The sequence below is a fragment of the Doryrhamphus excisus genome, chromosome 3 (genome assembly GCF_030265055.1).
Source record: "Doryrhamphus excisus isolate RoL2022-K1 chromosome 3, RoL_Dexc_1.0, whole genome shotgun sequence".
NCBI classification, from domain to species: domain Eukaryota; kingdom Metazoa; phylum Chordata; class Actinopteri; order Syngnathiformes; family Syngnathidae; genus Doryrhamphus; species Doryrhamphus excisus.
This window is the reverse complement of record NC_080468.1, coordinates 8,832,270-8,960,605: the sequence shown is the minus strand read 5'-3', so window position 1 is coordinate 8,960,605 and position 128,336 is coordinate 8,832,270. Positions and strand designations below refer to the sequence as shown.

Below are 128,336 nucleotides of genomic sequence, written 5' to 3'. Positions count from 1 at the left end.
GGGAGTCGTTGCTAGGTGGCATGTGTGGGTTTTGTTTTTAGGCATCTACATGTGAGGGGATCCATCATCATGTCCTTAAAGAGCACCTTTGAGGCAAATGCTGGACAGGCACAAAGCCTTGAGGCTAAATGCGTCATCTGGCAACTTCCTGCCCGCTTGATCAAATCAACGGGATCATCAGCTGCATCAGCACCGGGTCCAGATGGCAATATTGCTCCGGAAAGTGAAACTGAAGTGGGCTCGTTTTTTTTTTGGCACTGCAAAGAGTCAACCAATGAAACGAAAGACGGTCAAGCCAGTCATTGAGCCTCTCGGACATCAGTTAGCCATTCAATGAGCCTCTAAGGCGTGAGGGGGGGTGGGACACTCAGGCAGCTCGGAAGAAGGTGAGGATGGGGCGGGATTGGGGGATGCACCGGGCGTCATGGCACTCAGGCGTCGGCGTGGTGTTGCAAAAGATGGACCACGTATCGGAGGCGGTGTCGCAGCTCCGAGGTGCAGCCGGTCTCGCTCAGCATGCTGAGGAGGTACGTGTAGGAGACGCGCTCGCGGCTGATGTAAGTCAGCAGGTAGGAGTCAGAAGACTTGCACAGGATGATCTTGGTGTGGTCTGTGTAGAAGTTCACCTGGAAGGAAGCAGAGCGCAGGGTTGAGGATACGATTATCCAAATGATGGATCAGCAATAAATGTGTGAAATTAATCATGTAAACAGGTTGGTGCAATAAATGCATCCTACCAGAAAACATCATTGTTAGATAATTCACTAAAATTGACACCCGTAAGGAAAGCTAATGATAAAAAAGAAACTATGATTGTATATGTACCATATATGCTCCAATTAACAGTCTCAGTCACCAACTACGTTGTCTTCAAAATCAAATAAGTGCCGAGGTCTGATTAGCACCAGGTCAAAAACCACTTTGTCAATAGCATTTGAAATATCATGAATGGTCCTCGTTCAGCAGCTTCATCTACCCTTGCATGCATTAAAGATGTCGGACATTTGTGTTTAAGGCGTGCATGTTACACTTGCAGCCATGTCTACAAACGTATTTGAAGAGAAATAAGAACATGTGGTTCTAACCTGCAGTGTGCCATTGTTGAAGAGCATTACAAGCGCGTGGTCAGTCTTCACCCATTGCAGCAGCAGAGGAGGAGGACCTGGAACTTCATCTTTACAGTGGAGGTCTCCACCCTGCCAATGCACAAAACAGGTCAGTAAGTAGTAAACAACAGAGCCAGCTAAATTAAAAAAAAAACATTTGATAGTACCTCCATGAGATTTTGTTCCATGTAGTTGGCCATGAGCTCTACTATTTGTTTCTGGCTGCGAAGCTGCTCCGGTAGAGAGCTGGCAGGGAAACTAAAGTGCTTCTTGTTGGTCAAGCAGTAGTGGACAGTCCTGTGTAAGCAAATAAAACATTACTATAAAGCAGTGGTCTCAAACACGCGGCCCGCGGGCCAAATGTGGCCCGCAGGACACCAGTTTGATTTAAGTTTGATATGGATGCTGTATGGTATCATGTACCCAGAAAAAATTATTACGTTTGATTAATGTTCATGTTAAAGGTTAAATAACTTAATAGTTATCCTCCCTATCCGTGTGGAAGTGGTAAGTTTTGGGCTTTTTAAGTTTAAGGGAAATAACTTGGAGGCAACCGTTTAGGTCGCTAGCTCTCTAGTTTGCGAGTTAGCATGTGTCTCAAGACGCTGCAGTTGCGCAATATGTTGTAAATAAAAATTTTAAAAAAAGTATAAATGTGAGTTTTGTCATGTCTACAGGGCTCTAATAATGCTTTGTTCATTTTAATCTGAAAACAATAATTTGTCTACCCACCAACTATATGTGGTTTCTTAAGTTTATTATTTGCCGTTTTATTATTATTATTATTAATTACTGATTGATTGATTTTCTTTATTCTTGATTTGTTTATTTATTTTTCATATTTTGTGTAGAAAAATAAAAAGTAAGATATTTGAGAACAGTGGAATGTTTTATCAGAGCTTTTATTGTAGAAAATTGGAACCAAAGCGAAGTTTTTTTAAAATTTTTTTGTTTTTTAATAAATGCGTTTTTTTTTTTTTGAAAACCTGATGCGGCCCAGTTTCACCCAGACCCGAGCTCCAGTGGCACCCAAGTAAATTGAGTTTGAGACCCCTACTATAAAGCTCTGTGTTTGCTTGACTACTGAGAAAAAAAAACACCCAAGAGGTTGTTTGCTCATTTGCATCATCAACTATTACTTACTTGCGTTGGTCACAGAGGCTGAGGTGTGTTCCCTCGTTGAAGAGCACGCCAATGCTTTGGTCTGACAGCTGGTAGCCAAAGCCATATTTGTTGGAATAGTCCACCCATTTAGTCACCCACAGGAAGGACTGTGGCCTGGACAGGCATGGTGGATTTTTGGCAGCTGCACAAATAACAGCGGTAAATAAAAAGGAAACAACAATGCGGGCGGACAACAGAACAGGAAGTCAAATGGAAGCTTATATTCCCAATAGAATTTTACACATAAAGGCTACAAAGGCTTAAGGCTCTCTATAAGCCACATGACTCAGATAGTCCAGGTTTTAGAAAGGGCTTAGACCAGCAAAGAATTTGGCCCAATAAACTGCTCCCATTGTGAGGCAACAGAAAGTAAAAGTGTATTCATGTGATACACAATAAATGCATACCTGCAGGCATAGTAGCCAAGCAGCCATTAAGGACCTTCATGGCACATTCAGACACGGCAGCAGGAGTGAGGACATCTTCACACGCTGGAAAAGGGAAGGAAATGAATCTTGAATAAACAAAATTGATACAAAAAAAAAAAAAGTGAGCACTAGAGCTTACGTTCAGAGCTGCTAGCCATTGTTCCCTTGAAGGAGCGCGAGATAGACTTCCTGGATTCTTCCTCAGCAGGTGTCTGCTCCAGAGGCACTGAGCTGACCAGCTGACTGTTGGGTGAGGGTACCTGAAGAACGAAAAACATATTACCAAACAATCAGTCTCAACATGCATTACAGTTTAGACTTTGTCAAGTTGATTTTTTGAATTCCAAACATCAAGGTTTGCGTCACCATTGATGCGATGACATCACCGTGAAACCATTGCGGCAAGCTCTGCATTGGCGTGTCTTAAAAGGGGACCCATTATGCTCATTTTCTGAACAGAAACCCACATAGAAAGCTTTCTAGATCTTCCAGAATCTGCACCTACTCCGGCTGTATTTTTGTTGGATTTCCAAAACTGTCTAAATTTATTCCACCCATGGCTCTTTGGTTTGTCAAGGGCCAAAACAACAATGTGTGCCAACACCGATGATTTGAACTAGAGAGGCTGAGGGCCATTGGTCCATAAAGAATCATGTATAACAGGACAGGAGTAGATTTAAAAAAAAAAAAAAAAAAAAAAAAGCCAGCGCATACTTTATAAATAGATGATATATAATCTTATATGTACCTCATTTGGTCCCACTGTTTTGTAGCTGATCTGTCGGCTAATCGAGCACTTGACGATGCCAGAAACCAGCTTGGAAATGTCCTTGTCTTCCTTGTCCTCACACAGAGTCTTTTCCACTGCAACAGCAAAAAACGATGAGTCACACATGACGCCTCACTTCAGAAGAGCACCATCATCTCCCACGAGACAGAAGCAGACAAGTGCTGTACAATTACGGTACTTTGAAAAGAAAAGACACTTGAGTGGTTACCCTTTGCTTTCTTCTTGCCAAAGAGGCTCTTGGCCATTTTGGTGAAGAATTTCTTAGCGGGGCTGGGAGGATGGAGCTCAGGGACAGTCAAACAGCTGCTGGGGGGGAGTTTATCTGGAGTAAAACCCTACAGGGACAAGAGAGAAGATGGTAAGAATGAGGTGAAAATGACTTGACGGTGAAAGACCCGGTAAAGTGCGGCTCACTTTGGTGAAGAATTCATGGTTGAGTATTTGATCCAAGGTGAGTCTGTCACTTGGGTTTTTCTGCAGGATGCTCGAGATGAGTTTCTGCGCGGTAGGCGAGAGCGCGGAAGGCAGGTTGTACCGCACTTCCTTTATACACTTGTAGGTCTCTTTGAGGTCAAGAGTCTCAAAAGGGGGGTTGCCGCACATCAGCGTGTACCTGAAAGGAGTGACGGGGAGAAACTGAGGCAACGGCGTCATGACGACTGATGACACAATGTCCTCATTTAGCAACTGGCTGAGGACGTTGGCCATTCATGTTCTGGCTTGCTGAAGACTACAACAGATGTCTTGAGATTCTGACTCAAAAGCAAACAAAGCCTCAAAGGACAACATAGACTTGCTATTTTACACATGACTGATAAATCACTTACATAACACAACCAAGGGCCCAAACGTCGGACTCGGTGCCATGGCCCTGCCTGTTGAGCACCTCAGGGGCCAAGTAGTTGGGCGTCCCGCATATGGTTCTACAATGGACACACAGGGGGATTCTATTCAACATTGGTAATGGTAATGGTTTTATTTCATTTGAACATGCATCAGATTACAATTGAATGCATCACATAATCAGTTCACAGTTCCACATGTCCAAAAGGAGTAGGAAGAAGCAAAGCTTATTAAATCCTACCCCTCCATCTGGTACTTTTACAATCAGTAACTGTTACATTTGTTCACTTCCTGCTTTCCATAATACAGTTTAAGGTTTGTTTTTTTTTACCCCTCCATCCTACCCCTCCATCTGGTACTTTGACAATCAGTAACTGTTACATTTGTTCACTTCCTGCTTTCCATAATAAAGTTTAAGGTTGTTTTTTTTTTAAATAATGCACCTCATACCGAAGTACAAAGTGATATGACCATACAATGACATAATGGGTACCATAGTAACTGTCAATATAGTGATATATAACATAGCACATCATGACTGGTTCAAGACTTCATCCTCTTTTACCCATGTCAAACTTCCACATACATCGCCAACTGCTCTGGTATTCCACAGGAACGTGTCAAACAGATACAGAAACTAGGCTGTAAGCGCAACATTCAACTGCCACTTGGAAACCGGTTTAGTTGGCTGTGCGTTGGACCAGATCCAGTTTGAAGGTTGTGCATGTTGCACAACATGCACACAGAACACAAAGAAAAATGCCATGTGTGCCAATAGCTTGGTAAAGCAAATACTTTGAAGTCTATAGAAACAGATTGTTCAATGTATGCTGGTCGACTCTTAGGAGCTCTCACACACATCTACAGCTTCCTGGCAGTAGCCTGTTTGACAGTTTACTTCTTATATAACACCCATAATTAAGCACATATACATTTTTGTGTTTTGACTTTTAGGATTGTTTCAAGTCTTTGTGCGAGGTGGAATTTTAAACATTGACAAATAGCCTAGTCCAGAACTACATTGTACTGTGATTCCTATATGACAACCCATCACTTCTCTCAAAGAAACAGAACCCAAAATAATCCCCAATGTCAAAAACCATGGTAAACAAATAAAGACATTTGGTATGCTCAGTACAGAGTGTACGACAGATCATTGCAAGCTTGCAAAGTGATGCAATACTTAGGACAATATCTGCATCCAATAACACTGCTTATCTCTTGGCTTTGATATGATAGTCGTTCAATGTCTTGCTTGCGAGACAAAACAATGGCTTTTTGCTATGTCATGAATGAAGAAAATCTATGTGAGAGCAGTCTTACGTGGTTATGATGTTACATCACATACACCAAGACCAATATTTGAACACATTGTTATTTTGACATAGAAAAACCCTGCTTTGCATTTAATGGTTGGGCATGTACACCAGGGACCCAAATGTGCGTCCTTTCAGGGAATTCAAAACACCAGTTTCCCCATAACATCAACATACTTTTTCCTCTGCTCGACTGTCTCCAGCTTGGCAGCAAGGCCAAAGTCCCCCAGTCGGAGCTCCATGTTTTCATTCACAAAGAAGTTGCCTGAAAGAAACAAAAGCATTCCACCCCCCCGGTTCCCATCTCAGTCAGCATTCCACGGCCAAAGTCACAGCAGATACTTTGGATGCTTTCATGCACATTCACAGCATTCTCATCATAGTCCATCTCTCTACCTACCTAGTTTGAGATCTCTGTGCAGGATACCACGGCTGTGGAGGTACTTGAGGCCTGATATGATCTGTCGGAGGTAATACCGTACTTCGGGTTCAGTTAGCGTGTGTCTCGCTTTCCAAATATGTGCGAGGGACTGTTAGAAATAAACATAACATCTTTTAACCATCAGACTCGATATACAAAAGACTGATTTCTGCAGCTGCGTTGTTGCTCACCTTGCGACTACACAGCTCAAGGAATATATAGATATTGTCCTGGTCTTCAAAATGATGGGAGAACTTGACCACGTGCTTGTGCGACAGGGTTTTGTGCAGCTCAATCTCGTTGGTGATCTGCAATGAAAGAAAATATGTAATACGTAATATGTGGAAAATATGTATACGACACCACATGGCGCCTATACCTTTTCCCTCTGGTGCGGCTTGGACACCCGGCTCTGTGGAATCACCTTCACCGCAAACATTTTATTTGTCGTTAGGTCCGTCATCTCATAGCATCGAGCAAAACCACCCTTGAGGAGGAAAAAGATCAGATTAGATTCATTCAATAAACATGATTGGGTTTAAATGGTGGGGGTTGGGGGGGTAAATGTATGCTTTAGCACCAGTTGTTCCTCCTTAAATCATCACTCATATCATGCAAACGCTCAATTCCTAGCAGTGTGGCGTCTGATGCACCAAATGACGCTTTGAGGGATGATGCAGGCCAAGCTGCTGCATTCATTAACCATGAAATAGACGGAGACGTTGTTGGGGGGCTCTGCGGCATCGAGCACAGACACAGACATGACTTGGCCCCTCGCCCGACGCCGCAACATGTTGATGCAGTCGCTTCCTCTAGTTATTTTTTCCTTTTTTGTGACATTTAATAACCTTTATGGGTGCGCCTTTGTATGCTTTATCTAAAATATGAAGGAAAAAAAAGTGCAAACACAACCAAGGGCACACCTTGTGCGTGATTCATTGCGTGTGACATCACATTAGTACAAGTGAGGAGACACACCTGGAACACGGCACAGTGTGATTCTCCCTCTGTCTCTCTCGCTCTCTCTCCCACACACACACACACACACGATTTAAATATCGTACCTTTCCCAAAAGCTTCCCTTTACTGTAAGACCGTCCCGTCCTGGAGTCAGTCACCACCTGTGCCAGCTCCGGTTTGCCTTGTTCCGATTTATTCCTGCCGGTTTTCGACGCCGGAGCTGAAGCTTGCTGCTGCGGGGTTCCACGCTCGGAAGCGGGTTTAAATAATTCCGCATTCATGGTGTGGCACGAAAGACGCTGCGCCGCCGTGAAACAGCCCAGATCCATTCAAACGCGTGTTATATTCCTTTAAGGGTTTTTATTTGGGTTCAGAAATTGATGCGTCAGGTGAGAGTACGTCCTCCTCGGTCTGATGATTCCATTTGGCTTGTCCGGGCAAGGGCGCTTCTAAGCTTATATGGACGCTGTTTGTGACGTCATGCAGAATGGGCGGGTCGCGGCGAGGAGGATGAAGTCCAGACGATTTGCTCATAGCACAGTCACGCCAATCACTATCAATCTGTGATGGGAGAAAAATGTGAATGAACAATGCTGTAGGGACACATACATGTCATAATTATATAAACATAATTAACACTGCCATCTTTTTAGTTGTTCCTTTCGCCATCTGTATCTGGTCCCATCCAGGCCCTATGTTAAAAAACCTTACAAAAGAGAATTATTCGGTTTTGTACCTTTTATTGGAACATTGCTGCCATCTGGTGGACAAAAGGAGCACTGACTCAATAGCGCCGCCTGTGTCCAGTTTGTAGAAGTTGAGCGTCTCTGAGCAACCATCTCCAAAGCTTTTTCAGTACAATACAATGAACGGAATATACTGTATTATTAAAATTAAAATGTAGACAAAACACCATAAATGAAAGTGTCACACAATTGCATTTATAATAACTGCATGCATGGACAACCTGAAATGTGGTTTAACAATAATTTGACTCTTTTTGTTTGTTTGTTTTTTAAGAAAACCAAGTCAACAAAGAAAATTTAACAGAAAATCACACATTGCAGTATGTTGTTTGAAAACATGTTACTTGAAACCACTCAAGATGAAATACATGAATTAAACAATGGTTTTTAAATATCTATAACTACTAAATGACAATCATTTTTGAACATGTTTAATATGATAATTACTTCCTCTTGGCTATATCATAATATACTAAAAGGGGTGGGAGGACGCCCTCTACTGGTTGTTGATATAGTAAAGCATCGCAGTGTGTGCTGACACTTCATGGATGGAAAGCACAACATATTGGTAGGAATGCATTGCACATATGAATGCATGGAATGGACAGATAAATTCAAACATTACATTCAGTCATTTCAAGTTGGATTTAGACCTCTTATGGAAGAGCGGCGATTGTAGCTCAAAAATCCATCATGCCTTCTTCTCCTCTTATTTTCTTCTCTTGAGATTCTGACCAGGCTTTGTTGATGGTTCTCTTCATCTCGTCGTCGCCCTCGGAGTAGATCTTCTTCAGCATGTTCATCAGGCCCTCGCTGGGGTCTGCGTTCTCATCCATATTGGGTTTACTGTTGAGGGGGCAAAACGTGAAGTATTGGTGCCCCAAAAATGATCGTATGGGAGCAGACAGTGACTTACTCTTTCTCCTTAGACTGTTTTTCCACCTTTGTGAGGCACTCCCATTTTGTTGTCGTCTGCTTCTTACACATGATCAGAACCATGTCGGTTTTGATCTGTGGGAACACAATGTTCTTCATTGTAAAACATTCAAACACATTTCAAAACTCTTCTATGTAGCATAAATATGCCTCTTTTCGAGTCTTTATTTTACAGACTAAAATGAAAGCATGTTTTGCTCTACTCAATGAGCAATCAATCTCTCTTCTCACCTTGGTGCAGCTGTTCTTTTCATCGATGGGACATAACAGATTGAGAATAGTCATCTGGTGATTTTTCCCGTCGAGATCCTTCACAAGCACAGAAAATGACCTGCAGCAGAGCAAGCTTGTTCTTTTTTTTGTTCAAGCATGATATATATTTGATGTTGTAGCCGTCAGACATTATATACATACCTTTCTGTAAAATTCACCTCTACGTTCTCTGATGGAATCTTATGCACATTTTTTAATGTGAGGTAAATTTTCACAAACTTCTCTGACTGGTCCCATGCTGCATTGGAGGCAAAGAGGATATCACACACTGGTAGATAAACATGACAGGTAATGCATTTAGACACAGAAGGTGTCTCCTACCGTAGTTGGTGATCTTGACTGTATAAGTCGCTTTCGAGGGCGCAGCTGGGTCAGCGTCTCTCCGGGCTTGTTGCTCTTTCTGTTGACGCTTGACAGCGATCTCCTTCTCAAGCTTCTTCTGCTCTTGCTTGAGGAGTTCCTGCACCCTTGTCCTCTCGGCCTTCTCCAGAAGAGACTTCAGCTCCTGCAAGTCTGCCTCCAACTGGTTGATCTGATTTGAGGGAAACAATTAGGTCATTATTTACTAACTCACCAGCATAAAATGATATCACACATAAATCCCCAAATACAATGCAAGGTATCTCCAAATTACACACATTATTTATGGTTTCTAATTCATTCTAAATACTTGTAGTATTGTGAAATAACATTAGGTAAGGACTCAGTAAAGTCATTGATCCCCTGAAAGTGGCAGTAATAATCAAGCAGTCTAGTGGTCTTATTAATTAGATGAATTTTTAAAAAAATGCATTTAGTGTTTTATGCCCTTTGTGTGTAAGATGTACAGTGTGAGTGACTTCGAACTTGATTTAGGTGTAACATCTGACTTACGTCAGGATCACAACTTGTACATAACCCGACGACTACCTGTAGAAATCTACTGTGACCAAACGTTTGAGCAAAACTATAGAAACATGTTCATGAGTTTCTGGCTTATATCATTGCCTAAATAAAAGACAGTTGGAAGGGAGAATATTTTTTTAAAATTCACTTTCACGGTACATGTTAGAACATTAGCTAAATTGTGCTAGCAAACGCCCGCCACGCTAATTACAGACTCAAACAATGAGCACCAACATTCCAAATTGGCAAATACAAAAAAAAATCAACCATTTTGTACTGTTTCAATAAGCTAACAGAAGAAGCACAATGGGACTGACACAAGCACATGTGAGTGGGCATTGCCATGAACGTAGGTCGCACTAAATGTACTAAAACAGGGATAAAATGACGCAGATAACACCAGCTAGCACAATGCATTGTACTTCATTGTAGGGAACTAGTTTGGCTAGCATGTGAAGCACTAGTTTGATTTGAATATGCCGTGATGAGCTTCATCACATATAAATGGTTCTCTGGAACAAACATTACATAGATAAGTTGTATTACGTACCTGCTCGGTTACATCCATTTAGAACTTGTGTTTTAAGTTTTATGTTTCAGCGATGATGTCTGCTAATCTGCTCTAGCACGGACATGAAGCGCCGCTTTCTCCTTCGTGACAGTTACCGGCGTGTCATCAAGCATGTGGTGGCTCTAACGCCACCTATGGGATATTAGCGGTACTAAAACAACTTTTTCCATTCATTGTATGTGGCTGAAAAAAAGCTTTTCTCTTAAGAAGAAAAGACACACCGAATAATGTAAATATGTATTTATTGAATCATCTTTGTTCATATTAGATGATCACATTAACTGCCATTTCTCATGAGGTTGTTGGGAAGAACAAAAAAAATCACTGCCCCAAAACATTTAGAATACAACATTTTGTTGGAAGGGCTGAAAGGCTCCCCTGCACAATAAACGGTTTCTTGAAATGTCCCCCCAAAAAGTCTGTGCCAATGACAACATTGCTTCGACTTAGTCCTCCTAAGTCACCACCTTGCTCTCTGAATCCCAGACAATTGGCTGTAGTCCGCCAGGTGACGAAAGACAATCCGGCTGAGTCTCCACCTGCGTTTCACTCCTCTCGGTCGGGATGTCATCACACACCTGTTGCGGATTCTCACAGGACATGAGTCTCGGGGTAATGTTGAAATTTCTTTATCCGCTAACTCCTGGAAGAATTGTGGAGGAAAAAAAACATTTGGACACATGCAAAATGTTGTAAAATGCTACTGTCATTTGAATTTCTGTAGTACTTTTATATTTTGGCCATGTAGTATCTTATAATCTATTATTGCCCATTTGTTTCAACATATGTAGCAATTATTGTGTGTACTATCAAAGTAAATACGACATGTTAAAAATGTCCTGCTCTCCAAAATAATCATATATACTTTATGTCACACTGTACAGCTATAGTTATCTACATGAGTGTACATACAGCAATCATGTGTTTAAAAGACAGTCCTACGCCCATGTTGAAAATGTTGCATTGTACCTGAAGTTCCTTTGGTAAGATGGTGTTTTTCCTCAGTGAATTGATGCGTAACCTCTCATCAGCATAATCAAAAGCCATCTGTCTTCTTTTGACATCCCTCAGCATCTTCCAGTCGACGTAGTAACCCCTTACTTGCTCCACAGCGCCCCAACAGATCCTCAGTGCCTGCATACAGTGTTCAAGCGGTTGTTGTGATGAATAATAATGAACTTAACCTGGTATCACATACTTAAACACTTAACTTATTGACGTTGAGTAATGTGGTGGTTGTAGTACACATTACAAGTGTATGTATGTGTATGTCTCATAACGCTTACACTATAGCTTTCGGGGTATTACTACTTCTGGAACGCATACAAAAGGTACCCTATTTAAGGTACCCATTTAAACTTTGCCTAAACCAAGAGTAAATGAAGTCTTTCCCACAAACACTCCGCCAGATAGTTCGACTGAAATGACAAGACCACCGTCAACAGCTAACTACTAGCATAGCATGCTATTAGCGTCCTCAAATAATGTCCGCATTATTTTCGACTCCGTCGAGTAAAACCGAGTAAAACACTCATAAGACGAACCCAACATGTTCCTGTAAATACAATACAATACCTGCTTCGGAGCACAGACACTAGAATAAAGGGCATTGAAGCCCATCCGGTGTATAAGGTGAGCTGCCATGTTGAATGTTGCATTACTCTTCGTTGAAACTGAGCTTCAATGGTTAAAAATAATGTCGCCCCCTATCGACCAGGAGGGTGAATAAACAAATTTCTTTGCGACAGTCTGAATGAACGGTTTTATTTGGTGATATCAGTTATGGATTTTAAGATTAAAAATCTATAAAATTAACATTAAGAAGCTTCTATAATAATGTACAACCATAAAGGAATATCGAGTTAAAAAGTTGACTGAAACATTTGCACTGCATTTGCGTAACACGATTGGCAAAATTGTATATGTACTTATCATAACCAGCAGAGGGCAATGTGTATCTAGCAAAAACAAACACCGGGCATTGCAGTCACTGATAAATCGAACTGTGGAATGTTCTACTATGACCTTCCAACCTCAAAACGTCTTCATGGAGTGGTGTGTCTCTTTCTAGATACCTTTTATAATTCTCTCTATGTCTTTAGTCACCTCATATTTCTTGAAAAATAGATTGAAGCTTGATGAGCATCTCTAATCCAAACCACATGCGAGTCTGCAAACATCTCAAGTGGTGCCATCACATTTAAGCAGGATTTTATATGCTTTTCTTCATTAGAAACCTCCTCGTCCGCAGCCGCTCGCCTACTCGTGTCCGCCCATGCATGTTAGCTCAAAATCAATTCCTCATTCTGTGTCTGGAACTCATAATGGATTAGTGAAACTGCTAATCAATTGTAGATAATACTTTCATTTGTACTGAGTGTCCGTGAGGTGATAAAAAGGTGGGGGCGGTGGTGTTCAAGGTAGCATGATAGGTTGACTGGAAATGAAAAGATGCAGGCAATGCTTGTCTTTGAAAGAAATGGTCCATTAGGTCTTCATGCTTGTTTGTGAAAAGAGTGTCTAGCAACTGAAGACTGACAAGAGGCTTTAATGAAGGAGCAAGGAAATGAGCGCCTCCACCTCACATCTGCACCAGCTTCGTTTAAAATGTCATTTATGACACATTGCTTGATTTTAAGACTCGCTGTACTTTTCTTTTATTTCCACTATCTCTCCTTTTCCTTGCCTTGCATCCCTCTTTCCCTCTGCTGTGTTTGTGTGCTAGCAGCCTTTCATTTCAGCCAGCCCCCGAGTTGTCGACTGATTGAAGATAATTACAGCTATTTGACTGCGGCTTTCACAGCTTGGCCTTTCTGAGGGCAACATGACAAGCTGAAGCTCAGGCTGGTGTATTCACCTCAAGGAAAACTGCAATTTTTATTTAGAATTTTGCCCATCATTCAAAATCCTTATGGGAAACATGACCATACATGTCTGTCCCTTTCCTGTCCGGGCCCTAAAGAGAGAAAACAAGTTAGCATGTGGGAGCTAACAATGCACGTAACTGGACTCACCTATTTAGACTAGACCAGGGGTCTCAAACATGCGGCCCACAGGACACTAGTTTGAGGCCCCTGCCTTGATATGAAAGTTTAATGTTAGTGCGGCCCGTGCAAGTTTGATATGGATGCTGTATGGTATCATGTACCCAGAAAAAATTATTACGTTTGATTAATGTTCATGTTAAAGGTTAAATAACTGTTATAGTTATCCTCCCTATCCGTGTGGAAGTGGTAAGTTTTTGGCTATTTAAGTTTAAAGGAAATAACTTGAAGGCTACCGTTTAGGTCGCTAGCTCTCTAGTTTGCGAGTTAGCATGTGTCTCAAGACCCTGCAGTTGCGCAATATGTTGTAAATAAAAAAAGTATAAATGTGACTATAGTCGTGTTTTGTCATGTCTACAGGGTTCTAATAATGCTTTGTTCATTTTAATCTGAAAAAAATAATTTGTCTACCCACCAACTATATGTGGTTTCTTAAGTTTTTATTATTTGCCGTTTTATTATTGTTACTATATTTATTTATTACTGATTGATTTTCTTTATTCTTGATTTGTTTATTTATTTTTCATCTTATTTTGTGCAGAAAAATAAAAATTAAGATATTTGACAACAGTGGAATGTTTTATCAGAGCTTTTATTGTAGAAAATCGGAACCAAAGCACTGACAAAGTTTGTTTATTTTTCTGTTTTTAATAAATGCGTTTGGGTTTTTTTTGGAAAACCTGATGCGGCCCAGCCTTGCCCAGACCCTAGCTCCAGTGGCCCCCAGGTAAATTGAGTTTGAGACCCCTGGACTAGGCCAAGCTACAGCAATATTGTTATTGCAGCAGCTAACATGAGTCTCATCATCACTCAACAACACGCCTCAAGCCACTACAGAGCGGTAACACCACCTCCTGGAGCTGCTACTACGTTGTGCGAGTTTGGAAAAGTTAACACTGGGTTATAAATCATGCCCCGTGCATGTATTTGTTAGAATAAAATGTAAATACAATTATTATTTTATTTGTTATCACCCTTATATCAATTTGCTTAGATAATAGAGATATTGTTTGAATGTGCTGAAGAAGGAATGTTCCCGTGACCCTGATCAGAGACCCCCAGCGACCCCCAGGTCCTGGAGGTGCCTGGATGCGCCAACAGCGACCCTGCAGATGCTCATGTTAATCCTACAAGAATGTGTCAAGATAAGAACTCATAAAACAATAAAAGTAATTGCTCTCACATACACACACACACGTAGAGAAACAAATACAGCTCGTGCACCTGCCCCCCCCCCCCCCCCCCCCCCCCCCCCAGAGTTGCACGACCATGTAGTAGGGACCCCCGAAAGTCTCTTCTGTATTTCTGCATTTAAGTGTTTTTACAAGTGTCACAGGAGTTTGAACCTTACAGTATTCTAGAAGGTTGTGGAAAGAAGCCAAAAAGTTGGTCAACTTTGAGGCTCCACACGATTACCAACTAAATACCGGAATGGACTGAAGCAGTGAATACTGGCTCTCAACTTAGACCCATTAACATCGCTATAAAACTCAACAATATGTTTGTTTGTTCTCAGAAATGTTGTTGTGAAAGATCCAGCCATTCCATCAGTCGGCATCCCAATGAGAATGGACATTGTTATTGGCTTTGTTTGGCTTGAAATAAGCTGTGAAGATAAATGTTTAAAAGATGAGTAGCTCTTGGTCATTTTTATTTTGTTAAAGTAGCTCTTCTTCTTTCTCTTTTGGCTTTTTTCTTCATTGGTCGCCACAGCAACTCAGTCTCCTCCATCCAACCCTGTCTTCTGCATTTGTCTCTCTCACACCAAACTACCCTCATGTCCTCCTTCGCTACATCCAGAAACCTCCTCTTTGGTCTTCCTCTAACGCCTCCTACCTGGCAGCATCTTTCTACAAATATATTCACTATCTCTCCTCTGGACATGTCCCAACCATCTCAGTCTGGCCGATAACTGACTTTATCTCCAAGGCCTCTAACATGTAATGTCCCTCTGATGTACTCGTTCCTGATCCTATCCATCCTGGTCACTCCCAATGAAAACCTCAGCATCCTCATCTCTGCTACCTCCAGTTCTGCTTCCTATCTTTTCCTCAGTGGCACTGTCTCTAGACCAGGGGTCTTAAACTCAATTTACCTGGGGGCCACTGGAGCTAGGGTCTGGGTGAGGCTGGGCTGCATCAGGTTCTCCCAAAAAAAAAAAAAAAAACACATTTATTAAAAACAGAAAAATGAATAAACTTTGCTTTGGTTCCGATTTTCTACAAGAAAAGCTCTGATAAAACATTCCACTGTTCTCAAATATCTTCATTTTTATTTTTCTACACAAAATAGGAACAAGAAAAAAGAAAATCAATCAATCAGTAATAAATAAATAAATATAATAATAATAATAAAACGGCAAACAATAAAAACTTAAGAAACCACATATAGTTGGTGGGTAGACAAATTATTTTTTTCAGATTAAAATGAACAAAGCATTATTAGAGCCCTGTAGACATGACAAAACACGACTACAGTCACATTTATACTTTTTTTATTTACAACATATTGCGCAACTGCAGGGTCTTGAGACACATGCTAACTCGCAAACTAGAGAGCTAGCGACCTAAACGGTTGCCTCCAAGTTATTTCCCTTAAACTTAAAAAGCCCAAAACTTACCACTTCCACACGGATAGGGAGGATAACTATTAACAGTTATTTAACCTTTAACATGAACATTAATCAAACGTAATAATTTTGGGTACATTCTGGGTACATGATACCATACAGCATCCATATCAAACTTGCGCGGGCCGCACTAACTTTAAACTTTCATATCAAGGCGGGGGCCTCAAACTAATGTCCTGCGGAACACATATGGCCTGCGGGCCGCGTGTTTGAGACCCCTGCTCTAGACCAAACAAGATGGCTGGTCTCACCACAGTTTTGTGTACCTTTCCTTTCATTTTAGCTGAAACTCTTCTATCACATATCATACCTGACACTTTTCTCCTGGATTATCGGGATCGGCTGCATAAAACCGGAAAATCGGAACATCCCTAATTTTGACATAACTGCTTTTAACATGATGAAGATAATGCGATAATGATATCGTTAACAATACACATGTCGACATAAATGGACCGATTATTCATGGAAATTGCTTCTCGGGTCACAAATTTTATGTTGACAAAAGCGGTCAACGATGTACGTCGACGTCACCTTAAGGTTGACTTTGACATCAATAAGGTCAACTTAATCAGGTTCCATTATGTTCTCTGAGGGCAGGCCACATTTGAAGATGATTTTGTGTGTAAAAATGAAGCTCCATGCTGGTTTTTGGAGTCTAATCCACTTTTAAATGGATGTAATTGTCGTCAATCTGTTGTGTACTTGCCTCTCAGCACAGTTCTCCTGTACATCCAGAGCTAGAATGAGTAAGACTCTTTATGATGGCGGTTCTGCCCATCTTTCTTTTTGCCCACTGGCTGCTTGTCACTACTTTGCCTCCTTTTATTTGTCTCCTTGTTGTCTTCTTCACTCCCTAGCCCCCCCATCGCCTCTGTCATCTGCTGCTTACATAATGAAAGCTGTGTGCACTGACAGTACAGTCTCGAGCCCTGGTCGCATCCCTCAGTCAACAGGAACCCTCCTTCTGTCTGTCTCCTTGTTTGGCAGGGGAAGCCATGACAGCTGCATATACTCCAGCGCAGGCAAGTGGATACTAGCAGAAATGATGAAAGGAGGAAAGGAGGAGACGCACACATGCTCCTTCTTTCCTCTTCTTTCTCCCACAGCACTATTGGACCCCATATTTCATCACATGAATGATATGTTAGATTCTGTTGTCCCCCACATACTGTACATAGTGTACACTGCACAACATAATGACAAAATGAGCCTTATTCTTGTATTGGATCAATATTGTGCAGATTGTTCAAATAATAATAATAATAAGGGTAGCGGTTGGTCGGTGCATGTTAAACAAAGCCCCAGCATGATTAAGGCAAGAACATTATTGAAGCTGAATATTCTGATAAGTGATGATAAAGTGTGATGGTGGAAATGTAATAATGAACCTGTGTAGAGAATTGCATCAAATAGAGAGCTTTATTGCCTTTGCTGCAGAACAAAGAAAGGGGGTCTCAAACTCAATTTACTTGGGGGCCACTGGAGCTCGGGTCTGGGTGAGACTGGCCCGCATCAGGTTTTCAAAAAAAAAAAAAAACAACAAAAAAACGCATTTATTAAAAACAAAAAGATTTTTAAAACTTTGCTTTGGTTTCGATTTTCTACAATAAAATCTCTGATAAAACATTCCACTGTTCTCAAATATCTTACTTTTTATTTTTCTACACAAAATAAGATGAAAAGTAAATAAACAAATCAAGAATAAAGAAAATCAATCAGTAATAAATAAATAAATATAATAATAATAATAATAAAACGGCAAATAATAAAAACTTAAGAAACCACATATAGTTGGTGGGTAGACAAATTATTTTTTTCAGATTAAAATGAACAAAGCATTATTAGAGCCCTGTAGACATGACAAAACACGACTACAGTCACATTTATACTTTTTTTATTTACAACATATTGCGCAACTGCAGGGTCTTGAGACACATGCTAACTCGCAAACTAGAGAGCTAGCGACCTAAACGGTAGCCTCCAAGTTATTTCCTTTAAACTTAAAAAAGCCAAAAACTTACCACTTCCACACGGATAGGGAGGATAACTATTAACAGTTATTTAACCTTTAACATGAACATTAATCAAACGTAATAATTTTTTCTGGGTACATGATACCATACAGCATCCATATCAAACTTGCGCGGGCCGCACTAACATTAAACTTTCATATCAAGGCGGGGGCCTCAAACTAGTGTCCTGTGGGCCACATTTGGCCCGCGGGCCGTGTGTTTGAGACCCCCTGCTCTACATGTTTTCTACATGAGGGGTGTCCTAACTGTTTCTAGTGAGGCATTTTATTCTACGTTTACATTAACCCATGTAGACAGCCTGCCTCTTAGCTCTGTGTTATCAGTGACATTAGAAGTTTTAGATTTTTTCCCCCTTAAACCATCTTAAAGCCTTCTCTCCTCCCTCTTTGCCACTTGCGCCGGTGGGAGGTACGTAGGTGTGGGTACGCAAGGCAGGTGCGCTCCTTCGCCTGCTCTACGAAATTAGAGCCCACAGTAGAAGAATACACTTGCACTATGTAATAAATCCAATCCACGAGCTCAATCACAAATTCTGCTTTTTTTATATATATATTATAACACTCAACAATATTCATTATTGTGGTAGTGGTTATACTGTGATGGAAAAGTGCTCTGCATCACAATTTCTAATATTCGTGCCCTTTTCATTAACCAAAAGGTCGTCTTTTGTGTTTTTCCACTATTTCGAGTCAATCTCATGTTTTTAGACATACTAGACATAGATTTTCTTTATTGTCATTGCACAATAACACAGCAGTGAAATTGCCAACGAAATGCCGTTGCCTGGCTCCCGTGTAATAATAAATAATAAATGATAAATAATAATGTGGAGAATAAATAGATGACATTAAATATGAACAACAATGTACAGCGTAAACAGTAATTTGTATAAATAATTTAAATAATTTACAATAAATAATAATTTAAAATTTTGGTTGTGCGTGTGGGCAGGTAGAGGGGCTTATTTGGCATTGAGCAGTCTGATGGCCAGGGGGAAGTAGCTGTCTCTAAACCTGGTTGTTCTACAGCGGATGCCTGCAGAGTCTTCTCCCCGATGCCAGGCGAGAAAACAGTCCATGTTGGGGGTGTGTGGGGTCAGAGCAGATCCGACGGGCTCTTGATACGCAGCGGGTGTTCCAATGATCTTCTCCGCTGTCCTCACCACTCTCTGCAGTAACATCCAGTCCGAGGCCTTGCAGCTCCCAGACCAGACGGAGATGCAGCTGGTCAGCAGGCTCTTGATGGTCCCTCTGTAGAAAGTGTTCAGGATAGGAGGGGAGAGGGAGGCTTTTCCGCCGCAGGAAGTGCAGTCGCTGCTGTGCCTTTTTTGCTAGAGAGGAGGCGTGGAGTGACCAGCCGAGGTTGTCTGTGATGTGCACCCCCAAGTACTTGGTTGCGCTCACAACTTCTACGGTCGTGTCGTTGATGCAGAGTGGAGTACGGCTGGGTCTGGATCTCCTGAAGTCGACGATGATCTCTTTTGTTTTGTCAACGTTCAGGACCAGGTTCCACGAGGTGTTTCACTTCCTCCCTGTAAGCCAGTTTGTTGTTGTCCTGAATGAGGCCCACAACTGTTGTGTCGTCCGCGTAATTCACGCTCTCAATTCTCCGAGCTCGGGAGCGGCACTGAACAGGTACAACAGCTGGGTGATGGATTGCTGGTGGGAACTCTAACCTGTGTCGTCTGGGCCCACCTGGGCCTTTTGCTTTACCTGAACAAGTAGTGATACACTGTTTGAAACTACAGCCATGACAGTGATGTGCACGTGTACCTAATGTTGTGTCCCCCGAGGGTAGCAGCACAAAGACAAGAAGTGTATGAGAAAATGTGGTTGAGAAAGTCATTTTTCATTGAATGAAACATTCCCAACTGCCCACTAGTGGGAAGAGAGAATAAATGCATTCTTGATGTGCATGATGGGAGTTTATCGGTTCATGTGCTTATATGGCATGTGAAATGAGAAAAACAGGAGACAGTGTGGAGGGCGAAAATGACAGTAAATATACAATTATTGGTCTGGTCTCTACTGCAGGATGAAATGACCCTAGAAGCAACACACACATGCAGACACACACATAAAGTGGCAAATGCCGTGTTTGTTTATCTCACCACTGCAGGCTTTCAGACAAACCCCTCTGATTTCTCATGCAGGTTCACATATGTGATTGGTATGCCCTTTATGTGTGCTTGCCAGCTCCTGATGATGATTTTTTATTGCCTGTTTGCTGAGTGCATAATATTTGCAGATTGTATATGACCCGCCGTATTTGCGTGTCGTAAAGACTGATCGATACGTAAATCACCGGGCCGGGAAGTAGTCATTTTCAAGCATACAGGAAACGCAAATTCAGTTGAGTATATTTTCCTGAATGCGTGAAAGGTACTGATTCACTGCAGCTTTCCTTGATTTATTCCGCTGGGGCTATTTGCATGATTGTGTCCCTGTAATGCCTTCACAGATAATCTAGAAATGCAATGCATTATTATTTTTTACAACCTCTTACTTGTGTCTTTATGTAAGGTAGCCAAACAACTCTACAACATAAAAACTGTCAAGTCGTCATCACCGATGGCTGGGAGTGTAGTTGAATTTATTTTGTAGCATACAAGACAACATCTACTTAAAATGTATATTTCCCTATCCCTTATACCAGGGGTCGGGAACCTTTTTGGCTAAGAGAGCCATGAAGGCCAGATATTTTAAAATGTGTATCTGTGAGAGCCATATACATTTTTTTAAACATTGAATGCAATAAAATGTGTGCATTTTTATGTAAGACCAACAGTTTTAGATATAATGGGCTCTAATTACGTAGACCAGGCACACTACCCCACGTTAAGGGGGTGTGGCCAGCACACTTTCGTGAGCAGCGCAGTGTCCAATAATAAATCAAATACTTGCTGCCATTAATGCAACTTCTGCTGCTGCATGGTTTTGCACCGTACTCCGTATATTTCATTCTTTTGGCCATCTTCACCAGAAGGCTTGGTTCTGCAGCTTTAGTTAGGTGACTATTTGACTAAAGGAGGAAAGTTTACATTTACATCTTAATGACCGAGGTAGACTACCGCATTACCCAGTAATAATCGAGTTTTGGTGTTTGACCTGGAAAATATCATCAGGAAAGATAGATATGGTCGGCCGTATTGCAGTAGAAAATAGATGGACGGATTAAAATGCATAAGAAAGTTGTTGATTTTTAATATTTTTAACAGTGATTTCTGTGATGTTTACTTTAAAATGTTAGCAAACATACATTTTTACTGTGGTAAGAAATGCTTGAGAGCCAGATACAGTCATCAAAAGAGCCCTACCTGGCTCACGAGCCATAGGTTCCCTACCTCTGCCTTATACGGACCTGCATTAGGTGATAATGTAAGGTACATAAAAGATAAGGTAACGTGGTTTTTAAAAAAACTGTTTAAAATGCATAAATATGGTTAGAGCATTTAAGAGTAGTAATAGTTCATGTCATACATATAAAATTCAGTTGTAAAAGAAAAAAAGATACCCTACTATTTTTTTATATGTTTGTTTCTAAATTAACCAAATCTCCATTGTTGGCGTTTGGGTGTAATACCGCAAGGTCCACTAGGGGGTGCTAGCAGCGATGGTGGTATAGAGTAGGTGATAAAACGACAGAGGAAGAATAAATCCTGAGAGTGAATATACGTCAAGTCATCGTGGATTGTCTTCCTTATTCTGTACCACAGGTTAGTACAAAGTAGAGATAATTTATAATTTTAACGGCTGTAAAGAGTTTAGAATGTTGCGAGAGTAAACAGCTGACTGCCAAATGTTTGTTACAAAATGTGTTGTAGAGCATTTGAACATAAGCGAAATGGCTAATGCTAGCCAGCTTTAATGTACAGTTAATAGCATGAAGCAGGCTAACTGAAAAATGTGAAATGTATCTGGAAACAAATTGGTAATTGTTGATGTAATCATCTTATGATATCTGAAGTGTTGTTATTTTTGAGGGAAGAATAAATCCTGAGTGTGAATATCTGTCAAGTCATCGTGGACTGTCTTCCTTATTCTGTACCACAGGTTAGTACAAAGTAGAGATCATTTATATTTTAACGGCTGTAAAGAGTTTAGAAAGTTGCTAGAGTAAACAGCTGACTGCTAAATGTTTGTTACAAAATGTGTTGTAGAGCATTTGAACATAAGCGAAATGGCTAATGCTAGCCAGCTTTAATGTACAGTTAGTAGCATGAAGCAGGCTAACTGAAAAATGTGAAATGTGTCTGGAAGCAAATTGGTAATTGTTGATGTAATCATCTTATGATATCTGAAGTGTTGTTATTTTTGAGAGGAAGAATAAATCCTGAGGGTGAATATCCGTCAAGTCATCGTGGATTGTCTTCCTTATTCTGTACCACAGGATTTTCAAGGCATAGAACCCCTCCAGGTGATGGAGGGGCAACAATAACAGCCTGATCAATGCGTGTCTCCCAATAGTCTGACTGTTTTCATTTCAGTCATGCAGAAGGAGAGCTTGTCAAGGTGCCAAACTCAAATAACATCTCCATTTATTTCCCTATTGCAGTCCGGGTGCAGCAATTAATGCACAATGGGCCTCGTTTATCAATGTTTTTATGCTTCAAATGCCATGAGGCTTGACCAAGCGCTTGTTAATTTCTCAATATATCACACCCGGTAATTGCTGTTCCACTGTGATTGTAAACAGACCTTGGCCAAAACTACTTTCTACAAGATTTATTGTACAACAACGTCTGTTTTTATCATGCAATCTCCTTGGCAGACATGACGCTATCATTCAGCCGAGGGCCACTGGGCTGCCTACACCTCGGTCTCAGGTGTTCCGAGGAACCCAGTGTGCATCATCACGCATCTATTTAAGTACCCTTCCTCCCTTCTTACCTCAGTCGCATTCCCTGCTCTCATCACTCTTCCCTTTCCATCAGCACCAGTGATTGGCTTATTATCAGATGTCCCGCACAGACAAAAAATGGGCCATGCATCACCGAGCACATCTTTGTTTCCACATTCACACACTTGTGAGCCTCCACCATGTGCTGACACAGTGTTGACACAGGCGGACACACATCAAGGCACCCTTGAGGATATCACCTTTTTACTGGAGTGCGACGGTTGTAACAGTCTGGTCGTAGTGGTGGTACACAAGGGCATTAGTCCGACTCATAATTCACACAACAAAACCACACTACTCATATTTTTACATGTTGAAAAGAGACACATTTTCCTATTGTCGTAAAACCATTATTAGCTGTGCAGGCAATGTTTTCAGTCACATCCTCGCATCTTCTTCCGCTGTGGAACACAAACGTAAACAAGATGACCACGGTTTCAGACAAATACAATGCCCAGCAAATTTTGAGGATTTTTTCAAAGAGGCATTTTTTGTGATGCAAATGTTTTACTCTTTTGAATTCATATCGTTTTAAGAAGCTTGTGTAACCCCAGCAACTATACCTGGAAAAAATCAACGAAATTCGACCAGAACTGGACTTAGGGGACCAAGTGTGGGGTCTCTAAGTCTCAGCTGATGGACTACGCTGCCCATGGGCATGTCATACAGTATAACTTCCTGTCAAAAAATACAAACTATCCCTTTAACTTAGTTTTTGAGAATAAAGCTGGAAATGTATAAGAAAGATGTAAATGTACAAGAAAAAATAAGTAAATATTCTTGTACATTTAAGACATTTTTCCTCTCACATTTACAACTTTATGCTTGTCAATGTATGTAGTAAGCCCTAGAGAATAATATAAATCTACAGTATTGTGTAGGTGTTTCGATAAAAATAAATGTAACAATGGAAATGTAAAGATTTGTGGACACTAATACTGACTTTCCTTCGCTGAAATGTTATTGTTTAAAGCTAAACCATGATGGCAAGCAAAGGTGGCAAAAATGGTCTTACTTGCATAGGAAAATATTTTTGAGGTCGTACTCGACGTAAAATGAGAACCACTGAGCTTGTAAATTGGTAAAAATGTCTTTTAGGTAGATAACTAAAAATAAAATTCATAAACTGCAATAAGAACACTACACTCTATCATGCGGGACATACCATGGCTGACTTCATGAATTTACGCAGCTTTAAGGTAATGTAATGTAAGATAATGTCGAAATATTTTATGTCATAGTGTCTGTTAGTGACCAGAATACTACATATCACTTGTATTTCAATATGTTTTGACGAATACTAAACCATACTTTACCACAAAACAGCAGCCATGTCTAATAATAGTCCGCTTTTGTCTGTGTGATTGGGGCCGATGCCGTTTGCTGTTGGTTTATGAACGTAAATCTGCATTTAATTGCCGGCCTAATTATCTCCATAATAGTTAACCCGGAGTCTGTATAGTCAGGTTAAAAGCCTCACATAACGCAATCAGTAATAACACTAACATGTAAAGAGATCTTTACAAGCGGACATGAACACTGGTTTTTCCTTTCATAATCCACCTCTGCTATTGTCTAACTTTAGTCTCTAACTATGATTTGAGTTCCATCTTTACACACTTGACTTTTTGATGCTCTATGGTTGCTTACATGCCATAGCTGTGCATTATGATGCATAGATGTAGCAGGCTATTTTAAGTGGATGGAAGATATAATTGTGTATGACATTGACAGCTGTTGCTACCTGCCTCTGTTTATGGAAATGGTATGTTTGCATTGGTCTAGACCAGATTAGAACCATAAGGGAAACCACAATGGCAACTGTGTGAGTGTCAGACTTGATTGTAGTTATTCAGAACATGTTGAAGAAATTCTTCCAAGTTCAAAAGGTCAAGAGTTGGCCATCCTAGCACAAATGTGTGTATTTGTGTGTATATAAGCCACAGAGTGCATGTGCGTAGGTGTGCTTTATTTGTCTTGAGCACATACTAGATGTGATGTTCAGGCGTCAACCATACCGACGGCTTTGACATTCTCCCACTGTCCGTCTCCCTTCCTCTCTCTTTGCACAAGCCTTTCATTTCCCAGCCACTCTGCCATCACGTCTGCAAAATGCAAACAATTTCATGCTGTATTTCTGCCAAAGCTTCCATTTTCCCTTCACTTTCACCCACTCACTTGACAATCCTCCTCCACTTAGGATTTATACCGCCTTTGTACCTCCCTCCTTCTGACTGGACTGCTTTTGCTGAAGGCAGAAGTGAGCTGGAGGATATTTGAACTAGATTTTCTTTGCTTCGAAGGAAAGTGTGTTCAGTGGAGATTCAAACCCTGATCTCCTAACTGTGTGGCCAACATATTAACCAATAGTCCACCTCTGTACTCAATAATGAATCGGGAAATGTGCTGATACATCAGAGAATGATAAGTCCCGTCTTTCAGTTGTGGTGGCGTCTGTTGAGGTTCACTGAGTGCAACAGTAGAGGCGTTCAAATCCTGGCTTAGTATGGAAAGTGTGGGAGGAAGAAAACTACTTACTTTCACAACACTTGTCTAATAGGGTGTTTTGTTTTGTTTTTAGAGTCAATCACAGTGGTGTCGATTCATGATTGCACACTAGAGTGGAATCCAATATGGAGGTCAAGAAAGTTACAGAAAATGTCAAAGTTTGCATTAATTGTTGATGTCATGTGACTGTTGTGTTGTTCTGGAGCTTACATCCTTAGGCAATCATCACTTTTGCAGAAAATAATCATCTCTGAAACTGGAAAGGCAGTCAGCAGAGCGCGAACCTTCATCCAAGGTGCTTATTAACATAAGTTGATAGCAATTTCATTCACATTGTTGCATCAATAATAAGTGTCACCGGTGCATGAGATTATTGAATCAATCATTTTAAGTTAAAATGATAATACTACAGCTGAGCCATACATGCATTTGATCTGATATTAACACATCCAGCAAGCTGCTGTGATAGAAAAGCCTTTTATTCCAAACTCCCAAAATCAAATGTCTTTTATTGGATTCGGTGAATGAACCAATAAAAGCTTTCAAAAAATTCTATGACACAATTGCGGGTGCAGGAGGTTATTGGGTTTTTAATCATGGCGTCACACTTTTGATTGTAAAAAAACACAAAAAAACTGTACTGTAGATGATTCAATACCTGTAGCCTCAAACTAAATCTTTTTTTCTCCCGATGTTACAATCCACACACACACACACACACACACACAGTGGTCTAAATGAACTCTGTGTTGAGGAAAAAATGAAATCCCACAGCCTCAGGTGGGCTCAGATGTGTTGTGTCACGTACAAAAAAAACAAAACCCCAGCCCCGTCTAATATGAGGCGCAACCAATATTAGCCAGTGCTGTGTCCTCTGGCTTGCTGTATGTCACAACCCATTTCCAGTGATCACTGGATGAGAGGCTACATAAACACACATACAGACCAAAATATAGTGTATACCACAACATGGGATTCTTCTGTCCCTTCATTCCACATGTCAAAAGAGGTCATTGTTGGTGCTTCCCATTCATTTCCTTCCTTCCCTTCCTCATCTTCAGGCTCTAATCCCCTCTATTGAAGGCAGGAACAAAAAAGGGATGATAAACATGCACATAAAATATCAGGCCTTCATGATGTCTGTTCACAAAGAAAGAGAAAGATTACCTTGCTTTCCATGCAAGTGAGCTTGGTTTCAGAAAATATGAGAATGTCTGGAGATGGAGCAACTGTACAACAGTCGCTCTGTTGTCTTCACGCCATGATGATATTCATAAATACAAATCAGTGCCAGACATACAAATGATGCAATGCAAATTTGAGTACACACTTTTCAGTATGGAGAGAATAGAATGAAAAAAACAAAAGAAACAATTGATGCCTCCAAAACGTGATCAAAAGTCTGCCATGTGATGTGGATGAAACCAAAGATGTATAGCAAGGGGTGGGTGCCACAGGACCTCAGCCCTCCGATTAATTACAAGGTAAAAAAACTGAACTTAGTCATTTTTGGTAGACAGCAGAATTCATGGTTCCGTTTATCACAGCAAGTCTTCCAGGTCCTGAAGCAGCTAAACATCCCCGGGTCATAACACTACCTCCACCATATTTAACTGCTGATATGATGTTCCCGAAACGTGGTGTTCCTTTTACGCTAGATCTAATGGGACCCAAAAAGTTTAACCCTTGTCTTGTCAGACCACAGAGTATTTTCCAAATGGTCTTGGGGATCATCAAGATACACAACTGTAATTTTTTTTGTGCTATTCAATGTATTTTTTGCTTTACAAAAATCAACTTCATAGTAACAAATTGTTATATTGCTTCATTTGACACTTACAAAAGGCACACATTGAATAGGAAGTGAAGAAATGGATTAGCAACTGAGGTGAAACAAAAGGGGGTAGGGCCAAATAAAATGAAACCATTACCATACTACAAGAAGGAAAGAAGAAAAAGAACCCTCTAAAACTCCATCCCGTGCCCAAAATAACAAAGGAAAAAGACCCGATGAGCTGGCCCAACAAAACATAATACATAAAACAAGGGTCTCAAACTCAATTTACTTGGGGGCCACTGGAGCTCGGGTCTGGGTGAGACTAGGCCGCATCAGGTTTTCCAAAAAAAACAAAACATTTATTAAAAACAAAAAAATGTAAAATACTTCGCTTTGGTTCCAATTTTCTACAATAAAAGCTCTGATAAAACATTCCACTGTTCTCAAATATCTTACTTTTTATTTTTCTACACAAAATAAAGAAAATCAATCAATCAGTAATAAATAAATAAATATAATAATAATAATAATAAAACGGCAAATAATAAAAACTCAAGAAACCACATATAGTTGGTGGGTAGGCAAATTATTTTTTTTCTGATTAAAATTACAAAAATTACAAAGCATTATTAGAGCCCTGTAGACATGACAAAACACAACTATAGTCACATTTATACTTTTTTTATTTATAACATATTGCGCAACTGCAGGGTCTTGAGACACATGCTAACTCGCAAACTAGAGAGCTAGCGACCTAAACAGTAGCCTTCAAGTTATTTCCTTTAAACTTAAATAGCCAAAAACTTACCACTTCCACACGGATAGGGAGGATAACTATTAACGGTTATTTAACCTTTAACATGAACATTAATCAAACGTAATATTTTTTTCTGGGTACATGATACCATACAGCATCCATATCAACGCGGGCCGCACTAACATTAAACTTTCATATCAAGGCGGGGGCCTCAAACTAGTGTCCTGCAGGCCCCATTTGGCCCGCGGGCCGCGTGTTTGAGACCCCTGACATAAACCATAATCCACACTGCTAGCCATACCCTAATGCAAACCCCCATACAAAGCTGAAAACAGGAGAGCCGGTCCCACCAAGCCAAAGCAAAAAGCAAAAGGCAAGGGTTAGGGTTAGGCCTGCAGCCATCAAGAAACAGTCTAGTAGCTCCAGACCACAAGTGGTGCGCGTGGAGCGTAAAAGTGGAGGCGAGAGAGAGAAAAAGAGATACAGCGTAAGAGAGAAAGCGTGCACACGCTCGACCTACTTATGGGCTTCGGTGAAGGCGGGGCAAAATCAGTGGCTGGGCCTCACAGCATGTTTTGGGGATGTGGGAGAACATGCTAAATTTGAAGCCAGAACTTGTGGGCTGTGAGGCAGACAATGTCACCAATGCTGTCCATACTGACCATGCAATAGAACCTTGCTCTTAGAAATCAAAATAACTGATTGACGTCACGATGCGTTTTCCAAAAACAGCAGATTTTGTAGCAGCAGGGGATGTTGACAAGTTGGCAATCTAATCACAATGCTAACATTTGTGGAATCTGTATAATATCTCAGACACAAAACAACAGAAAGGAAGATGCAAGATTAATTGTTGTTGTGTCTTCCTGACACTTCCTTCCTGACACACAACTGACTGCGGGATGCCTTGGGTGAGCTTCTACAATTTTAGATAGTAAACCTTTTATTACGGCATATGCTTCTACCCCAAATTCAAGAGCCAATTAATTTCATTTTGAATGTGTGTGACTGCCATCTTCTTGCTGCAGGACTTCAGATTATTACAGTCTTAAAATCAAGAAGGATAATCCTATTTTATCTTATCCACTCTGAATCTAAGTGTCACATTAAACCCTACTGTATATACACTCATTGCACTCATACAATGACAATTTAATATATATATATATATATACAGCAAAGATTTGTGTGATTTCTGCTGTAATTGCAAGTAAAAGCATCACTCTGAGAGAAAAATGAAATTAAACAGTCAATTAAACAAATGGGAACGTGAAATAAAAATGATTCTTTCATCTGCGTATCAACCCACAAAGCACAGTCTCTTATAGTGCTCCAAAAAGCCTCCCACTGTGGGAAAACAATCATTTATCAAACTTGATGTCCATGGGAGCCTGCTGGTCTCCAACTCAAAGAATAAAGACAGGTGGGTTTTTGGTATTTGGGCTGTCAAAGGTCCCGATTAGCTGCGTGTGATTGTGAAACAGATGTAAATGAGCTTTTAAGCTGTAGCTAGTGAGGTGACATTCTCCTGAGCTACCTCATTTATCCCCCTCATCCTCCCTTAAGCTGGGTACCAGACAGACGCTGGAGGTATGTGCCTCAGTTTTTTAGGATGGAAGGAACTTCTTATTTGGGATCGTGATCCAGAGGGTCAGATCTTATCTGTCTGTCATGCTTCTGTGTTTGGCTTGAAGTACATGCACCTCTGCCCGTCACTGTCGCTGATCCCTGCAGGAATGTGTCTGGTCTGTGATTGCATGGTGGCACATCATGCACTGAATGGACCAAAGTCATGGAGCACATCTTTACCTGAGTATAAAAAAAACCCGTCTTTTTAATACCCCTTTTCAACTTTTTACAATCATTTGACATTATTTTAAACTTATTCAGAAATCTCATGTTCCTCAAGTAGATCAAATGTATTACGTAGAACCAACACACAAATTAACATTCAGTGCAGTCAAGTAGTAGTGCTAGTAGTAGTAGAGTATTACTTAAAGTAAGGGTCTCAAACACGCGGCCACTAGTTTGAGGCCCCCGCCTTGATATGAAAGTTTAATGTTAGTGCGGCCCGAGCAAGTTTGATATGGATGCTGTATGGTATCATGCACCCAGAAAAAATGATTATGTTTGATTAATGTTCATGTTAAAGGTTAAATAACTGTAATAGTTATCCTCCCTATCCGTGTGGAAGTGGTAAGTTTTTGGCTATTTAAGTTTAAAGGAAATAACTTGAAGGCTACTGTTTAGGTCGCTAGCTCTCTAGTTTGCGAGTTAGCATGTGTCTCAAGACCCTGCAGTTGCGCAATATGTTGTAAATAAAAAGAGTATAAAAGTGACTATAGTCGTGTTTTGTCATGTCTACAGGGCTCTAATAATGCTTTGTTAATTTTAATCTGAAAAAATAATTTGTCTACCCACCAACTATATGTGGTTTCTTAAGTTTTTATTATTTGCCGTTTTTATTATTATATTTATTTATTTATTACTGATTGATTGATTTTCTTTATTCTTGATTTGTTTATTTTTCATCTTATTTTGTGTAGAAAAATAAAAAGTAAGATATTTGAGAACGGTGGAATGTTTTTTTCTTGTAGAAAATCGAAACCAAAGCAAAGTTTATTCATTTGACTGGTCGCCAGCCAATCACAAGGCACATATAGACAAACAACCATTCACACTCACATTCATACCTACTATGGACAAAACCTAGCATGTTTTTGGAATGTGGGAGGAAACTGGAGTCCCTGGAGAATGCATGGCTGGAGAACATGCAAACTCCACACAGAGATGGCGGAGGGTGGAATCAAACTCTCGTCTCTAAGCTGTGAGGCCTGCAAGCTAACACTTGGTCGACGTGCATCCCTGACATCAATGAATCGATGGATATTTGTTAAATTTCCTTAGTCATCCATGAAAGCAGACCTATTATCTTTGTGTTTCATCCAAAACAAGATATTGTCACTAGGGATGTCTGATATTGGCTTTTTTGCTGAAAACCGATATTGTCTGATATTGTCCAAATCTCAATTTCCGATACCGATACTAGCCGATACACACACTCTTGGATGACGTGTAAATTGCTTATCGTGGCTAGTCGATATTTTATCACACTCCAAGCAGAAAAGAACAGGAAGAGGAGATTTTCAGCTTATGTGTGTCCTTTGGTCCTATTATTAAATGTATGCCACTGTTAATGTTAGCAGGCATGTTCCTAACATGTTAACTTAAACATGATTTACATTCTGCAGCTTAAGTTTGTGTTGTGTTTTTATGAAATAGTCCTGAACAATTCTTGTCATCGAACAGTAATGACATTGTCTACCTGCTTGGCTGCAGCCTCCATTTTCCAATATTATGAAGAATAGAAAAATGTAAATTTCCTATATCGGTAATGACAGTGTTTTTCTATGGCGTTGTCACCCTTGATAATGTGTTCTGTCAGAGTGAAGGTCGCTCGCATGCTTCCTCGTGTTTTGATGGTCCTTATGTAACGTGATTTGGTGGCTGCTCGCTGTTGAAAATGAACACACGCTCGCAGCTTGTGTCGGAAAATGCTGCATACCATCCTTGTCGTTTCTCTAAGAAAGCAGCCTGAGGAAGATAGCAGCTCCTTTCACATCAAAGTTTGCTTGCATGCGTTCATCACAACCTCCCTCATCACTATTCCTCCTGTTACCTTTATCGTGTCATTATATTCCCTTGATAGCCTGCATGGACCTTCTTCATGGACATCTGCTGTCATATGATTATCGCCTACTTTACACACTGCATAAACACGGTTCCTTATATTGTATATACTGTACACCAGGGGTCTCAAACTCAATTTACTTGGGGGCCACTGGAGCTAGGGTCTGGGTGAGACTGGGCCACATCAGGTTTTCCAAAAAAATGCATTTATTAAAAACAGAAAAATGAATAAACTTTGCTTTGGTTCCAATTTTCTACAATAAAAGCTCTGATAAAACATTCCTCTGTTCTCAAATATCTTAATTTTTATTTTTGTGCACAAAATAAGATGAAAAATAAATAAACAAATCAAGAATAAAGAAAATCAATCAATCAGTAATAAATAAATATAATAATAATAATAAAAAGGCAAATAATAAAAACTTAAGAAACCACATATAGTTGGTGGGTAGACATATTATTTTTTTCAGATTAAAATTAACAAAGCATTATTAGAGCCCTGTAGACATGACAAAACACGACTATAGTCACATTTATACTCTTTATTTACAACATATTGCGCAACTGCAGGGTCTTGAGACACATGTTAACTCGCAAACTAGAGAGCTAGCGACATAAACGGTAGTCTTCAAGTTATTTCCTTTAAACTTAAATAGCCAAAAACTTACCACTTCCACACGGATAGGGAAGATAATTATAACAGTTATTTAACCTTTAACATGAACATTAATCAAACATAATAATTTTTTCTGGGTACATGATAACATACAGCATCCATATCAAACTTGTGTGGGCCGCACTAACATTAAACTTTCATATCAAGGCAAAGGGCCTCAAACTAGCGTCCTGCGGGCCACATTTGGCCCGCGGGCCGCGTGTTTGAGACCCCTGCTGTACACAATATCTCCATTGTTTAAACGGGGGACCTATTATGCTTTTTCCACTTTTCCGACCCATAAATGTAGTTGGAATGTTGTATTCTTGTGTTAAACGATGCCAAAGTTTAAGATAATGAGGTGTACACATTTGGAAGTGAGCCCTGAAAGAAGTTTGGGATGGCTCAAAACGCTCAGTTTCAGAAGGCGTGGTAAAACTGACCCTTTGTGATGTCACAGAGGAGTGGACTTCCAAATATGGGCGTGGCTGTGAGGCAGATAAGATCTCTGCCTTCCCCCAAATGCATTTTAATTTGTCAACATTTCACACTGGACTGTTTTGTGAACATGGGCAACTTTGTGAACTGGGCCACTGGTCCAGCCTTGCCTGTATAGCATAAAGGGAGCTGGGCTGCTAATAGCTGTTTCCCACCACAATTAGTGGCTCCACCCCAGTTTTTTTAAACACTGGTAGTCCCCCAAAACACATTAGATGTTACCAACACTGTAGAAATGCTAAAATACTAAAGCTACTTACATTGAGAGACGTCTTGAAGAAATCTCAAAGTAACACTCACTATATGCGTTACATTAACGCTCAGTTTGGACTCTTAGGAAAAACAATCAGACTGCACTTCCGGAATCACAAACAAAAAACAGACTGTGTACATACATTTATACTGTATTCTGTATATTTTGTATTTTCATTTTTTTAATAGATGTGTCTGCACTTACTTCACCAAAACAAATTCCTAGTATGTGTTTGATCATACCTGGCAATAAAACCGTTTCTGATTCTGATCTATTTTCTTGAGAAACTTCGGACTGTCCAGTCTCTACGAACAGACCTTTTTCATGGGAAGCATAAAATCCAAAGAAATACAGCTGAATAGGTACAGATTCTGGAAGAACTAGAAAGCTTTCTGTGCTGATTATTGTGTGTAGCTGCTCTATAGGAGTCCACAACTCATTACAAAGGGACAAAAAAATGAGCATAATAAGTCCCATTTAAAATGTATGTCTATCTTTTACAGACATTTTGCTGTATCTGTCTCCTCCATCTGGATTCAAATCCTTTCTAAAACTTTTTCACCATAGTTTTCATCTCGCTCTTCAAATTCAAACTTTGATTTGATTTACTGCTAGCTGCCCGCTGTGCGTCAGACTGTGGCAATCTGTGTTTGGAGTACCTTTCAGCCACTGCATTACTGCAGAGTGTTCGGACGGCAAATTGCTGATAATGTCCTTTTCTCTCTGATGGTGTACTGCTGGAAAAAACACACATCACGCCTTAGGATACACACACATTTCTTGTGGGGCTGTTTTTTACTGCTTGAGGCCGACGGCTGGTCTGGCAGATCTCTTGCTGCAGAGGTGGAGTGGCTTCTGTCTGTGGGGTGCAACAAAAGCTGTGTTTATTTTGAAGAAAATAGGAAAAATCATCAGGACGGGGTAAGGTTCAACAGTATGAATATTCCGAGTTTTTGCAGGTTGCATGTCATGCATTTAATTCAACAGTGAAAGACTGTGCTCAATGTTTAATTCATGACTGCTCATTCAATATAACTCGTGGAATATTGAATAGCTCATTAGCATACATTTTAAAATCCTTTTTGATGGTATCACAGCTTTTTAATGTTCAGAATTGTCATACAAGTGCAAAAACAAGTTAACCACTTTATATGAACAGGCTAGTGAGGTGAGTTTATTGTTATTGTTGTTACGCTACAGAACCATATTACTATTACTAGTTTGGAAAAGTTAGCGCTAGGTATAGCGTCCGTTTCTACTTTTTATCAAAACAAAGACATATGTCTTCATGTGGATAGTAGATGATGTGCACCATTCCAAAAAAGTGCACTGTCCCTTTAAATTTTCAGCTTTTCAAGCTTTGTAAAGTTGCAAGCAAAAAAAACTATTGTTTCACTTTCTGGTTTAGATAAAATGCACATTTGTAGCAACAAAATACCCTAAATGCCCTTTGTCATGCTTATTTCTAATTCAATAGAGATGGAGTTTGAAAGTGAAAGTTGCAAATACTGCTGGATTGAGGTCAGAACGAGGTAATTTTTCACAGTCTGCAAAACATAGGCCAGACTTTCACAAACACAGCTGAGACGCGCTGGAATAGCACGAGAGCTGTGCCCGCTCGTACATGCACTAATGTGTTAACATGGCTGCTTAAATAAACACAGCACTCTGCCACATGCTTAGCCAATGTGATCCACTGAAGTCAGGCAACATTGAGCAGGTTGGACGTGACCAATTCTTGTTTTGGAGGCTCTGCATTGCTTGCCTCTTAATATATAATATATATATATATATAAAATAAAAAATCATATCTAAAAGGCAGGAAGTGAACAAATGAAACAGTTACTGATTGTAAAAGTCATAGGTGGAGGGGTAGGATACAATAAGCTTTGCTTCTTCCGACTCCTTTTGGACATGTGGAACTGTGAATTAATTATGTGATGCACTCAATTGTAACCTGATGCATGTTCAAATCAAATTAAACCATTACCATTACCATATTACGTAATTGTACATTGAAATAGCAGCTATAAATATTTATGTACTATTCATTCCAATAGAACCACATGCTGTATGCTGTATTAAAACTAGGCTGTTTATTTACCTAAACCACAAAGAGGATTGGCAGTTAATTGAAGCAGGAGATCAGTGAGAGACTGTTCCTTTTTTTAAAAAAAAAAAGTAAAATTCATTATTCACTGTACCACAATGTAACCTTTTAACTTTAGAACTTGTAGAACTGCTCAGTCAACAACAGTCTAAACAACAGTCTAACTAATAAGGCGGTCACGAGACACTCAGTTCACAATACACAGGACAAGATTTTAACTTTACTTTTAAGAAAAGTACACAGAAAAAAATCTTTAAAAAATATGACAATATTTCCTACTTTAATTTCTACTATGTTATAATCTTCTGCACTCCGTTCACAATACACAGGACAAGATTTTAACATTACTTTTAAGAAAAGTACACGGAAAAAAATCTTTAAAAAAATATGACAATATTTCCTACTTTAATTTCTACTATGTTATACTCTTCTGCACTCCGTATCCACTCGACTGGCCCCACATCCACCCTTACAAAAGTGGTCACTCCGTTCATGTCGTTGGTCCATGAAACCAAAATTTTCGAGGGACATTTTTTTTCTGAACGAGTCACATTTTAATCTAAGCCATATTAACTAACATGCATGAGTAGTACAATTAACCCTTTAAAGCGCATGCAGAGGTAGATAAAGCTGATGGTCACCTACATCACTTTTTTGTAGACTTGATATTTGCTCTACTGATATTTTTCAGAGTTTCATTATTAATATCGATATTACTGAAATCAGCCTATATCAATTTTGCAAACACCTCATGCAACTTTTTACTGTTATGCCACTGGATGCATTTCACACATAAACACAGTTTGCGCAAAATAGGAGAATATAGAAAATGTGCTATACTTTTCCTCAACATAAATGTCATTAAAAAACAGTGTGATCTTCTTGAAATAAAATGGTTGATAAAACCACTCAGTTAGTATGTGTGAAAGCAGGTGCAATAGAGGTGTAATATTTCCATTTTCCACAGCTTTGTTTTGGTTTCACCTGCTGTACAAGTGTGTTGAATACAAATGATGTCTGTTGTAGCAGTTCAAATTCTGGTGGACTGTTGGGAGACTTCTGGGTTAGCTTGAAATAAATGGCTCAAAAATAATTACAAGTACAGTATCCTGAAAGAACCTGCATGGATTTATCAGCAAACTCATATACTGTAACCGTGTGTTTGTTTTTTTATCCTCCCTGTGCTTCCATTTTCCACCCGAATCACGTCCTGCTTTTTCGTCTTTTCCCCACCCACTCAGGTCCTTTGTGTCTTTTATCTTGCACCCTCCTCGTTCACAGCACATTATCCCTTCTTGATATCCTCCACGTGTCTGTCGGCCGTTTCCCCATCTGTGCCTGCCTGCGCTTGCCTATTTCTTTTCTTATCCTTCAATTTCACTGTTGCTTTTCTCCCCCCACAAACCCCCCAGTCCATTCCCCCTCCTGCTCGCCACCCTACTCACGTCCAGGTCTGTTTCCACTGATAAGGCTCTCGCTTCCTCGTTCACACACACACACACACACACACACACACACACACAGATAACAATGTTTAATTTCCATCATCGTTAGCATCTCAGCTAAGTGTTATTTCAGTGGGCTCCCCTATCACCGCTAATGAATGTGCAACTTGGGATGCTCTCTCTGAGACACGCAATGAGTAGAAAAGTCAGGGGAAGAAACGGGAGAGGACAAAAAGTTCTTCTTTGAAACACATTTAGTGCAAAGCCGCATGGAAAACAAATGTGTTACTTGACAGCTCCGGGTTAAGAGAGAGAGAACAGCAAATAAGTTGCATCGCCTGACTGCAGAGTCGGTTCATCCACGGCTAAGCCACAAAATTCCCACTCATGATAGGATCTTCCTAAGAAATTGGCAAAATGTCAACGGTTGAAATTGCAGTAATAGACTCAACACTGCACAGCGGTCGAGTGGTTAGCGCACAGGCCTCACAGCTAGGAGACCCGAGTTCAATTCCACACTCGGCCATCTCTGTGTGGAGTTTGCATGCGTGGGTTTTCTCCGGGTACTCCGGTTTCCTCCCACATTCCAAAAACATGCTAGATTAATTAGCGACTCCAAATTGTCCATAGGTATAAATGTGAGTGTGAATGGTTGTTGAATGGGATAGGCTCCAGCATACAAGTATGCAACATATTGTATTATGGTATTATGTTGTATGGTATTTTAATTTGGTGTCTAGTTCAAATTTTCAAAATGTTGACTACAGGAAGTGCACAAATAAACAACTGTATTAACAATTGATATGAAAGAAAAAGAGGTAGGATTAAATAAGCTTTGCTTCTCCCTGCTCCTCTTTGTACATGTGGAACTGTGTATTGTAAAATGATTTCAATTTAAATTATGTGCATGTGTACTGGTATTCTATAGGGTCTCAGTGTATGCAGTATATCAAGTTTATACACACGGTGACATTGTCAGCCAAGAGTAACTGGATAGGAAATGCTTGAGGTCATATGAGATGTGTGTGGTATTTTTGTGTGTGTGTGATGGTGGCGGCCATGCTCCTAAGTCCACATGGCTATAGACTGTCTGCCCGCTGAATGGTGAAATGTGCAGAAGTTGCCAATGACAACAGTAACGAACAAGACCCATGATTAGTTTCCGTGACACCGCCGCTGAGAGCAAGTGATGTATGAGTGCACAAATTAAATTTCCTGTTTCACTCCTGAACATTTGCTGTTGTTGTAGAATCCATTTGCATATCTGGTGGTGCTTTAGTATACAGTAGACGAGGAACAGTAAAGGCGGCTTTATTATGTATTGGATGTTTTCTTGTATTTGACTTCACTACAACCAATTCCGTTACGTGAATGAAACATGGTTTTACATTCCCTCAAACACAGGGGTCTCAAACTCAATTTACCTGGGGGCCACTGGAGCTAGGGTCTGGGCAAGGCTGGACCGCATCAGGTTTTCCCCCAAAAAAACCCGCATTTATTAAAAACAGAAAAATATACAAACTTTTTCAGTGCTTTGGTTCCGATTTTCTACAAGAAAAGCTCTGATAAAACATTCCACTGTTCTCAAATATCTTAATTTTTATTTTTCTGCACAAAATAAGATGAAAAATAAATAAACAAATCAAGAATAAAGAAAATCAATCCATCAGTAATAAATAAATAAATATAATAGTAATAATAATAATAAAACGGCAAATAATAAAAACTTAAGAAACCACATATAGTTGGTGGGTAGACAAATTATTTTTTTCAGATTAAAATGAACAAAGCATTATTAGAGCCCTGTAGACATGACAAAACACGACTATAGTCACATTTATACTTTTTTTATTTACAACATATTGCGCAACTGCAGGGTCTTGAGACACATGCTAACTCGCAAACTAGAGAGCTAGCGACCTAAACGGTAGCCTTCAAGTTATTTCCTTTAAACTTAAATAGCCCAAAACTTACCACTTCCACACGGATAGGGAGGATAACTATTAACAGTTATTTAACCTTTAACATGAACATTAATCAAACGTAATAATTTTTTCTGGGTACATGATACCATACAGCATCCATATCAAACTTGCGCGGGCCGCACTAACATTAAACTTTCATATCAAGGCGGGGGCCTCAAACTAGTGTCCTGCGGGCCACTTTTGGCCTGCGGGCCGCATGTTTGAGACTCCTGTTTTAGAGGGCTTCATAGTCGAAATCGGTGTATCCCAATGACAGCATTGTAAGCGATCTGAAATTAAACTTTCATATCAAGGCGGGGGCCTCAAATTAGTGTCCTGCGGGCCACATTTGGCCCGTAGGCTGCGTGTTTGAGACCCCTGCTCTAACATAAATGATGCACATTTCCACCAATTATATAGATCCACTTACATTCTGTCACAGACATTTGATATATATGTGTGAGTACCAAAACCACACTCAAAATCAAATGTCATCCTATTCTGTCCTAAATGTCAACGTAAATGAATATCCTCCCAATGGTGGAGCTTTAAGAAAGTCACTTGGCTGCAACACGGGCGCCAGTAAAGTCTTTACATCAACAACTATTTCATGATCTTGTGTTGAAGTTCCTGAGTGGGGGGCCATCGATTGTACAAAGGTGTGCTAAGGTCAACAAACACCCCTTAATTCCGGCTGTAACAAACTTTTTAAGCATTCACACTTAATTAGGCAATGGATTTCAGATCAATATATTTTTTTGCAGCTGTCGTGACGTGGGAACAAAGCTGACAAATGATTCAGTGAAGATAAATGGATGGTTTTAAAGGTTTTAAAGGGAGAAGTTAAATGACAATAAATCTATTTTTGCCCTTAAGTTGCATTGTTTATACAATTAATCATATGGATGTAGTATACAGAATCTCTTTAAACGTCTTACTATTCCGAGCATTTTTTATGGTCTTGAACTGTGGTTAGTGACTGAATGGACGTGATTGTAGTACAAGCGGTGGAAATTTGTTTCTCGGGGTGGCTGAGCTCTCCGTAAGAGGTAGTGAGTGAGAAGCTTCGTCAGCAGGATTCCACATTGAGAGGAGTCTTATGATGTGGCTACCGGACATCTACACTGGGATGTCTTGGGATCTACTCGGAGGAGCTGGACAAAGTAGCAGGCGACAGGGAAGTCTGGATTTCTATGCTTAGACTCCTAACCCAGCACCTCAACCCTGGGAAAGTGTGTGACACAAGATGTTTAAAAACCTGCATCTTAAATTGTCATCATGTAATATCTTAGCAAATACTGTACTATGACCACAGAAGAATTGACCCGAATATAAGACGCAACTGAATAGAAGATATTTCCAGACCGACACAAAATCATGAATTCATTAATGTTCTGTACAGCTTGTCCACATTTGGGTCATGAGTGAACAAGAGCCTATCCCAGCTGATTCTGGGCAAGAGGTAGTGTACCAAACTGGTCAATCGATCACAGAACACGCAATGCATCCAAACCTCATGCGGAGTTGCTCCTACAGAAGTGAGGCTGACATAGTAATGGCTAGATTGCATATGTCTTAGCTACTTGATGACTGCTTCATTGACCACCATTGTATTAAAAAATGAGCATCAGAACTCCTCTGTTTTTGTTGCCAAATCAGTGTCTCGCATCTATCCAGGTTGTGTGTGTGAGTGGCAGGAAGAAAAGCTTCCACTCCAAAGAGGAAGATGTTTGCCACCTGTTGGTTTTGCGTTACTACATTTCTAGACCCCAAACAAATGTTGACGTTTTCTGACTTTATTCTAGAGAAGTGATTTTCAACCTTTTTTGAGCCACGGCATGTTTTTTTACATTGGAAAAATCTTGTGGCACACCACTAACCAAAAATGTTCCAAAATGTCACCACGACCTCACACGTGCATCAATAAGTCTATGGGAGGAACAAGGTAGGTGTTGCCACACGGACCAATATTACATTGCTCTGCCAGTCTTTACACCACAGACACTCCACAGTAGCCACGTTTTTACATCACCACTTTTTCTCTTTCCCAATGACCTTTCGGGAAACAATGGTATCCATAGAAAGGAATATTCCAATCTCTTGTCTACATGCGCCGTGAAAATCAACCAGAATAGTCAATAGGGCATGCCCAGTAAAACGTAAACATCAACATCACGTGATACCGGCTTCCCCAAGTTTTTCTTTCACTTGTTGGAATAACTCCGTATTGCCAGTTTTTCGTCTGTCCAGTCTTGAAATTTAGTTTGAATCAAAAACAAACTTTGCTTAGTCCAGTGCCGATTGCTGGCCTCCATTTTTAAAAGTGAAGAACGTCTGGATCTGCGTTTTACGTCATATCTGAGCATGCGCTGAAAGAACGCACCCGGGATCAATTTAAACAGGAAAAGATCAAATTCAATCTTGCTAATATTTTATAATTAAACTCAGGACATGTTTTATATAGACATATATTTTCTTTTTTAATAAAACTGCTCTTGTGAATGACGTATAGAAGGGTTTAGATTCTGTTCCACAGATGGCGCTAATGCATACGAAAGCTGCTTGCCAACCGCCAATAAACAACAGAAGAAGAAAAACACCAGGAAGAAGAAGGCACCCTGACAACTTTCCGTTTGAGCGGGTACAAGATACCTCAATCGGATTGGTTAAAGGAATATTCCATCCCTGTTCAATTCTTTCCGTTTGAGCAAATAAACCAAATGCAATTGGAATATTTGGGTCCATGTATACTATTGACATAATGGATATTGACATAATGGATATTGACATCATATTTGCAAATGATGATTAATAAATGTTAATTATAAAAAGTGATATTGGATAATTCCTCACGGCACACCTGACGGTTTCTCAAGGTACACTAGTGTGCCGCGGCACAGTGGTTGAAAATCATTGTTCTAGAGAACAAATAGGAATCGGCAGCCGATCTGCTGTATTTTGAGGATGGGATAATATTGGCTTCAACCACCATCAGGTTCCCGTATCACATTTGTAGCACCGCTAGATGCCCAATGCTCCTCAAATGTGGTTGCCTATCCACACCATCAACCCACAAGAAGAAGAAAACGTAACACCACCATCCGGACATGGCTGCGGTGTACCGGCCACAGTGAGGGGGAACTACCGCTCTAGCTACAGAGCCTAATATCCATCATTCATAGTGAAGCTTTACCCCACTGCGTCAGTGTATGAACCATTTTATTGTGGTGTTAAAGTCAATTCCTTCTTGTACTACACGGTAGTTTTCATGTTAACTTATCAGTTTTATGGAGGATTTGCTTTTGGAAATAGCATGAAGATAAGCTGCCAATTTATATGTGTTCTCGGTGGTTGTGAAGATTGCATTTCCTGCTCAAGTTCTTGAGCTCTTCCAGGTTCCATGACATTTACCACCCAATGACCTCATGGACTATAGGGAGCGTCAGGCAGGCTGGGAAGGTATATATTAGTGGTTCTATGTGTGTATCTGTGTGTGTGTGTGTCTTTGTTTTGTTGTCATCAGTAACCTGTGATCTGATTTGGCCTGACACAACAATGATAATGTGAATTTTCTGTCTTGTTCGCTGTCTTTTTTCTTCGCTCTGTGTGCTTCCGGCAAAATGGGGAGGAGGATGGACTTTACAAAGCCATTGATCTTTATAGTCCTCAACATCATATCAGGAAAAATGATCATTTAATACTACAGAGGGTTGGTAAATGCATGAATGCCTTCAACATATCCCAGGGACTTATTATCATCATATACTCTGAAAAGTTTGTCGTCATTTTTTGGCAAGGCTGTAACTGATATTTATGGTGCTCCCTATGGGTTGTAGTCAAAGTGCTTTGAAACCATATTAGCATACATGTAACATATATATATATATATATATATATATATATATATATATATATATATATATATATATATATATATATATATATATATATATATATATATATATATATATATATATATGTATATATATATGTATATATATGTGTGTGTATATATATATGTATATATATATGTGTATATATGTGTATATATATATATATTGCCATCAAGCATTATGTAACATATATATATATGTATATATATATGTATATATATATATATATATGTGTATATATATATGTATATATGTATATATATATATATATATATATATATATATATATATATATATATATATATATATATATATATATATATATATATATATATATATATGTATATATGTGTGTGTATATATATATATATTGCCATCAAGCAAAATGTCTTTCATTAATTATTCTACACACGATAACCAACACATAAAGCTTTATAGATCTTCCAGAATCTGCACCTATTCAGCTGTATTTCTTTGGATTCCGTGGTTACTGCAAAAACGGTCAGTTTTAATGTATTCCACAGCCTGCCTCTACACCCACTTGCTGTGGTTGGTCCCATTCCCAAGTGCTTGAAAGGTCACAATAATGAGACTCGACAGTCAGAAGTTTCTCAAGAAAAGAGGTTACTTCAAGACATCTCTCAATGGAAAGTAGCTTTAGCATTTTGGCATTAGGTTTTCTGCAGCATCGCTAACATCTAATGTGGGCACTAATTGTGATGAGAAATGGCTATGAGCAAGCCCGCTTACTTTATGCACACTCTATAATGCTACACAGACAACCGCATTTGTTCCATGACTTACACGAATTAAACAGTTAGGACACTGATAAATTGTTACTTACTGCTTGCTCTTCTGACTCTTCCACACGACCAGGTAACATCGGGAAGGTGTAGGCCTTCATCAAGTTTGTTGGCTAGTCCCACTTGTTAACAAAACAGTCCAGTGTGAAATGCCGTTGTGAGATTAAAATGCATTTTTTTGCTGGTAGAGAATCAGGAACTCCAATCTTTTGTGTCTGATGGTGGCGTATTTAAGAATTATAAACAAATGTGGCTAGGCTAGCAACATAAACAAAGGAGCAGAGTTTATTGCAGGGCAGAGAGCTTATCTGGTTTACAGCCACACCCATATAAGGAAGTCCGCGCCTCTGTGACATCACAAAGGGGTAGTTTTACCACGCCTTTTGAAACCGAGCGTTTTGAGCTTCTTTCAGGGCTCACTTCCAAATAAAACATTGGCATCGTTTAACACGAGAATACAACATTTTAGCTACATTTATAGGCCAGAAATGTTTTATTCTTTCATATTTTACTAATTAAAATTTATTATTAACAATTTCATTCCAATTGTATTTACTCCATTTATACTGCACAAGAATTATAATGTCATTATTTTAACTTGAAACTATTCTTCAAATGCCTTCCTTTCATACTGGAAGTGGAAAAATACGTATGTAAGCGACAAGTGTCGGAAAGTGAAATATTGTAAGTGTCAACAAATGAAAGTCATGGTGTACATGAATTATCAACAATGAACATAAGATATAAGCTCTGCTTCTTCCTACTCCTTTTTAGACAATTTGAATTTAGCAATTTTAACATTTGATGTTACTCACATATGAAACAAATAAACATACCATCTAATACCGCACAGTAGCTTTCCGAGCTAATACATAGTCAGTACATATACTGTAGTTAGTGGAAAATGGGTCAGAGAAAAACTGCATTTTCTTTTGGCATCCAGATATATGTACACTGTCAGAGGTAGAGATGTCAAACCAGTAGTTTTGTCCCTCAAGGCATAAACTAAATTAATGTCCGCTCAATGTCGCCACATGGTCGCTTGGGCCAAGCCAAGCCTCCCTGGGCCAAGCTGAAAAAGGGTCAAGGGGGCCATTCCACTGACCTCTAAAAGCTCCCCAAATGTGAAAAAAATGTCTTTGGCTTCTGTTCTGTCTTTTCTCTAATCACTCTGTTTTTTTGCTCCCGGCTGGATGTTGGGAAGCTGTACTGAACCAGACACAAGACAACTCCGTCAATTGTGAGTCCAAACAGCCTGAGTACCAGATAGGCAGTGACTGAATGGAGAAAGGTGGTGGGGGGGGGGATAAAGCAAGCGAGAGAGAGAGAGAGAGAGAGAGAGAGAGAGGAAGGGAGAGTGCAAGAGATGAAAAGCATACTAAACAAGAGAGACGATCATACTGAAGCGAGCAGAGGCATGGGGATACTTCCCCGTTCTCCGTCTCCTCTGTGACAACCTCAGCTGAAGGAGGATCTGGAGGGCACCTTGACCCATGGACACACAGTCCTCCACGGAGAAGAAAATCTTGCATGTACCACCAACCCTTCCATCACCGTTTTTCTGAATGCCGGTGTTTTTGTCCCTGGAATTCCTTTTTTTCCAGACAAAATAACCAAGCAATAGTGAAAGGAGGTGTGTGTGTATATGCAACCCTTGCTGGAGGGAGGGACTGAAGAAGGAGGTGGAGAGGAGAAGAGGAGGTTTGAGTGGCAGGTACTGATGCCAGATTCCCAGAGTGAGACGGGGAGACACTGAAACGGGGAGACCGGAGAAGCACAGCACGTGCGGCGGCATTTTTGGTTAACCGAGAAGACGGAAAATACATTCGTATTCACTCACAGCTGGACAGATGAGGCGGCATCAGGCACCACCATTCAGTCCTGGGTAGGTTCACACACACATTCAAACCCACATTTACTTGCAGTTTTATTATTGTGGTTCTTTTTCATAGTAGTACTTCATATTGAGATGTGTGTGTATGTGTGTGCACTGATCTTTAAGGTTGACGGCTACCTATTCTGACAAGGCTACCTACTTTACCTTAGGTACTTGCAGAAGAAGACACAGGATTATGTGTGTATATATTTCAACACTCAAAAACTGAACATTGTAGTATGTAAATAAACCCACCGGTTGATGCCTGCTTTGACATAAAGCCACCGTCTCAAGATTATTCAGGACTACGTAACTTGTTCAACTGCAGCCGAAGGTCCTGTTAATGTATTATGGGACATGTATAGCTGTGCTTGTGAGTGTGGTAACTTGACATGCACGGCCATGTGTTGGGTCACGTTGTGGCTAAGAACAGGACAGCAGGTTAGCATGAGGGGTATAGCGTTTTTTCTTTTTTTCCTCATCAAATGCTTTTTTTTGCACCATTCCAATTTCAGCATAGACTGTCGTCTCTTCCTGATCTCTTCTTTCACTCTTCACGCCAAGCAATTACCTTAGCGCCTTTACTTCTTCTGCACCGCATTTATTCTTCCTCCATATACCCGGTTTTAAACATTAAATTGAAGAATCTGTGTTAATTGCATCGCCATTTCCCCCATATTGAACCTGACTGTCGACTCATATAGGGCAGGCACTTCATGTTTCATTGCATACTAAATCCTGTATGCAAATATGAAATAGCTGTGGGGGCACTTTGGCGCTGAATAAGCGGCGCCTGTAATCATATAATCAGCTCATTATTTCCTGTTCCTCGTTAACTTATTTGGGGTTGTAGCTTTATTTTTGTTGGAAGTTTTTTCCTTTTCATTGAAGTCAAACAACCAAAACAATCGACAGTGCAGGCTGGAAGACTTAGCTCCCACTCCCACAGTTCGTTTTCCATCTTGTTGGTGTAACTTTAACCTCAGTTTTTGGCTTTTTTGTGTACTTTCTTGTGTTTCACCTAAAACTATATTGTTGTGTAATATCGATTTCCCAAACAATTAATAATATTAATATTTCCGGGTGCCTGGAACAGATTAACTGGATTTACATTATTGCTAATCAAGAAATCTTATTTTGGGGTTGTGCTCAAAATACCTTGGAAGACGGATAGGATAGCCTTTGACACACAGAAAGGAGACAAGGAGACAAGGAGACAAGGAAAGGCATTTAGGCTCAAGGTACAGTAATTGAAAATAAAGTCCCGTCGTTTCCAAATGTTAATAGACAAATTTGGCTTACAAAAGAGCAACCTGTTTAGGTATCTACCATTTAGGGCAGGGGTGCTCACACTTTTGCAGCATGCGAGCTACTTTTAAAATGACCGAGTCAAAATGATCTACCCACTACAAAAATGCAAAACATCTATTTATTTTCAAATGTATTGAGGATTATTTGTACGTACAATGTATGTTGATGTACCTTACATAACCAAATGAGCCAATATTGCAAAACACACATAATTAACTATTAACATTTTTTGTAATTACCTGAGTTTACTTTGATGACTTGCACTGAATTGAACCAGCCAGGGATGCATAGTCCGGACAGTAGCTGCTGATAGCCAGGCTCACGCACACTTCCAAATGTTTATCAGTCATGGATAATATCCGTATCACAATATCCGTATAATATTCCATATCCGTATGGAAGTGATATGTTTTTTGCCTTTTTACTTGGTCCAGTTTTTGCCTTTTTACTTGGTCCAGCTCCTTCACTCATTTTAGTGACCATAAACTTTAGCGAGGGCTTTAAAATCTCGCAATTCGCCGACTAGCTTAGCACTTTGCATCGTTGTTTACGCATGAGCGGTGACCTAAAGGTCAAAATTCAGTTGTCATCTGATTGGTTGTCCTGTATGTCAATCAAGTAACGGGGATGGATGATAGGCTGACATCGTAAGTTCTGCTGCACTTAGAGACGTCGTTTGATTTGATTGGTCGCCCGAAGGGCAACATTCAGTTGTCATATATTTTTTTAATGTCACGCCGCGATCGACCAGCGATCGACCAGTACCACCTCCGCGATCGACCGGTAGCTCGCGATCGACTTAATGAGCACCCCTGATTTAGAGGTTACTACAACAGTTTTTGAGATATTATTTTACCACATCGATGACGTGTGTTACTTTATATGGGACATGTTGCAACAGATATATGTGCCCTGTGATTGGCTGGCGACCAGTCCAGGGTGTACCCCGCCTCTCACCCGAAGACAGCTGGGATAGGCTCCAGCATGCCGGCGACCCTTGTGAGGATAAGCGGTACAAAATGAAGGAATTAATGAATCATACTTTGTTGTAAAAGTATGATCACCTCTTGGTGAGTTCTGGTGTGTATATATAATACTTTTTTGCAGCAAAATGTATTCATTCATTCATTAGAGCATAAAAATATATTGAATACATTTGAGTTTGCAATCGCTAGTGACACACATGCCTCAATCCTTTTATGTATTTTACTGTTTTTTACTGATTAGCAAGACCAATGATGCTGCTCTTGCTGCATATCAAAAACATTACACAGGCTTTAGAAAATCATTGTGTATAATAAATGTTTCTGCAGCATTATATTATTGGTGACATGCAGAAAAACATAAACTCAACCAACTCAGCTTGCACACAAAGCTGAGAAGCTCACTTTAGGTATCTTCCATTTATTTTACTTAATGTATTTATTGTACAGTTCAATGGACAAATATTAATATTTCATTCATTCATTCATTTTCTACCGCTTTTTCCTCACAAGGGTTGCGGGGGTGCTGGAGCCTATCCCAGCTGTCTTTGGGGGGAGAGGCGGGGTACACCCTGGACTGGTGGTCAGCCAATCACAGGGCACATATAGACAAACAACCATTCACACTCACATTCATACCTATGGACAATTTGGAGTGGCTAATTAACCTGGCATGTTTTTGGAATGTGGGAGGAAACCGGAGACGGGGAGAACATGCAAACTCCAGGGTGGAATTGAACCCTGGTCTCCTAGCTGTGAGGTCTGCGCGCTAACCACTTGACCGCCGTGCCGCCATATTAATATTTCTTTTATGTTATTTTTCTTTATATTTTTGACAGCCTCCCTGACTGCAGTTTTATGGCTTATTATTAGTTGCTTCTTTCATGTCAATCCAACCACCGTGTTGTGTTGTATTTGACAGAAAAATACAAGCAGATATTTTGACACCCTTTTCACCCTTTTGTGTGGAAAAGAGAGTAAAAGAGTTAGCTTCCAAAAACAAATACACTGAAAGAGACACACAGCACCTGTATACTGTACATAACCTCACAGAAACACAGAATCATTGTCCTTTTTTGCTGCTGAGCCTGTCAAATCCTCATGTGAGCAGACAAGGATGAGGCTGGAGGTGTGCTTGTACTATCTCAAAGAAGACTGATAAGAGGGGCGAAGCGGCAAAGAGGGAATGCAACAGCAGTGTTGCCAATTAAATAAAAGGAGATTATCAAGTCAATTAGGAGACAAACACGGTTGATGATAGACCCACTGGACACTTCCGGTCCAGTTTGAAATCCAATCCTAGATCTGTATCAAAACTTGAAAGGTGTTTGATGGGTGTTTTTGTTTTTTTCTTGAGAATATGGACACTGAAGCTAACAAAAACCTTATGCTGAGTTATTATAAGTCTTTGGCATCGTGATAGTATGACTGCACAAACGCTTCTTTATCACACCCTCACAATACAGTTTCAATCAATCCAGAGCACTTGCTGTTCTTTTCCCACCACCTTCTTTTCTGGTTTTGAGTGTGCACGTTATCCACTGTGCTTCGACCCGCCGCTCAGTAGATTGCAAAACAAGGTTTTTGAGTCTGACACTTTCTGAACTGTTGGTGCTGTTGGACATCTTCCCATTTCCAAGGAAGTCAGTTTAATGTGCTTTTCATCTTCTGAACTGCATGGGTTTCCGCAGCCGCTTTTATTTTCCTGGTGTTGCAGAAATGACTGCAAAAGTCACACTGAAGGATATTGTTTTCATTGGCCCGTGTTTGTTTTTGTACTGTACTTTTGACAATTAACACGACTTTATTCAAATAAAGAATAGGTCACCTTTGAAAGATATTTTCATTCAGGTTTGATGGAAATCCACGCACTGATGTAAAAGAGCTGATGCTTGTATTGACTTTGAGATTAGCTCACACTGGGCCATTTGTACATTTGTATTTGGCTAAAACACTAAAGTCATCGCACAGCAACTGAACACTTAAAAGGTGTACTTAAGAAATATACAAACAAAATATATATATATATATTAACATTCCGCCATAATGCATTCCAAGCAAAGTCAAAGCAGTTATTGTTGCCTGCCAGGGAGCTGCAATGATGTCAGCCTCCCTCTGGGTTCTGGGCTCCTTCCTATGGTGGACAGATGCAGCATTGCAAAGCCATCCATCCATCCGAATAAGACAATAATCCACCAAGTCAATGAAATTGCAGTAATTCCTCAGAATAGAAGGACAAGCAAACAGTTTGGAGCATGAATTCTCAGTGTGAATTTGCGCAGGCCAGCAGGGACCGGGAGAGGGAATCATGTTCAAGTCCAGCACTGTATAAATGGCCTGGTGTGAGAAATCTTTGTTGTTCATGCCCAGTGACTTCAGCACAGCGGTCCACATCCCACTATGATCCAAGTACATATTCTATTTGTGGCTTTTTCAGGAAAGTGGAGATCCTGAGTGCAGAAAGATGCATCTTTAGGAAGGAAGGGTTTCTACTTAAGGAGCATGATGGACTGTGTAGTGAGTCTATTTGATTGGCGAGGTGACAGAGGATGAGAAGACATGCTTAGGGAGCTTTTGATCCCCAAATGTGTGTGCATGTCCATGTGGACAATGTTTGACCTTGAGTGATGCGCCAAGGAGCTTGTGATTGGCCTGTGTGGAAGATTGCTGCTATTAGATTGCTGCATGCTGATGGAGGTGCACACATGAACAAGGGCAAAGACACACACAAGGGCAACACACACATACACACACACACACACACACAGGCTATACATGCATACACAATGAGCCCCAGGAGAATTTACTGCACAAAGCTTACTTGCATCAGCGGTCCCTATAACTAAATTGTATTTAATTATCTTCTTTTCAGTATCATTTAGCACAACATTTCAACTAAGTCAGTGAGTTAAATTAACTCTAAAGTGCATGGACACTCCTCTGGAAAGGTTTTTTTGGGTCTTATTGTGACCTCTTCGTCTTCTCCTGTTTCTTTCAGCTTTTTTTTTTGTAATTTCCCTTTCCTACAATAGCCTATTCTTCACACACTGGAGTTGTGTGGCCTTTGCCCTTTTCACTTGGCTTACTTTTAATTTACTTTCCGCACAGCGTTTTCTCAGATGTGACCCCATGCCTTCAGAATCTTTTCAGCCAGTCTGACTGTTCGCTTATACTCTCCCTTGTGGATGCTTGGGCTTTACCAGAAAGTTTTATGGTCACTTGGTATTGTGTGTCTCGGACTTTATAATGAATAAGCATTTAGAATTGCTTATAATTCAGGCTGCATCTTAAAACACTCAAATTCTTAAATGATTGGTGCTTTATTTTAAATTTACAATCTTGACGCGTTTGAGTGTCCTGTGTATTTCTGAGTGTTAGAGGAATTAAGTTTTTTTTTTCATTTATAAACATTGATAAAGAAGATAGGGAACACTATTAAATTCAAGAAATAATTCGTAAAGTGTCAATGGGATTATAATTTAAGCAAAGGTACCTTAGTTGACACATGTTGCAGAAGGGAGTGGTTTAACTGAGACACATAACACACAGTGAGCCGGACCAGTGTGTGTAATGAAAAATGTATTCAGTATGTATTCAAAATGTATGTTTCGGTTCTCTTGTGACCTTTTGGAATAAATGAATGACAAAAACAGAGGTTCCACTCAATTTGTACAAAAGCTGATTTTTTTTTTATGGCCATCTGTCCTCACAAAGTTTTTGTCATGAACCTTTGGAAAGCATTTCCAAAACTCATTTTGTGTAGCTTTTTGCAAACTGTACTTTGTTCAATGATGTTATTGTCCTAAGTGTGCTATTTTCGTGCTATAGAAGAGGTGTACATGCATTGTGTTGGAGTGACGTGCACTTTGGGGAGACATCTCCATGATGACATTTTTTTTTTTAATGAATGATAACATAAAGGCTGCACGGTGGACACACAGCTAGGAGACCCGGGTTCGATTCCAAATCCATGGATGCTAGGTTAATTGACGACTCCAAATTGTCCATAGGTATGAATATGAGTGTGAATGGTTGTTTGTCTATATGTGCCCTGTGATTGGCTGGCGACGAGTCCGGGGTGTACCCTTGTGAGGATAAGCGGTATAGAAAATGGATGGATGGAATAATAACATAAAATAAAAATATGTATCAATTGAACTGTATTATAAATGTATTTCTGTATGATTCCAATTGTTTTTAACATCCTCTTAGGTAAAAAGCAGTTAATTTGTAAGACCTGCTGACCATGTGAGTTGGAACATGGTGCCTGACAGTTTTTATTTGTCACCAATAATACCTTGTTGCAGAAACATTTATTATAGGCCATGACTTTCTACAGCCTGTGTAATGTCTTAAAATCAATTTTAAAAATACTTGTCATACACAGGGGCTGCACGGCGGTCGTGTGGTTAGCGTGCAGACCTCAAAGACCCGGGTTCAATTCCACCCTCAGCCATCTCTGTGAGGAGTTTGCATGTTCTCCCTGTGCAAGCGTGTTTCCAAAAACATGCTAGGTTAATTGGTGACGCCAAATTGTCCATAGGTATGAATGTGAGTGTGAATGGTTGTTTGTCTATATGTGCCCTGTGATTGGCAGGCGACTGTGATGGAGTTGCCAATCCTCCCTCACTAATCAGATGTATGCCCCACCTACACACTGTCATGTTTCCTGTATGTACTATATAGCTGGCTTTTGTTATTTACACATACATTCTGGTTAGTACTTTAATTATATATTTAAGTTGTTTAATTGCCACTTTAGTTGGTTAGTTTTTCATTTAGAAGTCATTGGTTTTGTTCCTAATTTCTCATTAGTTTCTCCTTTCTTTGAGGTGGTTGGTCAGGGCACAAGCATGGAGGCATGCCCATATGAGTGCAGGCCAGAGGCATATGATCACCTTGATTGGACTCTCCCAAGTGTCACCTGGAGGAGGGGGAGGGGGGGGGGGTTAACTGGGTAGTTTCTGGTTTAATCTAGTGCTTAAAATGTATACAGAAATTGGAACTTAAGTGTGGTAATATTGAAAGGCTTTTGTAACCTAAAGGAAGGGTGTTGAAATTGTAAATATGGTACCTTTTAGATAAATTTCCTCACCCTCTCATTGGGGAATTATGGTTGGCCCTTCATGGGTAAAAGGGGCTGGGTGGATTGTTGGGGAGGAGGCCTGTTGTGTGTGCTGGGGGGGGGGTGATACTGTTGGACTGTCTGGTGAAATAAACTTGAAGAGCTCTCAAGCTCATGGTTTGGTGTGCATTTCAGAGGCTATGACCAGTCCAGGGTGTACCCCGCCTCTCGCCCGAAGACATCTGGGATAGGCTCCAGCACCCCCGCGACCCTCGTGAGGATAAGCGGTAGAAAATGAATGAATGTCATACACTGAGGCCCTGTCCACATGTATAGGGGGATATCTCATAAAACAAAGTTCTTTTGCCTATCATCTACACATGGACGCAAAAATATGGTTATGTGTTTGGGTGTGTATGTAAATAACCAGACTTATACATTTCCAACATGCTCAAATATACCAGAAAATTGGTAAACAAACCTTCTTGCTCACTTTAGATGAGTACAGCATTGCACACATCAATTATTAATTCATCATTTTACAAATAAGTACATTCCAAAATTCACAATGCTTTAAATGCATAGTTTTGCCTCAGTCATGGACACTTTGTACCAGCCAGTATACTGACCTTCAAGCTGACCTTTAAATGGTGTTGTTATATTGCGAGCCCTGGTGTCTACTACCTAGGATTTTCATTCCAATCATTCCAGGTAATTTCACACATATTGTATGACTGATCCATTCAGGAATGGTAAAAACATAAATTGGAATGATTAATTAGATGCATGCTGTTTAGAGATCACCAAGAGCCTGTTCCACATGTAGACCTCAGCCTCCGCCTGCTGCGAGTGGAGCAGGGAATTGGTGCATTCTTTGATGTGATGCGAGACTGCACTGTCTGCGAGCTTTTGATGAATAAACGGAGCAAGATGAGATGCAACCATAGCGTGGTAATTGCATTGATTGCCAGGAGTTACAACAGCAACCTGTCATTTGTAGATTCACTGTGCTTCTCTGTTGTGTTGTGGGAGTGTTGATGTTTTCATCATCATATCATTTAGAGGTTGGACGATTCGGCTCAGCGCCCATCGTCCCACAAGAATCGTCAATTTTAAAAGATTAAAAGCAAAAACTTGATTAAAAGCAAACTTGAACTATGAAAAAAAAAACATTTTTACTAATTACACTGCATTACTTCTTCTCACTCAGGAGAAACTATGAACAGTTAGCGTCACCATAGCAACTCCTCACGGAAATATGCTCAATCAAAGGATTTTGATGTGTTAATGTCCAATTAAAATCCAGCATATTGTCTTGTTTTCAGAATATGTGTAAAGGCGCCGTCACACTTCAAGCTCTTTTCACACCAATCTCCTGTTCCACGCTGCAATGCTCTCGGTCGTCATCACTTCATAATACGAGGCAGTTACTGCAACCTTCCAGACTTCCATCTGGAACGATCAGCACCAGGTTATCTATTGTTTACAGTTATACCTCAGGTTCCATTACTAATCCGTTCCAAAGGGGGTGGTATATTTGTTTATTGTTTATTGAATAATTGGCCATTTATACAGTTGGAGCATTTAGATGAACTTGTATGAGACCCAGCAAGAGTTTTCTGATATGAAGTAATCCCCATTTTTAATTTTTGTGAGCTTTTTAGAGCTCCAATCAAAAAGAGGACCATTCATTCATTCATTTTCTACCGCTTTTTCCTCACGAGGGTCGCGGGGGTGCTGGAGCCTATCCCAGCTGTCTTTTGGGCAAGAGGTGGGGTACAGCCAATCACAGGGCACATATAGACAAACAACCATTCACACTCACATTCATACCTATGGACAATTTGGAGTCGCCAATTAACCTAGCATGTTTTTGGAATGTGGGAGGAAACCGGAGTACCCGGAGAAAACCCACGCATGCACGGGGAGAACATGCAAACTCCACACAGAGATGGCCGAGGGTGGAATTGAACCCTGGTCTCCTAGCTGTGAGGTCTGCATGCTAACCACTAGACCGCCGTGCCGCCCCAAAAAAGAGGACCAATTATGCTAATTTTTCTGCCCTTTGTATTGAGTTTTGAATTCATAGAGCAGTGACACGTGACAACCAGCACACAAAGCTTTCTAGTTCTTCCAGAATCTGCACCTATTCAGCTGTATTTCTTTGGATTTTGTGGTTCCCGCGGAAACGGTCTGTTTTCATGTATTCCACCCACACTCGCGAGTGCTTAAAAGGACTTCTGGTTTGTGGCTTTCCTATACGAGCCATTGCTAGCAGAGGAGCATAGCTTATCCGGCTTACAACGACGCCCATATAAGGAAGTCACAAAACACTTTTTCATACCAAGCATTTTGAGCCATCCCGAACTTCTTTCACGGCTCACTTCCAAATGCGCTTACCTCATTATGTGAAACTTTGGCATCGTTTAACATGAGAATACAACATTCTAAATAATTTATGGGTCAGAAAAGTGGAAAAGCATAATAGGTCCTCCTGCTTTTGTATACAGTTGTTGCTCACTGCAAATTGGGGGGTGCGAAGACTCTGCAACTACACTTCTTTGTTGTTTTTTGAACCCTTTTCTTTTGTAATGAACTATCTTAATCAAAATATTTGTTGAAATCCATATGTGGCTGATTTCCACATGCATTTTACTCAAATACATTCTCAAATACATACATGTATTTGAGAATACGACAAGAACAACCTGCTGTGACATCACGTGTTAATAACTGGCGGGAGGAATTATCATCTTGATGATCAACATGTACAAAAACGTTACTTATGCTGGAGTTATAGGGAAATGTATTGTGCTATATTTGAACTGTGCAACCAATTGAAGACCTGATTACAGAACGTATGCACGTGTATGTGTTTGTGTGTCTATTTAATTAATCTAATGCCATCTGTGCACCTGAACCTTACGGCAGCGGGGTGGGGTATTATTCATTAACTCTAACCACATGACTTCTGGCCAAGAGCGATAAAGTAGTCTGTCTACCACACAGGGTCAATCAGTCACACTTCCATGCTTTGCTATTCTCCTCCGTGGCACTTTGAAGTGGGACTCCCAGTAGATGAACAGCTTTGGGATCCATAAGGACTCTTTTAATGAATGCGCTTTTGTTATTGATTCCTCCTCTGATCCCTCACTTTGTTCACCCGCAAGACAAAAAAAAAAAAAAAGAAATTCTGTTTTCCTGCAATGCCTCATCAGAAGACTGTGATGGAGTACTCAGATCCTGCAGATGGGATTTTAATGATCCAAGTATTATTTTCTTTTTTAGCACTGCCCACTGCTCCCTCCTGAAATCAACAGTGAACATGACTGAACAATGTGTTTGTATTTAACATCATCAGAATATAAAGAACCTTTTTATGATGCTACTATTTTTTCCTTCAACGTGGATGGCCAGATTTTCTGTAATGTCCTGTAGCACAGGCGTCCTATTCTACGCACACACACTTTGCTCTGAGGGAGCGCAGATTCAGACATTATTTCTGCCTCGCTGCTGCACAAACAGGCTTGCAGAAGCCCGGGGACTGTTCACCATCGGATTGCCCTCACACACACACACACACACACACACACACACACACAATTACACAGGCACACATGTGTCACCCTCCCTGCAGATCTGGAACCATGTGGAGGTCCCTTAGGAAGGCAAGCACATATGTGTTGCTTTGTCCTTTCTATGTGTCAAATATAATAAAGAAGCCAATTGTTGAGTCACAGGCTAAACGCGCTCGCTACCTGCTTGAGATTACACGGCGCTGAAAGGTTAGCCGCCTCTTTTCAAATGCAATCCTTCTGTTCTTGGCTCCCGCTTTCAGTTCTAAAAGTGTCTTGAATCATGTACTCCACCGCGTTTTGACCTCTTGTTTGTCTCCGCTTTTAAATCAGATGGAGACTTCTTGTCCTGTATAACAAATCAGTTTGGTTTTGCCTGCAAGGCAAAAACAGAGGGCATAGACCGCGTTTAAATCTTGACAAAGACAACCCCCCCCCCCAAAAAACGCATTTATTAAAAACAAAAAAATTAAAAAAACTTTGCCTTGGTTCCAATTTTCTACAAGAAAAGCTCTGATAAAACATTCCACTGTTAATATCTTACTTTTTATTTTTCTACCCAAAATAAGATGAAAAATACATAAACAAATCAAGAATAAATAAAATCAATCAATCAGTAATAAATAAATAAATATAATAATAATAATAAAACGACAAATAATAAAAACTTAAGAAACCACATATAGTTGGTGGGTAGACAAATTATTTTTTTCAGATTAAAATGAACAAAGCATTATTAGAGCCCTGTAGACATGACAAAACACGACTATAGTCACATTTATACTCTTTTTATTTACAACGTATTGCGCAACTGCAGGGTCTTGAGACACATGCTAACTCGCAAACTAGAGAGCTAGCGACCTAAACGGTAGCCTTCAAGTTATTTCCTTTAAACTTAAATAGCCAAAAACTTACCACTTCCACACGGATAGGGAGGATAACTATTATTTAACCTTTAACATGAACATTAATCAAACGTAATTTTTGCATGCAAAAACAGAGGGCATAGACCGCGTTCAAATCTTGACAAAGATGGAATGAAAGTGAGTGAGCCTGGAGTTGTTCATTAGCTTGTGTTCTTTGCCCCCCCCCCCCCCCCCCCCCCGCCCCCAGCTGACTCAGTTTGACCCAGTTTGTTAAAGTCACTGCCATTTATTTCAAGAGGACTGACGCAATTTGACGGTTGTATCTCCTCTATAATCGATTGGATGCCATTTATTTTGCAAACTACTCACATCCTCTAGTCGTACTCAACTTTGGTTTCTGTGACAACCAATCAGCTCCACACCGCGCTAATCCGCCTGTGCCGACATGATGTGAGTGGATTTCCACGGAGAAGCTACTTTAATGTATTTATCTTGGGAACCTTCCTCTCTCGTGCTCCTGCCTCATCTCCAGTCTTCTCTACGACTGAGAACTCCCAACCTGACCTGAGCCCTCGGTACCCTGCCTCCGCTATCATTCTTCCCTCCGTTTCAACATTGATTCATGAATTTATTATGTGAATCAAAATAGAGCAATGACTCTCTGTCCCCTCGCCTGCATGTCATTGGTCCAGAATGAATAATTCAGACCCCCGTGGTAGAAAATTAGGCTTCGGAGGAAATGGAATTATTTTGGAGACACTCTAGTCGGGCTATTTTCAACTTGCTGCCTTTTCTACACAGTACTCACCCTTTTTTTTAGATGGTTTCTCCTCGCAGTTCACTCGCTATCACAATAGGACACAACCGATTCTTCATCGTCTTTGTCCTTGGGAAGGACTGCATACAAAGCAGATGGGAGAAGATTGAAGGCGGCTTCCATCCGTTGCTTGCTTTTCTCTATCTCTATATTTGGGATATGTATGTTTTTTATCTATGTGTGTGTGTGTGTGTGTGTGAGCGCACATCTTCTCAGCGTGTTTTTCTTTAAAGGCTCATGCTTCTCCCAGTACAAGTCCCCAAGGTTGTCATGGTGATTACAGATGCTGTTTTGCAGATTTCTACTGAATAGCTTTGAGCACAGAACATGCAGAAGACAATTTTCAACAGCTTGTTCTACCTGACCTAACCATCCATTTCTCAGTCTGTAATTCAGTGTTTGACGGCTTATATTGTGGATCCACTGAGGATGAACACCAGGAGGCTGTTTTCTGTTCATATTCCCCATAACAAATAATAGAAACATAATTCATTTCACTGTGAAACGTTACAATACTGTTGGGGTAATGTTATAATTGTCATCTAAAGGCTGTAAAGCAGAGGTCTCAAACTCAATTTACTTGGGGGCCACTGGAGCTAGGGTCTGGGTGAGACTGGGTCGCATCAGGTTTTCAAAAAAAAAAAAAAAACACATTTATTAAAAACTAAAAAATTTAAAAAACTTTGCCTTGGTTCCAATTTTCTACAAGAAAATCTTTGATAAAACATTCCACTGTTCTCAAATATCTTACTTTTTATTTTTCTACACAAAATAAGATGAAAAATAAATAAACAAATCAAGAATAAAGAAAATCAATCAATCAGTAATAAATAAATATAATAATAATAATAAAACGGCAAATAATAAAAACTTAAGAAACCACATATAGTTGGTGGGTAAACAATTTTTTTTTCAGATTAAAATGAACAAAGCATTATTAGAGCCCTGTAGACATGACAAAACACGACTATAGTCACATTTATACTTTTTTATTTACAACATATTGGGCAACTGCAGGGTCTTGAGACACATGCTAACTCGCAAACTAGAGAGCTAGCGACCTAAACGGTAGCCTAGTTATTTCCTTTAAACTTAAATAGCCAAAAACTTACCACTTCCACACGGATAGGGAGGATAACTATTAACAGTTATTTAACCTTTAACATGAACATTAATCAAATGTAATAATTTTTTCTGGGTACATGATACCATACAGCATCCATATCAAACTTGCGCGGGCCGCACTAACATTAAACTTTCATATCAAGGCGGGGGCCTCAAACTAGTGTCCTGCGGGCCACATTTGGCCCGCGGGCCGCGTGTTTGAGACCCCTGCTGTAAAGGTTAGCCAAGAAGTTGTTGATGCCTTCAGGGTCTGTATTCTTGTTTGACTGTTATATATAAGTAATATATGAGTAATATAGTAATATACGTATATAGTATATTACTTCTTGAGTTTTTTGTCTAAGCTTGCCTTTTTCCCAAGTTCTCCTTGTGTTTTTTTTCTATTAGTTTCAGCACCATTGCACCCCTCTGAGTCCCCCCCCCCCCCCCCCCCCTCCAGACCTTTTAACCTGATTTTCCAGCAGGTCCTTGTAAACATTATGAGCTACTACATTGGCTCTACTGTGCATACTGGGTGCCACCCCCAAACAAGCCGTGATGCATCCGGTGTCGTGTGCATATGCAGTGTTCTCATGCACAACACCACACACACACACACACACATAGATGCACACTCGGATGATTATTCCAGGCCTCCTGAGGCATCATTGAAACTTTTCAGCCATGACCTCGCTAAGAGGGAGAGAGAAAGTATTAGCGGGAACGCAAACGCGGGACGGTGAGAGTCCTTGAATTTTAACCGAATGTTCCCCTGGGAGAACTTCCATCATTGCAGTGTGTCTTCAGTGGCAGAGCCCCATGGATTCCTCTCTCAGTTCAAGGACCCTGCTGTTCAAATATACTCCCAGGGAAGCTCCCCTCACCCCCGTGTCTACTTTTTAGGGGGGAAATCATTTTTGAAAAATCAGTGGCAAAGTATTACTCTGATTCAAGTTTGAGTGCTTTACAGTGACATTGGTGCAGTCGGATCCAATTCCGAGCGGATGCTCAACCAGGGGATAAATCTTACTGTCTGTTATCTTTTCTGTAGTCAGGGCTGCAGCTACATTGTCCTCTGTGACAAAATGTGTTTAAAGTTGGGCTATAGCTAATATTGAACTTTTTTTTTAGTTTGAAGCTCAGCGCCTGAAGTCTTGTGTGCATCTGTGTAAACTCCCTCGTAGCGAATCAGCATACAGTGGTGTGAAAATGTTTGCCCCCTTATTTTTTGCATGTTTGTCACACTTAAAATGTTGTATTTTCATGTTAAACAATGCCAAAGTTTCAGAAAATGAAGTTTACGCATTTGGAAGTGAGCCCTCGAAAGAAGTTTAGGATGTCTCCCAATGCTCGGTTTTAGATGGATTCCTAACACTGGCAATTTGTGATGTCACAGATTGCCGGGCTTCCTTATATGGGCTTGTGCTATAGGCCAGATATGCTCCTCTGTTTACGATGTTAGTGCTGTCTCCCGGGAAGTGTTTCCTCAGGTGTAGGGGAAAGCTACATTGGTTTCCAATTCCTGGCTAGGAAAACATCAGGCACAAGTTGTTGAAGTTCCTGATTCCCTACCAGCAAAATAAATACATTTTAATCTGTCAACGGCATTTGAACATGGGCCAGTATGCAGCTGGACTAGCCGACAAACTTGCTGAAGCCTGACGCCTTTCCAACGTTTTTTGGTTGTTTATTTTGTGTAAGTCATGGAGCAAAAGCGCTTGTCTGTGTAGCATTATAAAGTGTGCATACAGGGAGCAGGGTTGCTATAACTCAGATAAAGTTGGGTTCGGCAGCTATCGGTACAACACCAGAAGTCCTTCTGAAGACTTAAGACGATTCTTAATGTTCTTTTTGTTCAGCAGTGGTTTTCGTTTTGGAACCTTTGCCATGCAGACCATTTTGCCCGTTGTCTTTCTTATGGTAGAGTCACTGATTAAGGCTAGTGAGGCCTGCAGTTCTTTGGATGTTGTTGTGGGGTCTTTTGTGACCTCTTGGATGACTCGTCGCTGTTCTCTTGGGGTGAGAGGAAGAATTGGTGAGAGGAATGAATTATTCATTCATTCATTTTCAACTGCTTATCCTCATGAGAGACACGGGGGTGCGGTGTTCGGGCGAGAGGCGGGGTACACCATAAACCTAGCATGTTTTTGGAATGTGGGAGGAAACCGGAGTACCCGGAGAAAACCCACACATGCACGGGGAGAACATGCAAACGCCACACAGAAATGCCCGAGGCTGGAAGTCGGGTCTCCTAGCTATGTGGCCTGCGCTATAACCACTCCTCCACCGTGCAGCCTAGGAATGAATTAATGTGAATTAATAAAAACAACATGAAAATATTTATTGGTTCCTTGCGAGTAGTGTTTTGATGGATTGTCTGATACTGTGTATGTGTGCTTAATGTTGTGACTGGCACATCTAAACCCGATGAAAGTGTAACTAGGATTCTAATATGCTTCTATATGGCTCGGAGTTTGTGGACATGGATTAGCTAATCGGGTCCGTCACCGCACTGCTCCACTTTATAGCTGCGATAACATCACCAGGCCGCTGTCAGTCACAAATGCAACCCTCCCAATACCAGGAAAACCGTTTATCACCCTGAGCTCTCGCCACGCTGTCTCCCGCTATAGCTCATCCTTCATTTAATCTCTCCATCCTGCCCATTTTCTACCCCCCCATTATACATCCTCGCTCCTGCAGCATCTCTTATTTGCTCAACTGCTTTTCTGACCTTTACAGAAACTTCCTCCCCGGAGATCCCTCACCCGCCTCCTCCTCCTACTCTTTCTCAGTGTTCTTGCTCTGCTGTGTTTACATTCACACTCATATACTCTGTTTGTCTCAGGATGTGTGTTTGTGTGTCCTCCTGTGGGATCTTTGGTGAGAAGAGGATGCAGGAAGATCGGTCTTCTCCACATGAAGGACCACATTATTACATGGTGGTGATGGTGTTGTACAAGCAAGTCTCTCCCAGTGCTGATAACACCAAGCTGAAGCCTTTGTTTCCTCGGTACAAAAGGATTCATCCCCCTTCCTCCACATCCGCTGCTATCTTTTTATTCCACATCTCTCCTTGTCACCCTCCATTTCTCTTCACGTCATCATCCAGCCATTTTTTTTTCTTTTTTTGCCTTTACCTCTGGTTGTCTGTCTTTCCTTTCTCGTCATCCTGCCCCTTCATACCCACATCTGAAGCGGTTAGCGACAGCTCCCATTGGTCGTGCCACTAGAATGAGAGAAACAGGCAGCCAATAAGCATCCGGGCTAACAGGGTCACCATTATCCATGAAGGAGTGCAATTACTCTGCCTTTGACATCCTTGCCATGTATGCGGAGCTCATGCTTGCACCAATACCTGCACCTACATGCCACATTTCCTGGGTACACACATCATCTCTTTTCACATATGCTTTATTCATGACAGCTTGGCTGTGCATTTGTGCATGTGTATGGTTTGCATTCATTTTCAGGGAAATATTTTAGATTGCATACTTGTTTTATGGATTTATGTCAAAGCCATATGAACATACCCATTAAAAAATTGCTGCAATGTGAATTTGGAACCATGCTGCTTTTCAAAGACTTGCAGCGAAGAAAAGCTGTCATGCTGCTTCCCTCCCCTTCCCATCTCCCTCCACATTTTCTCCATACTGTTTACTCGGGATCACATCTACATTTCCACTGAAGGCACTACGCAAATCATGTACACAAGGGGTCTCAAACTCAATTTACCTGGGGGCCACTGGAGCTAGGGTCTGGGCAAGGCTGGGCCGCATCAGGTTTTCCAAAAAAAAACAAAACGTTTATTACGTTATAACATTTATTAAAAACAGAAAAAATTTTCAGTGCTTTGGTTCCGATTTTCTACAAGAAAAGCTCTGATAAAACATTCCACTGTTCTCAAATATCTTACTTTTTATTTTTCTGCACAAAATAAGATGAAAAATAAATAAACAAATCAAGAATCAAGAAAATCAATCAATCAGTAATAAATAAATATAATAGTAATAATAATAATAAAACGGCAAATAATAAAAACTTAAGAAACCACATATAGTTGGTGGGTAGACAAATTATTTTTTTCAGATTAAAATGAACAAAGCATTATTAGAGCCCTGTAGACATGACAAAACACGACTATAGTCACATTTGTACTCTTTTTATTTACAACATATTGCGCAACTGCAGGGTCTTGAGACACATGCTAACTCGCAAACTAGAGAGCTGGCGACCTAAACGGTAGCCTTCAAGTTATTTCCTTTAAACTTAAATAGCCAAAAACGTACCACTTCCACACGGATAGGGAGGATAACTATTAACAGTTATTTAACCTTTAACATGAACATTAATCAAACGTAATAATTTTTTCTGGGTACATGATACCATACAGCATCCATATCAAACTTGCGCGGGCCGCACTAACATTAAACTTTCATATCAAGGCGGGGGCCTCAATTTAGTGTCCTGCGGGCCACATTTGGCCCGCGGGCCGCGTGTTTGAGACCCCTGATGTACACGTTCCTCCTTTCTCATGAGGACTGTTAGGACACTCATCTTCTAGCGCCGTGTGCAATACATGGAAGATCACCTCAGTTGGAGTCTTGAGTTTTGCTGCAAGGTTCAGACAGTGTTATCGAGCAACAGCAGGATTCCGAGGTCCCTCCTGTGGCAGCCGAATGAGGGTCAGGCTTAATTTGCATCATTAACTGTGGAATTGCTCTGACCTTCGTCCATCATTAGTGACTCGTTCCCTCCTGTTCCATCCATCACACTCTCTATTTTCCATGAGCTGAGAGAAGAATATCACCATCACACATATTGTTGTTATATTACGCATACGTATACACACACACTGCTGCACTCATTTTTCATTCACAGTGGCATGGCTTTCACATACCTAATGAGCGAAGATATTGCATTAATTTATTTTGGCTCTGATTCTACGGGGCTGTAAAAATACACACATACACTCCCACACACTCAAACACACACACACAAGGTCAGAATGGGGCTGTTGCCTTTCAGGTGAAATGTCTGCTGGGAAAAGTTTTCTTTGCAACGCCTGCTCGGCTATCACCGCAATCTGTGACTGAACGTGATTTCACTTCCCAATCAGCAGCCTCTGGGATGGCCGCTCCGTTTTGTTATCAGGACCCTCATTAGCCTTCAGACAGGAAGTGACCTCTCTTTATAACCTGTCTTAACCCTCGGAAAAATAACTAGCATGACAAATGTGTTGTATCTTTTTGTTGCTCTCAAGACAGCTCATCTATCATCCTGCCCAACAAGATTAAACGCTGTGTTTATTATTTATTACAATGATGTACTCAAGGTACAAAAAAATGCCACTGCTGTTTTTTTTTCGTTAATTCATTTTTAATGAATAATAAGTTTCATGAGAAAACACATCTCATTAATCAATATGGAGAGGTGTTCGTAACTATTAGTAAGTATTTATACAACAATTGGTGCAATGTAATTACAATAATTCAACCGCTACCGCTAGTTATTTTTGATGAACCGCCACCTTACATAATTGAAAATAAGGAATTTGCCGTAATACGGTCTTGCGTAAAACGGGATAGCATACACAAACCGGTCAGAATTTAGTCGATGCACACACGATGTTATTGTGTGATCCACAATGTCGATGCGAATGGTGCTATTAATTTGCAACTAAAACTGTGAATGTGAGTGTGATGATTGGGTTTTGTGGCTACTGAACGCCTCCTACAGGTTCTAAGTAGAATTTGTGAGAATATGGATGACATTTCGGCTACTATGAGCTACATTCATTGCTACACGGTATTTCGAAAATCGTACCCTCACTCTATTGATGTTTTTCAAAATGTAATTAATTAATTAATGATCGCTATATCATGGTTCAGTATGGTCGATTATTTGTAAAAAAAAAAAAAAAAAAAAGGATAATTAAACAAATTGTACATATTCCTGGCCTAAGTTACATGGCTACATTAACAGAAATACAATAACAGAAAATGTGACTTGTTGTGTTAGCAATGTCTGGCAAGTAACGTGTAACATCAGCAGGTTAGATTTGACTGTTAGCTGAGTGCTCGCAGCAGGTTTGCAGTGTAGAGAGTGGCCGACAGCAGCTCCTGTGTGAAAGTTCATTCCATGTGTTCTTTGTTTGTTTACAAAAAAAGCCATTGTGCATCGTGAGTCTCTCCTTAACCAAAAACAGCGACTGCAGAGTAGTATTCTGTCAGTAATGTTACAGTAATGTTACAGTAATGTCAGTAATGAGACTATAACACTGTTAATACTGACGTGTGAGTCGTGTAATGGTGTAATTGTGACTAATAGGGGTGTTAATCCACATAATAATGTTAAAAATCCCATTTAAAAAGTCATGAACTGGTTTTCTACGCTCTAACTACAAAAATATTCCATGTATTAATATTAAGTTAGCATGTAGGCCACACAGTCAGGAGATCATGAAGACCTGGAGATGCATGCTAGGTTAATTGTCCATAGGTATGAATGTGAGTGTGAATGGTTGTTTGTCTATATGTGCCCTGTGATTGGCTGGCGACCAGTCCAGGGTGTACCCCGCCTCTCCGGAAAACAGCTGGGATAGGCTCCAGCATACTGCTACCCAAGTGAAGATAAGCAGTAAGATACTTCACTTATCACGGTCAGGTTTAGAAATAAATAACCGTGATAAACGAGGGATGACGGAACATAATTAACAAGCTATTTCTATCCACACCAGTAATAAAAAGGCTGATGGTATCTCAAGGGCGAGACTAATTTTGTGCATCACTCCAAATGATTGGTGCTTGCTCGGTCACTTTTGATTAAATATCAGACTTTAAATAAAGTTAATCTTCAATATGTCATTAACTCCTTCACTCCCACTTCACTAAATAGCGCAATAATCTCTACACTTGTTTCCGAATTGTTAACAATTGCCACACTGAATCCTTGTCCTCAATACACCTGTCCTGTAAACGGACCTTAATTTCTTTGCAAATGCTGGCACAATTTGAACAGCTTTGTGTGGCTTCAGTCGCGCATGTAGCAGATTTAAAAGTCTTGGCCATGCCGACCAGCTGGCATGTTGCCATACTTCTGATCTATGTAATGGGCTTTTCATCATTTCTTTACTTTACTGTATCACACAGGCTGGAACTCATGCCATGTAAACACATCACAACTCATTCTTGTTGTTGTGGATAACAGCCCCGCCCTTCACGTGCATTGACAAAGCTGTTAAAATAGGTTATAATCTATGTTCATCTGATTGTTTTTCTGTGATTATGACTTATGGCTCATTGAGGCTTGGCAGTCCATTTAAAAAGCTCAAGTGAGGCGTCTACGACATAGGTAAATATATGTGCAACTGATCTAAATTTAGTGATAATGTGTGGGTGACTTTTGTCGGGATGTAAACTAATCTGCTCCCCTTTTAGCCGGTGGTATGCTACTAATGTCTGCCGACTAAGTCAAATAGGCCTCTGCTTTGGAGATTTATGATAACTCTGCGACCCGTGAACCTTCTGGTCACATGACTCCATTAGGACCTGTACGGGAAAATGTGATGTCACATGTCAGAAATAGTGTTTGTGGATTAGGACTGAGATTAGCAGTCTGAGAGGGCCGATGGAAAACCAAAAGACGTAATACCTAAGCAGAAAACATATGGCTCCGTAACCATATGGCTTCCTATGCTAAGCTAATACTAAAACTTTGCTTGAGCAAAGTCATTACAGAATAAACACAAATGTTGATGTATCTGAAATATTGATATTTCAGTATCGAGCCATGTATCAAAAGAAATTCCAACATGAATTATGAAAAGAATAAACATAACACTTTATTCTGTACCATTTTCTAATGCAACTCCATGAGTGACAAGGTGACAAGAAGCGGTAATACAACATGACAACACATGACAACATCCTGTTTGCATGTTTTACTTCCGACATGTCGGTGTTTTGCAGGTTAGCGTATAGCTAATGTGGAGTTAAGAGGGCTAAATGCTGCGTGTTGACCCTGTATTATAGCGAAGCAAATAGGCAGGACCACATCCACTCAACGAGCCAAAGTAATCACCAAGCGGCGGTTCTTTTAAGGTAGACTGGCTATGGCAAGAACATGAGGTGATTAAAAACATACAAGTGATGCAAAAGGACCTGGAAGATGGTTGTTTTTTTTTTTCAGTTGACATTTTTGTATTGTAATTAGGGCTGTCAAAAATAACACGTTAACGGCGGTAACTAATGTAGTTCATTAATTACATTAAAGGTAATTTACGCCAGCGCATCATATCAAGCCGTGCTACTGTGTTATGATGGCAGATGACCTTGTTGTTGACCCCTGTAAAACAGAGGAAATACTACATCAACACACATCTCTCCAATTAAAGTGAGTGGTTTTGGGTGATGTCCAATTGTGGCCCATAGACCACTTATTGAGGACCCTCTTGAGTAGACCCAACATGTAGCTTTTAAGATGCACATGGGAAGTTGCTGAAATAATGATAATAATAATAATAATAGTTATTATTATTATTATTATTATTATTATTATTATTATTATTATTATTATTATTATTATTATTATTATTATTATTATTATTATTATTATTATTATTATTATTATTATCATCATTATTACTATTATTATTATTATGATAGTTATTATTATTATTATTATTAATAATTATTATTGTTATTATTATTTATTATTATTATTATTAAAAATATATAATTAAATTTAAATTTATAACATGCTAACCACTCCGCTACCGTGCGGCCACCATAATCTGTTAATAATAATAATAATAATTATTATTATTATTAAATTTATAAGAATTAGAATTAGAATTAGAATTATTATTATTATTATTATTATTATTATTATTATTATTATTATTATTATTATTATTATTATTATTATTATGATAGTTATTATTATTATTATTATTATTATTATTATTAATTATTATTATTATTAAATATATATAATTAAAATTTAATTTAATTTAATTAAAATTAAATTAAATTTATAACATGCTAACCACTCAGCTACCGTGCGGCCACCATAATCTGTTAATAATAATAATTATTATTATTATTATTAAATTTATAAGAATTATTATTATTATTATTATTAACAGATTATGGCGGCCGCACGGTAGCCGAGTGGTTAGCATGTTGGCGACAGTCAGGAGATCAGGAAGACATGTTCTCGACGGACGGATGGATGGATTGATTCATTTTATGGCAATTTTCAAGGCACCCAAAGTGCTTCACACTGGTAGTGGTTATCTACATCTGTACCACAGCTGCCCTGAGGAAGTCTAACAGAAACATGGTTGCCAATTCGCACCTCCGGCCTCTCCAACCACCCCCAAACATGTGATTAACCAGTGTGGGCAGCACTGGAGGCATGGTAGGTGAAGCGTCTTACCCAGGGACATAACAACACTGACTCGGTCGAGGGAGCGAGAATCGATGATCTCCTCTACCTCCTGAGCCACTGCCACCCCAATGAAATGATTGATTATTACAAAAAAAAAATCAAAACTTACCATAACAATGTCCTCTTCTCATAATGAGCAGTTGTTTCAGTAAGATGACAAAAGAAAAGAACGTGCTTCTTAGTTTTGACAAGTAGGTGTTTCCATTCCACAGGGAGCGTGCACATACACAAACGCCTCCGCCAAAACACACGCAAAGCCGATAAACAAGCCAGCAAAGCCAGTGCTGAGTGGGAGCACAATCAAGCAACACAAAGGCATCGAAGATGTGTTTTTCCTATGCGACACTATGCAAAGCAATCAACGGTAAACACATAATTGAAAGTAATGAGAAAGTCATGTTTTTGAATCTTAATCTTATATATAAAATGACCTAAACCTGGCATCTTATACTGAGTGCTTTTAAGTTTGTTTGTTTTTGGCAGTTTAAGAGGGTGTTCTCCACCCTTAATGAACAAACGTCAGATTTATTTTGTCTTGTTGGGGTTTTTTAATCTTTGCCTGTTTGAGATCTCTTTGTTGTGTTCTTCTTCCTCTGTGAGTGTCAGCCATGTTTCTCCATGCATCCACTTTTACTGCTGCTGTTTATGACAAGTGAGGCTAGCATTGCAGATTTAGTTACATTACAGCAGTGATTTTCAACCACTGGTGTACCTTGAGAAACCGTCAGGTGTGCCGTGAGGAATTATCCAATATCACTTTTTATAATTAACATTTATTAATCATCATTTGCAAATATTATGTCAATGGCCATTATGTCAATAGTATACATGGACCCAAATATTCCAATTGCATTTGGTTTATTTGCTTAAACGGAAAGAATTGAACAGGGATGGAATATTCCTTTAACCAATCCGATTGTATCTTTTACCCGCTCAAACGGAAAGTTGTCAGACTGCGTTCTTCTTCATGGTATTTTTCTTCTTCTGTTGTTTATTGGCGGTTGGCAAGCAGCTTTCGTATGCATTAGCGCCATCTGTGAAACAGAATCTAAACCCTTCTATACGTCATTCACAAGTGCAGTTTTATTAAAAAAGAAAATATATATCTATATAAAACATGTCCTGAGTTTAATTATAAAATATTAGCAAGATTGAATTTGATCTTTTCCTGTTTAAATTGATCCCGGGTGCGTTCTTTCAGCGCATGCTCAGATATGACGTAACACGCAGATCCAGACGTTCTTCACTTTTAAAAATGGAGGCCAGCAATCGGCATTGGACTAAGCAAAGTTTGTTTTTGATTCAAACTAAATTTCAAGACCGGACAGACTGGCAATACGGAGTTATTCCAACAAGTGAAAGAAAAACTTGGGGAAGCCGGTATCACGTGATGTTGATGTTTACGTTTTACTGGGCATGCCCTATTGACTATTCTGGTTGATTTTCACGGCGCATGTAGACAAGAGATTGGAATATTCCTTTCCATGGATACCATTGTTTCCCGAAAGGTCATTGGGAAAGAGAAAAAGTGGTGATGTAAAAACGTGGCTACTGTGGAGTGTCTGTGGTGTAAAGACTGGCAGAGCAATGTAATATTGGTCCGTGTGGCAACACCTACCTTGTTCCTCCCATAGACTTATTGATGCACGTGTGAGGTCGTGGTGACATTTTGTAATTTGGTTAGTGGTGTGCCACAAGATTTTTCCAATGTAAAAAACGTGCCGTGGCTCAAAAAAGGTTGTGTGTGCATATCACCTCAGATAAGCAGTGTATTTCGGGGGGGCTCACCAGGTTAGAAAGGGCGGCTCCGCTGTGAGATTTTGCGTGAGTCACAAGCTGTTTTGTTTCATGAGACGTCCTCTGCGTGTGCACACAGCCATCATGCGGAGGGGCTGATGCGTCCCCAGAGGACGGTGCAGGATGTTGCGAGTCTCACACATGGTGCAACAGCCAGAAGCACAGCTGAAATATCGTATGGCGATGTTACTCTGCAGCCTTACATTGAAAAAAAACTCATGACATGAATTGTACTTGGATATATTTTTGTCGTATTGGTATTCCCTGTTCTTACAAGCAGCTGTCGGTGTTAGAAAAGAGCCACATGTGGGCTGTAGAACATCAGGTAACACTTTTTATCGATTGTGTTTATAGCAGGCAACTTTAACAACCTCATTGCTGATGGAGCGCCACACGCTGATGCTGAGGCTTGATGGTGAAATCTTCGTTAAATTTCATCATGAAGCAGAGAGTTGCACAAATGATGTGTTTTAATCAGACGAGCATGATAACAATGCACACAACACATTTGCAAGACAGACAGGGAAAACATCACCTCTTTATTGTGTGTACTGTATATGATTCTTCTGTGTGTGTGTGTGTGTGTGTGTGTGTGTGTGTGTGTGTGTGTGTGTGTGTGTGTGTGTGTGTGTGTGTGTGTGTGTGTGTGTGTGTGTGTGTGTGTGTGTGTGTGTGTTGTTTTTGTGAATTATGAGGACATTTGACAAGAATACACGCAACACTGTGAGGACATTTTGAATTATGAGGACAGGGTCGGTGTCCTCATAATTCTGCCAACGTAGAAGTGTTTCTATGGGTCTAAAAAGCTGAAAACCAAATTTTCTCCAAAAGTCCTCACAATACACATATACCAGAATTTGTGTAAAATCTGTGTATCGCTCTAGCACCCCTGTAGCCAGGTCCTGGTATTGCACCCCTGATGAATTATTCACACTTGTGTAAATTTTAAAGCTTCTGATTGGCTGCCGGGCGGAAGGTACCCACAATTACGGATTGTGACAGAAAAGTTGTGTATTTACTTCGTCCTGATTGGCTGACTGGTAGAGGGTCCTCATAATGTAGGATTTTGTCAATTGTGTGTATTTAAATTCTCAACACCGATGAGGTGACCGCTAATCAGCCAATGAGCTGCAGCCCCAAGCTTCCTGGCTTCCTGCTACAGCGTGAACACGTTGCCATTTAATTGTCTACTGCACTGGAGACACGAGGTAAGAATGAAAGCACACTACTATGTTTCAAGTCCATAAAGTTTGCAATCCCAGTAAGGAGAACACTGTATGTCAACAGCATGTAAACCAGCTAGTACTATCTTAACATACTAACTGGTTAATTTATGTTAGCACGACATGGTATGCTAGCCTAGCTTAAAGAGCTATTTAAAGAGCTAGGTACATGTTAGGTACACAAGCACATGTTAGCATTAAGCATATAAGTTTTCATTTAGTCTTTGAAACAAATATATTATACCTAACAGCACAAGTAGATATTGTGCCTTGTGTTTTTTAACCTGCTAAATTCACTTTTAATACAAACTAAAAGACATGACTTCCTATGCTTGTTCTTTTGTCACAAAGTAAGTGGTATGTATTAAAATATAATGTAGGTGACAATGCATGCACCTGATGTAAATTTCAGATGGTCTTAATCTAGTTTAGTGTAGTTAAACAGAAACAGCAAGTGAGTTGATGTTTCTGTCTTGATCCTTGACTTAAGGGGGAACAGTGTTTAAAATGTTTTACTTGCACTATTGCACTATGACAAAAAGTTAGATGTAAAATGTTTGGCAACAGGTAAAACTGACATACTTAAGTTCTTATTTATTGATCAAAGGCATCATCTTTATTGAAACAAAGCGAGGCAATGAGGCCGCAGAGGGTGAAAGTAAAACCAAAAGAAGAGGCTGCATACTTTGCATCCTTAGGAAAGGACAAGGATGGATTTGATATCCGTTTTATAAATTCATTCAAAGGTGAGTTACAAGATGGTTTAGCATGAATTAAATCTTGTGCTAATCTCAAAACTTTGACCCTTTGTCTTTTTTATTTTTTAGGTCGAGGAGTATTCAGCAAGCGGCATTTTGAGAAAGGAGAGTTCCTCATCGAATATCGAGGACAGGTCATATCTAAACAAGAACATGAAAACAGGCTACATATATACCATGATGCCCTCAAGGTGTTCATGTTTGAATTTCGGTATAATGGAAAGAATTTGTGGTATGTATATTGTCACACATAACTTGCAGTATGTCGTTTTACACAGAAAAACTATTCAACAAAAATAACAATAACAGAGTTATTCATTTTGTCATTTTTTGTAATTTTAGTGTTGATGCTGCTCAAGAGGATGACTCCCTCGGCCGACTTGTAAACGATGATAATGTGAGCCCAAATAGCAAAATGAAGACGATCACTGTCAATGGGCAGCCTCATTTGTGTCTATTTGCAACAACGGACATCAAGCCTGGTGAAGAGATAACATACAATTACGGAGACTCTGACTGGCCATGGAGGTTAAAGGTACAGATGGAATTTGACAAAATACTAACACATTCCTGTGTGGATCTTCTATAATTTTACAGTTTACTATGCACAGGAGAAAACAAGTGTGCCATGTCATATTACAAAATGAATATGGTATATCAATACTTTTATTGTATTTCTATTCCTTCTACTAAACCATTTGACAATGTTATCACAGGTACACAGCTAATTGCTTCCTTGTATTATTTTCAGTGTCCCACAGTGAAGGAGCCGGTTTGTTCTGGGGATTTGGTCAGCCATGGAAAAATAATTGCAACTGACAAGGTAAATGTTGCTGATGGTAAAAGATTTTACAGTAAAAGAGCGATCTTGGCGACATTAGATGAGTCCAATACATTGTGGAATTAGGAATGTTGTATCCAACCATTTAATTAAACTAAAAATATACTGAAGTCAGACCAATTGTTCCTAGATATATATTTGTTTTCTTTGCTCACTACTTGTGTGCTATAACAGGTATGCAAAATGTATTATTGAATTATAATTATAATATATATATATATATATATATATATATATATATATATATATATATATATATATATATATATATATATATATATATATATATATATATATATATATATATATATATATATATATATATATATATATATAATTAAATCATTAATCAGATGTGTTTTGACAAGATCACAACTGAAGGAGATCCACAACCTGCTGTTGCAACCATGTCATCGGACTCCTTCACAGATGACTTGAATCATATTGCGATCATGCTGTCCAAAATAAGTATTTGATAAGATGTCACCCCTTATTTTTCAGGAGAACATAACTGAGGCAGATCCACAACATGCTTCTGTGACCATGACATCTAACTCCTTGATCGATGACAAACAGGTGACTTACTCATATTCTGAATGTTGATCAATGTTGATAAAACTTTGTTGGCTGGATGTACTTACTGTATGTGACTTTGCTCGATGTGTCCGTCCTGTTTACACATACTGAGGACTCATTATGGATACTGCTAAGTGTTAAATTTGTCTACATCACATCATCTATGTTCACACTAACAGTTACCACTGCACCATATTACAGTCATCAATATGATACAGAATTGTGTTTTGAACTCTGATATTAGCAGTTACTGTCTGTTGTGCTAAAATGATGTAAACCTTTTGTTTTTCTGTCACAAGGTATCAGCTGCCACAGATGGTTACCATGCAGAAGAGGCCAAGATGTGTGTTTCCCCGAGTGAAACCAACGAACAGGTAAATTCATTTCCACTGATTTTAGGTATAGTTTTTCTCTCAGATTAGCTGGATGTAAAGGTCAGACTTGTACATGTGACAAATATTTGTGTGTGTCTGAATTATTTAACGACAATGGCTGATATTCCTGACTTGTTTAATTTAATTATTGCTATTGTTGTTGTCAATCTGTTGTGATTGTGGATTGATGTATGGCTGGTGAGCTACAAATGAATTGCCCCTTTGGGGATAAATAAAGTTTCCTGAATCTGAAACATCAAACTAAACTGCTTACATGAATGAGTGTACAACAACTTTTTTGAACATTATCCCTCTTATGGTAACTCACTACATACAACTGCTCTTGTTCATACCTGGTTATTTAATGTGATTCTTATCCCTTATTCTTCAGGACAACCAAACTGAGACAGATCCACAACCTGCTGATGCAAACAAGACATCTGACTGCTTGACCGATGATAAACAGGTGATTTACTCTATATTCTGAATGCTAATCTAGGTCTGATGTTATGCAGGGACAAAATACTGTTGGCTGGATAATGTCAATATTGAACAGACCGAGTCAGGTATAGACATAAAGAGGACTATGTTTGGGCCCTATACACTTTTTTAATAATTGAGATGTGTTTCTAACATTAAATGTTACACACACGCAGTCCTCCTTCTGTCCCTCCTTGTCAGGTATAGACATTATGAAGACTATATCTGGGCCCTATACACAGGAATATTATTGAGATGGGTTTCTAACATTAAATGTTACACACACACAGTCCTCAGTATGTGTCCTAGTCAGGTATAGACATTATGAAGACTATATTTGGACCCTATACACAGGAATATTATTGAGATGGGTTTCTAACATTAAATGTTACACACACACACAGTCCTCAGTATGTGTCCTAGTCAGGTATAGACATTATGAAGACTATATTTGGGCCCTATACACAGGAATATTATTGAGATGGGTTTCTAACATTAAATGTTACACACACACACAGTCCTCAGTATGTGTCCTAGTCAGGTATAGACATTATGAAGACTATATTTGGGCCCTATACACAGGAATATTATTGAGATGGGTTTCTAATGTCAAATGTTACACACACACAGTCCTCAGTATGTCTGTCCTAGTCAGGTATAGACATAAAGAGGACTCTATGTTTGGACCCTATAGAGAGTAGTATTATTGAGATGAGTTTCCAACATTAAATGTGACACATACACAGTCCTCAGTGTGTCTGTCCTGGTCAGGTGTAGACGTTATGAGGAGTCTGTTTGGACCCTATACATAGTAATATTATTGAGATGAGTTTCTAACCTTAAATACGACACACACGGTTCTCTGCCCTGGTCAAGGGTTGACATTAATTGTTGTGCTGGTCAGGGGTAGACATTAATTGTTGTGCTGGTCAGGGGTAGACATTAATTGTTGTGCTAAAATGATGTAAACCTTTTGTTTTTCTGTCACAAGGTATCAGCTGCCACAGATGGTTACCATGCAGAAGAGGCCAAGATGTGTGTTTCCCCGAGTGAAACCAACGAACAGGTAAATTCATTTCCACTGATTTTAGGTATAGTTTTTCTCTCAGATTAGCTGGATGTAAAGGTCAGACTTGTACATGTGACAAATATTTGTGTGTGTCTGAATTATTTAACGACAATGGCTGATATTCCTGACTTGTTTAATTTAATTATTGCTATTGTTGTTGTCAATCTGTTGTGATTGTGGATTGATGTATGGCTGGTGAGCTACAAATGAATTGCCCCTTTGGGGATAAATAAAGTTTCCTGAATCTGAAACATCAAACTAAACTGCTTACATGAATGAGTGTACAACAACTTTTTTGAACATTATCCCTCTTATGGTAACTCACTACATACAACTGCTCTTGTTCATACCTGGTTATTTAATGTGATTCTTATCCCTTATTCTTCAGGACAACCAAACTGAGACAGATCCACAACCTGCTGATGCAAACAAGACATCTGACTGCTTGACCGATGATAAACAGGTGATTTACTCTATATTCTGAATGCTAATCTAGGTCTGATGTTATGCAGAGACAAAATACTGTTGGCTGGATAATGTCAATATTGAACAGACCGAGTCAGGTATAGACATAAAGAGGACTATGTTTGGACCCTATACACTTTTTTAATAATTGAGATGGGTTTCTAACATTAAATGTTACACACACGCAGTCCTCCTTCTGTCCCTCCTTGTCAGGTATAGACATTATGAAGACTATATCTGGGCCCTATACACAGGAATATTATTGAGATGGGTTTCTAACATTAAATGTTACACACACACAGTCCTCAGTATGTGTCCTAGTCAGGTATAGACATTATGAAGACTATATTTGGGCCCTATACACAGGAATATTATTGAGATGGGTTTCTAACATTAAATGTTACACACACGCAGTCCTCGGTTGGTCTGTCCTAGTCAGGTATAGACATTATGAAGACTATATTTGGACCCTATACACAGGAATATTATTGAGATGGGTTTCTAACATTAAATGTTACACACACACAGTCCTCAGTATGTGTCCTAGTCAGGTATAGACATTATGAAGACTATATTTGGACCCTATACACAGGAATATTATTGAGATGGGTTTCTAACATTAAATGTTACACACACACAGTCCTCAGTATGTGTCCTAGTCAGGTATAGACATTATGAAGACTATATTTGGACCCTATACACAGGAATATTATTGAGATGGGTTTCTAACATTAAATGTTACACACACACAGTCCTCAGTATGTGTCCTAGTCAGGTATAGACATTATGAAGACTATATTTGGGCCCTATACACAGGAATATTATTGAGATGGGTTTCTAACATTAAATGTGACACATACACAGTCCTCAGTATGTGTCCTAGTCAGGTATAGACATTATGAAGACTATATTTGGACCCTATACACAGGAATATTATTGAGATGGGTTTCTAACATTAAATGTGACACATACACAGTCCTCTTTGTGTCCCTCCTTGTCAGGTATAGACATTATGAAGACTATATTTGGACCCTATACACACAAGAATATTACTGAGATGGGTTCTAACATTAAATGCTACACACACGCAGTTTTCGGTATGTGTCCTAGTCAGGTATAGACATTATGAAGACTATATTTGGGCCCTATACACACAGAATTAATGCAACTGTATTTACATTTTAATTCATTGGAGCTAACGGAATACATTTCATTAATTTTTATCTTCAATCAGGTGGTAATACTTATTGTTGTACTTATTTGAATCTTTTAAAATTTGTGATGCAATTTTAAAGTCACTGTTTTTGTTGTTGGGTTCAACAGGGCTGTAAGCATGACTTGGTCTCCACAGTAGTACCGAGCTTGGAAAAATGTGCCCTGTGTACTGGACCCTTTTCTGCCTTGAAATGGATTGGTGTGAGATGTAAAGGTTGGTATTACGTCTTCATGAGGAAAATGCATGTGAAAATGCAAGTGCATGTATAGATACACTATGTATCTATTACTAAACCACAATTACTGCAACTGACTGAATAGACTGCAGTTCTACAACTGCTAGACTGTAGAAAAAAGGATAATTTGTATGAACAACATGATTTAGAAAGACAATCAGTGCAGATGGCAAAAAGTGCATTGTAAAATCCACAGTATATGCACTGACGTACATCTGTCTGTATTACCTGTTTAGTTTGCTCCTGCTTCTGGCACAAATCCTGCTATGTCAAGAGGATGAAGACTGACTCTGAATTCCGGCCATTTGTAAGTGTATTTAAGAAATTGTATTGATTAATTCTTAAAAGGTCAGTGCAGTGATCTTCCCCCCCACTATCAGGTTACTGAAGGAGCAAGTTCAAGTGAAGAGATATCAGATGAGGAATATGTACCTGACTCTTCCAGTGACTCAGAGAATTCCGGAGATATTTCATTAGGGCCTTCAAAATCTTTTCAAGAAGTGCCTGATATTGAAGTGGTCTGCACTGAGCTTCCCTCTGAAAATCTGGAAAACACACCTTCCCAAGAACACCTCTTAGATGAAGTGACATTACCTGATGTTAGAGAAGCAGACACTACATTGCAGCTTGAGAAAACTTGTGATGACTCCAAGCAAGCCTCAGGAGGGGTTCAGCCTGAAGTTCAGAAAGGCAGTGTTGAAGATACATTTCAGACCACTGAAGAAACTGGAGAAGACCACTATGTACAGTCTTCAGGCATATCCTCTTCTGCAAGCAAGATAAATTATTGCTACATTTGTGGCAAACCACAGTCAAAAATTACTCGTCACCTGAAAACCCATGAGAAGACAAATGTGGATGTTGCTCAAGTTTTAGCATTCCCAAAACACTCCAAAGAACGACAAAGACAGCTGAACATACTACGGAACAAAGGAAATCATAAACATAATACAGATGTTTTAACAAGTGGGACTGGAGTGCTGAAAATGAAACGAAAACCCAAGAAAGTGCAAGACGTTAAACAGTATGTGCATTGTACGTATTGCCATGCTTTGTATCTTCGGAGGCATCTGTGGCGACATCTTCAAAAATGTCTCTCAAAACCAGGAGAAACCAAAGGGCAAGGAAGAACTAGAGTCTTGTCCTTGGCCACAATGTCAGAGTCAGGCCTACCTCAACAGATATCCCAAGGTGTGTGGAAGCTGTTAACTGTCATGAAAGATGATGACATTTCTGCTGCTGTGCGAAGTGACTTCTGCATTCTTCAGCTGGCGCAGTCATTTTTCAACAAACATGGTCAAGATCCCACCAAATATGAATATATTCGGCAGAAGCTTCGTGAAGTTGGAAGACTTCTACTAGTACTGTGTAAAGAATTTTCCATATATAATCTTGAGGATGCCGTAAGACCTGTAAATTTCCATTCAGTTATCCAAGCAGTCAAGAAGGTGTCTGGGTTTGATGAAGAAAAGCATTGCTACAAAACGCCAAGCCTCGCACTTAAGTTGGGTCATTCATTGCAAAAGATTAGTGACATCATCCATTGCAGAGCTTTAATGACAGGAGACAATGAGCTGAAAAAGTCAACCCAGACTTTCAAAAAGCTTTACACCTCAAAGTGGTCTGAACTTGTCTCTCATACTGCTTTGACCACCTTGAATGAGGCGCACTTTAATAAGCCATCCACCCTGCCTTTTACTGAAGATGTGCAACGTCTTCATCAGCATCTTGAAAAGACAGCAGATTTGGCATCTGAGAACCTGGGAAAGATGCCTTCACCACAAGTGTATGGTGAACTTTGCAGAGCAACTTTGGCAAAGATCATATTATTCAACCGAAGACGTGGAGGTGAAGTTGCAAAAATGCAATTACACAGCTTCATCGGAAGAGACACAACACCCCTCCATAAGGATGTTGCTCTTGGCCTCACAAAGTTTGAACAAAAACTCTGTGAACATTTCAGCCGGGTGGAAATTAGGGGTAAAAGAGGACGAAAAGTTGCTGTGTTGCTATCACCGGACGTGGTTGATTCATTGACACTCCTCTTGAAAAAAAGGAAGGAATGTGGAGTTCCAGAGGAGAACATTTTTTTGTTTGGAAGGCCCCACTGTTTAACTTCATACAGAGGACAGGATTGTTTAAGGACGTATGCAAATGAGTGTGGTGCTCAGAACCCAGAACTCCTGAGGTCAACCCAGTTACGCAAACATGTTGCAACGTTGTCCCAGGTCCTGAACCTCAAAAACCATGAACTGGACCAGGTTGCGGACTTCCTCGGCCATGATATTCGTGTCCACAGAGAATACTACAGGCTTCCAGAGGCGACAACACAGCTGGCCAAAATATCCAAGCTACTGCTTGCCATGGAGAAGGGGTCCATCACAAACCTTCAGGGCAAAACTCTTGAAGAGATCGAGATAGAAGGTATTGTTTAAACTAGATTAACATTTCATACATTTTACAGGCAATTATTCCTTGATGATATTTAGCAAAACATGACTTGTCTACAGACTACAATTTAGTGACTTTATTATAAAAATAAGTTAATGTTAAAAAGTAATTGATCTTTTTTGTTTGTCAGATAACCTTGACTTCACTGCTTCTGAAGCAAGTGAAGAAAGTGAAGCTGACGGAGAGGATCAGCCCTCAGATCCACAAACAGACATGGGTAGGTGTAGCTAAATGTAGACAACCCATGCCCAGTAGTCAAATTGCCTACTATAGCACTTCCTATTATCTAAATGACCAAGAATCTTCAAACGTTCAGCTAGATGAATGAAAAGATGGAATATATGTGAAATTATATAAATCCACATGTAGAGCGTTCTATGATGCTCTCTCGTGAAGCAGAGTATATACACAAAGGTTTATTTGGAAATTGATGCCCAGTAGTCACACTGAAAACGAATGAAACATGATGAATGTTAACATCTTCCATAGTTTCATAGTGTTTGGGCAATATGAAAGTGTAGCCAGCATTAAACCATCTGAAGCGCAAAGACTGTGCCTCCCGTTTGCTCTTTACTCAGTTGTTTCCTATTTCATTGAACTTCTTGATTGTACTTTGTCCATGGAAGATGTGAAAACCTAATACATACACACAGTCAATGGCTAACCAGTTAATACATTTTTGTCAGTGGCACTTCTACTAAATAAAGACTTTTTTAATTAAACAATGAGGATCTGCACTTATTATAGTGGCATTGTCCGATTTGCATATCAAATATTGACATGTGCTACTGATAGTTTTTTAATATTATCTGTGCACCTTGCCTGCATGAAGTACATTACCCATTTTAAACTGTGATGTATATTTTACAGGACAGGAGAGAGCTGTGCTACCTGTCAACAACCCTTCAGCTGCCTCAGATGGTATGATCCTGTGTCAGTCCACCAAGCATTGTTTCGTACATTGTAAGTACAATCAAAAAGTGTGGAGGGTTATCGTAAATCGGTGTTTCATATTCCACAGACTTCAGAGATGACTCTGCCCTTCTAAAGACTTCTAGTGGTATGATCAGAGATATAATTGATTAACCATCAAGAGATGTGCTGTGTTGCCAGGTTAAAATATTATGTAAAAAGGTGACTTAAAGTGAACTGTGATGTATATTTTACAGGACAGGAGAGAACTGTACAACCTGTTGACAACCCTTCAGCTGCCTCAGATGGTATGATCCTGTGTCAGTCCACCAAGCATGCACATTTCTGATCCACTACTTGCAGGTCAGCTGGTGCTGCTGTTATGGTCTATTCTAATCATTTGTTTGATATTCCATTCATAGGTGACACTGCTCTTGAAGGGACATCTAAAGGTCTTTAAAAATATAATTTTTAAAAGCAATTAGGAAGCATTAGTAGCATCCCCACATTTTAAAACTAAAATCAGTGTGCTGTTTTTTTTAAATTCTATTATATTTGATTGAATAATTGTCATTGCACACAATTTGACCTTTATTTATTTTTTTATTGGAGTTTTGGCTTTATTACCTATAATTAAGCTACATAACAACACAATTTTAACTCTATAAACACTAATACTGTTTTATTTGCTGGGTTTTTTTAGAGGATAATGGGAAGAAAAAGTCCAGCAGGAAAAAAAAACGTCATGAACAAAGTGGTAAATCACACCTGTACAGACACAATTGAATAACCTGTATTCAAATGTGAAAAGGAACATGATGTAGAGGGTGCATGAGAAATGTAAAGGAAATAATTGTTCATCAAGGGTTTAGTTTCTTGTTTACAACGTACTTTCTTTTTTATAGCGATTACCAAAAATGCTGGAGTGGACAATCCCAGGAGGAAAATAAAGCATCCATGGTCTCCAGCTGAGGTTGCAGCTGTGATGAGACATTTTAAAGATCACATCAACAATGGTAAACTCGTCACTATGATTCAGTGCCAGCAGTGCAAGACCGCTGAGCATCATGTTCTTGCCGACCGCACTCTTCAAAATATAAGAGATTTTGTTAGAAATCGTGGCATAACACTGAAGAGGAAGAACCAATAAGTACAGAGAGAGATGATGTTTTGTTTTTATGTGTTAAAAGATAAGAGCTGAGCTCTGTTAAGTGGCGACAAAGCCACAAAAAATAAAGTTGGTTCTTTAACAACTTTAACAACTGGTTATACCTGGTGTAATGTCTTTGTCTATCAGATATGTATTAATAGGTTTTACCCGAGGTGGATAATGACTATTGTATACTGAGGATGTCTTACACACATGCCACAGATCAGGTATGTCTTTAAATTTCACAATGGTATTGTGTTCATCTATTTGTCCTCATATACTGGTTGTGACCTATTAATGCACATTACTTTCATTTTTGTGTTTGTGTGAATCCATGTTCCAGCAAGTCACCTGTGACCCTCCAAGTCACATTAGTGTCAGTGTTTGTGTGTTGTATAACAACAGTCCTTATTAATCAAGTTGGTTCTTATAATTCTCCTTTTTGTCATGGGCGGGGTTTAGCAGCTCATTAACTTTGTCCTTACAAGTCGTCGTAGTGTCAGGTTGTTGTAACTTGCGTTGCTTTTTGTGTTTCTGACTTTTGAAGTGAGATTTGCAGAGTACAGCCCAAACCAATTTTTTTGATATATGCCACACCTCTGGGAAACAAGCGGAAAGGGGTGCCACCCTAATACACCAAAAAACTTGTTTGGCGAGAGGTGTCCTTGTAGTTCACAAAAACCCGTATAGGTGTGTGTGTGTGTGTGTGTGTGTGCGTGTGTGAAACAATCCTCTTCATAAATTAATCAATCTGCGCTTAGACTGGACAGCTTTGTTCCCATTTTCATGTTAAATTTTTAATCTCACCCAGACATTTTGGACAATTGCATGCATATTTGTGGTCGGAAGAACTTGCTTCTTCCCTTCATCCGTAGAAAACCTGTTTATGACTTTCTAAATATTTTTTTTACCATTATTAGAGCCCCCCATATACATGTAATAACACCCCTATTTCCAACTTTACACTATTATTCTTTGTTTTCAGCACATTGCTGAGGTTATGAGATCACTGCAGGGACACAAGAGATGGCCATCCAAGCGAGCTATCTAGCCTCGAATTTATTTATTCTAAACGGAAAGGGTTTCAGAGTGGGGATGAAGGTCAAACTAAGAAGCCAAACACACCTCTTCCACACAGAATGGGACAAAAACTTTATTTCACTCTATCATGTTGGATATGCGATGGCTGACTACGTGTAGTGAATGTATTGTCATGTCTCATCAGTGTTTCTCATCAATACTTAAACTACTTATCATCTTGAAGTAACCTATTTTCTTGAGAAACTTTGGACTGTCCGGTTTCTGCTTCCGGATTGGATTCAAGATCCAACACTTATGTCTGTATGTTCAAAGCTGACATTTTAAAAAGATAAATCACTGTTTATTGTCAACTCCTATGCCGTTGATCAACTCCAATCAAGTTGGGTTTGTAGTTAGCGGGACAAAGCGGAAGTCCTTTTAAGCACTTGGGAATGTGACCAATCACAGCAGAGTGGATTAAAACAGACCATTTTAACAGGAAGAATGAAATCCAAAGAAATATAGCTGAATAGGTGCAGATTCTGAAGAAATAGAAAGCTTTCTGTGCTGGTTATTGTGTGTAGCTGCTCTATAGGAGTCCACAACTCAATACAAATACTTCTAATATGTTTCATTCATGTTACGGCCATTTGTTCATCAATGGTCTGGCATTACATGATGGAATCGCTGGTGCCCATATTGGTATCGGGACAAATCGCTATATCAGATATCAGTAAGAAAGCCAATATTGAGCACCTGTAGTGAATTCCTATAATAATATTGACACTTACATAAGCTTTACATTCCATTGTGTTTGTAGCTGTAATCATGTAAAGGTCATACTTGGCCCTGTGTCAGTCTCAATCAGTTCACACTCGCTGGCCGTGTGAGTCACAGTTTCTAGAGGAGGACGGAGCTACCTGATTGCGTGACTCTGAGCATCATCACCATCATGAGCATCGTTCCTTGTGTTGCAAACAGCTGCAGTGTTCTTCTACAAGCTCGATGAAAATCTTCCCAAAAACACAATACAATGCAGTCAACAAAACCTCCAAAGTCAAATTCAAATAAGTTGTCAAATTTGCAATTGGACCAATGTTGGCAGGCAAAATACGTCTTTTAAAGTTTAAATACAAGGATGAAGAGTCTTGAACCAGTCATGATGTGCTATATATATCACTATATTGACATGCACTATGGTACCCATTATGTAATTGGATGATCATATCACCTCGTATTTCGGTACGAGGTGAATTATTTAAAAAAAACTGTATTATTGAAAGCAGGAAGTGAACAAATGTAACAGTTACTGATTGTAAATGTACCAGATGGAGGGGTAGGATTTAATAAGCTTTGCTTCTTCCTACTCCTTTTGGACATGTGGAACTGTGAACTGATTATGTGATGCATTCAATTGTAGTCTGATGCATGTTCAAATGAAATAAAACCATTACCATTACCATTACCAAAGTGGGACAAAACTTCAGAATTCAAACCGCCATCATGCATGGTGTGAGTCATGATGTTTCAAAATGAGCTGATCCATATTATGCTTTTATAATATGAATTATGCTTATGTCTACGTTATCAATATTAAACCTTTTTTACACTTACGCTCCACACAACATACACGCATGCACATTAATTATGTTTGTTATCAGCTAATGACAGTGATTAGGCAAAGTTTAGCTATCATTGAATGTACTGCACTCCACTCCAGCGGTGAATGCCGATCATTTAATTAAAATCAAGTCAAATAAACAGTTTACAAAGTTTAACTTTATCACAAATATATACATTTATTTGCTAAATGTGTTTATTTTTATGCCACTATTGGTCACATTTGTGAGCCGGTGGTGGTGTTCTTGTATTTCTTTTTTTTTTTTGCTTGAAAAAGTGTCGTTTGGAGCCCAAAAGGGACAGCATTAGGCCGCAATGTTAATTACTCAATTGCCTGTACAGTTATTCAGTGTATATCTGTGTGGAGTTTGCATGTTCTGCCCGTGTGTGTGTGTGGGGGGGGGGGGGGGGGTTCTCAGGCTACTCCAGTTTCCTCCCACATTCACACATTCACACATTCTACCCTGGAGTCAGCCGGGATAGGCTCCAGCATACCCCTGCGACCATAACAAGAATAAGCAGCATAGAAAATGAATGGATGGAGTTATTCAGTGTTTTATCCTGGGGCAATTATACCCTGGAATGGTTTATTTATATTTCCATATTAGAGGTTGAAGGATGACAATGATATCACATATAAACAGCATTGGATGTAAATAGGATGTAAAGGCTCTCAATCTTGAGGGCTAAAATATAAAGACAGGGTATGGTTGAGGATATCTACGCTCTACTGGCCAAATATAAAGCCTACCAGTCAACATGGATGACCTATTTATGCTCAGATACAGCAGACAGACCGCAGTCTTCTGTTTTCCCCAGCAGCACTATTGCTTGGCACAGATAACCACAGTGAAAGAATAACTTTTTTCTGGCTGTACCCATTGTTTGTCTCCACAAACAAGGGGTCTCAAACTCAATTTACTTGGGGGCCACTGGAGCTAGGGTGTGGGGGAGACTGGGCCGCATCAGGTTTTCCAAAAAAAAAAAAAAAAAAAACGCATTAATTAAAAACAGAAAAATGAATAAACTTTGCTTTGGTTTCGATTTTCTACAATAAAAGCTCTGATAAAACATTCCACTGTTCTCAAATATCTTAATTTTTATTTTTCTGCACAAAAAATATGAAAAATAAATAAACAAATCAAGAATAAAGAAAATCAATCAATCAGTAATAAATAAATATAGTAATAATAATAAAATGGCGTATAATAAAAACGTAAGAAACCACATATAGTTGGTGGGTAGACCATTTTTTTCAGATTAAAATGAACAAAGCATTATTAGAGCCCTGTAGACATGACAAAACACGACTATAGTCACATTTATACTCTTTTTATTTACAACATATTGCGCAACTGCAGGGTCTTGAGACACATGCTAACTCGCAAACTAGAGAGCTAGCAACCTAAACGGTAGCCTTCAAGTTATTTCCTTTAAACTTAAATAGCCAAAAACTTACCACTTCCACACGGATAGGGAGGGTAACTATTAACAGTTATTTAACCTTTAACATGAACATTAATCAAACGTAATAATTTTTTCTGGGTACATGATACCATACAGCATCCATATCAAACTTGCGCTGGCCGCACTAACATTAAACTTTCATATCAAGGCGGGGGACTCAAACTAGTGCCACATTTGGCCCGCGGGCCGCATGTTTGAGACCCCTGCTCTACAGGCTGATGGGACTCAGCTAGTATATTGTCCGCCAACATCTGTTCATGCACTAAGTATAAATCAGTTATTTTTTCTTTGAAGGTTCATTGTTCATTCTCCCTGGAAGTTCTCAATAGTTCTCTCAATGTCTGGAATTTGTTGTTGCAGAGACATCTGGCTGATATCTGATGCTGATATTAATTATTAGTAGGTAAAGTGGATTTAGAAACTACCTGTGCCAGTTGTTCTGGCAAGCTCTAAGGAACTATCCTGAGTAAAGGAAGTGTTCCCCTGGGATTGTGTGTGTGTGTGTGTGTGTGTGTGTGTGTGTGTGTGTGTGTGTGTGTGTGTGTGTGTTGCAAGGATCCCCGTCTGTCCTTGAGTGGTGCAGTAAGGACCTTGTCTTAAACAATGTCAGCTCACTGATTCATGCTGCGACTCTGCCACTGAGCCGTGGAATGATGCTTAGAGGCGTTAGCAGACCCCTGTCATCCATCACATAGCTTAAAAGCCTGGCACATGTACACAAACTAACACTATACTGTACACACACGTGATAAACATCCCTGTAAAGCTTTTAGTGGAAAAGGCAAAGGAAATAAATAGTGGTGTCAACATTTGGGATGGTTCTTTTCTAGAATATCAGTGCATGCATGTTTGTTTGGGAGCCGTCACTGTTGCTCTTCTGGGCTCCGTTCCAAACAGAAGCAGAGATTTGCTGCTCTGTCGCTATGGTCTTGGTGAGTTGTTGCTGGCTGACAGTGTGAGGCTGAGATGATGCTGGGAAGTGGGTCAGTTTGAGCAGCAGTCTGCAAAGCCACCCCTTGTTTAGGGGTGAAAAAAAAACAAAGTAGAAAACTGTGTCAGATTTGGCCCCGATGTTCAAGATATGTGTTTAGGGTCTAAGAGCAATCCTTATGTGAAACATAAGACATATTTCTTTCCCTTTTCTGTGTATTATAACACAAGAAAACAAGTGAATTTAAGCTAGCTTACAACGCTGTCATTGAGATACACCTATTTCAACTTTGAATCTCTTTAAAAAAAAACTATAGCAATGTTGCATTGTTTGATATCCATACTGTGATCATACATCAACATGTATACTGATGATAACATGTAATAGTTGCAGTATCTTACTGTATTTTGGTCATTTAAAACACTACCGAAACTTCTTTCCTCTGCGCAACGCCTCGCCTACTGCTCACAGACGAAAGAATGGATAGGTATCTCTCACTTTCGCTACAAAGACCCAACAAGATGCTCGTTTGCCGTCAGGATGTTTTACCTGAAGCCTGGAGCACACGTATTGTGCTGGAAGACACAGCCATCCCAAGGAGATCAGACATCGTAAGTGTTGTCACTGCTGTTGTTGTCGACAGAACTAGCATAATTATGCGTATTAATTCACCAGTAGTGTTTTAAATCATCAAAATACAGCAAGACACTGCAAGATACTGCAACTATTACATGTTATCATCAACGTACGTTTTAATGCTTGATCACAGCATCGATATCAAATGATGCAACATTGTTAGAGGGTTTTTTTTAGAGCAGGGGTCTCAAACTCAATTTACCTGGGGGCCACTGGAGCTAGGGTCTGGGCAAGGCTGGGCCGCATCAAAAAAAAAAAAAACGCATTTATTAAAAACAGAAAAATATACAAACTTTTTCAGTGCTTTGGTTCCGATTTTCTACAATAAAAGCTCTGATAAAACATTCCACTGTTCTCAAATATCTTAATTTTTATTTTTCTGCACAAAATAAGATGAAAAATAAATAAACAAATCAAGAATAAAGAAAATCAATCAGTAATAAATAAATATAATAATAATAATAAAACGGCAAATAATAAAAACTTAAGAAACCACATATAGTTGGTGGGTAGACAAATTATTTTTTTCAGATTAAAATGAACAAAGCATTATTAGAGCCCTGTCGACATGACAAAACACGACTATAGTCACATTTGTACTCTTTTTATTTACAACATATTGCGCAACTACAGGGTCTTGAGACACATGCTAACTCGCAAACTAGAGAGCTAGCGACCTAAACGGTAGCCTTCAAGTTATTTCCTTTAAACTTAAATAGCCAAAAACTTACCACTTCCACACGGATAGGGAGGATAACTATTAACAGTTATTTAACATTTAACATGAACATTAATCAAACGTAATAATTTTTTCTGGGTACATGATACCATACAGCATCCAAATCAAACTTGCGCTGGCCGCACTAACATTAAACTTTCATATCAAGGCGGGGGCCTCAAACTAGTGTCCTGCGGGCCACATTTGGCCCACTGTTTTAGAGGGCTTCATAGTCGAAATCGGTGTATCCCAATGACAGCATTGTAAGCTATCTGAAATGAACAGTTTTCTTGTGTTAGGGAAAAAAATATGTGTTCATTTTTCACATAAAGATTGTGAAGTTCCCCTTTAAGAGACACTGAACATGATTTCCCATTCCCATTGATTTCCAGTTACTTTCTTCAGGCTTCTGCCTGAAATTAGCTTATATTTCGGGCAAAAAATGGCATCAGACAGTTGCCATGGAAGCCAAATATTAACTCAAATGGATACATGAATGTGGGTTGTGAACTTGAGGGCCATAAATAAACCGCCATTTGTGACAATGTAGCGATGCATTGCTCATGGAACAACGTTTTGTCAAAGTCCAAGCCGTAATGACCAGCGGTGACTGTCTCCGTGTAAAAAAGAGTGTGTGGGAGGGATGACAGGTTGCCCAAAGGAATGTTCAAGCACAAGTGATTCATCTCATCCCTCTGCAAGGAGGACTAAAATGATTTCCAATTCATGGCCAGCAAAAGGCCTCGTCCTACGCACACATGCATCATCACACACCTGACCAAAAGACCTAATATGACTTGAGTCGGTGAGTCAACCTACTTCTCCTCGCACAAAGCGTGTGTCTTGGCGGCGGTGCTGCGTCTTTGCTTATGCACGGTGATGATATATTCATTGTGTTTGTCAAAATGGAACAGACAGTCTCTGTGCTGCAAGAAGGAGCAGAGGAGATGCAACATGCATATATTCAGCCTGCTTGCACAGCTCCCGGCGTCCCAGTTCTCCATCCGAAACCGTAGATGAATTAGTGAAATGACAAATTATCTTAAATATCTTAAACGGAGCTGCGTACCCTATGAGAGCTTGTCAGTTGTATTTTAAAGCCGTGTCATGATATTCTGCAAATCTCCACGGCTTTCAGTACGATATTACTTAAACCAGAGGAAGCATGGATAATTTACTGTGGAGTGGATGTAATTTTTATGAGTCTTCAAGATAGCAGGAGATAGGCTTCATCTTTCTTTTTCTCAACCACTCTCTCTCAAGTGTATCATTACTCGGTCTTCAAATGTTTGACTTCCTGTTCCGGTCTTCTGTCTGTTTTCTCACAGGTGCAAGTGACCCTGCCTGCAATAGGCGAGGAGTCCAAGAACCAGGGCCATGACTGGCTCTCCTGGCCCTGGAGGGCGTGCCTTAATGCCATGGCAGAAGATGTGGCGGGGGGTCCTGGCTGCTTCTCTGGTCACCGTCTTAACTTTGACGCTGCCAGGAAGTAGTCAGGCCTGCCCGCCACGTTGCGAGTGCTCGGCTCAGCTGAGGTCGGTGTCGTGTCAGCGGCGGCGGCTCACCAACATCCCCGAAGGCATCCCCACCGAGACACAACTCCTGGATCTCAGCAAGAACCGACTCCGATGGGTGCAAGCGGGCGATCTGGCACCGTACCCCCGGCTGGAGGAAGTCGATTTCAGTGAAAACCTCATTGCTACATTAGAGCCCAATTCCTTCGCCAGTCTGCCCAGTCTTAAAGTGCTGAAGTTACGGGGCAACCAGCTGAAGTTAGTGCCTATGGGGGCTTTTGCCAAGCTGGGTAATCTGACCAGCTTGGACCTGAGTGAGAACAAGATTGTCATTCTATTGGACTACACCTTCCAGGACCTTAAGAGTCTAAAACACCTAGAAGTGGGAGACAATGACCTGGTTTATATTTCCCACAAGGTAGTCCTCTTGTTTGAGCTTTGATTTGCATGACTAAAAATTGCATGTGCAATTGTTAGAAAACATACCAAAGAAAGGTTGAGTTGAGAACATTGAAAGTTGTTGCTATATCACAGCAATATAGGGCCACATAATTTTTGCAAAATTTGCAAAATCATGGACGGTATCGCGGAATTGGCCAATAAAACCAGAATAAAAACACAGAAACTGGTGGAAATTGACATCATGTGAATTACATGTTTTCATCGGGAGGAGAAGAAACGTATGTGTGGGGAAATATTATCCCAGTGGACCATTCAAGCGTGGCAAAATCTCAACACAAACATGAGCCTGTCCCCTTGTCTCCCGTACTAAACATGTAAAAAAAAAATGACACCAGAAAAACATCAAAACTCCTGTCTTACCGAAAGCGAATGGAAGCTAGCGGCTAGCGGTGGTGGCTTAGTTTAGTATTTGTGTACTACTTGGGCTGTATGAGTGTGTTTACACCACTTGTTAATGCAAATGCACTGATTTTGAGCAACATAAATAAGGATAAGAGGCACGTCCGTCCCAACACACACAACACATTTAAGGCCTTCATAATAAAAGCCTTGTTTACCATATATTGTCTAATTGTGTAAAGAAAATAAGGGTGTATATCTTTATCTTAATAATTATTGCAACTGGTATAAGGATTTTTTCAGGTAATTAATGGACATTCTATTTACTATCACAAAGAATACACTCTATACTGGTAAAATAAGTGTCAAAAGGTACAAAAAATATATTCATATGGCCTAGAACAGTGATTTTCAACCACTAGTGTACCTTGAGAAAGCGTCAGGTGTGCCGCGGGGAATTATCCAATATCACTTTTTATAATTAACATTTATTAATCAGAGGCGGCACGGCGGTCGAGTGGTTAGCGCGCAGACCTCACAGCTAGGAGACCAGTGTTCAATCCCACCCTCGGCCATCTCTGTGTGGAGTTCGCATGTTCTCCCCGTGCATGCGTGGGTTTTCTCCGGGTACTCCGGTTTCCTCGCACATTCCAAAAACATGCTAGGTTAATTGGCGACTCCAAATTGTCCATAGGTATGAATGTGAGTGTGAATGGTTGTTTGTCTATATGTGCCCTGTGATTGGCTGGCGACCAGTCCAGGGTGTACCCCGCCTCTTGCCCGAAGACAGCTGGGATAGGCTCCAGCACCCCCGCGACCCTCGTGAGGAAAAAGCGGTAGAAAATGAATGAATGAATGAATTTATTAATCATCATTTGCAAATATTACGTCAATAGCCACTATGTCAATAGTATACATGGACCCAAATATTCCAATTGCATTTGGTTTATTTGCTCAAACGGAAAGAATTGAACAGAGATGGAATATTCCTTTAACCCAGGGGTGCTCATTAAGTCGATCGCGATCTACCGGTCGATCGCGGAGGTGGTACTGGTCGATCGCGGCGTGACATTAAAAAATATCATCCCAGCATCAATGCCGTCACTTGATTGATATACAGGGCAGCCATTCAGATGACAACTGAATGTTGCCCTTCGGGCGACCAATCAAATCAAACAACGTCTCTAAGTGCAGCAGAACTTACGATGTCAGCATGTCATCCATCCCCGTTACTTGATTGACATACAGGACAACCAATCAGATGACAACTGAATTTTGACCTTTAGGTCACCGCTCATGCGTAAACAACGATGCAAAGTGCTAAGCTAGTCGGCGAATTGCGTCAGATTTTAAGCCCTCGCTAAAGTTTATGGTCACTAAAATGAGTGAAGTAGCTGGACCAAGTAAAAAAGCAAAAACATATCACTTCCATACGGAATGGGAGGTGGACTTTTTTTTTTCACAATGTCTTTTTCGAAGTGCGTTTGCCTGGCTAACCTGGCTATCAGCAGCTACTGTCCGGACTATGCATCCCTGGCTGATTCAATTCAGTGCAAGTCATCAAAGTAAACTCAGGTAATTACAAAAAATGTTAATAGTTAATTATGTGTGTTTTGCAATATTGGCTCATTTGGTTATGTAAGGTACATCAACATACATTGTACGTACAAATAATCCTCAATACATTTGAAAATAAATAGATGTTTTGCATTTTTGTAGTGGGTAGATCATTTTGACTCGGTCATTTTAAAAGTAGCTCGCATGCTGAAAAAGTGTGAGCACCCCTGCTTTAACCAATCCGATTGAAGTATCTTTTACCCGCTCAAACGGAAAGTTGTCAGGGTGCCTTCTTCTTTGTGGTGTTTTTCTTCTTCTGTTGTTTATTGGCGGTTGACAAGCAGCTTTCGTATGTATTAGCGCCATCTGTGGAACAGAATCTAAACCCTTCTATACGCCATTCACAAGTCCAGTTTTATTTAAAAAGAAAATATATATCTATATAAAACATGTCCTGAGTTTAATTATAAAATATTAGCAAGATTGAATTTGATCTTTTCCTGTTTAAATTGATCCCGGGTGCGTTCTTTCAGCGCATGCTCAGATATGACGTAACACGCAGATCCAGACGTTCTTCACTTTTAAAAATGGAGGCCAGCAATCGGCACTGGACTAAGCAAAGTTTGTTTTTGATTCAAACTAAATTTCAAGACTGGACAAACGAAAAACTGGCAATACGGAGTTATTCCAACAAGTGAAAGAAAAACTTGGGGAAGCCGGTATCACGTGATGTTGATGTTTACGCTTTACTGGGCATGCCCTATTGACTATTCTGTTTGATTTTCACGGCGCATGTAGACAAGAGATTGGAATATTCCTTTCCATGGATACCATTGTTTCCCGAAAGGTCATTGGGAAAGAGAAAAAGTGGTGATGTAAAAACGTGGCTACTGTGGAGTGTCTGTGGTGTAAAGACTGGCAGAGCAATGTAATATTGGTCCGTGTGGCAACACCTACCTTGTTCCTCCCATAGACTTATTGATGCACGTGTGAGGTCGTGGTGACATTTTGGAAAATTTTTGGTTAGTGGTGTGCCACAAGATTTTTTCAATGTAAAAAATGTGCCGTGGCTCAAAAAAGGTTGAAAATCACTGGCCTAGAACACCATACAAACCTGCCCTCTCTCATAGCCATTGACATCAGAGTCATCTGATTTGTACGATGTGCTTTGTTATGATTGGCGTTCCATTGTGTTGCCTTTCATCGTTTTGCATGTCCAGTATTTCAGAACCCATACATTTTTAAGATGTACAAATTTCCAGCCATTGTTGTTTTCATTCATTCCTCTCTTTACCAAATCCGCAGGCATTCTCAGGTCTGCTGGGACTGGAAGATCTCACCATAGCTCGTTGTAACCTGACATCCATCTCAGGCCAAACATTGTCCTATTTACGCAGCCTGGTCACCCTCCGCCTCCGTCACCTCAGCATCACGGCTCTCGAGGACCAGAACTTCCGAAAGCTCTCAAACCTTCGAGGTCTGGACATCAGTCACTGGCCCTATCTGGAGTACATTTCCCCTCTTAGTTTCCAGGGTCTTGACCTCCACTGGCTGTCAATTACCAACACCAACATCACTTCTGTCCCCTCTGCTTCCTTCAAAAACATGGTGCATCTAACCCACCTCAACCTATCCTACAACCCCATCACAACGCTGGAGCCCTGGGCCTTCAGAGACCTGCTGAGGTTGAAGGAGCTCATCATGGTCAGCACAGGTTTGACGACGGTGGAGCCCCACGCCCTCGGAGGCCTCAGGCAGCTTCGGGTCCTCAACTTCTCATCGAATGACTTACAGACATTGGAAGAGGGTTCCTTCCACTCTGTCAACAGTCTGGAGACCCTCAGAGTGGATGGGAACCCTCTCATGTGTGACTGCCGTCTGTTGTGGATCCTGCAAAGGCGCAAGACCCTCAACTTTGACGGCAGGGTACCCGTGTGTGCAGGGCCTGTGGAGGTGCAAGGCATCAGCCTGAGTACCTTCACTGATTCTGCACTCTTTGATCATTTTACATGCCAGAAACCGAAAATACGCAACCGCAAACTTCAGCAGGTAACGAACACAACACATAGGTGTTAAATTGTACTACCCGTTTAGTAAAAGCTACTGCTGTAGTTCAATGACTGTCTGTGCTAGAGAATCCAGTTTATTGACTATTTTACCATCTGTGCCTCTTACTGCTGTGCTATCATCTGGTTAGAACTGGAAAGGCCCGACGCTTTGATTACAAATAATATGCTACTTCTTCCATAAGTGGGTAGTACAAAGGCATTTGACCATAAGACCTCTCCTGGGTTTTATTTTAAGTTGGTCCTTCCATGCAAATTTTCTTAGTATAGTGTTATTATCATAATACAGTGGTATTTCGATTTCTGTTCAGACAAAAAAAACAAACCCACAAAAGCCAAGAGAATTTTTCCCATAGGAAATAATGTAAATCCAATTAATGTGTTCCACACACTCCAAAATATTAACTAATGTTACAAAGAATGGGCTGCACGGTGGTCGAGTGGTTAGCACGCAGACCTCACAGCTAGGAGACCAGGGTCCACTCTCAGCCATCTCTGTGTGGAGTTTGCATGTTCTCCCCGTGCATGCGTGGGTTTTCTCTGGGTACTCCGGTTTCCTCCCACATTCCAAAAAAACATGCTAGGTTAATTGGAGACTCCAAATTGTCCATAGGTATGAATGTGAGTGTGAATGGTTGTTTGTCTATATGTGCCCTGTGATTGGCTGGCCACCAGTCCAGGGTGTACCCCGCCTCCCGCCCGAAGACAGCTGGGATAGGCTCTAGCACCCCCGCGACCCTCGTGAGGACAAGCGGTAGAAAATGAATGACTGAATGAATGAATATGAAAGTGGCGGCACGGCGGACGAGTGTTTAGCGTGCAGACCTCACAGCTAGGAGACCAGGGTTCAATTCCACTCTCAGCCATCTCTGTGTGGAATATGCATGTTCTCCCCGTGCATGTGTGGGTTTTCTCCAGGTACTCCGGTTTCCTCCCACATTCCAAAAAAACATGCTAGGTTAATTAGCGACTCCAAATTGTCCATAGGTATGAATATGAGTGTGAATGGTTGTTTGTCTATATGTGCCCTGTGATTGGCTGGCGACCAGTCCAGGGTGTACCGCCTCTTGCCCGAAGACAGGACCTGGGATAGGCTCCAGCACCCCCGCGACCCTCGTGAGGAAAAGCAGTAGAAAATGAATGAATGAATATGGACGTGGCGGCACGGCGGTCGAGTGGTTAGCGTGCAGAAATCACAGCTAGGAGACCAGGGTTCAATTCCACTCTGAGCCATCTCTGTGTGGAATGTTCTCCCCATGCATGTGTGGGTTTTCTCCGGGTACTCTGGTTTCCTCCCACATTCCAAAAAAACATGCTAGGTTAATTGGCGACTCCAAATTGAATGTGAGTGTGAATAGTTGTTTGTCTATATGTGCCCTGTAATTGGCTGTAAAGGATACAAAGAATTACAGTTTTACATGCAGAAAACAATCCAAAATAATTGTAAATGACCAATGGATGGTACTTATTGTTGATGCAGACTTCCCATACATCCCGGTGAGATAGCATTCAATCGTGTTGCTCACCTTCTTGGTGAATAAATTCAATAGGAAGGAAACAAAAATTGCCATTTGGAGGAAATGGGTTGTGATGTGAAATGTAACCGTGATGTAAACATACTGAGAGACAACATTGATGCCAGCATTCATTAGTCAGTGCCGTTCTTTCTTGCGTCCTATCCCAGGTGACAGCTCGAGAGGGCCAACCTGTGAGTTTTCTCTGTCGTGCCGAAGGAGAACCAGTGCCCGCCATCATCTGGATTTCCCCACAACGCCGACGGATCACAGCGAAGAGTTCCGGCCGCATCACCGTTCTCCCAAGTGGCACCCTGGAGATCCGCTACGCCCAGCTTACTGACAGCGGAACATACATCTGCATCGCCAGTAACGCCGGAGGCAATGACACCTACTTCGCCACGCTCACAGTACGCGGCCAACCGTTGGACGCCGCCTCAGCCTTTTTTCTCAATCGCTCTCTGTACAGCGGCGAGTTCTTCAATGACACAAACCTGAATAGCACTCGGGTTTTTCTTAAGTTTACCTTGGACCTGACAACTATCCTGGTCTCCACGGCAATGGGTTGCATCACCTTCCTCGGGGTGGTCCTCTTCTGTTTCCTGCTGCTGTTCGTGTGGAGCCGAGGACGCGGCCAACGCAAGAATAACTTCACAGTGGAGTACTCTTTCCGGAAATCTGAGCCCGCCACCGGGAGTTCTTCGGGAGGGACCAGGAAATTCAACATGAAGATGATATGAAACAACGCAGCCAGGGGTCCCTCGGGGGAGGCATGAACACGTCCCAAAAACGTGTTTGACACACGCAAACGCACACAGCTGTTGACTCGCACAAAAACAAAGTTTGGCTTCAGTTGAAATCTAATTAGCTCTGGCTCAGGCTACATTAATTATAGTTGATAAAATTGGCTGAGCTACTGTATGGAATAAGGGTAGATTGTCTCTAGTTATATGTATTTCCCATCGCTGCTCCTTTGCAGTTGGGAGATTTAAAAGACTTTATTTATAGACTTTTTTCGCTCTCAAGTAAAGTAGGCCTTGTTAATAAGCATGTATTGCAGGTTGAGGTATAAGTGATACTTCCATACAACCGAATGTTCATATAATCAGATAGACAGGTCTAATCCTTCATTAATTTTACTATTTGGAATGTATTTATATTAAATTAAAGCTTGAACTTTTAAATTTTTTGGCATATATTGCAACAACGTTAGCTGTGTGAGTTTGGGACGAGCACACTGGCCGAGAATTACCATGACATTCTGTGTCCATGTGATTTTTTTCCATAAGTCAAGCCCATCGGACACGGGACGCCATGGTAACCAATGTAACCAACACAGCAGAGAGCACTGAAGGGTTTCTGGGTCAAACAGGAAGGAAAGAAGAGGTCATCTTCTTCCTCTCTTGGGCATTAAAAGCTGCACCGTGAGCTGCAATCGACAGGAAAATGGTGACCTTTTTTGCCCCAGGCCCTAGTCCCTGTTCTCTTCTGCGTGGGTGGACGTCTGACCTTCCAAGTGCTGCCAGGGGGGAGCAGCCTGGAGAGTTGGCACCTAGTCAGAGGCAGACAGAGGACACACAGCGGTCTACACATGGACACAAACACTCACACATGCCAAAGCGATGCGTTTTTATCAAAACACGTGAATGTTCTCTCAGGAAAAGCCAAATTACTAGAGTGGGTAACAGCTACAACATTCCAGCAATAATGCGTGTAGAGCCATGAAAATGCAACTCATTCCCTGGGGATGTACATTTATGCGGGAAGAAACTAAGCCATAGTAATTGTGCTTGTTTTTATACAGTGGTTTGGATTGGGTGCAGCAAACGGAGTATAATTAAAACTATAATTAACAGTCTCTTGGCTTGCATACACTTGTCCATCCATTAAGAGCAACCGTAACGACATAAATCAACTCATTCACAACACAGTGAGACTTGACTGCTCTTTCTCTGCCTCTGGCGTGGCCCAGTGTGCAAATGTCTCTGCCCCCCTAGCCCAGTGCATCCCCCCTCCTCACCCTCTACCTTCCCCATACACCCCCACTGGGTCCTCCTTTTGGGAGGGGTCCCTGGCTGGAGACTGCGGATTCAAAATGTAAATGAAGTCGTGTTAACCCTACCCACGCCATCTGCATCGTGTAGTGGAGAGTACATACTGTGATTTTTTTATCTGTTGTTTGTCCTCCTGATTTAATTGCCTCGGTTGTTGTCGTATGTGACACTTTCACTGTTGACCCCTTTTAACACTCCCACTCCTCCATGTTGGGCTGTTCTGTTCTCAACATATCAGCTATGATATTTATTAAGTAAGGCATATTCTGATTGAATGAATTATATAAAATAGGTCTTCATAGTAAAAGTAAGGTGTAACAATTAAGCTGTGAATGCCTCATTTTATCTCAATTTCATAGTAAAAGAGTGGAGCAAAAATGGATATGCACTTAAAGTGGTCAATCAGCATTTTCTGTATTTAATAGCTGTTTGTGCTTGTGTGAATTATACAATCAATAACAGAGTCATGTCACTCAGTGCGTTATCGTGCACTGAATAAATCAAATGACAGAAATAATTTGGTTTTCCAGTTTTCACACCTAAATTATATGCATTATCTGCACTGCGACTATTGGCCATGTGCTGTGTGCCTCCCAAAACGCTAGATGGCACTTGTGCTCATTTTAACGGGGCTTTTCCGGTTGACTTGTTAAGTCACATATAAACAAAACGCGTTGCCAAATCTGATTATTAGAAGCGACTTTGGGTTTGTTCTTTTTAAAAATTAATTACATATTCCCATGTTGGCATGGTTTTGGCCTTGTTTTTGTCGTGTTGCTAACAAATTTGTAAATTCCCTGTTTACATTGACAATTAAGTGCTGGAAACCTGCGCAAGCGCAGAACACACCCCAGCGCCAGTTGACTAGGAAGCAACTAGTTTCCAATCGTGTAATCTAGATATGTTAATCTGACTAAAAAGACAAACACATTCTTATTAAAGTGTTTCATGCATGTTTAAACGGTAGCTTTCCGCCAATTCATGCAATAATTTCCTTTTTTAGGCGCTCGTCCGCTTATCACCCACACGCCACCACTCGGACATCGTGCCCTGAGCTGTACGTCAATGTCGCCGCCATATTGGATGGGTCAAGGCTGTGCTGTAAATGAATATAGTAATGTAGTTACTTTCATAAAGCGCCTTTCTGCAAAGAAATTTAAGTTAATTGCTCTCGTTTATACATTCACACACGCACTAATACACTTGGGTAACAGTTAGGCACCAAAAACAACGTGATTGTTTTTGTTTTTATACAATGTGAATGTGATTATTTTTGGTGTCTGTTTCCCAAGTATATTAATGTGTGTTGGAATGTATAGACGACAGGAATTAACTTAAATGTATTTGTAGAATGGTGCTTGATGAAAGTAAGTACATTTACATCCTGAGGAAGACATGCTAGTACAGATAGATAGATAGACTTTCTTTATTGTCATTGCATAATAACACAGCAGTGAAATTGCCGACAAAATGTCGTTGCCTGGCTCCCGTATAATAATAAATAATAATGGGGAGAATAAATAGATGACATCAAATATGAACAATGTACAGCGTAAACAGTTATTTGTATAAATAATTTAGAATAAATAATTTTGCGTGTGGGCAGGTAGAGGGGCTGACGATCATCAGACAAAGCCTGAATGACCTATGACCTATGGGAATATAGTCGCTCAGTTTTGTTAATGGGTGAGAGGAGTTAAACATTTTGTAGGCCTTCCGCAATGTTGAGAACAGAATTCCCCCATCATGCCCCCCCTCCCAGCCAAGCCACTTGTATTTCCATCCATCCTTATCCCGCCGTGGAAACTAGGTTTAGAGGACATGGGGAATGTCCATAGTGATTTGCGATGGTGTTATATTGTGTGCAAATGTAAAAGTAAATAGGGGTGAGATTCATTGTTATCCTCCTTCTGCTCCTCTTTTCCATTCTCCTCCCTTTGGAAATGTTGACCCCTTTCTTGTTCCTCGTTCACAGTGTTAGGCTGGAGTATGGTCGTGTGGTAGTAGACACGTGTACTGTGTGCTTGTTGAGTCACTTGTTGTCGTGTTATGAATTATGGCTCTTCTAGATGCCATGACGCAGTTGTTAGATTAGTGAAGTTTAAAAAATGGAAGGGGTGACCCAGGTTCCTTAAAAAAGAAAAACCCTCTCATATATACCTTACCCACTCCTCAAGCATCACTGGGACTTTCCTGCTCTGGACTCTGATATTTCTCTGGACGTGTGAGTTTTGTTACACCTTGAAGAACAAAACCATCATCCAACATGACTTTGACATGTCCAGGTCAAGGTTAGAAGGCGATTGTATCCACTCCAAAAGAATCAGCTTGTCTGCAGCTTCATTGCCAATGTTTTTTTGCAAGGAAGCAAAGCCTTTTATTCGACATGGCTCGACACTATTCTCAGCATTTTCTTCCATAAAGCTCTCAAGTCGCTTTAAAGCTGAAGCCATCGCCTCACCCTCAGCTCGATTCATCCCCTCTGCTGTGATTCTTGAGAAAGTAGGCTTAGCAATACAACCCCCACCCCCTATTTCACTCCTCCGGTTCGTCCTTGCCTGGGGTTGGTTTATCATCGTGGAGAAGCTCCATTTACAGCAGCAGCAGTCTCACTATTAGTATATGTTCCTGTGGGGGATGCTTCAAAATAAGACAAACCCCAGTTGCCAAAATAAAAAAAGAAATGGTGCGGCTATCAGTTAGGCCTGAATTATTTAGCTTTTAGCTTTTTTTTACATAATTTTTTGTCATTTGTCATTATTTTGGTGCAGAAAATGTAATTTTTTTACTGTCACCTTTGAGATTAAGGGTTTAAAGCCCTAGCCTTCTGTCATTGTGACTATATATCGCCTCCAAATGAATTCATCTCCCGCTCCAGCTCCCACAGCTGCTATTTTGATTGGATTAGTCTTGAGTTGAATTAGCATAGCTGAGGGGAGCATTAATAGGATGACAGGGAAGCAAGCTTGGCTGATGTGGTGATTACTTAGCCCATTAGTCACATTTCCAAAACAGACCTCTCTGAGCGGGGCGCCATGGAAATACTGGCTTCTCTGCCATTCTAATTTGAACAAAGAGCAAATATAGACACAAATACAAATTGTCGTTCATATAGTTCAATTTGAAGAGTCGTGTAGTGAAGCTATGACGGCTGCTTTTGGTTGTACTGGACCTACTACTGCTTCAGCTTAGCCTTGACTTAGTGGGACAGTACTTCCCTCTAGTGGCGATTTATTGTAACTGCAAGATATTCTGCTGCTACTAGGCAACAGCTTTTGGTATCTGGTAAAAAAAAAAAATTAAAAAAAAAGATGAACAGACCAAATTGATCAATGCTTGATTGATCCGATTGATCACAAATCAAAAGCATCGCAGATGATGAAAAACTGCTTTCTTGTCATCATAGCAGGTGAAATCTATGCATGCCTTTTCTATACACTCATTACCTGCATCTATACAGTAAAGGGGGCCACAAGTGGAACAGTGTTGCTGAAACAAGCCGCCACATGAAACCAGTCAAACAAGTGTGGCCATAAAAATGGAACCATTCACATGGGATGACCATGATCTTAACACACACAGAATGTCCTCAGACGTGTTAAAAAAGAGTGTAGATAATAGTGATTGGTATTCCAAGCGGCATGGCGGGACTGATCAATGCTGTGTGGGGATCGGATTATCAATGGTGTACTTTCATTGATTTCACTTGGCACTGGTTGAATTCCTCTGGAGTAGTAGGGGGTGTAAAGAGAGCCGGTTGTCACGCATTCCTATGTTTACAATGTACATTTTAATATGAATCAACAACATGTTGGTGCCATAGAGTTTCTTAATTTCTCTCTCACATCTCTAATCTTCAGAGAGAACTCTGCATTTGTTCAAGCGCTGCAATATAAATATAGACCATATTTATTGGCTCTGTCCTAAGTGGCCTGTGAAACTTCTTGGAATGGTTGCGAAGCGCTCCAACTTAATGCAGAGCTGATGTAAAAGCAAAGCGTTCCTGTTTTAGATTGAATGGCTCACACCAGGCGACCATTAAAGCATTTCACTAGCTTATAAAAAAGAGACTATACGTGGACTCTGTGGACTCACTGAGCATCCGGCTTGCTATATAGAAATGTGAGAATAAGAGAGTGTGTATATATGCTACATCTATTAGCCATATCGTGTCATCAAAATCTGTAGACTTTATTGCCATGTCTGACAGAGGAAAATGACTGTTGACTGTAAATATTGTAGGTATAGAAATAGATTTACTTGTAAGTAGTCCTTTTCTCTGGGGATGTTTTGCTCAGATCTTTAACTGCTTGGTCTCCATGGGAAGGAAAAAGACAATAATGTACAATTGCCAATAAAAAAAAATAGTTCCTTTTTTTCATTGTATGTTTTATATACTGTCTGTCTTGTAAAGTTAGTCATTTTTGTCATAAAAGCATGATGTGACTCTGTCGAAAGTGTTTTGTGACTCTTGTTGTGACCTCAGAACACAAAGCAAACACAAAGGGTCATCTAAACAATAGGAATTATATAATAAAATATCATAAAAATATGTTTTCAAGTTCTTTGTAAATGGTTTACAACGTTTCAAAATAAAGTGAATTCTCCGTTGATTGAGCATATACTGTATGAATCTGATTTGCTTCTAAATAAATAATAGAAACATAAATTAGGTGGTCCTTTGCCACAAAAACAAATGCTTTTTTACTCATATTTTGATACATAAACTTTGGAGTGAGATGTTTGCAGTGTTATGTAAACTACCTGTGTTTGGTATTTCCATTACAATGTGTTATGTCTAAAGTCATCATTATTATTAATATAAAACTCAAATTCCAATTTAATGATGAAAATAAAAATTACATACCCGTAAATATGCTCCACACAAGAACACATACAGTACATCTATATTGCGCTTCTTAGTTTCAAACACTAGGTGGTGCTGCTTAGAGAGAGCAGCCTCTCCACAACACAAGCGACAAAAGTCAATGAAGAATTCTAGTGACGTCACAGTACATATTGTTATATGGTGCCGACTGATTGCACATTCAATATTGGGCTTTTTTTTACTCGCAAAACAAGACGATTAAAGAATATAACTGTTGAAAACACTATACTGAAACCAAACAGTCAATTTTGTACGTCGTTACCAGAAAGTTAAGAAGTGTCCTGCTTACCTTTTCTTGCTAATACAGCCAAAAATACTCTTGGTTTGTTTGTTTTACCAGACGGTACGCCTAGTTTCCTCTCGTGAGAAGCCTTTACCGGAAAAGGTGCTAGTGTATTTTATGGCCAATAAAGCGTGTTATTTTTTTATATTGTGTAGATATGCAGGAAAGTAGTGGTCACAGTTTTCATTTTGGAAGGAAGTTTGCATAATCGAGGAGCCAAGGAGTCCAGAGGGCATGACAATGGGTAAGCCATTTTTCTGTTTTAACTACTTTTGTGTTATTGACTGTTTTCTGTTACCATCCTTAAAGGGGACATATTGCTCCTTTTTGGGTCCTTTGTAATGAGTTGTGGACTTATAGAGCAGCTACACACCATATAACCAGCACAGAAAGCTTTCTAGTTCTTCCAGAATCTGCATCTATTCAAGCTGTATTTCTTTGGATTTCGTGCTTCCCGCCACAATGATCTGTTTGAATTTATTGTACCCACGCCCCGCCTCCAGCCACGCCCACTGCGCTGTGGTTGGTCAGTGTTGTGTCGCTAGCTAACCCAACTTTATAGAAGTTAATGAAAAAAACGGCGATTTATCTTCTAAAGAAAAGATATTTCTCAATGGTAATTAGCTTCAGTATTTTAGCGTTTTCTACAGCATTAGTAGTGTAATGTGGTAATTACACTACCAGTGTTTAAAAAGCCACTAATGGGTGGTGTGGTGGGAAAAGGCAATTAGCAACCGTGCTCCTTTAATGCACACTCTATAATGCTATACAGACAACCGCTTTTGCTCCATAACTTACACAAAATAAACACAATTAAGACACTGATGAATTGTTACTTACTGCTTGCTCTTCTGACTCTTCCACAGGACCAAGTAAGTTTGAAAAGCCTTGTACTTTAGTAAGTTTGTCCTAGTTCAGCTGCAGACTGGCCCATTTTCACAAAACAGTCCAGTGTGAATTCCGTTGACAGATTAAAATGAATTTGTTTTGCTTCTAGGCAATCAGGAACTCCAACCACTTGTGCCTGATGGTGGCATCTTTAGGAATTGTAAACAAATACGGCTTTCCCTTACTTTGGTATCGGAATGATACAAAAAATTGTAGTGTTATATTTCTGCCAACAGATGGCGGCAGAGTACGTGATTTGGAATCCATCACGCACAATGAAACGCTGGTCTGCTAATTGGGTGAATCTTTATTTCCTTTTTCAGTCTAAACACACATTCCCCTTTACTTTTTTTCCATTGCTGTATCACTGTTTGCAGTTCTAACTTCTCCACTGTTGAAAGACAGAGAAATGACGTGCTGAATTGTTAAGGAGAGCTGAAGATCAGAAAGCGTGTCTCTCTGTGTGTTCATGTGTGTTTATATTTGTATGTGTGTATGTGCAGGCATTTGGTCAAGGTCTTCGATTAGATGTCCGCTTAACATGTCAGAGCCCAGCTCCTTTTGTAACACCAGAGAGGATCCAGGGAGCCTCCCACTGAAAAGGTCAGTCTGCTCGGGTCAAAGGTGACCACACACACACACACATGAACAGATCTCTCAGAGAGCCGTCCTTCCTCTTTCTTCCCTTTGCATCTCTCCTCTCCTGCCTCCTTCATCACTCTCTTCTCCCTCCGTCTTTTTTTTTTGTCTCTTTGCTCTATTTGAAATTGATTGTCTCCTACCATCACAAAGACACTTGGTTCTGATTGATTGATTGGCTGCGGGAGAGGGAGAGAACATCAACACTGGGGCTTCCACAGCTCTGAGGTGTGTCTGAAGGGAAAACAAATGACGCCATTTTGATGCACTGGAAGAAAGCGCCTTTCAGCAGCCTTGGCCGTGTGTTTGTTTACACTTCTGGCCAGCTCCTAAAGCAGACAAACACTCTGGCCCATGGAATCGAACAGGAGATTAAATACAGGCGAGCTGAAATACAGGAAACAAACAAAGACACTCATGCAACACAAACTCGCTCTCGTACTTGCGTGATTAAAAAAAAAAAAATAGACAAACAAATGGAGACCTCACACATAAAAAGGGGTTACATAGACAGGACTGATGCTATATGCATACATATACACATCATTTACACATAAACATCACATAAAAAGGAATGTACTTGGGAACCCAGTCTTTTTTTCCTCTCTCGCTCTCTCGCTCTCCCCCTCTCCGCTACCTGGAGGTACATTTAAATCCTGCCGTTTTAAATACACGTATATAGTATCCATGCATAAAGAATTGCTCATCCCACCCCTAGTCACAGAATTGTTTTTGTTTGGTTATTTCTCTTTTTTTTAATATGGGAATCACTTCAACACACAGATGACAGTCTTCAACACAAAATGAACTGAACATAGTGTTCTTTCCATCGTGTTTATCACCTAATTTTCTTCATTTTATAACCTAACTCATCATACTTTATGTCCAATTTGTTCTTTTTTTCACAAATAGGACGACGTGCAAACTTATATGAACAATAAATTAAGCATAAAATGCCTTACATTAAACAGGAGATCCTATCAGAAAGAATATAAATAGTCTCAAAGAAGAACTTTATGTAGCGTCACTGTCCTCTCTAAACATTGATGTGAATGGTTTGCTACACAAGCTTTTGAGATTTGAGGTATATCAACATGAATTGCCTTAACGGTGCTTGCTACTCTGGACAGAGGGACCAGTGAAGAGGGTTTGGATGGGCGGGGCCAAAGAAAAGGCTAATCACTGCTCTTTGGATCAGTTATTAATGGGCTACATCTGACACACACACACATGCACACAGACTCCTATTTTCAGATTACAAATTACACAAAAATATCTCTGATAGGAGTGTGTGCGCATGTGTGTACTGAGAGTGACATCAAATATGCAATATCCAGATAAATATGAAGAAGTGCTCTCACTAAAGTGGCACCCCTTTAGTTGCTCCCTTTTCACCCAGTATGTGCCCCCCTTCACTTAAATGTGTGTGTGTGTGTGTGTGTGTGTGTAGAGCAGTCCAACTCCTGGTTGAAGGAAAAAGGCACTCAACTCTTCCTGCATGATAAACGTGTGTTTGTCATGCAGCATGACTGCTCTCTGGAAATGTGTGTGCGTGTTTCATTCTGTGTGTGTGTGTCCCAAGTCCAGTGTGCACACAACAGGCTTGAAGTATCTTTGGTATTAATGGCTGCATCACAGTCCTCTCCATTCTGTATCGTTTTTTTAACTCTACAAACTTAAAAAAAAAAGTCCTAAAATGACACCTCTAACAGGGATTCTGTTCTATAGTGCACTACATAGCGACCCGAGCCCAATTGGAGATGGGAGAATGTCGCTTAAGATCTTCCATTGCCGCCATGGGAATGAGTCTCCCATGCTGCGACGTTTTTATCTTCCCATTTCCTCTCCAGTATGATTATCTCCCGCTAGAAGATGCTACACAACTAGTGGCTTTGCCCACGTACGGATAAGAAACACACACAGAAAAGGAGGCATTACTCGTTGTAACCTCCCGTCCCCCCACCCAAAAAATGAATACATCAGCAGAGGAATGCAATGACAGTCCAATTCATGGGTGTCACAAGTCCAGCGATCAAGGAAGAGTCCCTCATAGTCCATCTACGCTGTTTTCACAAAAATGCACAGTCACTTGTGGTATCCATTCCTTGTCTGTGCATAGGATCAGTCAATGACATGTTGATTCTTTCTAATCTTTAACATTTTCTCTCTTTTTTTTCTTTTTTTTACTATTTTGTCAACAAGGTGCTTCTTTACATTAAGTTTCAAGCACGACATAGCACAATAGTCATGAAAAGAGGAAACCATGTGTCTATGGTACTAGATTTACCCGCATCAATATTAGGGAGGGAAGGGATAAAGAAAGACAACACAGGGGACTGTCACAAGTAGATAGAATAGATAAGACACAGAGAAAGAGCATTTAAATTAAAGGTTATTTACATTTATATACTGTGTCGATCACATGAAAACATTTTTTTTTATCTGAGGTATGGAACAGGCGACATGCCCGTGTAGTGCTTGCGGTGTGAAGGTTGTGATGATCCATGCCAGACACGTGGCAACGAGCGAGCTGCATCTGTTCACTGATTATCATAAAGAGGCAAACATCATTGGCACTCAGGATCCTATATTGTGACATTTGACCTCTGTCTTTGGCCACTTGAACAGAGCAGAGCTCGCTCCTCACGCAGGTGATGACACATGGAGTCCCTTTTTGATTGTTCTTTTTACGTAACCTGAAAATAACCTCTGAGGTGGCAACAACCGTGTAGCATTAGAGCCTATAAGTGCTCTATAAGAGATGGACATTCAAATGCGTATCAAACGGGCTGGAGTCATTGCCGTATTTCCTCAAATAGTGGCTGTAATTATCACTATGGCATCCAATACCATGCACCCCATGTCGCGGTAGATGTCATGGCATACAGTGTCTGCACAGCAGACATGGCATCTGTAAAGCTGGCGTTTACGGCAAAGCTTAAAGTGTGCCACCGTAAAGCACTCACATTTCAACACTGACCTGGAATTCATAGTCCAGAAAACTGATCGATAGAAAGGCCGAGATTGACCCCCTTATGATTGATGGAAGTCGTGACACAAAATAGAATTTTTATTGTGTTTGTTAAAATGTCCATATTGTGCAACAAAAAGCATTTATGTTTTAAATTGATATTGATTAGTGTAAAATTGAAATACAATTTCAATGTTTAAAATTCAAATTAAAATAATCCAATGAATGAAATAATTTTTGTTTTAGCTACGGATTATTTAAAATATGTAGGTTGAAAATCTATTAATATATTTTTAGACATACTTTTCAGACATGTGTAGTAATGAGGTGTTGTGTATATGTGTATATATGTATGTATATATATATATATATGTATGTATGTATGTGTGTGTGTGTATGTACGCGTATGTGTGTATATGTGTGTATATATATATATATATATATTATATATTATATATATATATATATATAGTAAGTGTATTGTATTGTAAGTGTATATGTGAGAAAGAATAATGTAACATAGTATGCATGTCTGAAATAAATTAAGAAGAAGATATATTATTTTGATGAATTGACATTATTTAATTTTGCATAAAAAATGATTATATCAGTATATTGTTTTATAGTAAGAAGCCAAAGTGTCTCCTCCTCCCTTGAAAAATGCCTCATAAACACACCAGCAGCCACTATTTGAGTGAATACGGTAGTTTGGTTCTGTGTGTTTGGTTTTAGCGGAGCGACACTCATGCATAATGCTAAGTCAGCGCTTTGGTTTGTGTTTACTTCGTTTACTGTGTTTCTGTGCGACGCTCGCACAAGTTAGGAGCTCTGACCTCACTGGACACAAACATGCGAGAAGATGTGGTTTAAATAGACAGCAGGTGGCAGTGTTATTGCCGGCCGACTCATTACATTCAGCTAGTATGTGAAGTGTTGCACGCATGCACACACGATACACACACATGCAATGGTGAAGGTATTGAGGAGCCATGTGGTTCGCAGGTCAAGGGACCACTTGACTCACACTTTTCATTGTGTGTTAGTGAAATGATTAGTTGTGGTGATTTGTGGCCCAGCAGGCACATCTGCTGTCTGATTGTGAAAAACATCTTGTGGCTATTTGGGTTTTTTTACACCCTGAAAACAAGCAAACCAGCACCAAACCTAAATGAAAATAACTCCTTCCTCCTCTCAAGGCCTTGGCTTTGATTATTATCCTCTTTACCAAACAAAGACCCACAATGTGGTTTGGTGTGAGCCACACAGCAACTTGCTTCAAGCTACGGTATCTTTGGTATGAACAGTTGACCCCTGATATTAACATTCAGTTTGAAAGAAATAATCTGATTCATCTGCATATGTCGCAAGCACTTTGAGCAGATGAATAAGATCTGAAGCAAACAACTACACACTCTGTAGCTCACTGCTTTCATGAAAAACAACCCCTCCGTCTTCCATGAATGTGTTCAACCTCTCATCTCTCCCTCAGGCCTTGGAGAAAGTGGCGACCGATGAGGTACCAGGGTGGATGGGAGAGGAGTTGGCATTGCCATGTCTGTGAGAAGTGTGCTCATGGCCATGTACCCCGTGACCGTGCTCCTCCACGTCCCAACGGTCCGGACAGCGGCGGCGTGAGTTCATGAAGAAGTTGGAGACGGTGGAGAGCTCCAGGCCCAGCTGATGAGAGATGGTGAGCTGCATCTCCTTGGAGGGCCTGCGGTTCTCTCTGAAGATGGCTACCAAGGTACGACGCTGCAGGTCTGTGAAGACCAGTCGCTGCTTCTTTGGCACCTGGTTGCGCTCCCGTCCTCGGTCCTCTTCCTTACGTTTACATGCTGGAGACAGGAGGGTGGGAAAGGAGGGAAAGCATTTTAGCCCCTCTCAAATTCAGTTTTTGTAAATGAACAACATATACAAGGACACAACACAGGAAATGTTAAAGGAAAATCATGTGACAACAAAAACAAAATATGGACATTTGTTTAGTATGCATGATACTGCTTATGTTGCATTTCAATATAACACTAAAATCTAAGTTCCAGTAACCATTTGTTTTACAGTCACCTTGAGTTTGTCTCACTTATTCATATTTTTTTGTGCAACCCAACATTTAAAAAACTGTAACTACTTAATTTCTTCAAATACTCTTACGCCAAGGTGCCCAAAGAGGGGTACACATACACCCAGGGGTGCACAAATTGTCATGGGGGTATGTGAATGCAAATTAACAACAGTGTGACTACATTAGTGTCTAAAGCCTAACTGTCCGATTTACGCAGTGTGCTGCCTCCTCACGTGAACAGCGCCCGCACGGCAGAGACAGTACAGTCCAAAAGACAGCAAACAGGAAGTTGTTCATTGTTCTGCGTGCGTTATATGAACACATGAGTAAGAATTCGTAAATGTATGCATATAATGATTACAGGGCTTAAAGTATTATCTATGCCGGATCTCCGGCGGTTCAATATGACCAACGGAAAAAAAAAAAAAAGAATCTGCCAGACCCAGACAAACACAAACTCATTGTCGCCATGCAGTAGGGCTCTGAATGCAGGTATTGCCAAGCCCCTCCTCCCCAAACCGGCACTGTCCAATCCTGCAATTATGCTGAGTTCAAGACAACACAGGTAAAGGTGTATGTTTTTGTGTCCTACACTCCAAGAAGCTAGTGTATGCTACTGGGGTGTAGCCGAACCCGAATACGGTATTCGGAACCGCACGAATAATGACTTTTTTACAAATAGATAATTCTAACAAATACTTTTAAAATGTTCATATTCGGGAACAATTAAAACATATCAGAAAGATGCATTTCATCGTGAGACTGCAGTGCATTCCCGGATCAGCCAATGAGTGACTGGTGTTCAGCAGTCGGGGATGGAGGCAGAGCAGTCTGCCGTCCCCTCACAAGTCGCTGTGGCGGAGCAGGAGGCTGAACTTAGTTGCATCCGGACTTTGGCTTTTTTTCACCTCAACTGGGTTTCTTATGCTAGTTTTCCACTATCAGTAATAGAGGAGTTTGACTGAGAGATAATTCCGTTGGGCTGCATTTAGTTGCTATTTACTTCTGCAGTTGGGCGTTGCCTCTGTTGCCTCTGTTAGCATTAGCTCGCTAACGTTAAGGCTATATATATTTTTTTTTGAGGGGGGGGGGGGGGGGTATTCAGGCTCAGGATTTTTTTTTTACTTTAAGCCCTGTGATTAAATAACATTGACGACATTAAATGTAATTAAATTCACACCTGAGTGGTTAGCGCGCAGGCCACACAGCTAGAAGACCCAAGTTAGATTCCACCCTTGGGCATCTCTGTGTGGAGTTTACATGTTCTCCCCGTGTGCATGTACTCAGGCGCGTGTTTCTCCGGGTACTCCGGTTTCCTCCCACATTACAAAAACATGCTAGGTTAATTGCAGACTCTAAATTGTCCCTAGGTATGAATGTGAGTGTGAATGGTTGTTTGTTGTTTGCCCTGTGATCGTCTAGCGACCAGTCCAGGGTGTACCAACGCCTCTCGCCTGAAGACAGCTGGGATAGGCTCCAACACCCCCACGACCCTTGTGAGGATAAGTGGTAGAAAATGAATGAATGAATGAATATCAAAGAAGTGAAAATTAATTCAGAGTAAGACTATTTTGTGCTTAAAGACACTGATTCATGTCAGTGTGCAAGAGTAGGGTTTACATGGATTTAGGTCAAATGTCTGCACGAGTGGCAACCACTCTCCAAGACACGCCGTGCCCCAATTAAGACATGTTGCATCCTTACAAATAAATATCTCACCTCAAATACCGCAATTACATTCACTGTGTATTGGCGTGTCCCGATACAACCTTTTCACTTCCAATTTGATACGATATTGCAGCCTTTGAATATTGTTCAATATAGATATAAACGAGATATCAATATATATAACAAAGTATACATACTTTTATGACTTATTTTAAATTGTGGAATGTTACAAGAGGCTTGATCAAGTGATATTACTCAAATTGAACAATAAGCAGTAGAAACATTAGAAAATAAATTCTGCATACGCGCCAAACAGCAGTTCAGAGTACCCAGCCTTCTTGCAGTCCATCAGAGGGGTGCCGGAGAGCACCCCAACTGGTGACTTTGTACTTCTACTGGGAGACTTCAACGACCATGTTGACTATGACAGTGTGACCTGGAGGGGGCGTGATTGGGAGGAGCAGCCTCCTCTATCTGAACCCCTGCAGCTGGACTTCTGTACAAAACACAGTTTGTCCATAACAAACACCATGTTTGAACACAAGGATGTCCACAGGTGCACTTGGAAACAGGACAGCCTGGGCCGCAGGTCTATAATCGATTTTGTAGTCCTATCATCAGACCGGCGTCTGCATGTTCTGGACACGCGGCTGAAGAGACGGGCCGAGCTGTTGAGTTGGATTAGATGGCAAAAACTCATATGTGGGAGGAGCTCAGTGAGGCCATGGAGCACCACTTTCGGTCCTCCTCAAAGAGGTGATGGCGAACTGCCCAGCGCCTCAGAGAGGGGACTCAGTGCCCGGTCCACACTGTTGACATTGGCGACGGGGGCCTGCTGACCTCAACTGAGGATATAGTCGGAGGGTGGAGGGAATACTTTCAGGTCTCTCTGAATCACATTGACATACCTAACATAGAAGAAGCAGAGTCTGAGGACACAAAAGTTCCATCACTGTGGCTGAGTCTGGGTTTCTCTACTGAAACTGCTGCCCCCATGACCCAGACCCGGATAAGCAGAAGAAGATGGATGGATAGAAGAAAGGAAGGAATGCCTTGCAGTACATTTCTTTGTGCAAATCTCAACAGCTAGTTAACAGCTAAATGTCCTCCAATAAACACACAAGGTTAGTCTTTTCTTGTATTTAAGTGACATAGTTTGTACGTTTTTCTATAAAACTGTACATGGAAATATAAACACAGTATCAACGTACTGTATACATTATATACAGCAATATTACACCATATATAACAAAAGGTAAACATGAGTATTTGTACAGATTGCAGCTACAATCTCAAAGATAGACTCAACTATCTATGAGCATCACAATTAACATACTAAACAATACTGCCGTCTTATACGACATTTCTTAATCCACACAAGTCTCATGTAAATATAGGTGGACATTACATACAGACACATAATCGCCAAGGCAGAACCGTGTTAGAAAGTATTTCATAACAAATGTGTCCAGTTTGCGCTTAAAAATCAGCATCAACAGCCATACCGTAGATATGTGTGTGTACACACACACAGAATCTCTATCTATATATATATCTGTATATATAGATATAGAAAAGATACAAACACACACACACAGAATCTCTATCTATATATATGTATATATAGATATAGAAAAGATACAAACACTACTCAGCATAAGTTAAAGTAAATTGTAGTGTTTTTAAGATGGTGTGTCTCTCTTCATTGTCATTGTTAATTCCGTTTGTTCTTGTCATTGTTGTAGCAACAAATTACTTTCTCCAGTCCAATGCTCAACCGATGTTCACAAAGGTATACTGCCACAGTGTGTTCGGAACACCGTTTTTATGCAGATACTAAGTACCCCAGAACTTGGAACACCTGTAGGGATTAGTTGTACCAACTGCAAAAGCTTGATCAGCCTTCATTTCTGCAGAACAACTTTAAAGGGGACCTATTATGCTCATTTCCTGGCCTTTGTTCAATTGCCATTTGCAGATTAAAATGCATTTCTTTCTTCAGGAACTCCAAGCACTTGTGCCTGATGGATTGTAAGGATTGTAAAATAATGTGGCTTTCCCTTACAATCAGGAAGGGGGCAAACACTTCTTCACACCACTGTATTTTTCTGTTTTTTTCCCAACTCCTATTCATATTACATTATGTTGGAATGCATAAAAGTAAGATTTGATTAACCTATTGAGTACTAATGTGCATATATATCTCTGACAAACAAATCTCTGCCTTCCATTTAATGGTGTTCCTGTCACAGTTTTATACAATAAGATAAATGACATTGCTCTTATGTACGTACGTGTTACTGATGCATTGAAAACATGTCCCAGTGACTAGCTAGCAAGCTGCTAATGATATTTACATCCATTCTCATCTTCAGCCATGCCTGGTCACATTGACACAAGCCCCCAGATAGATGGCTTCAGCTATGCCTGCCCATAACTATAGCAGTCCCTAACACATATTTTAGATAGCAGTTAGCTAGCAAAAAAATCAGAGTGATGGCTCGCATCTTTAAAAAAACATTCGTTGGTACACTTCTATGCAACGGCACCACTGTATAAATGACAATGAAAAATACCTGCTGTGAACAAGTAACTAGTACTTTGTGGCAATTCAACTCACAGCATCAGTAGATGTAAATAACTTTTGTCTTGTGGAGAGAGCCATCTGCCAGGGCTGTAAAGCTGAACTTACAATTTCTTGCCCATTTTTACTCAATATTTGCCCCACATCAACGACCACACAGCTGTTTTGTCTTCAAACTATGGTTTTGAGCAGAGGGTCAAACAGGACATGCACATGTTTTTCCATTAATTCCTTATTAATGAGTTAACTTTGACAGACCTAATAATTGCCATTGTGATATTATAACATTAGTGCTTTATTTGGTCTCAAAATAATGTTGACAATAATAATTGTGCAATGACAATAAAGGAAGTCTATCCATCTAGCTATCCCTCCATCCATTTTCTATACCGATTATCCGCATTATCATTGGGATCGCGGGGGTATGCTGGAACCTATCCCAGCTGACCTCGGGATGGACTGGTCGCCAGCCAATCACAGGCCACATATAGACAAACAATCATTCACGCTCACATACCTATGGACAATTTGGAGTCACCAATTAACCTCACCCTACATTTTGGAATGTGGGAGGAAACCGGAGTACCCGGCGAAAACCCACGCACGCACGGAGAGAACATGCAAACTCCACACAGAGATGCATAAGTGGATATTCAAATCCAGATATTCCCAATCTCCTGACTGATTTAACTATGCATCCACCTTGTGGTGACAATCATTTTTTCATTGTACTTTTCTTAAAAATAATATTAAAATCTCATCTTCTTCCGTTCTCGTGCACATGGACCCAACACAAGAAAAGAGCTAGGAAAAGCAGCTAGGAGACATGTTGTTGATGTGTTAACGTCAGCATACCGGATGTTTCATTTTAAGAAAGACCAATTAATTACAGATCAGAATTAATCTCTTAGTTTTAATCTGCAAACGTAATATTAAATATGACACCAATGCACTGTGTCACTTATGACACTGCTAAGATGTAGATCAGGGGTCTCAAACTCAATTTACTTGGGGGCCACTGGAGCTAGGGTCTGGGCAAGACTGGGCCGCATCAGGTTTTCCAAAAAAAAAAAAAACGCATTTATTTAAAAACAGAAAAATGAATAAACTTTGCTTTGGTTTCGATTTTCTACAAGAAAAGCTCTGATAAAACATTCCACTGTTCTCAAATATCTTACTTTTTATTTTTCCACACAAAATAAGATGAAAACTAAACAAATCAAGAATAAAGAAAATCAATCAATCAGTAATAAATAAATAAATATAATAATAAGACGGCAAATAATAAAAACTCCAGAAACCACATATAGTTGGTGGGTAGACAAATTATTTTTTTCAGATTAAAATGAACAAAGCATTATTAGAGCCCTGTAGACATGACAAAACACAACTATAGTCACATTTATACTCTTTTTATTTACAACATATTGCGCAACTGCAGGGTCTTGAGACACATGCTAACTCGCAAACTAGACAGCTAGTGACCTAAACGGTAGCCTTCAAGTTATTTCCTTTAAACTTGAATAGCCAAAAACTTAGCACTTCCACACGGATAGGGAGGATAACTATTAACAGTTATTTAACCTTTAACATGAACATTAATCAAACTTAATAATTTTTTCTGGGTACATGATACCATACAGCATCCATAGCAAACTTGCGCGGGCACTAACATTAAACTTTCATATCAAGGCGGGGGCCTCAAACTAGTGTCCTGCGGGCCCCATTTGGCTCGCGGGCCGCGTGTTTGAGACCCGTGATGTAGATGGTTCAGATAGCTTTATTGACCTACTTTGGGTTTGGTTTTGAATTTTTAATGACCAAAATGTTGACTTGCAGGGAGAAACGGAGGTGCTGTCTACTTCTGGCATTGTCTTCTTTCTCTTTCGTCAATTTAAGAATTATGTTGAGTTGGTGAAATGGGGGTGGGGACCACGCGTGGATAAATCCCCTTGATTGCGGCTATTTGTGTGGCTTGTTGGAATCGGAGGAGCGTGCAAAGGACTGAAATGCTGACAAAGACGCGGGGTCGCCGTGCTTGGATGCACCGTCAGTGAGTCTCGGTTCTGGCCGTGAAGGCTGGAGGAGGGAGTCTGTTCTGTTCTGCTGCCCTAAAAAAGCTGCAATGATCGATTTTCCGCGGTTTTCTCCCGAACACGTGGTCCAGTAATCAGGGCTCCCTTCCCCACCCTATCGATCGCCATCGATCCGCGAGACCGAGGTGTGTGTGTGTGTGTGTGCGTGTGCGTGTGCGTGTGGCGGGAATGCGCGTGTTATAGAACTCGGGAGCGCGCTTTGTGACAGATGGAGAAGAAATTGTTTATCAGTTGGAGAACAAAGAGGATGTCTCCAAAAAAAGCGTGCGGGCAACGTAATGTCTCCTCGCGTGTAACACAGAAAGTGATGTTTTGCCATGAATCAGTGAGGAGAGGACGAGGATTGGAAAGAAAGGCTGCAGAGTCGAGGTGGTGCATGCACATGATTGATGACTTTACAGCAGGTTTAGACAACAACAGTAAACAGATTTGACTGTGCGGTTAGATCAATATGAACGTGCACATGTGTATGCATGACTGAGTGAGCGTGCATGTGTTTGGAGGGCCATTTTTCATGTTTGTTATACTGCAAGCAAAGCATAACTGCTCTTTGCATCTTATGTGCTTCTTCCACCACCTCCCCTTGTGTGTGTGTGTGTTTTTTTTTCCTCTCAATTGTTTTAATTTGCCCTCAGATTGATAGCCCCCCATATTGATTGATTCAAACCATTTCATGGAACATTTATTCAATTGGTTCAGGTCCAGCCATGCCAGAATCTGCTAGCGGCTCTCTAAGTGCTATCTCAAACCAAACTCAATACTCCCTAATGTAATGACTGAAGGCTAGTGCTAATATAGTGATAATTTAATATGTAATGCCTGTTTTCCAACAAGTTTGGGCTTCCGGCCATTTCGCAATGCCAACACCACTCTGCTTCTCCATTCAAATCCAAACATAGCATATACAATGGAGCCTCCTGAGGGGTTAGCACAAGGCCTGAGCTTGGGTCAATACATATTTCAGATAATCAATAGGTCCATTTCAAATGGTGCCCCAGAACGGGCCCCGCTCTGCAGCAATGAATAGGACCGCAGGGAAGTGGAAGGAGGGAGCTTCTCATTAAACTAGCCTCTCTTGAGACAAGACAAGCTATCTTTAGGTGCCTCATTATCAAATGGGCCTTTCTGAAGGGACAAGCGCCTATACACTCAACGGTCTCAAGTGGCTTCCGCTTGTTTTCATATGTCAACAACAGCCATTTATCTCAGACTCTGTGGTTTATCCAAAGATTAAGCCATGGCCTCCTCCTGTGCTGCATCATTTAAGATTTATACTCCACATTTATGGCATCAATGAGGAGTACGTGCACATTTTTTTATTTTATTTTTACAATGTGCCCCCGGGCCTCATTTTGGACACCCCTGGTAAAACTACTATAATCTTGCTCTCTCTTTCTAAGTGTGCACTCAATGGGCACATTATTAGGTACACCTGCACAATCAAATATAAGAGTGTTATTTCAACTGGATATCTTTACAAGTATTATAATGCATTAGCACCACGTTTTTTTTACACGTTATACAATTGTCAAGTCATCAAGCTCACTGAAAAGATGCATCTATATTTGTGGTAACAGTATGGAACATTGTAAAGTTGCAGCACACTTTCTAATAGCAGAAAATGTATAATGAATTTATGTTTTTGATGGTGTGAGTGTGTGTGGATGGGACATGAGTGGGGCAGACGGCGAACTAACCGCACCGTGCTGCTGCTAGTCGACGCCTGGGCGGAGGGATGAGATCGGGCTTTGTGTGCGGTGAGACGGGCCCTCTCCCGCCCTGGACGGACTACTGCAGGCGAGAAACAGTTTTGTGTCAATCACTCTTTGTCACACCTCTCAAGCTGCACGGTTATTGATAGTATTGATCATGTTATAGGCCCCTTTCATTGCCGGGCAGTAGAATAGGACCCTCCCATCATCAGCAGCAGCCCGTCCGCACACAAGCAAAGCGGCCCTGCAAAATGGCCCAAATTGATCAGGGTTGGATTATTTGAAACATTCCCTTTAGTTGTCAATTGAAAGTGCATGTTGTCTTGTCGGGACAAGTGATGGAAAGCTTTTGATGGCGTTCCGGCAATGGCTTGTAGTCTATAAAAACCGTCGTCTTATTGGCTTTTGTTTTTTATGCCTTCTCCGTTTTTACTTAGCGTTTCTTTCAATACAAATTAAGATTTAAAGAGCCAATTTCCTTCCCCGGAGACCTCTATGTTAGCTAATATTTAAAAAACAAATCAAAAGAAACGAAAATATATATACTCATAATTAAAACGTATTAACAACTTTTTCAACCAAATTTAACCTAAATAAAATGTAATTTTCAGACAAAAATACTACACAAAATACGATAATAAAATAAGCAAATAATTATTGTAACTTAGTATAACACTAACAATTATATTAGCAATTTTGGCCAATAAGTTGCCTGTGTCTTAAAAAAAAGCAAATTGAGACAACAAAAAGCACAATAATGTTACTAAATAAAAATATCTGCACAAAAGTTGTTCTATTTAATGTAATCTTTTTCCACCTGTTTAATGACTTAACACAATACTAGACAATGTTTAACTCAATAACCACCTAAACTTACACGTTTAAGCATAAACTCATTGTACATTACTGACACATGCAAGAGTCAAAGCCTTTCATTGGACATTTTACCAGCACAATGTACTGTACTATAAGTGTTGAGCTTGCTCCAGATTGAGATCATGAAATAAGAAATAAATCTAAATGACAGCTCTAAACCATGCAGGAGTTATCAACAAACTGTGCAGCCATTTCCTGCATATATTTCTATTCCCTAGTCACATTAATTTGTGCACACAAATCAAATTTATGTCATAATTATGAGATTGATCTCAGTGTGGCCTCGGTGGCCATAAATGCATGCAGGAAAAATATTTACTCTGTGTGTCATGAAAGATAATTGGAAATATTTGTTCAGGGGGTTGTTTTGCTATGTAACTCTCCAAAGGGCTGCCTTGCACTCTCACATGATAATTACGTGTGTTAAGAGAGAAAGGAGATGAAATAAGCATACAGGGCAAATGAATGATGTGCTGGTCCAGAGCCAGACATAAAATAAGGAGAAGGAAATAAGGGAAGGATGGAAGAAGAGCGGGAGAGCACCAAAGAGAGCATAAGAGAGGAAATCAATACCGATTCAGAGCGAGTCAGATAAGCCTGAACAATGTATAGTGCAGACACACTCTATAACCCAGTCACACACATGCACACACATGTGAAAACACACACACACACATACACCGCATGCCTCCATAAGGACTTATTACAAAGGCCATAAAGCAAGCTTTAAAAATCAAATGACATCACAACCTTGGATGACTATCAGGATGTGCTGACATTGGCAGAAAGCACTCATCACAACAACTCACTCGTAACTGGAGGCTCTTTGTCTGCTAAGATGCTCCTTTGTGATCAAATATCAACCACGTTGTCCTGCCCCCCCCCCCCCCCCCCCCCACCCGGAAACTGTTTTGTCACAAATTGCAGCAGAGTTATCTTTTCCAGCATGTAAATCTACACCATGTTTGTTTCTGACAACGATGTAATTTCACAGGATGTTTGGGTGTTCTTCCAAACCACTTCCACACCCTTTTTTTTCTCTCTCCCTTAGATGGAGTGTGGTCCTCTCAGCCGTTAACCACAGATTTGACTTTGCTTACCTAGAAGATGCTGTTACAAGCAGCTTACACCGTCACTTTCTGCAATGCCTTTCTTCCCCCGGCCCTCCGTCTCCCTCATACTTATCAATTATTAAGGTTGGTATTGATCCTTTCACTAGCCTGCCTCTATCAGGCTGTTCACACAAAGCGCAGACCTGGCTGCCTTCATTCAATCAATGGCATCTCACAGCCTTGCATGTACTGTTCTTATATTCCAGCTGACAGTTTTGCTTTTCACAATATAAACCAGGCACTATACGTACACTACTTTTGTTTATCTTGAATCATCCTTCATGAATGACATGAATCTTTGATAAGGGAGCCAAGTTTGATTGGCATGGCAAGATGCCTCTAATATGAGTGCAGGGAGGATGGGAAACGGCTTGGTCGGCGCTGCATCATCTGATCCATTATTTCTTTTGTTTTGCTCGGACTTCCCGAAGCTAAAACCACCTGACTGCCTGTTGCCAGGTTAGCCAGCAAAGTCAGGTTTTTATGATGTTACTGTCATACTGCAGAGCGGGGGGAGAAAATATAGAGAAAGAAGGAGGGGTGTTGGGAAACAGCACTATTGATCTCCAATGTGCAAAGCTCGGCAAACACAAAAAGGACAGAGTTACACTATTAATGACACTCACAACACCGACTGCTAATCCCTCTTTATCTATCTATTCATCTATCTTTCTATCTTTGCTGTCTATATCATAGGTAAAGCTCAATTTTCACTGTATACAATGCTGAGGTATTCATTAATTTAACATTTTATGTATTTTTTATTGAGGTTGTCATTGGAGAACACTAACATTTAGATCCATATATCGAAATGTCTTAGCAACACTATAAGACAAGTCCTGTATTTTTAAATATGTAATTTTCATGAACTGTTACCCCCCCCCCCCCCCCCCCCCGCCCCATGCAGTGTTAAAAGCTCACACATTGCTACATGCACTTTGTACACCCTATACCTGTCTTGTGTTCTAATTTTAGAGCTTTTACTACGGGCTGCTCAATGAAAAGTCACACAGAGCGTGCGGTTATTGCGTCTTTCAGCTCCAATACGAGTATTGATCCGTATGCCACATTTAAAAGGGAGAGTGAGAACTCGTCTATTGATCAGGCAGCCTGGGGTCACCCCAGCTTTCTCCCACGCAAAGGTGGCCCTGCATAAGCCCACCGTGTTTACAGTCTGGAAATGAGAGTGCAGGAAGGTGCATTTAGCTTTGTTTATTATTATTATTATTATTATTATGATAAATGAATAAATGGTATTTTGGTGAAAACTGAGAGACAGTCTGCTAGTGCAAATGAGTTAATTGGGACTCCATAATGTCATCAATTTTAATCAGGCTGCAGCCTTGGCTTTGTTTTTAGCAGAATGAATTGTCCATGGTGCTGAAAAGCGCAGCCTCTCCAAGTTTAGTGTCTTTTAAAAGTGTGGATCAATTGTGTGATGTAATAGTGATGAAGGGACCGTTTCTTACCCGCCAACCTCAGGGCAGACATCCTCTGGAACTCTGGCTCCTGCAGCCACTTCCACATCCTCCTAAAGGTCTCCCGACCGGATTTAAGCTTACTCCAGGGTTTGGGGTTTCGGAGCAGGTCTGAGAGAGTCCCTTGTGACCGGCTCAAGATCCTCTGGGCGAATATGGCCTGCGGGATGGAATATCTCTTCAGTTCGGCCGTTATCCTCTGAGCCACTTCCTTTGTGTTGATTTCCTCCGCCTGTATGCCCGAGCCTGCGACCCCCTGGCCGCTGCCGTGGCCGTGCCTGTCGCGGTCTCCAAGCATCACGGCGCCGCCGGGCTGAGAGTGAAGGTGGCCGTGCGGGTGGTGGTGCATGCCGTTCAGGTTGGTTATCATGCTGTGGCCGTGGCCACCTAAACTCCTCGCCAGGTGCTCCTGTTCGCTTCGAGACAGCATGGAGGCGTGAGACTCGAACCCTGACACCGGGGAAAGCATCTTGGCTTCGGCTGACAGGTGTGCGCTCGGGCCGTACGACGAGAGCGGCTGCTGGGGGTTGTGCAAAGAGCCCAGACCGCTCGGAAGCGGGGAGAGGGAGCCGTGCCCCATGCCGGACATCTCTTTGGGGTAGTGATTGTATAGATTGCCCATGGGGGCCAGCCCGCGGTGATCGTCCCGCATTAGCGTGAAGCTGCCACTGACGTTCCCGGAGGAGAGTCGCTGGTGGGCTGCGGCGTGGTGGTGTGAATGCGGATGGTGGAACTTATCCGACACGGTGGATATCGGAGGTAGATGCTGCAGCGGGGCCAGTGTGGTGTACGTGTTGCTAAGGCTCATCCCGGTCTCGCACATGCTGATGGACGGGTGCAGGTGTCCGGACAGCGCTGACGGATCACTTCGGTAGTCCCCGCCGGAGCCCTCCAGGATCGAGGTCATACCGGAGACCATGGCTGACCGCGCGCCAGGAGCGTGGGACACCAGATTCCGTGGAGTGGAGCTGGGGGAAGGCGACGGCCGCGAGCTCATGAGGTCCCCCACCTGGGAGTGCGAGGAGATGCTGTGAAGATTCTCCATGGTGAGCTCCATTGCGAGAAGGATATATATGTTCCCTTTACCCTCCCTCCCCACCCTCGCCCTCGTCTCTCCCGCTCAGAGACGCGCACTCTTCCCTAAACCTCCGAGCCCTGCTGGAGTGATAAAATTACCAAAGCATTTCAACGCCAATCCATTGATTCGAAACGTTCCATCGAACGGCCCAATCCGGCGTGGAGAAGTTCTGTTGTTCCCACGCATGCAGGTGCAGGAGAAGCGGTGGTCCTCCCGGCGTCGTGCAGCTTTAAGCGTGCAGTGTCTCTGTGCGTGGTTATATCTCATCTCTGGTCTAACGGCGCTCCTGCTCAAGGCGAGCAGACGCGTGTCAGGGAGGCGTGGACGCGCATTCGCGTGCTCGGAACGCGTGTACGCGCACAGATTTAGCCCCCCCCCCCTCTCTTAACTGTGATAGATGGAAATACATTTTGCCTCGGTGGATTTGTCTCACTCTTAACATATGTTGTGATCATTTAGTGCATAAAGTACTGTTACAGTAACGAGTACTTGCTTGCATGCGTTTCACGCATACATTTGCAGGTGTACAACCATATACTTCAGCTCACTATCTGTTTTTCCGTGCACAGCAGTTGTTTTGTAGATAAACTTTTTTTTTGTTTTCCCACGGACTGTATGGTTTTGCATTTATACGCTTAGTGATAAAGCTGATCGAAATATTGATTGACAGAGATTAATGACGAGGCTCCGGGCAGGCTGGGGGGTTGTTGGGGGGGGGGGGGGGGCGATGGGTGACAGAGGTCACAAAGTTAGGATCGTAAAGCTGCACATCACTCTCCAAGTCCAAGGAGAATATCGTTTTATTTAGATTTTGATCATAAATACAAAAAGAGGGCATGTTCTTATTTGAAACATCATGGCCACAAATGCAATAATGGTAGATACTACAGCACTCAAACAAAATCCAATATATTAGACACACAGCAAGTTTTCATAGATTTTTATAGATAAAACTGGATTTAAATTGGAAGTCTAAAACGTGTCTAAAATGTTTTTATTAGTTTTTTTTCATTCACAAAATCGTCCATGATTAGTTTAACGCCACCATAAAAGTAGAGTAAAACGGCACATCATTCAAAGCAGTTCAACTTTATTGTACTTTATTATTCAACATTCCTTTAAACTGTAAATACAAATGTAGTGTATCAACTATAAACATTCCCTTCTATCCCGCGACGTTGGACATTTGAATTCGAATGAATTGTTAAAAAATGGGTTTTTTTTAATGATTCAGCAATCAAGACAGTGCGGTAACTAACAAAGACTAAAGGAGCTCACAATGAGATCAGTACCGCTGATTGATGTTTGGACCACTCGTTTCCTTCAACCAGGCCGATATACTGTCCGCGCCAAGTGTGTGTGTGTGTGTTGAGTGTACACTAACGAATATATTTGAAAATATTTCAATACGTATTTAAGTTTATTTAGATTCTCCAAGAATATTCCAAATATACATATGAAGGAAATATAACTTTTTGAAAATTAATGCATTTTTTTTATAATTGTGTTTAGTTGTGATGTTACCCATCACAATTAAACAATTAGCTAAATATATGTACTTTTATATATCTCTATTCATTGTATGTAAATTACTATATTTGATTTGATAAATATTCACTGGAATTATATCATATTAAATGATTTGCAATTATAAAAAAGGCGGCAAGCATGAAATAAATAATGTTGGAGCGCCTGAAGGCCTCATACAGAATAAGCCTTACTTTCTTTTTCTCGTCGTGCTTAATATTTAATTAGACCCTCACAAAGAAAGGCACAAACACGCCCTGTGTTATTCTCGGATATGATAAAGCTCCGTGGTTAAGCTGTTTGTTCCTTAGTTCCGAAATTGATTGCAAAGTTCGATGTATCGATCATCGATCACTTCAGGCTCACTTGGCGTGCTGCCCTAAATACTGAAACGTTCCTGCGAGGTCGAGTTTTTTTTTTTTGTTTTTTTTTTTTTAGTGCTTATTCTTTTGACCTGTGCCCGGCGAAGGACTGACACCAGAAATAAAATAAATGTCGCACGTCTTGTTTTATTGTATATCGAACAGAAATGACTTATGGCATCTCATCTTTTCCAATAAGGTTAATATTGATACTCTTCTTGGCCTGCATGCAGTTTGGCTTCGTCGATGTGATGGAGCTGATGGGAATATCACCCGAAGTCCACAATGGTAAGACAAACACAATGCTGATTATTTCTTCCTTTAACTATTTTTTCTTCATTTAAATACATGTGTAGCCATTTCCCTTAAATGTATACTGAAGTTGTTCATCTTTGAGGTAAAGCTATAGCAGAACAAACGTATTGAATTTAGATACACATGTATAAAGTGTTAAATGGTGCAGAGAACAGTATTGACCATCAAAAAATAGAGCTTATTTACAACAGATAGAAATGCAGTGATGCTGTAGCTGTAACTCGCAAAGTTTACCTCGTCAATGCACAAACCCAGTCTCATAATCTGGTTAAAAAAATGCTTCAAAGTAATTCATAAATCAGGATTAAAATAAAATGAATCAAACAGAAAAATACAATACTGTAATTACATAGTTTAATAATTTAATTGTTCACTAGTGTGTGTGGAAATACAAAGCTAAATATAAACACAAACAAAATTTATGAAAATATTACAGATATTGTGTAATTAATGTGCAAAATTCAGGGTGCGATGCATTTGAAACCAGGCCCACAGAAGGAGAGAATACACTGTTGTTTTTTGTGTACGCGCTCTTCAAAATAGAACCCAGAATGCATGTCATTTGGCCAATATTTACATTCAGTGAAAGTCAATATGTCATGTCCGAGAACATATGCATATAAGTCAAACATGTAACTTGTGTGTGTCATCAAAGGAAAATTATTACTACTAAATTCTGGCTGTTTTTTGGTTTGGTTTTTTAGTTACGCTTTCAGGTCAGATGGCACGTCCCCAAAACATGATTACAATCCACCATTATTCGGGTTCAAACTTCAAAGCTCAATTGTCTCAGATATTTACTTTTCATTTTGTATTTCTGTATTTGGACACCAAATGACATTTTCATGAATCACATTCTATTTATCAACTGAACATGCGCGGGAATAAAACTTCTCCCGTATCCTCTAAGGCACGGTTGCTTAGTAACAGATGAAAAGATGTACTAAGACAGAATCGTCAATCAATTTCCCTACGCTCTGGTGTGTGTGTGTGTGTGTGTTTAAGTATGGCAGAGCAATATTGCCTCTGCAGTTAATTAAACTGTACACGGCGGTATAATTTGACGCTTAAACAACATTTCATAAAACTATTTTGATCATCTTCAGCCCTCTCTGTACTAAACACTGTTTTATTGGCTATTTCCACACTTTAGCCACTCAATCAAAAGCACATAACATCATCTTAAAACATTTCATATCCAAAGGTCAGAGGCTGCTTTGATTCGACTCTAGGGATTATGTGCTCATTTCATTTCAGCACTCGGAGCAGGTAAAGCCTTGGTAGGGGAACTCTTATCTTGCACATACAGAGAGGCAATGCAACAGATGAGGCATATAGGCTGCTAGAGAGCCAGAAGGGACGCATTGGACATCATTGCTTCACATCAAAATTGGCTTTGCAACATGCAACGCATACACTAATTTGTACTTTGAAAAAGGACGTTTTTTTTTTTTTTAGAGCAAATATCTTTTTTTCCACCAGATTTTGTCACACTGTATTTTCACCATGTGGTGGCAAAAACACATATTTTCCCAACATTTATTCTTCATCATCAGTGCTTAATGCTGCACTTAATAGTATATATCCACATATACAATAGATGGATGGCTGTGAAATTGTGAGAAATCTAGCCATTTTAAACACGACATTGATTTCAGTCTATAACAAAGACAGACAGAGAACGATGAAGACAGAGAGCAAGAAGAGGAGAAGTGAGAGAAATGAGAAATAGATGAACAGCCCTTGCCAGGTTTAAATATGCTTGTTTTATCAGACACTGGGCCACATTAGACTCTCTTTGCCAACTATTGATGAGTCTTAAAGGAGACAAAAAGGTATGCATTTAACATCGGGTTAGTTTCAAAGTTCTGTATGTCCAAATGCGACTTCTATGTGTGAGCAACAGGGAAAGCGAATGAGAGAGAGAGAGAGAGAGAGAGAGAGAGCTGTGCTGGTGTTAAGGTGATTAGTCTGGTGGGTTGGCGATAGAGAGAGTTGATCAATAAGCCATCGATCTCCCATTGCATGTGTCAGGGGGGTAGTGGGAACGAGAGGGTGGGGGTGCGAGCAAGGATAGGGAGGGAGTCAGGGCCTGGCTTGACTTTTAAAAATCCTTTACTCTGTGGATGACAAATAACCCATTAGATTGCAGGAGAGCTGGAAAATCTGGAGAGCTTACTGGACCACTTACACACACACACCACACACACCTATACGCATGATGTTCCAAATGTTCCAGTCGTAACTAAGTGGACGCAAGCCATTTTTTTCCTCCACAACAATGGCCTCAAAAATCTTTGTAGAAACTATTGAGTTGAATGCAGTGAAGTTACTTAGCAGACCATTACTTCCATGAATTCCTGTAGGCTGAAATATTCACTGAAGCGAGCCTCACTCGATAGGCAACCTCGAGGACTTTTCAAATGTTTAGCAATAAGTCTTTTAGAAAAAGGTGAAGTACAAGCAAAGAGTACATATACTTCTAATCAAAAGTATTGGGCCACAATTGACTGTATAGCAACTACCATATTGGCCTACACATGAAGACTAAATAGTTGGTACCCTTTGTTAAAAGTAAGAAAAAACAACAATGGTCTCTGAAATAATTAACCTGACAAAAGTAATACATACAGTAAAAAATTCATTCATTCATTTTCTGCCGCTTTTCCTCACGAGCGTCGCGGGGGTGCTGGAGCCTATCCCAGCTGTCTTCGGGCGAGAGGCGGGGTACACCCTGGACTGGTGGCCAGCCAATCACAGGGCACATATAGACAAACAACCATTCACACTCACATTCATACCTATGGACAATTTGGAGTGGCCAATTAACCTAGCATGTTTTTGGAATGTGGGAGGAAACCGGAGTACCCGGAGAAAACCCATGCACGGGGAGAACATGCAAACTCCACACAGAGATGGCCGAGGGTGAAGGGTGGAATTGAACCCTGGTTACAGTAAAACATACTTGAGAAAATCAGAATTTCTTGCCATTTGCACATATTATACATCGTCCAAATAACTAACCTGACAAAAGTAATACATACAATAAAAAATACTTTTTTCTTACTAATACTAATTTCTTGATGTTTGATGTTCACAGACAAAAAAATATTTTTTTTTCTTTCAGAGAAGGGTGCCAACGATTAGCATGTAGACCTCTGCCAAAGAAAACCTGTTCAGAAATATTTAAGGCTGTCACGGGATTAACCATTTTAATCAGATTAATCTCAGTTTTAAAATAAATGAATCATGATTACTGACCATTAACTACAGTATGTCTAAAATATGCCCATTTTTGCCCAATTGAAGGGGATCTATTATGCTAATTTTTTTTACCCTTTGTATAGAGTTGAGGACTCCTATAGAGCAGCTACACACAATTACCAGCGCAGAAAATTTTCTAGATTTTTCTGAATCTGCACCTATTCCAGCTGTATTTCCTTGGATATATGGTTCCCTCCAAAACGGTATCAATTAAAATTAATTCCACACACGGCCCACCTCCAGGCACGCCCAATCCGCTGTAATTGGTCACATGTCCAACGTGCTTCCACCAACAAACACCCCTTTCTAATATAGTTGGTATAGGAGTTGATAATAAATGAATAAAGTCTTTGGAGAGCTAATTGAAAAGTGTTTAGGAAATACTTAGCACTCATTTAGCACTCATCTACTGGCTGGAGACCCATGACTTACCGTGTATGAACTGAGAGTGGTAATCTAGCACCACTGTTGCAGTGGAGCTCAGGAGAAGCCGTACATGGGGCAACATCGCCTGGCCGAGGGATAGCAGTCATTGTCAGACACAGTTCTATTGTTTTCAAATTCTGCACCTTTATCCAGATTCTCACCACAGTCAACATGTTCTTCCTTTGCCTTACACAAAGCATTTCTACAAAACA

At 40.3% G+C, this 128,336-nt stretch overlaps 6 protein-coding genes and 1 long non-coding RNA gene across 12 annotated transcripts in view; 3 read left to right on the top strand and 4 right to left on the bottom strand.

Moving 5' to 3' along the window:
- Window positions 1-7,495, bottom strand: part of plk3 (polo-like kinase 3 (Drosophila)) — a 7,796-nt gene extending 301 nt beyond the window's left edge. Inside the window, exons 1-15 of the mRNA XM_058066436.1 lie at window positions 7,133-7,495; window positions 6,448-6,555; window positions 6,260-6,376; window positions 6,048-6,177; window positions 5,825-5,912; window positions 4,316-4,411; window positions 3,903-4,101; window positions 3,697-3,823; window positions 3,447-3,562; window positions 2,838-2,958; window positions 2,678-2,761; window positions 2,250-2,412; window positions 1,274-1,403; window positions 1,086-1,196; window positions 1-626 (exon numbers count right to left, since the gene is read on the bottom strand). The exon at window positions 1-626 is cut by the window's left edge and continues 301 nt beyond it. Coding sequence (XP_057922419.1) covers window positions 432-626; window positions 1,086-1,196; window positions 1,274-1,403; window positions 2,250-2,412; window positions 2,678-2,761; window positions 2,838-2,958; window positions 3,447-3,562; window positions 3,697-3,823; window positions 3,903-4,101; window positions 4,316-4,411; window positions 5,825-5,912; window positions 6,048-6,177; window positions 6,260-6,376; window positions 6,448-6,555; window positions 7,133-7,357 — 2,010 coding nt within the window. The 5' untranslated portion in view covers window positions 7,358-7,495 and the 3' untranslated portion in view covers window positions 1-431. The remainder of the gene's footprint in view (window positions 627-1,085; window positions 1,197-1,273; window positions 1,404-2,249; window positions 2,413-2,677; window positions 2,762-2,837; window positions 2,959-3,446; window positions 3,563-3,696; window positions 3,824-3,902; window positions 4,102-4,315; window positions 4,412-5,824; window positions 5,913-6,047; window positions 6,178-6,259; window positions 6,377-6,447; window positions 6,556-7,132) is intronic.
- Window positions 7,496-7,748: 253 nt separating this feature from the next.
- cacybp (calcyclin binding protein) lies at window positions 7,749-10,586 on the bottom strand. The gene is made up of 6 exons (XM_058066439.1): window positions 10,419-10,586; window positions 9,305-9,515; window positions 9,125-9,221; window positions 8,942-9,041; window positions 8,691-8,785; window positions 7,749-8,620 (listed from the first exon to the last, which is right to left on the bottom strand). The coding sequence occupies exons 1-6, from the start codon at window positions 10,434-10,436 to the stop codon at window positions 8,455-8,457; spliced, it is 687 nt and encodes a 228-aa protein (XP_057922422.1). The 5' UTR covers window positions 10,437-10,586; the 3' UTR covers window positions 7,749-8,454.
- Window positions 10,587-10,664: 78 nt separating this feature from the next.
- On the bottom strand, window positions 10,665-12,176 carry mrps14 (mitochondrial ribosomal protein S14). The gene is made up of 3 exons (XM_058066440.1): window positions 12,015-12,176; window positions 11,409-11,573; window positions 10,665-11,082 (listed from the first exon to the last, which is right to left on the bottom strand). Exons 1-3 carry the CDS (start codon window positions 12,081-12,083, stop codon window positions 10,900-10,902), a joined length of 417 nt encoding a protein of 138 aa, XP_057922423.1. The 5' UTR covers window positions 12,084-12,176; the 3' UTR covers window positions 10,665-10,899.
- A 32,594-nt stretch (window positions 12,177-44,770) lies between these two features.
- Window positions 44,771-102,477, top strand: LOC131125050 (leucine-rich repeat and immunoglobulin-like domain-containing nogo receptor-interacting protein 3). 2 transcript variants are annotated; one of them, XM_058066184.1, is made up of 5 exons: window positions 44,771-45,285; window positions 53,961-54,106; window positions 89,718-90,321; window positions 93,567-94,310; window positions 96,012-102,477. In XM_058066184.1, the coding sequence occupies exons 3-5, from the start codon at window positions 89,767-89,769 to the stop codon at window positions 96,579-96,581; spliced, it is 1,869 nt and encodes a 622-aa protein (XP_057922167.1). In that variant the 5' UTR covers window positions 44,771-45,285; window positions 53,961-54,106; window positions 89,718-89,766; the 3' UTR covers window positions 96,582-102,477. The 2 variants fall into 2 exon arrangements, with proteins under 2 accessions (XP_057922167.1, XP_057922166.1); XM_058066183.1 differs by lacking the exon at window positions 53,961-54,106.
- On the top strand, window positions 68,184-85,036 carry LOC131125049 (uncharacterized). Of its 4 annotated transcripts, XM_058066179.1 has the most exons (20): window positions 68,184-71,455; window positions 72,078-72,216; window positions 72,298-72,460; window positions 72,571-72,763; window positions 72,980-73,051; window positions 73,571-73,645; window positions 73,945-74,019; window positions 74,411-74,485; window positions 75,491-75,565; window positions 75,957-76,031; window positions 77,357-77,462; window positions 77,721-77,791; window positions 77,865-79,908; window positions 80,066-80,152; window positions 80,806-80,856; window positions 80,957-80,995; window positions 81,105-81,155; window positions 81,270-81,299; window positions 81,551-81,604; window positions 81,753-85,034. In XM_058066179.1, the coding sequence occupies exons 2-20, from the start codon at window positions 72,108-72,110 to the stop codon at window positions 81,995-81,997; spliced, it is 3,690 nt and encodes a 1,229-aa protein (XP_057922162.1). In that variant the 5' UTR covers window positions 68,184-71,455; window positions 72,078-72,107; the 3' UTR covers window positions 81,998-85,034. The 4 variants fall into 4 exon arrangements, with proteins under 4 accessions (XP_057922162.1, XP_057922165.1, XP_057922164.1 ...); XM_058066182.1 differs by having other exon boundaries at window positions 68,184-72,216; window positions 79,713-79,908; window positions 81,753-85,035; XM_058066181.1 differs by lacking the exons at window positions 68,184-71,455; window positions 72,078-72,216; window positions 72,298-72,460 and having other exon boundaries at window positions 72,614-72,880; window positions 81,753-85,036.
- A 290-nt stretch (window positions 102,478-102,767) lies between the features above and the next one.
- LOC131126331 (uncharacterized) lies at window positions 102,768-120,510 on the top strand. The gene is made up of 4 exons (XR_009129146.1): window positions 102,768-103,310; window positions 104,458-104,557; window positions 109,054-109,308; window positions 119,614-120,510. It is a non-coding gene; the product is annotated as an uncharacterized LOC131126331 (long non-coding RNA).
- LOC131126329 (one cut domain family member 2-like) lies at window positions 108,044-122,209 on the bottom strand. Of its 2 annotated transcripts, XM_058068748.1 has the most exons (3): window positions 121,144-122,209; window positions 117,677-117,765; window positions 109,194-109,399 (listed from the first exon to the last, which is right to left on the bottom strand). In XM_058068748.1, the coding sequence occupies exons 1-3, from the start codon at window positions 122,207-122,209 to the stop codon at window positions 109,301-109,303; spliced, it is 1,254 nt and encodes a 417-aa protein (XP_057924731.1). In that variant the 3' UTR covers window positions 109,194-109,300. The 2 variants fall into 2 exon arrangements, with proteins under 2 accessions (XP_057924730.1, XP_057924731.1); XM_058068747.1 differs by lacking the exon at window positions 117,677-117,765 and having other exon boundaries at window positions 108,044-109,399.
- Between the last annotated feature and the right edge of the window lie 6,127 nt (window positions 122,210-128,336).

Excerpts from the sequence above, each read along its gene's own strand:
- cacybp (XM_058066439.1), bottom strand. Across the intron at positions 9,042-9,124 it reads GAGGTGAATTTTACAGAAAG|GTCATTTTCTGTGCTTGTGA; the intron begins GTATGTATATAA and ends GCTCTGCTGCAG. Across the intron at positions 8,621-8,690 it reads AAACAGTCTAAGGAGAAAGA|TAAACCCAATATGGATGAGA; the intron begins GTAAGTCACTGT and ends CCCCCTCAACAG.
- mrps14 (XM_058066440.1), bottom strand. The coding sequence starts at position 12,083 with ATGGCAGCTCACCTTATACACCGGATGGGCTTCAATGCCCTTTATTCT. Across the intron at positions 11,574-12,014 it reads GTGTCTGTGCTCCGAAGCAG|GCACTGAGGATCTGTTGGGG; the intron begins GTATTGTATTGT and ends CACTGTATGCAG. Across the intron at positions 11,083-11,408 it reads TCTTACCAAAGGAACTTCAG|GAGTTAGCGGATAAAGAAAT; the intron begins GTACAATGCAAC and ends CAATTCTTCCAG.
- LOC131125049 (XM_058066179.1), top strand. The coding sequence starts at position 72,108 with ATGAGGCCGCAGAGGGTGAAAGTAAAACCAAAAGAAGAGGCTGCATAC. Across the intron at positions 73,052-73,570 it reads AAATAATTGCAACTGACAAG|GAGAACATAACTGAGGCAGA; the intron begins GTAAATGTTGCT and ends CTTATTTTTCAG. Across the intron at positions 77,463-77,720 it reads GATTGGTGTGAGATGTAAAG|TTTGCTCCTGCTTCTGGCAC; the intron begins GTTGGTATTACG and ends TTACCTGTTTAG.
- LOC131125050 (XM_058066183.1), top strand. The coding sequence starts at position 89,767 with ATGACTGGCTCTCCTGGCCCTGGAGGGCGTGCCTTAATGCCATGGCAG. Across the intron at positions 90,322-93,566 it reads TGGTTTATATTTCCCACAAG|GCATTCTCAGGTCTGCTGGG; the intron begins GTAGTCCTCTTG and ends CCAAATCCGCAG. Across the intron at positions 94,311-96,011 it reads GCAACCGCAAACTTCAGCAG|GTGACAGCTCGAGAGGGCCA; the intron begins GTAACGAACACA and ends GTCCTATCCCAG.
- LOC131126329 (XM_058068747.1), bottom strand. The coding sequence starts at position 122,209 with ATGGAGCTCACCATGGAGAATCTTCACAGCATCTCCTCGCACTCCCAG. Across the intron at positions 109,400-121,143 it reads GTCTGCCCTGAGGTTGGCGG|CATGTAAACGTAAGGAAGAG; the intron begins GTAAGAAACGGT and ends TCCTGTCTCCAG.